The sequence below is a fragment of the Zingiber officinale genome, chromosome 4A (genome assembly GCF_018446385.1).
Source record: "Zingiber officinale cultivar Zhangliang chromosome 4A, Zo_v1.1, whole genome shotgun sequence".
NCBI lineage: Eukaryota > Viridiplantae > Streptophyta > Magnoliopsida > Zingiberales > Zingiberaceae > Zingiber > Zingiber officinale.
Window position 1 is genome coordinate 39,256,159 of NC_055992.1, and position 144,179 is coordinate 39,400,337.

The 144,179-nt window shown below is 38.8% G+C and overlaps 2 protein-coding genes across 3 annotated transcripts; both read right to left on the reverse strand.

The window, feature by feature from the left end:
- Positions 1-49,939: 49,939 nt before the first annotated feature.
- Positions 49,940-78,750, reverse strand: LOC121969836 (E3 ubiquitin-protein ligase UPL1-like). Of its 2 annotated transcripts, none has more exons than XM_042520106.1 (16): positions 78,404-78,750; positions 72,772-72,867; positions 72,487-72,693; positions 64,362-72,233; positions 63,979-64,293; positions 55,750-55,948; positions 55,386-55,669; positions 55,016-55,305; positions 53,300-54,377; positions 53,065-53,211; positions 52,908-52,988; positions 52,176-52,401; positions 51,966-52,105; positions 51,497-51,603; positions 51,176-51,328; positions 49,940-50,364 (listed from the first exon to the last, which is right to left on the reverse strand). In XM_042520106.1, the coding sequence occupies exons 1-15, from the start codon at positions 78,434-78,436 to the stop codon at positions 51,226-51,228; spliced, it is 11,178 nt and encodes a 3,725-aa protein (XP_042376040.1). In that variant the 5' UTR covers positions 78,437-78,750; the 3' UTR covers positions 49,940-50,364; positions 51,176-51,225. The 2 variants fall into 2 exon arrangements, with proteins under 2 accessions (XP_042376040.1, XP_042376039.1); XM_042520105.1 differs by having other exon boundaries at positions 64,362-72,236.
- Positions 78,751-79,592: 842 nt separating this feature from the next.
- Positions 79,593-82,281, reverse strand: LOC121972360 (zinc finger MYM-type protein 5-like). Its single transcript, XM_042524041.1, has one exon. It carries the CDS (start codon positions 82,279-82,281, stop codon positions 81,253-81,255), a length of 1,029 nt encoding a protein of 342 aa, XP_042379975.1. The 3' UTR covers positions 79,593-81,252.
- Positions 82,282-144,179: the final 61,898 nt, after the last annotated feature.

The window sequence follows — 144,179 nt, forward strand, 5'->3', positions numbered from 1 at the left end:
TGGTTTTATGTATTGAATTCGATAGGAGCAGCCAACTGATGCTTGTAGCAGTCGACTGATACAAGTTTGAAACTATATTTCAGCACTGATTTTGACTGGGTTAGCTCGTATAGGTGTATGAGATCCTTGGAGGATTAATACATGAGTTTAGGGTCAATTTAGATATCAAGTTTCAACAATTAGGATATTGTTGGAGCTTTTTGATATTAGACAAATGGGGAGAAGTAAGGTTTAGTTGAGAAAACCCGAAAATATCTTTGCGGTAGTGAAAATCCTAGCTCAGGAGCTTAGGTATAGGGGGGCCTTGTGATAGGTTCTTAAATAGACCTGTGGTAAAATTTCTAGCTCAATGGGGAGCATAAGTGTAGGGGGAGCCTTGGGATAGGTTCCAATGTATGTTTGCATTTTTGTTTCGGCGGTGTAAGTCCAAGTGTGTAGCCTTGGCAACATAAGTCCATTCGGTGGTGTAAGTCCAAGTGTGTAACCTTGGCAATATAAGTCCATTCAGCGGTGTAAGTCCAAGTGTGTATCCTTGGCAACGTAAGTCCATTATTTTTAGCATATTGTTTTGCTATTATGTTTTTCCTAACTTAAATGTATTGTCAAACATCAAAAAAGGGGAGATTGTTGGAGCAATCCCAATGGTCTGTGCGACCATGTGTTTTGGTGTTTAGCAGTTTGCATTTCTCTTCTTGTCTTTAGTTTAGCTTACGTATTTGTATTTAGTATTAGATTTCCGCTGCGTAACTAACAAATACGTAGGAAGCTATCAAATTGGGGGCGTCGTCTATCCAACCGCTCTTCTAGCCGGCCATCCTATCTCCAACAAGCTTGAGTATCAATTGTCGGAGTAGCCTTTCGATGTCATAGGAGCCTTCTTAGAGCAGTGCACAAAAATGAAAATCATTTGAATTGAGATGTCAAAGCTTTTGGTCAATCCCTCCTTTTATAGCCCCATCCGGGTGCATTGATCCACCCCGGGCGTCTGGAGTGTGCTGGCATGGCTGCACCTCGTCAAAAATCCATCCTGCAGACTTTATCCACCTTCGGGTGCTCGGACCCATCCGGGCGCTTGGACTGTGATGTGTGCCTGCCAAATAGCGATCGCCACCTTAGCTAGTTGCCTCCTGCCGCACCTAGGTTGTCCGAGTGCCTAGAGCAACTTTGACCGCCCGGATAAGGTCTAGGCACACGGAGCCTCTTTTTCATCCATTTTGTAACTTTAATTTCCTACAAAACATGTTAGTCCAAGCAACAAAAATTACCCTGCAAAATAAAGTTAGCACATTAAAAATATGATCAATTTATAATTTAGATCCTATTTTTCCAAGACCAAGATCCAATCAAGGTCTTAGCTTAGACTTCTCAAATGGCTCTAAGTTGGATTGCGCCTATAGTCCCACCGGGACTCATTCTCACTAGATCTCTCTCCACCAATGACTTACCTCACTTACCATTTGCAGTCTCTTGATTTGCCTCTTAACTCACCAGGTCTTCCTGCCAAAATTACACATCCGGACTTCAACCAATCGTCTAGAATCGAACATCTCGTTTGGACTTCAGCCAACTGTCAGGTCCCGCAGACCCAACTGAACTTCCTGCCTGAATCACACATTTAGACTTCAGTTTGGTATCATGTCCTCTAAACTTGCCAATTCCTACACACTCGGTAAAGAGATTATATAACAATATATCTAAGTTTAATATATTTATCATACATCAAAACCTAATTAGTAGTGCAACTTGCACTAACAATTTGAATCTTTCATTTTCAAGGTACAAGCAGGTCAAGTTTTTTATGTTTAATACCCTACAAAAAGTAAAAGATCTAGTGAATGGTTGTCTATTTGTTGAATCAAGCCTCACTCAACTATAGAGATGCCAAACACAATCACTACTTAAAACCATGATGTATTTCAGAATGACAAAGTGGAGAGACATTCAGTTAATTCACAACTCCAATCTACATCTCAATTACTTGTAGATGTTAATGTCAGTTACAAGGAGTAGATGATGGAGAGATGCCTAACAGTGAGGATTTTGTTGAATTAGCAGAGTCTAGCTATGAGGACTTAGAAACTGTTAATATTGATTAGTCAAATGTTAATGATGATTGTAACGACCCAATTTTTCCTATTTTGAGTTCCAAATGTCCATAAAAATATTTGGAAATGCTTTTAAAATATTCTAGAGATTTTTAGAAATTTTTAGAGTATTTTTACGCAATTTTTAGAGGTCGTTTAGTATGTTTACAAAAAGAAAGAAATTTTGACAAAAAAAAACGTTGAAGGCGAGGCTCGAACCCGTGACCTCGGGTCGAACCCGATCTAACCGGACGCAGCCGACCAGCTGAGCTACGCGGGTTTTGTTAACCCAATATGGAGAGAAATAGATTTAAGTTATAGAAAAGGGCAGAAATAAACCTAGGTTTTAAAGGGTTAATTTTCTTCCCAAGCCCTAATTTCTATTCCTTCTCCTCTTCGGGTGCGTCGGCGTCACTGGTCTAGGGCGGAAACGCAGCCACTTTGGAGCTTCTTTCCAGCGGCCGGCGAAGGCTTTTTCCGGCGAACCTTGCGGATCCGAGTTCCTCCCGTCGAAGAGAGCCCGCGGACACAGAAGAAGCGCCGAGATTTGAGCTCATCCGAACCCTAGACCTCCTTCCTCTTCTCGGTTGTAAGTCCTAGCAATCAAGGGTAAGTGCTACTCACCTGCGGTAGCAGTTGTTTCGGGTTTTCCGTTTTGATTTTTTCTTGCTTCCGAGGCCTAGCATGAACCCTAGACTCTTAGTATTGGGGCTGCACAACAAGTTTGATCTTTCCTTTTCATGAGCATAGCATGTTAAGGTCAAGAAATTGTGTTCTTTGTTCATTTTGAATTCAAAGCATGTTATAAAGATTTTTGGTTTCTTTTAGTTTTCTGTCGTGAGTCTTATAGGAAGAAGATGAATGATTTAGGTTAAGCATGTAGGATTGTTTTCCTTCTCTAGGTTCTGTGCTTATTGAATTTCCAGCATTTCAGTAGCAATTTCTGTTTTCCTGTTTTCAGTTGTAGGGAATTAGGAGGTTAGGGACCTTAGAACAGGTTCATAATGCTGCTCATTTTTCCTGCCAATCCGATGAAGCATAATTGGAAATTAGGGTTGTTTACCAAAAAGGGGTTAAGCTGTGAATTGGATGTATATGGTTGTTTTTAACTTTACAGTAAGTTGATTTTGATCTTATGCAAAGAAAATAAAAACACGAGTATCTTCTTTTGGGTTGCTGTGCAATTCGGCTACTTAGCTGAACATAAGAAGGTCTAGAATTTCTGAATAGCATGTAGTCTCCTTTAAGTTGTGACCTTACTGTTGCTTACTGTTAATTTAGAGCTGTAGCATAGTTATTGTGCTACAAAATGGGCACGAACAACCCCTTACTGTTAGTTTCGGTTATGCTTTGCATTTGGACAAGAACAACCCTATATTTAGCATATCTGGTTAGACCCTTTTGTGCTGTATAGTGGCACGAACAGCTCTTAACCTAAATACAAAGTGTTAGTTTCTTTGCTATTTAATAAATAGGAACAGCCCTGTTTAATAGCGTTGCAAATTCGGTCCTTTGTTAATTTGTAAGCATGATACTCTATTGGGTGTGTGCAGCATTGATCCCTTCATTCCTAGGTTTCATTGCTATTAGTTATACCAGGGCAGATTTTATAGTTTCCCATTGTTATTGGAATATCATGAGCAGAATTTTAGTGCAGAATTTTAGTGTAGTTAGATCTCGTGGTATGCAGAATTTTGCATTGCAGCTTAGTTCTTCCTTGCTAACTCCATGCACATGTTTAGAAAGTCCAAGTTAGCTTTCTTTTGCTCTATTTTATAGCAAGTTTAGAAAGTCCAAGTTAGCTTTCTTTTGCTCTATTTTACAGCATGATTAGCAAGTTTGATTTAGCTTTCTTTTGCTCTATTTTATAGCATGATTAGCAAGTTTGAATTAGTTTTCTTTTGCTCTATTTTATAGCATGATTAGTAAGATTAGATTAGCTTTCTTTGTTCTTATCACAGCATGTTTTAAAAGTTCAAACTAGCTCTCTTTTGCTCTATTCTAGAGCATGATTAGTAAGTTCAGATGTGCTTTCTTTTCCTTTGTTTTACAGCATGTTTAGAAAGTTCATATTTGCTTTTCTGTTGCTTTGTTTTATAACATGCTTAGAGAGAGTTTAGATTTGTTTCCCTTGTATTATTTTTATATAGCATGCTTGGTTAGTTGTAATCCTATACTTGTTAGATATATCTATAGGATTATAATAGGCTCCAATAAAGGATTATAAGAAGCATGAGTAAAGAAAAAGATTAAAGTCTAGTTAAAAAGAGATAACAAGTAAACTAAAGTAAGAGGCTAGTACCCGACTTCCAAGGTTGTCGTTAAACAAATCCAGGTGACCAATTCCAAGGTCTTGGCCCTGGTAAGACCAAGGTCTTTAACTCATAGGACTAGAGGCTCGCTACCTCAGTCACTATTAGAGAGCGCGCAAAACAAAGATGGTACTAAGCCTGGGCCCAAAGAAGAAAAGAAAAGAAAAGAAGAACAAGAAGAAGAAAAGAAAAGAAAAAGAAGAAGAAAGTGAAAGAGAAATTAAAAGATTAATTTCTAGTATAAAGATGTAGGAAAATGAAACGAGTATTATGCTTAGAATCAATAGAAGTTTAGTTCTTTAATCTAAGCCTACAGTAGTAGTTTCATTATTTTCCTGTTAATTAGTGAGCATGTTTAGTATTCAGCTTTATTTCTGTATACCATGAGTACATGCAGCTTTCCTTTTAGCATTTCAGATTTAGTATTGTTGCATTATTTTTATGCACTTCGAGTTTTTGTGAGATAGATTAGTACTTACTAAGCATTTCGCTTATAGTTTTATTTTCTTTCCTCCTACTACAGATAAAGGAAAAGCTAAGATATGAAAGGGAGACGACAGGGTGGTGGTGGTGATGAAAGTGTGTGATGACTGGACTGTGGAGAGATCCAGAATTAGCTGGCAAAATTGTCAAGACTTTATGTTTAATTCTTTTAGTTTCCTTAAGTGTTATTATGAGTTGAGACTGTATTTAAGTTTATTCCGCACTTGTAATTAGTTTACTTTTATTATTTGTGGAGTGATGTAGTTGGTTGCTTTTGCTAGAGTAGTTGCTTTGATTATAGTGTGATTTTATTACTGCGTTGTTGTGAAAAATGTGTTCCAGCCGCCTGTGGCTGCGTATATATTGTTTGTATTATGGATTTGGTCACCGGTACAAGGGAGACTCTGTCGAAATTTTTCGGTAGGAGTTCCTCTGGGGCCGTAATAAATCTAAGTGTGGCTAATATTAGCATAAGTGACACTAGTAAGTAGAGTATAGATAGGTAACGGTCACCCTTAGAGAGTAATAGTAAGAAGGGTGGGTTGTTACAATGATTAAATATTAGCATTATTGTTCATCAAGTAAGTTATGCATTCATATTATTTTGTATTTATATTATTTAGTAAATTTTGTTATGATGTGTTGTAATATTATTTTACATACATTATTATGGCAGAGCAATAGGTAGGCACTCCGTGGCTACAAGGTGTTATGAGTTGTTGGGGACTCGTAAGTATTTTTTATTATTTGTAATTCAAATTCATTTATGACTTTATTTATAATATATTTATCATACCTTAATATTTTTTTTCTTGCAGATTCACTCCAGATGGCCACCAAGTTGTCACATATATCACTGAAAAATTTAAAGAATGAGTTTACACTTCTAATACTACATGGAGGCATGTATACCAGGAGACAAAGAAATTTTATTATAATAAAATTTTAGTAATTAAATTTAATATATTTTATATTCTATAATATATTTATCCTTTAATATATTAAATTTTTTATTCAACTTATAATTGTAGAAAAGAAATACATAGGAGGAAGGTCACGAGTAATTATTTAAAGAACTTGGAATAGTTATTGTTCTAAACTTTACAAAGACCTTCTTTATTATATGAGAAAGAAGGGCACCAGGCTAATATATGTGTTAGTCGAGATATGGAGTGCATGGAGGACAACTTGGGCTACAGAAAGGTATCAAGAAAATACTAAAAAGGCTAGAGCAAATATAAATATAGAGTTAGGTGGCCCGAGCACCGGAATAGCTCAGCATACATTAGTATTCAGATCTATTGTTGAACATGTCATAGATCTAGTGAGTTTAATTTAAAGTTATATAAGCAAATTTTATATTTATTACCAAACTTGTATAATTTTATCCCAATTATTTGTGTATGCAGGAACGTGAATTAGCCCGCCAACCCACTTGTATGGAAGTCTTTCTCAAGATCCACAAAAAGAAGGATGACACTTTTATCGATCCTTGATCCCAGGCCATACACGTAAAATTATTAACTTTATTACATTTAGTCATTTCTATCTTAATTAACTTTAGTAATTGTAATCAAATTGGATATTAATTATATTATTTTTTCACACGGGATCAAATAACAAATAGAGTGGCTGAGGCATCTCAGCCACTAGCAGGGGGGATCACAACCTCTATCCACTGATGCACTAAATGAAATATATTATAACGTTGTCGGTGGATTGACAAAAACTCCACCCTCTACGACCTTAGCTCTCATGTCAAAGTTGCATTTGATCGTTTAAGGACTCGTAGGGGTCATACTAGTTCATCTTCATCTTCTAGATGGGAAAATCAAGAACTGCACAATCAAATTACCGCAATGGATCAAAAGATGGATCAATGGATGGTCGCTGAGGAGAAGAGGAGGGCTACTGATGAGTGGAGGAGAGTCAAGGATGATCGGAGGAGAGTCGATCATGAGGCTCTCATGGCCTATATGTGAGCGGTGGTGGCTAATTTCACCCAGACTTAGACACCATATGATTTTGAGTTACAGGAGACTCAAGACCCATCAGACCGTGGTGATTAACTTATTCTGAAGTTTGTTCAACTATAACTTAGTTTTTTATTTATCATACATAAATCATGCAAAATATATTTATTCTATTTTGATATTCTAATCTGCTCATTTCTAATTATTATATTACTATATGTTTCAGAAGTCATGGCCTATTAATATATTGATGGTCATCATCATCTTCTCATTTCTATCGATGTATCAAAATTAGTTATACATATATGCAAAATTTTTAATTATACATAAATCTAATATAAATCTATCATATTTGACTTCCTGCAGAATTATCTATTACTATCTTATATATGGATGTATTATTTGGACTATTTTTTATCATGGTATTTATTTAGATATCGATATTTGGATAGTTTAAATTTTTCTATTATTGTGATTGGTTTAGATTTTATTTGTTTAGATACTTTCTATTAGTTAGTTTGTATGGATGTTAGATTATTTGTGTTTATGCTATTATGGATTGTATGAAATATTTATATGAATTGTTAAGATGTGTGGGTTATGAAATGTAATTGTATAGATGTATTTGATTGTTTTTATGTGATTGTATGTGTTTTTGATAATATGGATTGAATGAAATGTATGTGTATGGATTGTTAAGATGTGTGGATTGTGAAATGTGTTTGTATAGATGTATATGATTGTATAAAATGTCATTGTCTGTGATGGTTTCTTGTATATATGAAAATTGTAAATAGGGTAGGTCCTAAATATAAACTAGTTTTTTAATATTATTTTTAATTACCGACAAAATACTGATGGAATCGATAATTCCATTGGGAGATATTGAAATAATTTTTTGATGGAATACCTTATTCCATCGGTAAGTACCGACAAAATACCCCAATTTCATCGATATTTATTGATAGAATAGGATATTCTATTGGCAAATCCTCTTGCAAAGTACCGATGGAATACCTTATTCTGTAGGTAAATATTGACAGAATAGGGCATTTCGTTAGTATTTCCCAAGAGGATTTACAGACGAAATACCTTATTATGTCGGTAAATACCAACGGAATAACTGATTCTATTGGTAAATCCTTTTGGGAATGTCAACAGAACGGGTATTCAGTTAGTAATATTTACTACGGATATTTGTATTCTATCGGAATATGTTACTATCAAAATTTATTTTGTCGGTATATACCGATAAAATGTAAATTTCTTTAGTAAAATCATTTCCGAAGATGAAAAATTTTGTCAGAATTCCTAGTTTTTTTGTAGTGTCGATTCCAAGCTTTTCGATCTCACCTGAAAAATCCTTGATTGATTGGCCTAATTGATTAACATGAGACCAATTGATTCTCAGCCTTACTGATCTCATGCGAAAAACCCTTGATCGATTAACGCAATCGATTAATATAAAGCTTAATCGATTAACCAATTGATTCCCAACCTTAATGTGCTTTGCCAAAAGCACTTAATCAATTGGCCCAATAGATTAGCCTTAGGTTAATTGATTGAGTTAATCGATTGCTTAGCCCTAAACTCTGAACTCGAGTTTAGGGTTCACTTACCCAACCCTTAAGTCATTCATGACTCATTGGAACATCTAGCTACCTAGCATCTGGTCAACCATGACCTGTCAGGGCTTCTACACTAAGTGTACGATCAACCTTGGACCTACTTGGACTTTCCATCTTGTGTCAACTTTCCGTTAGACTTTTGATCATCAAGTGTTCGATCAACTGTTGACCCACTTGAATTTTTCCCTTACCTAGCCCCACTAGGACTTCCATTGTCCAGTTCCCAACTAGGTCTTCACTGCCTAACCCTGCTAGAACTTCCATTGCCTAGTGCTCAACTAGGTCTTCACTGCCTAGCCCCGCTAAGACTTTCACTGCCTAATTCCCAACTTGGTCTTCACTGCCTATCTCTGCTAGGACTTCTAGTTGTCTGACCTCTAGTTAGGACTTTTCATTGCCTAATCTCTAGTTAGAACTACCCATTGTCTAATCTCCAGTTAGGACTTTCCCAAACAAGTATCTGGTCCTCCCTTGACCTACTTGACTTCTCTCTCATATATAATCAAACATTGAAACTCAAGATCGAGCCAACTCACGCTTAGTCAAATTGGTCAACCTTAATCGAATGACCATTACACCAACAAAATGAACAAGAACAATTTAGTAATTAAACAACATAAGTTTAAGTTAGCTTATAGTGACATTACATAAAATTTATGCTAATCACTTTTATTTTTTGCGTTATTGTCAGTAACAATTGCTATATTATGCTGATATTACTTGACATATGCATTTTGTCTTAATTATTTTGATTTTTTATGTTCTCATTGGTGAATTTATATTATGGTTATATTAGTTGTCACAATTTGTTTACAAAATTAGGTTGCTAATAGTGGCATTAGTTGTGATATTGGGAATGATGTTAGTGGCGGCAGTGATATCAATGGCAAGGTCTATCCCTTTACCTCATTCATTTTTTTTTACTTCTTTGAATAAAGTAGGAGGATCCATATAACTAAAAATTTAATTGTTGCTGATTAAACTAGACAAATCCTTTGTGAGAGTCATTTAAGTGACACTTTGGACGTCTATGTGTGTTTCAGACATTAATTCTATCATCTAACTTGGTTTTAGTAACTCCAAAAATCTCTTATTTAATTATCATTATTAGTTCTATAGTTTAATTATCAAATTGGTATTTACCCAACTCTTGCATTTAAACTTGGTTTGTTCTTATGTTATTTACCATGCTTATACAATTTCCAAAAATAACTTTATATTATTTAGCAGTCAAAATTGAAGAATATGAGTTATGGAGATATCGGTGATAATTCTAAATGTAAGTTGCTTCATTGGTTTATTGATGAAGTTGTTGGAGAAGGTCAAATTGCACCTATAGATCCAAAAGCAAAAGTGCATCACAATCCTCTTGGTGGATGATGTGCGTAGATTATATATACTTATTTAGCATGTTTTGACGCACATTCACATATTTTACGGATGTTTTGTCTATGCACTTTCATACTCTTTGTCTTACTTTCAGCATAATTACTCTTCTTTATTCGGAGATCTGCTCTTGTATATTTTCTATTTACAAGAGTCAAATTTGGAGAGGAAATGATGTTCGTGGTCGATCCGGGCAACATGAGAAGGAAAACGACACTAGTCATGTGAGCCACACGGCCAGGCCAAAGAAGCAAGAAGGAAAATGACTTTGGTCGTGTGGTGCAAACAGCCCATGTAGCTTCACTAAATGAGAAGCATGACATGGCCGTGTGGATCCACACGGTCGTGTCACCCCAGCAGCGTGACCAGAACATGGTCATGTAGATCTACACGGCCCAAGCAACACTTCCATATCGTAGTGCAACATTTCCAGAGAGAATGCAAGTCCAGGCCGTATGTGTCACACGGTCGTGCAAGATTTTCAGAGGCCAAGATTAGCTAGGCCATGTGAGCCACACGGTCATTTAAGCCATCCAGAGATAAAGCAGTACACGGTCGTGTGAAGGCCATATGGCCGTGTGACCCTGGCTGAGAGCAAAACGTTTGAGGTCGTGTGAAGGCTACACTATCGTGGCATGGGCCATGTGGTGCTCGTGCCCTACTCTATGTAAGGGGGTTCTTCCTCTTTCAAAAGGGAGGAAGGCTCTCCCTTTGGGGAGATCAAGTTTGGGACTGTTCTTCACCTTCTCCAGCCTTGATCCGACATTCCAAAGCCATTTCCATCTCCATTTTAACTCCAAAAGCTAAGGATTGGTTCTAAAGATCACTCGTCATCTCTAGATAAGCATTTCTATTCTCTTCTCTCGATTGGGATTGAAATGTTTGTGATCTCTTCATCTACGGATCTCTATCTTTGTATTATGAAGTAAATTCATTGTTCTAAAACTAAGGGAGTATTTGTGGTATGATTTGATGTAAGAGTCTCATGGATATGCTATTTTCCTATCTAGATGATGTTGGTGTGTTTTGTATCTATTTGATCTTATGTGGATTCTTGTGTTTGGACCTAATTACTATATTTGATTGAATGTTTGTGATTCTTTTGGATCTCATAGAGGAATTCCCTAGATCGTATGATTGAGGGGCGTCAGTGACAAGCTGCCCCGTTAACGGACATCTAGGGGGTTACCTTGAGAGGTGAAGCTAGTCTCTACAAGGAGGTGGGATAGTTGAATACGCTTAGTTCCTACACCTTTATGTGGATCGAATGGTGATGTGTTTCTGTGTTCTATGACCGAGGGGCGTTGGTGACAAGCTGTCCCGCTAATGGACTTTATAGGGATCATAACTATTTAATTGATAGAGGTGTAGATCAAAGTCCCTTGTCGATTGTCTTCAGCAAGAGAACCCCGGCAACTTCCTACAACTGCATGTCAATTGAGGATATGAATTGGAGAACCATGATACATCAATGAATATCACAAAGAAACTGAATTCCTAGAACACTCACAAAACCAAATACTTCATTTACTTTCCTATTTCTATTTCTAGTTGCTTACTTGGTACATTTCATTACCTTGTTAATTATTTAGTTAATTCTACGTGAGACGTCTCTTGTGCTTATAACCAGTCCTTGTGGGATCGATAATCTTTTATTACTGATGACGAAACCGTGCACTTGAGGTTGCGTAACAAGTTTTTAGCGTCGTTGCCGGGGACTGCGTCTATAACATTAAAAATAATCATTTGAGTTAGACTAAACTTTTCTTTTCTATTACATAGTTGTAACTAGTCTTAGAAATTTTGTTTTCGAAATCTTACCTTGCATTTCTTATTACTTTTTCTATAATTTTCCTTGTTGCAATTCAAATTCTGCATTTTATATTTTTAGCATTTCAGTTTAGTTTGTCTTTCAAGTAAAGAGAAAATTTTGAAAACTTGTGATCTTGTTCTTTATATGTGAAGATCTAACCTTGCAGGTGATTTGTTACCTTTTGATCCTGAAATTGATAGAACCTTTCATAAAAGAAAAACCTCGCAAAGACATCTAGAAGAATAAGAACACTCAAATATGGCAAACAAACCACTAAAAGATTATGCAGCACCATATGCAAGAAGACTTCGTTCTAGTATCACAAGGTCATCTGTTGAAGCCAATAATTTTGAAATCAATCCTGCGATAATCGCTATGGTTCAACAGAATCAGTTTGGAGGTGAACCACACGAAGATCCTAATCAACATCTTGAAGTTTTCTATGAAATCTGTGGTACAATGAAAATGAATGGTGTTTCAGCAAAAGCAGTGTGATTTATTATTATTTAGATTTTCTTTGAGAGACAGAGCCAAATAGTGGTTGAATTCTTTGCCTGCAAATAGTATATCCACTTGGGAACAATGTGAGCAACAATTTCTGGACAAATTCTATCCTCCAAGTAAAACTGCTCATATGAGAAATTTGATATCAAACTGTAGATAGTCAAACTCTTAATCATTATTTGAAGCATGGAATAGATACAACAGTATGCTCAGATAATGCCTACATCATGGACTGGAAAAATGGCTAGTTCTACATACGCTTTATAACGGCATCAACTATCATACAAAGGTGTCTCTAGATTCTGCAACCGGAGGGGCACTTATGAATAAAAGCTTAGATGAAGTCGAGAATATTATTGAAAGTGTAGCACAAAACCATCATCAATGGGCAATAGAAAGGAGTGGAGGTTATTCATATACAAACCTAATTAAAGCATCAGGAAAATTTGATGTAGATGCAATTACTTTTATGTCTGCAAAACTGGATGCTCTTACTAAAAAACTAGAAAATATGGGAACAAATTCTAGAATGGTCAACGCCATAGTGTGTGTTTGTGAAACATGTGGAAGCACAGATCATGCTCAAGATTCATGCCCATTCGGAGCCATCTCTGCATAAATTAATCAACCTGAGCAGTGTGATGCTATCATGAGTTGCAATCAGAAACAAAACAATCCATACTCCAACACATACAACCCTGGTTGGAAGAATCATCCAAACTTCTCTTATCGTAATAATCAAGAACAAGGACCATTCACGAGGGCTAGACCAAGCTACCAGCCCGGGCAACAAAACTTTCAACAACAATCTTCTCAAGGCTATCAATTTTCTAATTTAGAGAAAATGCTTGAAGAAGTCATTTCTAGTCAAAATGAATTGAAGAAAGACATCAAGCTGTTAAATCAGAGAATGGATAATTCAGAGAAACACCAGAAAATGCAAGATAGCCAAATTACCCAGATAGCTTCTTCATCTTCAAGAGCATCAGGACAATTTTCTAGAAAACCTTATGTCAATCTGATGAAACATTACAACAGAATTGAGCTTAGGAGCGGACGGACCTTGGGAGATCCTCAAGTGACTACTCCAAAAGAGATGAAAATTCAAGAAGAACTCTCTCCTCCAACACTTAAACCAGTTCAGATTCAAGATGATGAGGAAAATACCAAGAAGGTTGAAGAGAATCTTCCACTTTACCCTCAAAGCCAAGCAACCCCTTTTCCTTAAAGATTAGTCTTGTTGAAGAAGGATGAAGAATTTGGCAGATTTCTTGATAAGGTTAAAGATATTTGTGTTGAGATCCCTCTAATTGATGGCATTCAACAAATGTTGAAGTTTGCCAAATTTCTGAAGGATATTATGTCCAACAAAAGAAGAAAAGGAGAGATCGAGACCATAGCTCTAACTGAAGAATGTAGCGCTTTATTTGAAAAGAACACTTCCTTGAAGCTCCAAGACCCAGAAAGCTTTTATATTCCTTGCACTATAGGATCTAAATTTATAGAAAAAGATTTTTGTGATTTTGGGGCAAGTGTTAGCCTCATTCCATACTCAATTTGTAATAAGCTAGGTCTCAAAAACTTTAAACTTACTACTATGGCACTACAATTAGCTGATCATACTTGCAGGTACCCTATGGGTATAGCTAAGATGTGCCAGTAGAAGTGGGAGGGGGCATTATTCCCACAAATTTTGTTGTGCTTGACATGGAAGAAGACCCGAAGATTCCAATAATACTGGGAAGACCTTTTCTTACAACAGCTGGAGCTATAATCGACGTGAAAAATCATAAACTTTCATTGGTAATTGGTACGGAAAGGTTGCAGTATGATCTATCTAATTCTAGTAACCATGTCTCTTATTTCTTAGTGAGGATTTGCAGCAGGGTGAATGCTTACAAATTGGAGGATTGGGACTTCCATCCTCATGAGAGGTTGCCGGATGAGGAACATGTTGGGTGCTACTCGAAATTTCGTTCTATTTCCCTTGTACAAAAATTTATACAAGAACAGAACTTTTCCTAGCAACTCATGTGCTTTTCAGAAGTTAAACTTGGATTGCAAATGAAACTTAACATTATTAATCCAAGTTCAACCAATGTGTTCATCATAAGTTAAACCATATTACAAAAGTTGATTAAATATCTATTTCAAGGATTGGCTTCCAGGTCGTTGGCGAGGCACTTGGCCTTCTTGGGTATGAGATCATCCACCACTTCCTAGACAAAGCCTTTCAAAGAAATTGAATATTTAAACTCTTTACAGTGAACCCTAGGTTTAACTACAGAGACCTCAATCGAAGCACAAGATCGCTAGCCTCTTGTGTGTTGGTGCAACCTTAGGTCAAGGTTGACCTGGTTGACCCGACTCGAGGTGACTTGACTCGAGTTGTATTTTGATGTTTGACTTGGGAAGATTGTCGGTGCAACCTTAGGTCAAGGTTGACCTAGTTGAGTTGCATGTCGATGTTTGACGAGAAGAGAGTTGTATTCTTGATGTTTGACAAGAATAGGTGTTTGGGAGATTGTAGGTGCAACCTTAGGTCAAGGTTGACCTGGTTGACCTGATTCGTGAAAAGTCCAAGTATGGAGACTTGGCACTGGAAAAGTCCAAGTACGGAGACTTGGCACGGGGAAAAGTCCAAGCAGGTAGCTTGGCACGCGGAAAGTCCAAGTATGGAGACTTGGCACGGGGAAAGTCCTAACTGGGATGTTAGGCAGTGTGGAAAGTCCTGGTGAGTGAAGCCAGGCAGTGAGAAAGTCCTAACTGGGATGTTAGGCAGTTGGAAAGTCCTGGTGAGTGAAGCCAGGCAGTGGGAAAGTCCTAACTGAGATGTTAGGCAGTTGGAAAGTCCTGGTGAGTAAAGCCAGGTAGTGAGAAAGTCCTAACTGGGATGCTAGGCAGTGTGAAAACCCTAGTGAGTGAAGCTAGGTGAAAGTCCTGGTGAATAAAGCCGGGCAAGGGAAAATCCAGATGGATCAAGGATGATCGGACATCTGGTGTTGAGAAGGTCAAGTGGGTCAAAGAGATTGACCGGACACTTGGTGAGGAGTCTTAGCAGGTCAAGGGAGTGACCGGATGCTAAGCATGATGTACCAATAGGTCAAGGTTGACCGGATATTGGTTTGGAAGGTTTGGGACTTGGTTTGGGAAAAAACCAAGCTCTGGATCGGTCTGCAGACCGATCGTTGTGTATCGATCGATCCGTGACCGATCGATAACAAGAGGCAAAGCGAGGATCCTGATCGGTGCGGGGACCGATCAAGATGAAGTCTGATCGGTCTCCACGACCGATCGAGGCGCAGAGAGGTAGGATCGATGCGTGGACCGATCGGTGATCGGTCCACGCACCGATCGAAAGCAAAGTTGGGCAACTTTGTGGAGCAATCTGATCGGTCTAGGGACCGATCAGCCTGATCGGTCCCAAGACCGATCAGGGTGGAGCCTGATCGGTCCACGATTCGACCGTTGAGTCACAACGGGTCGCTCCGTCTTCTCCGCTGGCTTCTGTCTTCACTGTGCAGGTTCGCAGGTTATAAAAGGAGATCAAGGCTTTGGTGCTCCTCCCTTCCTTTTTCCTTCTCTTCTGCTGAAGATTTGTGGGCTGCGATAAGAGCTCTGTTGAGTTCCTTCCGAAAGCTTCGCGTGAGCTTCCCCGACTGGAACAGCTGCTGCTGTTAGGGTTTTTGAAGCTGCTGCTTCATCCGGACTCCAGTCGACGAGAAAGCAAGTTTGGTAGAGTGCTTGTGTATTCTTATTGTATTTCTTGCTTATTCTTTGTACTTGTACTCCTGTTTGCTGTTGCAAACAAGTGTGGCGAGGTTTCTCCACCCAGAAGGAGTTTTCATTAGCCGGTTTTCCGGGGACTCATCCACCGACGGATTGATTGGGTTCGTCCACCTTACGGACACACCGAGGAGTAGGAGCATCATCTCCGAACCTCGTACATCGCTGTGTTAAGGTTTGATATTCTTCCTTTCGTTTCTAGTTTATTTTTCCGCTGCGCTAACGAATTGTAGGAAGAAACGAGCGATTTGGGGCGGCTATTCACACCCCCCCTCTCTAGCCAAGTACGAAGGATCCTAACATTGTGTTCGTATTTCAGAATCCATACAAAGGAAAACTAAACTAGTACACAGCGGAAACAATTAACTAGTTATACCTTTCTTTGTATCTTAAAGACCTCTTGATCTTCTGTTATATTCCTCTCCTCCTCTTGGACATCATGTGGGCAATGATCTACCAAGACAAAGACACCCGGCCTTCTCCTTCCTTTCCAAACTCTCGGCCACAAAGAATGCAAAGTGAAGAGGCGTCTCCTTCTTCTTCTTCATCTCCTCCAAGCAACCGGCCACCAAGTGCTTCTTCTCTTCTTCTTCTTCTCCTTCAAGCCGTGACCACCAAGGTGAGATGGGCACCGGCCCTAGAGGGAAGAAAGGGAAGAATTGGGGTGCCGGCTTAAAGAGAGATAGAGAGAAGAAGAGGTCGGCCACCAAAGAAAATAAAAGAGAGAGAACTTAGGTTGTCTTTGGGCACCACCCTCCTCCTCTTTTATATTCTTTGCTAGCGGTAAAAAAGGAAAGTTTTAATAAAAGTTTCCTTTTATTTCTATTGTGGATGGTTTAGAAAAAAGGAAAGATTTTAACAAAATTAAAATTTCTCTTTTAAACCATTGTAAATAGTTATAAAAGGAAAGATAACAAAGTTTTATTTTAAACAAAATCTTCCTTTTATTCCTATAATGGTTGTTTACAAAAAAGGAAAAATTTTAACAAAATTAAAATCTCTCTTTTAAACCATTGTAGATAACCATAAAAGAAAATATTTTAACAAAATTTTATTTTAAATAAAAACTTCCTTTTCTCTTCTTTTATGGTATGGTCGACCCTTTACTTGGACACCAAGCAAGGCTTGGTTGGCCCACATCTTGGGCACCAAGCAAGGATGTGACCGGCTCCTTTCTTGGGTAGGAAGGATAATCAAAATGGGTGAATGAGAGGCTTTATAGAGGCTACAATAGGGACCTAGAGGAGGAATTGGTTTTGGCCTCCTGATGAACTTGAGCTTCCTGTGTTCGACCAAAACACCCAACTCAAGTTCATCAATAATAACTCATACAACTAAAGAGTTATTATTGAACTACCACACCAATCCCATATTACATTATGGGCTCCTTCTTATCATGAGTGCGTTAATCTCTCTATATTTAAGATATCGAATGTCCATTAATTAAATGAGTTACTGACAACTCACTTAATTAACATCTAGCTCCAAGAGTAGTACCACTCAACTTCATTGTCATGTCGGACTAAGTCCACCTGCAGGGTTTACATGACAATCCTTATGAGCTCTTCAAGGAGGCATTATCAACCTAGATAACTAGGACACCGTTTCCTTCTATAATCAACAACACACCATATAAATAATATTATTTCTCAACTTATCGGACCTCTTGATTTAACGAATAAATCTCACTCTTTGATAAATTAAAGAAATAAATACTAAGTATATGTGCTTGTTATTATATCAGGATTAAGAGTGCGTACATCTATAATAATAGAGGTTCTATTCTTTTATGCAGTCAGTATAAAAGGAACAATCTCAAATGATTCTGCTCAATACACACATAGTGTACTAGTGTAATTTTATAGTCAAGATAAGCTAATACAAAATTACACTACAACCATTCCAATAGTTTGTCCCAATCCATCTTGGTTGTGAGCTACTATTTATAATTTATAAGGAACCGATAACATGATCTTCTATGTGGCACCACACACCATGTTATCTACAATATAAATTAAATGGACAACTGCATTTAACTAAATGCAGACATTTGACTAATGTGATTCTCATTTCAAAATAAATATTTATACAAAAAGCTAGGCTTTAAGTATACATTCTAACAATCTCCCACTTATACTAAAAGACTATGCTACCATATATGTTGCCATACATCTGATCCACATCCCCTCAACATGCCCATCAAAAGCTCTCACTGGAAGAGCCTTAGTGAAAGGATCTGTCAGATTATCTTATGATGTAATCTTGGCGACAACAACTTCTCCTCGCTTTACGATGTCTCGTATCAGGTGGTACTTGCATTCAATGTGTTTACTTCCCTTATGGGCTCATGGTTCCTTCGAGTTTTCTACTGCACCATTATTATCACAATAAATTATGATAATTTTGGGCAAATCAGGAATCACATCTAAGTCCATCAAGAAGTTTCTGAGCCATAAAACTTCTTTGGTTGCCTTAGAGGTTGTCACATACTCAGCTTCCATGGTGGAGTCTGAAACGTATTTATGCTTTACACTCCTCCATGCTATGGCTCCACCTCCCAAAGTAAACACATACCTTAAGGTCGACTTACTATTGTCCTTATCTGATTGGAAGTTCGAATCCGTATAGCCCATAGGGACCAAATCATCTGTCTGATAAACCAGCATATAATCTCTAGTCCTTCTCAGGTACTTCAATATATGTTTTATGGCAGTCCAATGTACTTGTCCTGGGTTACTTTGATATCTGCTAACCATGCCCACGGTAAAACAGATATCCGGTCTCGTACATAGCATCGCATACATTAAGCTTCCTACATCCGAAGCATAAGGAACTGCCTTCATATCCTCTATCTCCTTTGATGTTTTAGGAGTCATCTCTTTAGATAAAGGTACTCCATTCTGAAAAGTAGAAAACTTTTCTTGGAGTTTTGCATGCTAAAACGAGCTAGAATAGTATCGATGTATGAAGCTTGGGATAAGCACAACATTTTTTCTTATGATCCCTTATTACTTTAATCCCAAGAATATGTCCACATTCTCCCAAATTCTTCATATCAAACTGCTTGGACAACCACACTCTTATGTCTGACAACACTTTGACATTGTTGCTAATGAGCAAAATATCATCTACATATAGTACAAGAAATGTCACCATGTTTCCATCACTCTTCTTGTATACACAAGACTCATCCGGACACTGAATAAATCCATAAGACTGGATCACTTCATTAAAATGGATGTTCCAAGATCTTGAAGCTTACTTCAGTCCATAGATAGACCAATTGAGCTTACATACAAGATGTTCTTTGCCCTTCGCAATGAATCCCTCTGGTTGCTTCATACGGATGTTTTCTTCAAGACTTCAATTAAGGAAAGCTATCTTGACATCCATTTATCAAATCTCATAATCCATATGAGTGTTAATAGATAAAAGAATCTGGATAGACTTAAGCATGGCTATCAGCGAAAAGGTTTTCTCATAATCGATTCCCTCTTTCTGAGTATACCCTTTTGCAACAAGCCTTGCTTTGAAGGTTTCCACCTTCCCATTTGTCCCTCTTTTTCTTTTGTAGACCCATTTATATCCAATGGCTTTTACACCATTTGATGATTCTACAAGCTCCCATACCTGATTAGAGTACATAGATTCTATTTCTGAGTTCATTGCACTTTGCCAAAATATTGCATCTTTATCTTGGAGTGCTTCATCATATGTCCAGGGATCAGGTTCATGTTCACCAGGGATCAAGTATGAAGATTCTCCCAAAAACATGAATCTATCAGGTTGCCTAACAACCCTCCCACTATGATGAGGCACTACTTGTAATTGTGCATCATTTGTGACACATGTTACAGTTTCTTGTGGTATCTCATCTTGTATCGTAGGTACTAAAGTAGACGTGTCTTCTATTATTTCCTCAAGAATAATTTTACTCATGGATTTGTGGTTCATTACATAGTTCTCTTCTAAAAATCGGTCATTGGTGTTAACAATGACCTTCTGATCTTTAGGACTATAAAATAAATCACCTTTCGTTTCTTTAGGATAACCCACAAACAAGCAAACTTCTGTATGTGATTCTAACTTATCAGCGTCTCCCTTCAGCATACGTGTTGGACTATGCCAAATCCTAATATGTTTCAGGCTAGCCTTACGCCCATTCCATAATTCTGTGGGAGTAGAGATTACTGACTTAGAAGATACCAAGTTCAGAATGTACACTGTTGTTTCCATAGCATATCCCCAAAACGATTTGGTAATTATGAATAACTCATCATTGATCTAACAATTTCCATAAGAGTCTTATTCCTTCGTTCTGCCACACCATTATGTTAGGGTGTACCAGGTGCAGACAGTTGGGATTGAATCTCATCCTCTGATAAGTAACTCCTAAACTCTCCTAAGAGGTACTCGCCACCACGATCAGATCGTAGTGTCTTGATACCTTTACCATGACGTTTCTCCACATCAGTCTTGTATTCTTTGAACTTATCAAAGCACTCAGACTTGCGGCACATCAAGTAAATGTACCCGTATCTCAAATGGTCATCTATAAAAGAGACAAAATATTCGAAACCACCTCTTACCTGGATAGTCATAAGTCCACACAAATCAGAATGAACCAATTTCAACACATCTTTGGCTCTATACCCCTTGGCCTTAAAAGGTCTCTTGGTCATTTTTCCTTCTAAGCAAGATTCGCAAGTTGGAGAATTTCCCACCACTAATAAACCCAAAGGTCCATCGGCTATTAGCCTTTGAATCCTACTCAAGTTAATATGACCAAGCCCTAGATGCCAAAGATATGTTTGGTTTATTCCTGAAGGTTGCTTTCTCTTATTAGAATTAGAAGATGTGTTATTAATTTCCATTTGTTGTATCATGGGAGTTATTGGATTTAGAGTATACAAATTACCAACCAATATACCAGAATAGATAACTACCCTATTTTTCTTGACAACTACTTTGTCATCAAAAGAAACAGAATATCCATCCATATATAGTTTAGAAATTGAAATCAAATTCTTTCTAAAACATGGTACGTAAAGATAATTTTTCAAAATCAATGTTTTATTTCTATCAAAAGATAAATAAACATCTCTCACTACAACATCCGCCGCTTTTGTAACATTGCCCATGTAGACGATAATCTCCCCATCATGTAGTCGTCGAGTTTCCTAGAACCCCTGTAATGAATTGCAGACATGATCAGTGGCTCGTATCTACACACCAGGTAACAATAGATAACACCACTAAACATGTTTCGATAACTAATGAATAAGATACACCTTCATTGTTCTCATTTCTGCGAGGACAGCCCATCAAATGAGTCATCATATTGAGGATATGATCCCTTACGGGTGCTCCCTTAGGCATGGTGGTCGTCATCAAGTTTCTCATGGCCTCCTGCCTGGCAGCCCGATTCTGGTGTCCGAAGAGTCCTTTGAGTTTGAGTATCATGTCATAGGCAGTGGATAGGGTCTGATGCTGATGTTGTAGCACATTTGACATAGAAGCCAAAATGTAACACCACGCCATCTCATCTACCTTCACACATTTCCTATGTCTCTCTATCTCATCTTCACTAGAATCCTTATCAGGCACACTAGGACAGACCTCAAGAAGTACGAACTTGTATCCTTCAGCAGTTAAGACAATGTCCAAGTTTCGTTTTCAATCAATGTAATTGGGACCAGTAAGTTTGTTTTCTTTTAATATAACAGCAAGAGAATTGAAAGTCATTTGAAATCCTAATAATCACAAAATATTTGATCAAAACTTTAGAATTTAAAATAATAGTGATTTTTCAAACAATATCATTTAAATTCATCAACACCTCAAAACATCGTGAATTTTGTATGTCACGATAGTGTGAATGTATACAAATTCAAACATTTGTAAGAGGAGATTTTACCCATTAATTTTATTATCTTGTCAACCTAACTTTATGACAAATAAAATTAATAGTTAATTTTTCTTCAGTTACACAAATAATAGTAGTGACTCCGATGGAGAGGATACTATTAAATGTGCCTAAGTATATACCATTACTTGATACTTAGTCCATTAAATAGGATTGTGCCCCTTCAGATGGGGAAGATCACACAAACCTAAATAATTTCCTACAATCATCCATAAAGGAAGTTTGATCTAGTGATCCGCAAACAAACTCATCCGATGTGGAGGAAGGCACTCAAAGCCAACGCGCAAGTTTGAATACATCACTTACAAACCAGTAATGGAGACCGTGGAATTTAAATTATTCCTCTCCCACTTAGTTATTTAAAATGAGGAATTTAACACACACACAACACATATAAATAGCATAAAAGGCAATAAATATGAAAAATAATTTTCCAACTATTATGGCCTCATCCATAGCTGTCCTCCGTATGCCACTAACCTTAGCCGTCGGCAACTGGTCATGTCGTCGCGTCTATCTTGCTTCCTTTTCCGTTGTGCCTCTGGTCCTCAAATAGCACCATGCCTCGCAAGGATATAATCCGCGACGAAAATAAAGTTTTACATTTATCGATCCTATATTCCACAAGGGAATGTACATGTAATATAGATCGAACAAAATGTAAAATTCTAAAACTAATACAGCTCCTGCTGTATTTAATAATTACAATCATGCACACACATAAAATGCCCTAGACATGCACGAGGGTCCAAATCACACACAAACACAATAGGGTCATAATAGTTAAAACTAGGATGTCTGTAACCACAGAGTTAATCTATTTGTACATCCTAGTATTATCCTGCCTAAATTTATGCATGAAAAGTGCATAATTTAACTAAAAACCAAATACACAGAGGCAGAAAACTAGCTCTGATACCAATTGTTGGGTGTTACTCAGAATTCTATTCTGTTTTCCCTGTACAAAAATTTATACAAGCACAGAACTTTTCCTAGCAACTCATATGCTTTTTAGAAGTTAAACTTGGATTGCAAACGAAACTTAACATTATTAATCCAAGTTCAACCAATGTGTTCATCATAAGTTAAACCATATTACAGAAGTTGATTAAATATCTATTTCAAGGATTGGCTTCTAAGTCGTTGGCGAGGCACTCGGCCTTCTTGGGTATGGGATCATCCATCACTTCCTAGACAAAGCCTTTCAAAGAAATTGAATATTTAAACTCCTTACAGTAAACCCTAGGTTTAACTACAGAGACCTCAATCGAAGCACAAGATCGCTGGCCTCTTGTGTTGGTATTTCAGGATCCATACAAAGGAAAACTAAACTAGTACACAGCGGAAACAATTAACTAGTTATACCTTTCTTTGTATCTTAAAGACCTCTTGATCTTCTATTGTATTCCTCTCCTCCTCTTGGACGTCGTGTGGGTGACGATCTACCAAGACAAAGACACCCGGCCTTCTCCTTCCTTTCTAAACTCTCAGCCAAAAAGAATGCAAAGTGAAGAGGTGCCTCCTCCTTCTTCTTCTTCTCCTCCAAGCAACCGGCCACCAAGTGCTTCTTCTCTTCTTCTTCTTCTCCTTCAAGCCGTGACCACCAAGGTGAGATGGGCATCAGCCCTAGAGGGAAGAAAGGGAAGAAGTGGGGTGCCGGCTTAAAGAGAGATAGAGAGAAGAAGAGGTCGGCCACCAAAGAAAATAAAAGAGAGAGAACTTAGGTTGTCTTTGGGCACCACCCTCCTCCTCTTTTATATTCTTTGCTAGTTGCAAAAAAGGAAAGTTTTAATAAAATTTTCCTTTTATTTCTATTGTGGATGGTTTAGAAAAAAGGAAAGATTTTAACAAAATTAAAATCTCTCCTTTAAACCATTGTAAATAGTTATAAAAGGAAAGATAACAAAATTTTGTTTTAAACAAAATCTTCCTTTTATTCCTATAATGGTTGTTTACAAAAAAGGAAAGATTTTAACAAAATTAAAATATCTCTTTTAAACCATTATAGACAACAATAAAAGGAAAGATTTTAATAAAATTTTATTTTAATAAAAACTTCATTTTCTCTTCTTTTATGGTATGGTCGGCCCCTTGTTTGGACACCAAGCAAGGCTTGGCTGGCCCACATCTTGGGCACCAAGAAAGGCTTGGCCGGCCCCTTGCTTGGGCACCAAGCAAGGATGTGGCCGGCCTATTTCTTAGGTAGGAAGGATAATCAAAATGGGTGAATACGAGACTTTATAGAGGCTACAACAGGGACCTAGAGGAGAAATTGATTTTGACCTCCTGATGAACTTGAGCTTCCTGTGTTCGACCTGAATACTCAACTCAAGTTCATCAATAATAACTCATACCACTAAAGAGTTATTATTGATCTACCGCATCAATCCCATATTAAATTATGGGCTCCTTCTTATCATGAGTGTGTTAATCTCCCTGTGTTTAAGATATCGAATGTCCATTAATTAAATGAGTTACTGACAACTCATTTAATTAACATCTAACTCCAAGAGTAGTACCACTCAACTTCATTGTCATGTCGAACTAACTCCATCTGTAGGGTTTACATGACAATCCTTATGAGCTCCTCAAGGGGGCATTATCAACCTAGATAACTAGGACATAGTTTCCTTCTATAATCAACAACACACCATATAAATAATATTATTTCCTAACTTATTGGGCCTATTGATTTAACAAATAAATCTCACCCTTTGATAAATTAAAGAAATAAATACTAAGTATATGTTCTTGTTATTATATCGGGATTAAGAGTACGCACATCCATAATAACAGAGATTCTGTTCTTTTATGCAGTCAGTGTAAAAGAAACAACCTCAAATGGTCCTGCTTAATACACACATATGTACTAGTGTAATTTTATAGTCAAGATAAACTAATACAAAATTACACTGCAACCATTCCAATGGTTTGTCTCAATCCATCTTGGTTGTGAGATACTATTTATAATTTATAAGGAATCGATAACATGATCTTCTGTGTGGCACGAGACACCATGTTATCTACAATATAAATTAAATGGACAACTACATTTAACTAAATGCAGACATTTGACCAATGTGATTCTCATTTCAAAATAAATATTTATACAAAAAGTTAGGCTTTTAGTATACATTCTAACAGAACGTGATCCGGCAAGTGTTGGGAGAAGGCCCCCAATAAAAAATGAGAAGTACATCTGCCCTCCGAGGGCAAGAATGAGGGAAGAAGAAGCACACTCATCCCTAGGAGGGAAATCCGTGTCTCCTTAGGTATAGCCATGAAAATGGAGACGGGGTCAAGCTAATGACCTTAAACAAATACTTCTTGGGAGGCAACCCAAGGGTTCTTTTAGTTAGATTCAATTTTAGCTTTCTTTTTCATTAGTTAATGTTTTTTTAAAATTATTGCCATTTTTCCTTTCAGGTTGTACATTGCTTCCATGAGCTGACCATGATTATTTCATGGGCATGGAGGCATTGGAGAAGTCAGAAAGAAGGAAATTCAGCAATACTGGACCTAACAGAGCCTGGCCATGTATCATACACGGTCGTGTGATACTTACAAAGGGAGAGAAGTAGCTGGCCGTGTGAGCTTGCCCGAGAAGAAGAGGGACAAAGTGTTGGACCCCGTGGTTGTTTTAATATGATCAACCAAGTTAGGTTAGGTCATGTTTGTTATTTGATCCCTGTGTCTAAGTGTGCAGGAGCTTAGGAGCGTAGGAAGTCGAGCGGAAGACGCAGCTAGCGAGAAGGATGGCACGGGAAGGGAGCCAACGGGCTTGGTGCGTCCGAAGGATGAAAGAGCTGCGAAAGAGTACACCGGTGGATGAGAAGAGCGTACGCAATGTTCGAGGGACGAGAAGCAGGGACGGAAATATGCTCGAGGATAAGGCCGAAAATTGGGTTCAGGTGAACCCTATTTCGGTTGGCCGAAATCACCCAAGCAATCGAAACTTCGGAAGCCTTCGTGAAGATGAAGAAAAGCTGAAGAAGCCATTGGAGGCGCCCTCAACAGTGTTGAGGGAGCCCTCAACATTGAAGGTGCCTTCAACAATGTTGAAGGCACCCTCAATATTGTTGAGGTTGCCCTCAACTAGGTCAACTCGACCGTTTACATGCGGATAAAGTTTTATCCGCTCACCTCGACTGGAGGCGCTCTCAACCTCGTCGGAGGCGCCCTCAAGGCTCGATATAAGTTTTCCAAGAGCTATATAAAGGCCCCTAGAGCTAGGAAATTATTCATTCAATTCTGTATCAACTTCCTAGCAACTATTTGAGCTTCTAGTGTGTAAAAGGCTTCTACGCCTTCAGAGAAGGAGACTTTTCTAGTGCGCTTTTTCAACTGCCTTGGATTAACAACCTTCTTGGTTGTAACCAAGCCAAAACGTTGAGTCTTCTTTCTTTCTGTCTTATTTTATTGTTGCTATTATTTTTGAGTTGAAAGTTTTGAGGAGGGTATTTGTTTTATTACAAGCAATTCACCCCTCCCCTCTTGCCGACCCCGCTGCACTAATAAGTGGTATCAAAATCAGACCCCCTCAAAAGGGATGACCGCCGACTAAAGCACAAAGATCAAAATGATGACCGGTGCAAATATTCATCCCCTGAAATTCGACGGAGACTTCGCTACATGGAAGAGAAGAATGGAGGTATTTTTAAAATGGATTTCGATATTCTTATAACTATGAAATATGGTTTTATAGCTCCAAAAGACAAATAAGAATACCAATGGACAAAGAAGGAGCAAGCTAATTTCGTGGTCAATGAAAAGGCAGAGTTCCATCTGCTCAGTGTGCTTCCGCCCCAGGAGGTAAGTTGGATCGGAAACTACGACTCCGCCAAAGACCCCTGGGAAAACTTCCTGGAGCTCCATGAAGGCACCTCAGAAGCGAAATTAGAAAGGCGCGACATTCTCCGGGCCCAGCTGACAAATCTCCGAATGAACAACGGTGAAAAGGTAGCACAACTCCAAGCGAGAATTAAGGAGCTGATAACTCAACTAACCAATCTCGAAGAATCGGTAACGAACCGAGATTCTATCCGGTATGCGCTCAACGCTTTCCCAAAAACTCCAAAGTGGGCATCCTTAGTAGATGCTTACTACATCTCTAAAGACTTTGAGGCAAGTACTTTAGAAAATTTATTTTCTACCTTCGAACTTCACGAGTCTCGAATTGCAAAGGCAAAACAAATAGAGAAATCAGATCTCAATGTTGCCTTACAAGCCAAGATGGGTGATCCCGACTTCGAAGCGTCGATCAATGAAACTGAAGTGGCACTATTGGTAAGAAAATTAAATAAGTTTATTAAGACTAATAAATTTAGAACGCAGTCGAGAAAGCATCAACGCAACAGAAGGATGGTCCGATGCTACAACTGCAACAAGGAAGGACACATCAAGGATGACTACCCAAAATTAAAGAAAAGGGACAAGGAGAAGTCTCAAAAGCCGACGTCCTCGAAGCGCAAGAGTCTGAAGGCTACATGGATGAATCATCATCCTCTGAATTAGAAGTTAAAGCATTCTCAGGAATAACACTGATGGCCAACCATCAAATCTTTGAAGAAACCAGCTCAGAGATGAGCATAGATGAAGGGGGAGGATCATCAGAAGAAGAAAGCTGCAGTGAAGGGGGAGGATCATCAGAAGAAGAAAGCTGCGGTGAAGGGGGAGCATCAGAAATAGAAGTAAGTAGGGTACGTTCTCTAACTCCCAAACAGTCCTTTCAGTTTATTAAAGTGCTCACTAAAGATTTAGTTAAATTAGAAAATAAAAACAACAAGTTAAAATTAAACTTAGCTAAAGCATGTCCTCTTGAGATGTACGATGATCTAAAATCAGAAAATTAAAAATTAAAAATTGAAATTGAAAATTTTAAAAATGTTGCATGCTTAAATAAATTTCCAAAATCAAAACTTAGAATTTATGGAAAGCTGAATTGGTATATTAGCAAACATCAAGGACAACTTAGAAAAGTTTTCAAAAGTTATGTACCCCCTAAGTTTTTGATTAATTTAGTAGAAAAAAACCTATACTGGATTCCAAAAACCTTTCTAGATTAAATTTTTCTAAGTTAATGCTTTCAGCAAAAAAATGAAACAGTTAATTTCTTTTGAGACTTTGTCTAAGAAAGTGGTTGTTACTCCAATAACCAAGAAGGTCTAGTGCCTCGCCACTGCTTGGAAGCCAAAATATTGAAACAAAATGTTTAATTAACTTACTGATAAGGCATGAAAATAGAAATTAGAAAATGCTTTAAATAATTTTTTTAAAATTTCTCAAAAAAAAATCTAAAAATTGCCTAAGTTAGAATCTTTCTTTCTCTTAGAAAATTTTCCTGCTTAAAATTTTTCTAATATTTATGTTTGCAAAAACTTAAGAAAATTTTTTTAAATTGATTTATTTTAAAACTTGAATAAATGTTACTTAGAAAATTTTTACTTAAAAATTATTACCCCATTTTTTTGATGTGATCAAAGGGGAAGAAATAGGTACAAGTTTAGGGGGAGTTTTAGGAGAGTTAATATTTTTAAAAAAAAATTACTTAGTGTTGCAAATTCTTTTATTGCAACCTTTTTTCTTAAAATGTTAGTTTAGTAATTTCTTTAAATTACTTGCCTATTTTTTCCCTAACTTGAACTTGGGTTGATCCACATCAAAAAGGGGGAGATTGTTGGACCCCGTGGTTGTTTTGATATGATCAACCAAGTTAGGTTAGGTCCTGTTTGTTATTTGATCCCTGTGTGTAAGTGTGCAGGAGCTTAGGAGCGCAGGAAGTCGAGCAGAAGACGCAACTAACGAGAAGGACGGCACGGGAAGGGAGTTGACGGGCTCGGTGCGTCCGAATGATGAAAGAGCTGCGAAAGAGTACACCGATGGACGAGAAGAACGTGCATGACGTTCGAGGGATGAGAAGCTGGGATGGAAATCTGCACGAGAAGAAGGCCGAAAATTGAGTTTAGGTGAGCCCTATTTCGGTTGGCCGAAATCACCCAAGTAATCGGAACTTCGGAAGCCTTCGTGAAGATGAAGAAAAGCTGAAGAAGCCATTGGAGGTGCCCTCAACAATGAAGGTGCCTTCAACAATGTTGAAGGCACCCTCAACATTGAAGGCGCCCTCAATATTGTTGAGGGCGCCCTCAACTGGGTCAACTCGACCGTTTACACGTGGATAATGTTTTATCCGCTCACCTCGACTGGAGGCGCCCTCAACCTCATTGGAGGCGCCCTCAAGACTTGAGATAAGTTTTCCAGGAGCTATATAAAGGTCCCTGGAGGTAGGAAATTATTCATTCAATTCTGTATCAACTTCCTAGCAACTATTTGAGCTACTAATGTGTAAAAGGCTTCTCCGCCTTCCGAGAAGGAGACTTTTCTAGTGCGCTTTTTCAACCGCCTTGGATTAACAACCTTCTTGGTTGTAACTAAGTCAAAACGCTGAGTCTTCTTTCTTTCTGTCTTATTTTATTGTTGCTATTATTTTTTAGTTGAAAGTTTTGAGGAGGGTATTTTTTTTATAATTATAGGCAATTCACCCCTCCCCTCTTGCCGGGCCCGTTGCACCAACACAAAGCTGTGTGATTCGACATGGCCATGTGAAAATCCATAGAAGAAGAAGAAAGAGGTCGTGTGAGGCCAACCGAGAAGAAAATGAACTCTGTCGTGTGACACACACAGGCCGTGTGAACCTAGCAGAGAAGGAGACACCACCACCCATGTCATTTGGCACGACCGTGTGGTTCTGACTGAGAGGAGGACGTCCTGGGTCATGTAGATCTACACGACCGTGTGGAGCATCTTGACCTGGTCGTGTCTATAAGACACGATTGTGCCAAGGTCGTGTCGGACACACCCTCAAGTTGAAGTTCTTCTCCAACCCTTTCTAATCTTCAACTTTTCTTCTTAACCTCTCAGATCTAGATCTCTTACTCATTTCTCTCTATAAATCACATCTAGATCTAGATCTAAACAGTAATTCTCCTCTCTTACCTTCAAGATTTACAACCTCCTTCCCTAAGATCTTACTTCTTAAGATATATTTTCTCAAGATCTCACCTCTCCAATTAAACAACACTTTTCCCCTCTCTGAACTCGACATCATGTCTAACCTTTTGAAGAAACTTCGAAAAGGAAGTGGTGGATCAAGCCGAAAAAGAAACCAATAAAGGAAAAGGGCAAGGAGAAAGTTGTAAAAGGCAAAGGCAAACAAAGGGCACGCGACGAAGGTAACGATAATGAATTCAATGTCATTTTTAGAAATAATGATCATAAAGCTAGATTTGATATTCTTGTAACAAGAAGGATTGTGTGTACACGATACATGGACCCAACTATTTTTAATGTTTTAGAAATTAGAGATGATATAGATTGGATGATTAGTTCTCTAGATTGGGATGATATTATGTACACAGATCTTCCTACATATCCTCGATTTGTACTTGAATTCTTGAGCCCATTAGATGTCCACTATTTGAATGAAGTTGATTATATTGGCAAAATTACCTTAAGATTAATGAATCAAAATTTTCAATGGCCATTTAATGACTTCAACAGTTGTTTTGGTTTGTCTACTGGTGGCTCTCGCAAGCTTGACCCTAAATTTAATTGGAATAATTTTTGGAATTCAATCACCGGATTGGATCAACCTTATGAGCCTTCTAGAGCTAAAGCTTCCCATATACAAAATCTCATCTTTAGATACTTACACCGAGTCATGAATAAAACTATTTTTGGTAGAGGGTAAAGTGATGAAGTCATTAGGAAAGTGGAACTTTATGCTCTTTGGGCTATGTTACATAAGGTTGACTTTGATTCTGGTTTCCATTTTTTGCAAAACCTAATGAGAGCCGGGAAGGCATCCTTGGGATTGATTGTCTTTGGCAGTTTGATCACCCAAATAGCTATAAATTTGGGTTGTGATCTAGATGAGTTAGAAAGCATTCATGGCAATGACATGTGTTAGGATCCTTCGTGCTCGGCTAGAGAGGGGGGGTGTGAATAGCCGCCCCAAATTCTCGCGTTTCTTCCTACGATTATGGTTAGCGCAGTGGAAATAAACAATATAAACGAAAGCGGAAAGATCAAACCTCAAACTCGTCGATGTAACGAGGTTCGGAGATGAAACTCCTACTCCTCGGCGTGTCCGTAAGGTGGACGAGCCCTATCAATCCGTCGGTGGATGAGTCCCCGGAAAACCGGCTAAATCAAACACTCCTTCTGGGTGGAGAAACCTCGCCACAAAGTCTCTTGCAACAGCAAGATAAGTGTACAAGAAATACAACAAGAAGCAAGAACAATAAGAGTGTAAAAACACACACTATCTTGCCTTCGACTGGTTTCCGTTGACGAAGCAACTTCACGGGCGATAGCAGCGGTGACCAGGGGAAGCTCACGAAGCTTCACAGTAGAGAGCTCAAAAGCTCAAGCACGGCAAGAAGCGGGGCAAGAGAAGAAGAAGAAGCGGTCAACAAGAGCTTCTCAACCTCTTTTATAACTGCGAAGAAGAAGAAACTAGCGTTGCGTCAGCAGAACTCGATCGCGTGGACCGATCGGGAAGAGGCCTTGCATTGGTCACCGATTGGTCCACGCACCGATCAGAACTTCTGATCGATGCGGGGACCGATCGAAGCTTTGTTCCGTCCTGATCGGTCCATGGACCGATCGGGCTCTCTGATCGGTCCATAGACCGATCGGGAACTCTGATCGATGCGGGGACCGATCGGGCTTATCTTGATCGGTCCCCGACCGATCAGCTCCTCGCGCCTCGCTCTGTTCGACTTCGATCGACTCACGATCGGTCACCGGACCGATCGTTATCCTACGATGCTATCTGATGTATTCTGATCGGTCACCGACCGATCGAATATTCATGATATCCTTTGGATCGATCACGGATCGATCCAGACTCATGGTTTTCGCCCAAACCAAGTTCAAACCAACATCCGGTCAATCTTGACTGTTGGTACATCATGCTTAGCATCCGGTCAGTCCCTTGACCTGCTAAGACTCTCCACCAAGTGTCCGGTCAATCCCTTTGACCCACTTGGACTTTCCTCTTCGTGCCAAGTATCTGATCACTCCCTTGATCTACTTGGACTTCCCAACACCAGATGTCCGATCACCCTTGATCCATCTGGATTTTCCCTTGCCCAGCTTCACTCACCGGGACTTTCACCTAGCTTCACTCACTAGGGTTTTCACCTGGCTTCACTCACCAGGATTTCCAATCTGCCCGGCTTCACTCACCAGGTCTTCCCAACTGCCTAGCTTCACTCACCAGGACTTTCTCCAACTGCCTGGCTTCACTCACCAGGACTTTCCCTTTCACCTAGCTTCACTCACTAGGATTTTCACCTGGCTTCACTCACCAGGATTTCCAATCTGCCTGGCTTCACTCACCAGGACTTTTCCGTCTGCCTGGCTTCACTCACCAGGACTTTCCACACTGCCTAACATCCCAGTTAGGACTTTCCCACTGCCTGGCTTCACTCACCAGGACTTCTCCGACTGCCTGGCTTCACTCACCAGGACTTTCTCCAACTGCCTGGCTTCACTCACCAGGACTTTCCGACTGCCTGGCTTCACTCACCAGGACTTTCTCCCGTGCCAAACTCCCTGTTTGGACTTTCCCCGTGCCAAGTCTCCATACTTGGACTTTCCGCGTGCCAAGCTACCTGCTTGGACTTTTCCCCGTGCCAAGTCTCCGTACTTGGACTTTTCCAGTGCCAAGTCTCCATACTTGGACTTTTCGCGTGCCAAGCTCCCTGCTTGGACTTTTCCCCGTGCCAAGTCTCCATACTTGGACTTTTCAGGTCAACCAGGTCAACCTTGACCTAGGGTTGCACCAATAATCTCCCAACCATCTATTCTTGTCTCACATCAAGAATACAACTCTTCCACGAGTGTCAAACATCAACATGCAACTCAACTAGGTCAATCTTGACCTAAGGTTGCATCAACAATCTTCCCAAGTCAAACATCAAAATACAACTCGAGTCAAGTCAACTCGAGTCGGGTCAACCAGGTCAACCTTGACCTAAGGTTGCACCAACAATCTCCCCCTTTTTGATGTTTGACAAAACTATAATCAAGTTAGGTTAACCCGATAACCTAACTTAGGTTTTCCAACCATCTTCCAATGTCCAATGTTCTTTCCTTGAACATTCTCCGGACATTCTCCCTTTAGGTTAACCCGATAACCTAACTTGGGTTCTCCAATAGTTCTCCCCCTTTTTGACACACATCAAAAAGATATTCCAATGTTCTTCCTTGAACATTCATTGGCATTCTTTCCCTAGCTTAGGTTAAACCGATAACCTAACTTGGGTTCTCTAATAATTCTCCAATGAACACTCTCCCCTTTTTGACACACATCAAAAAGAAAAAGGAGAGTATCAAGGTCAAGAGTTTCTTCCTAATGAAAGTCCCATACCTTTCATTGAAACTCTTATTTTCCCTTTGATACTAAGCTCAACAATCCACTTAATGATAATCCCATATCACTAATCCTCAAGGAGTAAAAACTCCCCCTAAAAGCCAACTCCCCCTTGACCATTGCACCAACAATGTCTTGGAGAGTTTCAAACCTTTATAAATCTAAAAACCAACTGTCAGCCGAAATTTCAGACATGCAGTCGAATTTCAGCACATTGGCACGCTATCAGACCTCACTGGATCGGTCACCAGACCGATCCACAGCACTCTGGATCGGTCCAGTGACCGATCCAGCCTTCCCTGGATCGGTCCAGCGACCGATCCAGACACTGATCACAGGGATTTCTGATTTTTCTTCTCCCGAAATTCAGAAACCCCTAATAAATTCCAGAAAATTCGAAAAATTGTGAAATTTTGAGGATACATTCCTCATAACATACATTATCATGGAAAAATAGTTTTCTATGAAAATAGTTTCCATTTTCAAATCTTGATACAAAATTCGAAAACTTTGAAATAGTTCAAAGTTAAGTCATCTTTGTATCATCTTGCTCAATGAAGAATGCTATCACTAGGAAAGCTTCATCAAGGTTTTTCAAATCAATTTTAAAATGCTTTTAAAACCATTTGAATTTAGGACCATAATCTTAGGGCTAAATGTACATGACTTGTACACAAGCTTTCCCTATGATCCCTATTTTCTTGAATTAGGCTCATCTAGGTACAAAACCTATGCACCTTGATCCTAACTCATGATCCTAATATCTCACACACATCTAAAGTGTATCAAACACATTCAAGTCAATTTGATGTGAGATATGGGTTTAGGTATCTTAGACTAAGGTCTCATGCATTTTCTAAACACAAATTTGATCTTAATATCAAAATGTGTTTTTCATCCTTAAACCAATTTCATTGATTATTAATGCAAGAGATGATGACATGGCATAAATTAATAACATAAATGAAAACATGTGCCAATGTCATGATGTCATGGCATAAAGTTTGAAACTAAACTAACACATGACATATAGATAACCTAAGCATTATCATGACATTTCAAATGATAATAAAATAAATATGATGTCATGGCATGGCATATGGTAACCAATCATGGCAAGTTAGCACAAATAAAATACCTAAATTCCCTATCTAAGTATCCTTAATCACTTAGCTAACTTAAGTCCTAATCCTAGATTGCCCAAAGTGCTCCAAGAAAATGTCAAAACCCAAATTGGCATTTCTTGATCTCTTGTTTGATTTATACCATTTAAAATTCTACAAGAGTAGCACTTCTAATTTAAGGCCCGGATTGCCTTGATTACCTAAGAGAATATCAAAATCCCAATTTGATATTTCTCTAGGTTTTTCAAAATTGTGTCAACTTAAAGTGAGATTAATATATTCTCACTTTGGCACACTTTACTCTTCCAAGGAGTGAATGATAAAGATTATTCCATTTCATTTTCAAAGGTTCCCAAAAACCTTGAAAATGCTCCTTGAGTGTCAATTTCCTCAAAGTTGGGTTAACTACCCTTCTTATTGGAGTTGACACTCTCTAACCCATCTATGGGGTAGAGAAAATGCTCCTAGGAACCCAATACCTACTTGAGCTCATTGGGTTCACTAAAAATTCACTAGGGATGACTTCTAGCAACCTCCTAATGACCCTCTTAGGCTTTAAAGCCTTGGTCATTTGGGTCTCATCAAGGTCAACTATAGGGTGACTCCTTGTGACCTTGGTAATGGTCTTCCTAGCCCTAGGTCTTGTTCCATAATCAAATGGAACATTATGATATGTGGGCTTGACCATTTGGGGCTTAGGTTTGTGACTCAAACCTTTCTTGTCCTTGGACTTGGGTTTTTGACTCTTAAACCCTAGAGATGGCTTCTCCATGTTTTTAAGAGCCTTTTCTAAATTATCAAGTCTTGACCTCAAGACTTGATTTTCCTCTCTAATACCTCAAGTTTTAATTTGTCATTTTCTCTTGAGATATTCCTAGGCATGTGTCTAGTCTTCTTGGGATTTCTACCTAGGTTTTCCTTAACTTTAGAAGCGTTAATCCTAGGGTTGGTATTTCTAGTGTTATCCTTACCTAGGCTAACATGTTTAGCTCCTAAGCACATGTATTGGTTCCTAAAGTTAACATGCTTATCATTATTAACAATTGCAACAAAACTACTAGCATGAGTTTTATTAGAATTGCAATAATGAACCTTAGAGATTACCTTAGGGTTTGCCTTAGCTCCCCCTATCGATGTGCCCGGTCTCTTGCCCTTGTGAGGTTGCCTCCCCCTCGGACAATGGCTCCTATAGTGTCCCCTTTGCTTGCATTGGAAGCACACCATGTGCTCCTTGCCCTTGCGTTTCGGGACTCCGGCTTCCTTGACCTTTGGCGCCGGTGGAGTCTTTCTTACCCTCTTTGGACACTTACTCTTGTAATGTCCATGTTTCCTACACTCAAAACACATTATGTGTAATTTGCTTGAAATCACAGTGTTTGAGTTACCTAGGGTTGTGGATGGAGATGAGCTTTCTTCTTCAACCCTTCCGGAGGTGGAAATTTCTTCTTCTTGCTCCGAACTTGAGCAAGAGGAACTCTCCTCCTCTTCTTTCTTGGATGTTGAGTAGCCCTCAACTCCCAATTCGCTCTCTCCATGATGTGAGCTACTTGGCTCACTAGGCTCCTCTTCATGGCTTGAAGTGGAACTCTCCTCATGGTACTTGGCCAAGTTATCCCACAACTCCTTGGCATTGTTGTATTCACCTATCTTACGCAAAATATTAGTAGGTAATGAAAATTCAATTGTTTTAGTTACCTCATTGTTGATCGTGGATTGATGGACTTGTTCCTTTGTCCACTTGTTCTTCTCTAGAGGCTCTCCTTCTTTATCCATTGGAGGAGTAAACCCTTCTTGTACACAAAACCAGTTCCACATATTAGTCCTAAGAAAATACATCATCCTTACCTTCCAATATGCGAAGTTGTCATTGTAGAAGGGTGGAATAGTGATGTCTTCTCCGAATTGATCCATCTCTAGCCCGTGCTCCCCCGGGTGTTGATCCGTCGAAGAGCGGCCTCGCTCTGATACCACTTGTTAGGATCCTTCGTGCTCGGCTAGAGAGGGGGGGTGTGAATAGCCGCCCCAAATTCTCGCGTTTCTTCCTACGATTATGGTTAGCGCAGCGGAAATAAACAATATAAACGAAAGCGGAAAGATCAAACCTCAAACTCGTCGATGTAACGAGGTTCGGAGATGAAACTCCTACTCCTCGGCGTGTCCGTAAGGTGGACGAGCCCTATCAATCCGTCGGTGGATGAGTCCCCGGAAAACCGGCTAAATCAAACACTCCTTCTGGGTGGAGAAACCTCGCCACAAAGTCTCTTGCAACAGCAAGATAAGTGTACAAGAAATACAACAAGAAGCAAGAACAATAAGAGTGTAAAAACACACACTATCTTGCCTTGATGGTTTCGTTGACGGCAACTTCACGGAGCGATAGCGGCGGTGACCCGGTAGAAGCTCACACGCGAAGCTTCACAGTAGAGAGCTCGAAAGCTCAAGCACAAAGCGAGGGCAAAGAGAAGAAGAAGAAGTCAAGTAGCTTCTCAACCTCTTTTATAACTGCGAAGAAGACGAAGAAACTAGCCGTTGCGTCAGCGTTAGAACTCGATCGGCGTGGACCGATCGGAAGAGGCCTTGTTGCTCCGTCACGATTGGTCCACGACGATCGAGAACTTCTGATCGGTGCGGGACCGATCGGAAGAAGCTTTGTTTCCGATCGGTCCATGGACCGATCAGAACCTCTGATCGGTCCATAGACCGATCGAGGAACTCTGATGATGCGGGGACCGATCGGGCTTCTTGATCGGTCCCCGACCGATCAGCTCCTCGCGCCTCGCTCTGTTCGATCGACTCGATCGGTCACCGGACCGATCAGTTATCACTGATATCGATGTATTCACGATCGGTCACCGCCGATCGAGAATATTCATGGTATCACCGGATCGATCACCGGATCGATCCAGCTCATGGTTTTCGCCCAAACCAAGTTCCAACCAACATCCGGTCAATCTTGACCTGTTGGTACATCATGCTTAGCATCCGGTCAGTCCCTTGACCTGCTAAGACTCTCCACCAAGTGTCCGGTCAATCCCTTTGACCCACTTGGACTTTCCTCTTCGTGCCAAGTATCTGATCACTCCCTTGATCTACTTGGACTTCCCAACACCAGATGTCCGATCACCCTTGATCCATCTGGATTTTCCCTTGCCTGGCTTCACTCACCAGGACTTTCACCTAGCTTCACTCACTAGGGTTTTCACCTGGCTTCACTCACCAGGATTTCCAATCTGCCTGGCTTCACTCACCAGGACTTCCAAACTGCCTGGCTTCACTCACCAGGACTTTCCCGAATGCCTGGCTTCACTCACCAGGACTTCCACTTTCACCTAGCTTCACTCACTAGGATTTTCACCTGGCTTCACTCACCAGGATTTCCCGACTGCCTGGCTTCACTCACCAGGACTTCTCCGACTGCCTGGCTTCACTCACCAGGACTTTCCACACTGCCTAACATCCCAGTTAGGACTTTCCCACTGCCTGGCTTCACTCACCAGGACTTTCACCAACTGCCTGGCTTCACTCACCAGGACTTTCCGACTGCCTGGCTTCACTCACCAGGACTTTCTCCCGTGCCAAACTCCCTGTTTGGACTTTCCCCGTGCCAAGTCTCCATACTTGGACTTTCCGCGTGCCAAGCTACCTGCTTGGACTTTTCCCCGTGCCAAGTCTCCGTACTTGGACTTTTCCAGTGCCAAGTCTCCATACTTGGACTTTTCGCGTGCCAAGCTCCCTGCTTGGACTTTTCCGTTTGCCAAGTCTCCATACTTGGACTTTTCAGGTCAACCAGGTCAACCTTGACCTAGGGTTGCACCAATAATCTCCCAACCATCTATTCTTGTCTCACATCAAGAATACAACTCTTCCACGAGTGTCAAACATCAACATGCAACTCAACTAGGTCAATCTTGACCTAAGGTTGCATCAACAATCTTCCCAAGTCAAACATCAAAATACAACTCGAGTCAAGTCAACTCGAGTCGGGTCAACCAGGTCAACCTTGACCTAAGGTTGCACCAACAACATGATCAATATCGATGCATGTCTTGCCATGAAGATGATTTATCGGGATGAGAATGGCTTTGCCTTTCCTAGGAAGGATGGTTTTCCATTACCCCTTCCTTGTCCCGAGCAGACCTCGGTTCACAACCCAGCTAATTGGGTGATCACTGATTTAGATCCCGAGAATGCCCCTTCCTTGTCTGGAGACACCGAGCCCCACCTTGAGCCCTCGTCATCTGGACACCCGCAACCATCCGGACATCCAGAACCTTCTAGGAACTCTTTTACCTATGGTACGGGTCACTCCAGATTTGATTTTTCTGATTTCCGCGCCTCTCTAGATTCGCTTCACGAGAAGCAAGAGGCCCAACGAGTAATGTTGGAGGGCTACTTCACTTTGTCAGATGACCAGTATAGAGAGGTGCGAGATCATTTTTAGTTCACGAGAAACTTTCAAGGTCAAGTGGATGAGTTTGTCCAGGATTATTATACGGATCAAGCTAGAATGAGAGACTCCATAGAGGGCATGAGCATTACTCATCAACAAGTTGACACCCTCTACGAATATCATAGGATCCTGAGCGAGACTCCTAACTTTCCTAGTTTCCCTGTTGGCCGACCACGTAGACCTCCATTTCCCCGTCCTCCTCCACCACTACCATCATATTGATTTCATCGGGACGATGAAAAGTTTAAGTCTGGGGGGGTATTTGTAATCTAAAATTTCTACAGCTTCTTTTACATTTTCAGTTGTTCTGGATTTTATTTTGCTTTGCATGCATTCAGTTTTTGCTTATGTCTTACACTTTTCTTTGCTTTGTTTGCTATATTTGGTTTTGACTGTCACTTGACTGTCTTTTGAAACATTGTGGCATACTGAGAACATCATTCCTCACTACTGCTGACTTATCTACGAGCAAAATTATTTGTACGTTTATATCTTGATTCATGATGTTGTAGATATAATGCTAGAATGTTTAGTGTACCTCTTTTCTCTATCTTAAGTAGCATGATATGAGCTAAGTATTATACGGGAACAAATTTGAGTTTTGGCTTAACCTTAAGGATTCTATTATCACTTTACTTGAGCTTGAATAGTTGATATCATTGGAATAGTCATGATTCATCCTATTTGTTTAGTACTTAGTTCCTATAGTGATTTCTCAAACTACATCTTGGTTACTGGATGATGCTTGAGTCATGTAAACTCATTTGGAAAAATCAAAATATCCCAACATTTGCACTTATATGCATTTGTGTTCAAGTATTGCATCTTGCAATCACTAAAAAATAATAAAAAAATAAAAATATATATAAAAAAAAAAGAATGAATAAGGGATATAAAAAAATAGTTGTCGTGAGTGTAAACTAGCAAGTTACTCCTTTGAGACCGAGTTAAGTTACTGGGGAAATGACTTCTATGTTTCTCTTGATATCGAGCACGCCTTTGAGACCTTGGGTGGATTGAGGAATATGAACCAAATGTGTGGCAGGTAAGTGTCTATCACCGGGAAAATTAAAAACTCAATTGGATGACAACTTGACTAGGATAAAGATTGAAACTTGAAGAGTTTGGGTCACTTGTTGCACTGTGCACAAGAAACTTATGTTTAGGTCATACCTGAGTTATTTCCATGATCATGCTCATCAATGAAACTTGTAGATAGAGTTAGGAAAGTGCACTAGGGATTATGATGCATTATAGAGCATATGAGTTTAGATTGCGGCATTTTTCTTGAGGACAAGCAAAGGTTTAAGTCTGGAGGTATGATGTGCGTAGATTATATACACTTAGCATGTTTTGACTCACATTCGCATATTTTATGCATGCTTTGTCTATGCACTTTCATACTCTTTCTTACTTTCAACATAATTACTCTTCTTTGTTCGGAGATATTCTCTTATGTATTTTCTGTTTACAGGAGTCGGATTTGGAGAGGAAATGATGTTCGTGGTCAATCCGGCAACATGCGAAGGAAAACAACACTAGCCATATGAGCCACATGACCATGCCAAAGAATATAGGAGGAAAATGACTTTGGTCGTGTGGTGCAGACAACCCATGTAGCTTCACCAGAGGAGGAGCATAACATGGTTGTATGGATCCACATGGTCGTATCACCCCAGCAGCGTGACCAGAACATGGTCGTGTAGATCTACACAGCCCAAGCAACACTTCCACATGGTCGTGTAATATTTCCAAAGAGAAGGCAAGTCCAGGTCGTGTGTGCCACACGACCGTGCAAGATTTTCAGAGGCCAAGATTGGCTAGGTTGTGTGAGCCACAAGGTCGTGTAAGTCATCCAGAGACAAAGCAGTACACGGCCGTATGACCTTAGCCGAGAGCAAAACGTTTGAGGTCGTTTGAAGGCTACACGGTCATGGCACGGGTTGTGTGGTGCCCGTGCCCTGCTCTATATAAGGGGGGTCTTCCTCTTTCAAAAGGGAGGAAGGCTCTCCCTTTGAGGAGATCAAGTTTCGGGGTGTTCTTCACCTTCTTCATCCTTGATCCAGCGTTCCAAAGCCATTTCCATCTCCGTTTTAACCAAAAGCTAAGGATTGGTTCCGAAGATCACTCATCGTCTCTAGATAAGAATTTCTATTCTCTTCTCTCAATTAGGATCGAAATGTTTGTGATCGCTTCGTCTTCAGATCTCTATCTTTGTATTATGGAGTAGATTCATTATTTTATGACTAAGGGAGTATTTGTGGTATGATTTCATGTAAAAATCTCATGGATATGTCATTTTCCTATCTACATGATATTGGTGTGTTTTGTATCTATTTAATCTTATGTGGATTCTTGTGTTTGGACCTAATTACCATGTTTGATTGAATGTTTGTGATACTTGTGGATCTCGTAAAGGGATTCCCTAGATCGTATGATCGAGGGGCGTCAATGACAGGCTGCCCCGCTAACGGACGTCTAGGGGGTTACCTTGAGAAATGAAGCTAGTCTCTACAAGGAGGTGGGATAGTTGAATACGCTTAGTTCCTACACCTTTATGTGGATCAAATGGTGATGTGTTTCTGTGTTCTATGACCGAGGGACGTTGGTGACAAGCTGTCCCGCTAACGGACTTTATAGGGATCATAAATATTTAATTGATAGAGGTGTAGATCAAAGTCCCTTGCCGGTTGTCTTTTGCAAGAGAAACCCGACAACTTCCTACAAATGCATGTCAATTGAGGATATGAATTGGAGAACCATGATACATCAATGAATATCACAAAGAAACTGAATTCCTAGGACACTCACAAAACTAAATACTTCATCATTACTTTCCTATTTCTATTTCTACTTGCTTACTTGGTGCATTTCCTTACCTTGTTAATTATTTAGTTAATTCTACATGAGATGTCTCTTGTGCTTATAACCAGTCCCTGTAGGATCGATAATCTTTTATTACTGACGATGAAATCGTGCACTTTCAGTTATGTAACAGTGGATATTATTGAAAAGTTTGGATTGATAGAGTTTTATGGAGAAGGTGGACCTAATTCAATTAAATGAAGAAATGCTTTTTCTTGAAGATGCAATAGGAAGTATAGTTGCTTAGTTATCTGAGTTTATAATTTTGTGTGACTAATATAGATTCTACTAATTTTATTATATATATTTTTGTAAGAAAGAAATCATGTTATTAAATGAATTTCTTGTTATCAATTTGAATTATTACTAAGTGAAATCATATTATTTTTTGTGATATTTATATGTGGTAATATAATTGTATGTGATATCTGTGTGCAGTATTATAATTATATGATGCTGAAATTATTTGAGTTTTGATTTTATATTTGTGTGGTGTTGATTATGTGTTAACATCACATCTTAACCATAGCGTGTGGTGCGTGCTGCAATGTTCTTAACTGCACCGCGCACTGCGTGCTGCAAATGCTCTTAATTGTTGCACGCGGTGTGCATTGTGTATGCTCTTATCCATAGTGAACTATGTGCGCTACAAATGCTCTTAACCGCAGTATACACTGTCAATGTGCAGTATGTGATGCACACTATGAATAGAATAATTGTGCACTGCGAAAAGCCAAATTTGTTGTAGTGTTTGATCTTCTTCGTTTGATGTGCACATTTGTCATAGTTTCATATCATTTAATTGAAGCATTTATTGATTGTCTAACTATATATTCGTACTACTTTAAATGTATCTTTTGGAGTTTTTTCTCAATAAGTGCAACCCTGACTTTATTTTTAATATTTTAAATTCTTATTATGTTCATCCTCTATTATATTATCATTTATATTTATTATTGCTAACCTAATTTTTATTTTCCTCTTCCTTATTTGATATGTACATTTGTCATAATTTACATCGCCTAATTGGAGCATTTATTACTTGTCTAAGTACATGTTCATACCACCTTAAACATGTTTTTCAAAATTTCTCCTCAATAGGTACAACCCAGGCTCTCTTTTTAATATTTTCATATTTTGCTCATATATGCAAGTCATAACTTAACATTCGGCTTCATATAATATACCAGGTTTATACTTTAATTATTGAACATGACCCTTTATTTTATCCCCCTTGGCCAATTTATGACTTGAAGAAAGAACTATTGGACTTTGAGCTCAATATATTTGGGACACTAGACGAGAGGCCAAATTCACAAATATCTACTATATCATTTAGAGTTATTGATCGCTAACCTAGTACTTTCGATCGACTTGAATGTAGATGGAACCCCAAGCACATACATTATAAATGCTCTAGTTAGTAATATTTGGCGGGCAATCTAGCTATTTGAACAAATTAAGTGAAGGCGATTACTTGGCTCATTCTTCATGATAAACTAAACACTCGAGACGAGGTTTGATAATAGTTTTATGTAGGCTTACAAGGGTGTAAGCGTTGATATTAAAATTTCTTATAATATTAACTAAACTAGAGGTTTGATTTAGTCAACCTAAATATTCAATGGACTGAACACAAATGTTCAAAATAATTAGAATTAATTATTTACTTTTAAATTACTATCTATTAACCCTCCCCTCTAGCATATCCAATCATCAAATAAACTTTGCTATTCAATAGGAGTCACATTCAAGGTTCTAAAGATTGGATAGCACCTTCTTTTGTAGGTTTTGAAAGATAGGATGACTGATGAAACAACTATAGATTTGAAGCCGAGAAGAATCAACCACTAGAGCAAATGAATTTTATATTATGATCAATTGATATTATCATTCGAGACTCTTAGCTTGCTCGGTATCATGTACTCTTTTAGTCTATTAATCCTAAATCTAAATAGAGTTAGAAATAAAGGTTAATGAGAGATTTTCTCAAGACTAGATAAAGGAGGATATTACACGCATATGATCGAGACCTCTTAAATCTAGAACCTTAACTCGGTGATGTGAATTATGCCAACGATAGTATTACAACCCCACAAACTAAAGATTATGTGTTACAACAAGTTTGTCCCTTATGAAACAATTGATACCTAACAAAAACATCAATCATAAGTCCATAACGAATCTATTATTTAAGAATTTGCTACCAAGAATATCATCTCAAATGAGATATCAAATGGGAAGAAGAAAAAAAATACCGACATCGACAAACCAAAGTGTGATATGCAAAAGAAAAGAACAACATCTCAAATCGCTAGAAGAGGATGATGTCGCTTCCAAGTGTCCAATTTATTCTCTAGGAACAAGCAAATTAAGAGATGATTGGACATTGTTCTTCAACCAGCTTGCTAAAGATAAGGAAGTGTAGCAAAACAATTCCTTTCAAGTTGGTGTTTGGAAGGCCGGTCGAACATGGCTAAAGCTTATGAATTTTATGTTTAATAATTTGTACGAGATTTTGAGAAATTAGTCGAAGTTAAATACATAAAATTAAATTCAACTTATCTTAAACTGTCAGCGGGGGCTAATTTTTACCAAGTGCTGAGTGCAAACTGCACAGTAGTCGAGCGAGCAGAGCGGTTGAATGGGCAGATCGGCCGAGTGGGCAAAGCGACCGAGCAAACAGAGCGAGCGAGCAGGCCATGAGGCAAAGCAGCCAAGTGGCAGAGCTAACATAGCTACCGAACGGGCAGGTTGGCCGAGCAAGCACAGCGGTTGCGTGGGTAGATCAGTCGAGCGAGCAGAGTGACCGAGCAAACACAACTGTCGAGTAGGCCATGAGGCAGATCAGCCAAGTGGCATAGCTAGCAAAGCTACTGAGCGGGTAGAGCGGTCGAGTCACAAATCAGACTAGTGATCGGCCAGTCAAAGCAGCCGACCAGGTAGAACGGTTGAGCAAGCAAATCGAGTCATGAGGCAAAGTAGTCCAATGGCAGCGTGGCCGAGTGAACAGATCGACCGAGTGGTAGGTCGGCCGAGTCGCAAAGGGGTTGACCGAGCAGAGCAGCCTTACAATAGAAAGCAGGGCAACCTAAAGGCATACCAGCCCAAGCTGGTAGAGTAGCCGAGCGAGCAAAACGACTGAGCAGGAGAAGCGGCAGAGCAGACGAAGTGGACCGAAGCCTGCGATGGACGCAGTTTCCTTGAAACATATTTACCCCATCTCCAGTTGTGCTTTGGGGTTTTTGCAAGTCATCTGTTCTCAGGATACAATGTTTAACAGTGATTCCCACCAAGCACTGATTGTCACGGTGAATTGAGAGATATCCGACTGCTATCAAGAGTACTATGCCGAAAAAGAGATGCACAACAGAGAAGGAGGGGAACATAGGTGGAGAACTTCTGCTTTTCTTCTTGTGTGTGTCTTGCTCAAGACCATGGTCTCTCTTTATATAAGAGATCATCCCTCACCTGCATTGAACGTCGAGTAATTATATAGTCATTCAATACTCAGGGATTAATGATAGTCGTTAGCCATCAATGGTCGACCATTACTATCTAGGAGGTTACGAAATTGGTTAATACTTCTGTTACCTTCCCGAGCAACAAACAAAAAGAATCCATGTAATAAAATGTTAGTCATCACGTATAGAGAGGGGTGTAATTGAGCCGAACTCTTGAATATTTGAGTTTGGCTCGTTTATAATCGAGCTAAGCTCGAGGTCGAGTTTTATTTAACGAATATATTCATGACTCACGAGTTTATTCAAGCTTTTATCGAGTCTAAACGAGCTTAATAAATATAAATTAAAATATTCATTAAAAATTAAATTATATATTTAGATAAAATTATAATATTCTTATTAAAATTTATAATTTTATTCTAATAAAAAAATAATATATTTATCTATATTTTTCATAAATAGAGTGTAAAAGGTATAAATTCAACATCAAAATTATTATTTTTTTCATTTAAAAATTGATCCATGAGCTTAATAAACACATAAAAGAACCTCTCTCTATGCTTGTGTTCACATTTTCAATGCAGTGTGAAATTAAAATCTCATTCACGGTAGAACTCCTTCCCTCTTTTATATATATATATATATATATATATATATATATATATATATATATATATATATATATACACGCGCACACACGGACGATCGAAACAATCATTCATTCTATGACTAAGGGCAAGAAGTAGCACTTGATCCTATTAACTTCCATGACACCACCGAGCTATGCAAATTATACAACAATGAGCTAGAGACCTTAAATCCTGTAATTTTTTTTTTTCTGTACAACCGACAACAAGATCATATGCGGTCATGTGAGGGATTGGATGGGCATCACTCGACAAATGAAGACCTCGAGGAGGCGAAGAAGATTTCTTTTGCTTGCACGGTATATCAACAATGCCTTTCTCGTTAAAAAAAAAAAAAGAGAGAGACTCGAGTCTTTGTATTATTGTATAGGTTCTACCCACGAATACAATTTACATTTATCAAAATATATATATATATATAAAAGGAGACGATTGGACACCACTTAGGTTTGTGTCTAGCCTCCAAAGGGAACAAATTAATGGCACCATGAGCACAAGATCCCTCCCTCTCCATACCTATTGTTTCAATTGAAAGATTGTCCCTAGATATTTATCAAAACCAGAGGACAGTTAAATGCATCTCACTTCAATTGTGGCATGGCCTCTGTGAATCTAATGAGCTAATTTTATTGGCAAAGAAGGCATCAAGCTGGCAGTAGAATGAGATGTAGTTGGTCAACAAAGAAAGCAGAGGACTGCATGTAGTTCAGCTGGAATATTAACTTGTGATGGTATCTCCACCACCCTTTACCCTCCCATCACCTCAGCCCAACTCCACCGTTGGCTCGAAATTAAGCCCTCCACCTCCCCCCTATAAATAACCTTCATCAGCATGTCCACCCTCCTTAAGTAAGTAAGTCCATAGCCCCCTACACACAACCTAAAGGAGGAGGAATGGGAGGAAATCAATCGACTTCGTGCTTTTGCTTCAAGTGCGTCGAGGATGAAGAAGAACGGGAGCCGAGGTACTCCTCGTCGAGCAAGGTGAGACCGAGCGATGAGGACCGAGGGCACTATTGGGTCGGGGAGCCGGATGTGGACAAGAAGGCCACCGCCTTCATTGCCAAGTTCCATGAGGCTCGCTTCATGGACCTCGAGACGCAAACCGCGGGGGTTTGAGTTTGTTTGAATGGTTTGTTTCATGATTCATGGTTAATATGATTAGCATGCCCTCTACATCTACATGGAAGGGAATGGCATTGTAATTTGTTATGTGAAATCGTGTTAGTGTTGCACTAATTAAATATATTTCTCTAGTTTGTTTCAATGTCGCTTCCAAGTACTCGATAATTGGAATGTCGCTTTCTTCGATCTCCTTTATGATTTTACATATTCCTCCATTTAACTAGTATCCACAAGGTTATATCATTAGTGCCTTAATCTAGTTAGTGACCATTAATTACTTCAATCGATACTAATCCAAGAATGAATAGAGAGCTAAACTAGGTTCTATCTCCCATTAGGTGTGGTGTGTGGCAAATACTAATCTAAGAACTCACAAAGCATCTCTTTTATACTTGTATTGAGTTTAGGGTGTGTGCACAATTGGAACAATATGCATACGCCGATCCGATTGGAGAATAAGAAGGGAAAAAAACACTTAAAGTGGATGGGATCAAAGCAAAATTGCATCGCCCATATGTTTTGATTCATATAGCACATCAATCAAGCTCCAACTTAGAACTCTATATGCTCAATTAATTTGAAAGACAAATGCTAGCTTGTACGACCTTCCGCATAACTTAAGAAGCACCATGTTAGCATTTTTTTTTTTCTTCCAAGATGTGTAATATAAGCGTAATATATGTAAGTGCATTAGATGTTGAGCTAGGGAGACGTTGATGCAAGGGATGTAAACCATCATACACACGAGAACACAAGTCGTATCAGAGTCTTTTCCAATGAGGTCGCTTTGTTGTTCGCTAGAGTACCATGGAAGCTAAAGTTTTTGAAAAAAAAAAAATAGTTAGAATTTATAAGAGAGCTAGAGAGACATGATCACATATTTGATATTTGTAGGGGTTAAGGAGTCTAGATCCTAAAATCTTCTTAATCTCTACCATATGACCGCAAGGGATCATGGATTATGGAGATGTTGATATTACGTAGTTAATGTGGACCAAATCCGTTTATGGCTTATAATTGTAGGGGTTATAAGCAAAATAAGGAACTTGGAAACTCGATCTCAATATAGAGAGCTTGGGGAGCTTGGAGGGGATAACATAGTAAACGCGGGGAATTAAATTAAGGTTATCCTTAATGCAGCTGGTGACTTTTTGCGGATCTCCATAAGTGTCGATATGCTGACCTAGTGCTACTCATCTTTTAAAAGAGATTGGCTCCACAATTCAAGATCTTTATATGCGCAAGTAAAAGTGCTAGAATAGAGTCATGTAGGACTGGAGTAGAATCGATATCACGTGGCATTTTGCGTAAACTACACAACTTAAACTCACTGCAGATTTTCTATTGGAATCTAGCAAGTTCTTATTTCACACAATACTAAGAATGCTGCTTCCAACACTCACCATTACACCTAAAACTAGCCTGTCTTCTTCAATGGGATGTGTGGTATCACAAAGAATGTGGACAAGGTGTGGAGAGATGTTAAAGCTTTTAAAAAAAAAAAACTATATATGAATCAAGATAAGCATGCATATCATTCATTGTCCTACGGAATCAAGACATGATGCTCTTTGATTCATGGGTTGCTGTTGAAGTCAACCTGCAATAACAATGTTATATTCCATTGCATGATTGCGTTGAGTAGGTGAGAATATTGAGCCTAGAGAAGAAATCTTGGGTTATCATGAACAGACAAGCAAATCTAGGTTCCACTGCTAAACGCCACTGCCCCTTTTATGTCTGTCTTCTTTGCATGATGGTGTGGAGGATTAAGACACTTGGATGAGTGAAAGATACTGGGAAAAACACACAAATAAATAAATACGTATAACATTTCAAAAATATAATGAATAAAAATTACTGATATTTAATAGGCTTGTAGTATTTATAATTTTCTTAAAATAGATTTGTCCCCCTCTCTTGTGGTGTTTAAAGGTTCACAAGAAAGAAAGAATTGAATTCATCTGCACTGCAGAGGTGAGCTTGCATTTATACCATCAGTTCACCTCTAGCCATATAACCACAATTAATAGGCAAGTCATGTAACCGCAGCTAGTGAACACTCACTGTTTATAACCATGATTAGTGCTATAATGATTGAACCAATTCAATCTCAAGCATGACAAAGTTCATTTCCATCATGTGGATAAATTATAGAGTCAACTTATAACCGACCGCCAAGTTAACTAGATAATACAACATCCATGAGTCACTGACCAGATTCATCATTTACATTTCTAGCATGCAACTCAATTTGGATTTGCATAACAATGATTAGGTATAATGTGTGGTGGAATGTTTATAAATTCCTTTGAACTACAAATTTCTTCATTATAGCAGTCAAATGCAATCTAATAAACCTGTGATTAGTACAAGATAAATTTTGATGAAGTTGTAGTCTCCATAAGCTTAGCCTTTTAACCATCTAAAAGAAGAATAATTAAGAAAAAAATTATGATGAAACATTCTTTTAATATATCTTTTCAATAATAGGAAAAATGGCTCCACGGTTCTTTTTCCTCACAATTTAAGTAAGGCAATCTTTAATCGTTGTAAAAGAGTCCCTTTTTATAACTTCTTGTTGCATACTCAGATACAATTCTATTCAATAATTTAATTATTCGTTTGTTCTTTTCCTGTTAAACTGGTCTGTCCTTGTTCTGTTTTTCCATAGGTGCATAACATCAAGTGACCCTTCAGTGTAAACTCGAAAATTACGGATGAAACACAGAAAATTCATTGATCTTTCGATCTATGATACTTACCAAGTTTACTAGCCATAGGAAGAGGGAAGCAAAAGGGCAGAATCAACTGTCACAGGACTTGCCACTGTCATTTTTGTTTTGCTGAGACTCATTTTTCAGCTCCAGAAATTCTACTTGCAACATGAATCATTGTTCTCAATGTTTCTATGTCATGATGCCCCTTTACCTTTAAGGAACTGAAGGCATAGATTTGATCATCTCTATGAAAGCAAATCGTAGTCCAATATTTACATGCGAAGTAACAGAAATTTCAAAAGGCGGGTAGAAAGAGCCAGTATACAATCAACAGGCAAAATTGTAGAGGCAAATTGATTACCAGATTGCAGCTGCTACTTACATTTGAAAAGGCACACTTCAAGAGAGCCTAATATATGTTAACAATAGGCAAACAAGATGGAAGGTGCTTTCGATTGTTAACAGATAGATGCATCAGGCAACGTGGAAGATGCCATTCCATGTCAAGCTCCAATAGCATGATCCAGACTGCAGGCTGTTTCAATTTACTGTGATCTTATGGCGTCTGATTGAGCATTTTCCCAGTGTTCAGCCCCGCTGCTCCAAAATATAGCCCAGGGAACTCTGCCTTTGGAATCTGTATCAATCGTCAGAGTATTTCGTGGTTCAGTCATTGTAAGATAGATCAGACAACTTAAGATTTGAAATGTCAAAAGTTAGAAGATATGCACTGAAAGGATAATAAGAGATTTAGTTTAATTCTTTAGGGATTATAATAAGAGATTTAGTTTAATTCTTTAGGGATTATACCTATTTCACTGTGAATCTAATCCTGTGACGCCCTACTTTAGCTCCAATGAGTGAGTATGAGATAATAAAGGGGATTTATAAACATAGATAGATGAGTTAGTATTGTATTGAATCTAAGCATTTTGGGCTAATGGTGATGAGTTACTATTAAATTGAAGCATTTTGGGCTAATGGTGACATGACATGTTAATGAGTCAATTCTCTCAACTAAGAATGGTTTGGTGTTGGAATTGATAGAGTCACCACTAGACTTTACATGCTGTTTGATTAAGAATGATCCTAGCTTATGCATCATACTTCTGGGCATTGACAGGGACTTAAGTGGACATTGTGATATGGTGACTTGTTGCCAATGAAATGTTTTTCAAGTTAGGGTGAGAGATTATCAAGTAGAACTTTTAAGCCAATGGTTGAGTCTGAGTAGTGAGTCAATACTCCCACCTAGGCAGGTCGAGAGAAATCCTCCTCACTCAAAGAGGCATTTGATGGGTCAAAATCAGCAATTGGTAAAATAAATGATAAAATAGACATGCTATAAAATTGAAAGACCAGTTAGTTAATTTTTGGTACAAAATAAGCTTGTTAACCTAAAAATTAAGGCTAACAATATATTTGAGAGATCAAAGAAAGCAACTGACCTGTACATGGCAGAGAGAAAATAGTCATATGTTATCAACTGCCACAAGGTCTAACCAAAACCAAAGCCTTCACTAGCTTCATGGATAGCAAGCAGCAACCTTTCTTCTAATTGTTCCCTGGAAGAGTATTCTGGTAGATCTAGTTGGTTAAAACTGCACATTGATTGAAAGTTATTAATGTTTGGTTAGGATTCAAGTAAAGAGAAACATGAAAGCATCATATGCAATAAAATATAATTGAATGGAGGGAATGGAAAACACCAAGATGTAGAACATAATTATACCCCTGAAAGAATTTTACAATTGGTGGCAAGGCATTACCAGGTATGTGCAGAGGGCAGCCTTTCAGGAGCACCATATGCCTTGTGAATCTGAAACTGCTGGGGACCAGATATACCCTGTAATGCTTTAAACCCCTCCAGGGGAACCTGAATTACATCCAAAAGATTATAAATCCTGTCAACCAAACTTTACTATTCAACTCACCAGGCGTGCAAGGCCTTAATTGCTTGTTAGGAACAAAATGTTACTATACTATTGTGTAAGTGCACTGAAAATCAACAAGAAGAGATACATTTGTCTGCTAAATCTTTTTTTATTATGCTGTATTTATTCAACAGTGCTGCATAATCATGCACCATTCATTTTCAACTTCTATATGATGCTTTGTTTTAAGTGTAATTAGGTTTTCTCTTTGCCTGTGTTAGTAACTAGTTATGTGTCAGTAGTATCTCCTGTCAAAAGATCAAGAAAAGTCAAGTAAAAAAACAATAAAACTGTCATAATATACCTTTGATGTTCCAGTAACAAATTGTAGTAATCTCGCCATATCCTCCTTGTTAAATGATTTAACAACTTCCCAGAACCACTGAATTACAGTAGAAGCAGCTGAATATCCAGTATACTCTGTGTTGGCTTGAAGATCATCAACTGCATGATGCAAGATGAATTAAATGAAGTACAATACTCTGACTTTTAATTAAACAAGAAACAAACTTACGGTCAATCTCTGGAAGTCCACTTAGAAGAAGTTCAAGTTCCTTGTCATTGAATATTGAAATAAGTTCCTTAGGCACTAATTCATTGAAGCCTTCTAGAAAAGAATTGATCTGAGGACGAATAGCTGTGGTCAAAATGTGTTCAGCCACAAGATCCACATATTCATGCTTTGTCTCCTCAGTTACTCTGATATTCCTCCCTCCGGGAATAAGCTCATAGTCAGTGACCTTCAACAAAAGTAGTTACCAGAAAAAGTAAAAGTTTAGTCAATTAGGCATATGTATATTTATACATTATTTAATTTCCTTTTCTTCCATAGCTGAGGCCAGCAATATCTGAGTGTGGATTCAGTTACCCTAGTTGCGCAGATACTGAAGAAGAAATTTGACTATTAATATACATTTAAAAGGACTTAAGTTTGTATCCCTCCATCCTCCTGTTAATGTCCACTTTTGGCCGCAGTTTGGAGAGAATTACCAATAAAAGCTAATCAAAACCAGATTTTAAGAGAAAATGCCTTTGATGCTTTGAGCTTTTTTTCCCCTTCTTTTGTTTTCTATTGCTTTAGGATTCCTTCCATCATTGCCAGTGCAATGGGTTAAAGAATTTATATTCATCTGTATGTATTATAAACTTAACCCAAACCATATTTTATCAAAAATTAGGAAAACAAGGATTCGCCATGCAATCTCAAGAATGTACCAAAACTGGAATTTAATACTCAATCTGTTACCTGATTCTTCTCATAAAGGATGTGTTTTTCTTCATCAGCATCCTTGCTAAATGTTAAATCTGGAATGTCACTGACATCATTCTGTCCAAAACAGTACGAAATGCAGCTTATAGATAAAGATTAGCAAATGGAAAAGAGAGAAGTACAAAATGCATACCTCTAGCATCCATTTTAAGTTCTTATAATAGTCAGGATCCACAGCTTCTATGTCATGATAAGTCACTTTTACACCAAGAATGTGCTTGTAAAAGGACCGGGTGAAGTACACATCTAACAGTTGACCATCGAACAATGCTTTAGCGACCTGCATAGACACAAAAGAGGAATGATACAGAAGCTTTAAAATGCCAACAAAAAGTTCAAAAGTTAAGCAAGGGGCTAAAAGGCAATACCAAACGACCAACAAATTTGAAATAAGAAAGATGTTCTGTTTGGTATACTGAATTAGAGTTGGGCTGGAAAGTTGAATTATTGCCAACTGTAGTAAAAAGTAAAGCTCCTTTATCAAAAATGACCCTTGAAAGCAACTGATACCATTCCCTAGTCAAGCCACCAGCATCAATTCCTTCCTCGCCTTGAAATTGCACTGTTAAACGCCCCTTCAAATCCTGACTGGAGCGCAAACGTAACTGATTATAAGAATCCTCTAAAATATAGGCTCGACGAATACTTATCCTCAAAGGAGCAGCAAAGTGCTGATCATGTTGTTGTCGGATGTGTGAGCGAAAGTATGCCCTTTTGTTATCAAAATCAATAAGTCTTGGAACTTTTAACATCAGTGAAAGTGACTTTTCAAGTAAACTAGGGTTCTGTCTAATAAAGACATTTAGAAGGCGACGATGTTTTTCCACAACCTTAGCAAATGTCATGGTACTTGGTGCAGTAGGTGATAATGAACTCCCATAAGACTCTTTGACTTCTTGTGCAGTCACATTGTTATCTGGCTGACCAATAATCTGATTACTTTGAAGTTTTTCACACAAGAGGAAAAAAGCTTCTATATATGGCAATAGACTCTGTGCAGCAGGAGGAAGAGGTGCTGTAGGAGCGAAAGGGCCACCAATTTCTCCTACATCATGTAAAGATGACAAGAAGGATGCTATCTGTCCTATCTGTATTTCTGTTGCACTTATGCAATCACTCAGTGCATGCCATAGTGGATCAAGTACTGAATTAAGATTCCACAGTATGGATTGTTCCTCCTCAACATTTCCGTCTTTACTTGAATCAATTGAAGCAAGTTTACTGAGTACTTGTAACACACGCAAGATTGAGGCTCCGCCCACTGAAACACTACCATGTTCCAGAACATTTGAATTCCTCATAGTTGAGAGCTCAGCAATAGCAGAAGAACTCAAGCAATGAACTAAATCAGCCAACTCATTTGCAAAAAAATTACGGTGCGGAGTAGCAACTGATGCCAATTTCTTCACCACCTCAGCGGTAAGTGAATATACTTTTTCTGAAAGTCTGGTTCATATAAATAATTCTTAATCAGATAATTGTTCATAAAAATAATAGAAGAGACTAGTAATGCAAAAAAAAAAAAAAATAGTAAAGATATTGAAGAAAATTTAATAAGTATTGGCGCAGTGTAGGTGGAAACTGAAAATAAATCAGATAATGCAGAATACAATAACACAATGGATCTCAAGGTTCAAAATCTCAAGATGTAAGCTGTATGGGAGTTTTCGTCTTCGATACTGTTTCAGTATGTTCAGATGCATTGTATGAGTTGAAAGTCGAAAGAGGAAGGAGATGAAGTAGAGGAAGTGGTATCGAGTTTCGGTAATTTACTGAAACATGTTTCAACCGTTTTATCTGGCATGGTACAGTATTTCAAACAATGATTGATCTATCATCTAAAAGTTCCTTGTGTAATGCAAAAAGAAGAAATCATGTGAATAGGAATACAAGTGTATCTAGACAGTAAAACCAATCAAACTACAGCCCTTAGAAAAAAACTTGCAGGAACTTGAACAGAGTTGCTATGGTTTTTGGTAAAAAGGATGGAAAAGGCAACAGATTTCTCAGGCAATGACTTGGTCCTTACGCATTAGACATTTAGGTCCCAAATAAGTAAAACAGGTATAGAAGAAGATAATCACCCTTCATGTGCAAGAATGCGACACAAATTGCACAAGTCAGATTTTGGAAGCTGCAAGAAAATTTCGTGTCGATTAACAGTATTTTTTAAACTTGAAGATGGCACATCATCACTTGACTTTTGGTTCTTCTCCAAACTAGGCCTTTGTTTGGAACTCAAATTTTCACTTATGTCATCAGTAGTTCCAGATGCCAACTGGGTTTTAGAAAATCCCACACCTTGTCCGAAGCATGGTTCACAATCAATTTCTGAGACAGCATTGCTTACCACTACTTGGAGCAAGCACATGACCTGAAACAAAAATTAATGAGCAATACGTTCAGGTACAGTTTCAATGGAAATTTGATACTCTAACTTAAGCTTGTATGTACCTGCTCAAGATGTGCATTGCTGCGCAAAAATAAAGGTCTGTCCAAAAGCTTCAGAAGTAATATTAAAGGTACAAACCCACTGGCTGAAGTTCGCATATCAAGGGGAGCGTTTGTTTCAAGAGTCTTCTCTTTACCTTTCTCCCATTGAATTGATGAATACACAATTGAAGCAGATCCAACAGTTGAAGGATCAAAGTAGAAAAGTGTGCTTGCAAAATGCACATGATTTTTAGCCAGATATGTCAGAATTTCAAGAAGCCGGCGTGACACTAAAGGGGGAAGACCTTACGTGAAAAAGGAAGACCATACTTAATAAAGAACGCAAAAGCAACAGTAGAGAGCAATGTAAATCAGAAGACAGTACCATCAATGTGTTGTGGTTGACCATAAACGACATCCCACCGACATCCATAAAGCCGTTGGGAAGCTGAACAAATTGATTGTGCAGACCCTTCAACTTCAAGCCTTATCATATCAATTAGCAGGCCAACCAGAATACCGCAGGTGACACCATGCGCACATAGGTTCAGCAGTAGTCTTTGAAGAAGGCCTTTGCTGAGGGGCTGCACGTAGTAAAAAAATTAACATAATCAGTTACATATAAATGTATCTAAAATTTAGCCAAATAAGCAAGTAGCAATTAGCTTTGTCAAAATTACTACCAACTTACTATTGAAATTTTAGCCACTGCTATTATTTCTTTTCTTTTCTTTTTCTTTCAAAAAAAAAAGAAAATTTATTCTAGAGATGACTCACTTTCCCAAATATACCTCCTAACTCAGTAATCAAAACAAGGAAAACATTGAAAATGGAAAGCCACAACATTTCCATTGATCCAGCAGATCTCAATGCCGGTTGCCTTCCTACTCCATCTTAAAGGAGCAAATATCAATCTGAGTTTATCACAAGACCAAAAACAGTATAGAGTATATACGATCATGTTTACTATAAAATACCAGAATAAAAGCTTCTCCATAAGTTGATTGTTCATATTCCAAGTACAAACCAGAATGACATAGTTTAGCATCATGGTTCAAAACATTGGTCCGTAGTGATCAGCTGAGACAAAACATCGCATTCCACCCACAAATCTACCCATGGAATGCATCTAAGAAACGAGGCACGTCTTCATCTTTTTCTGCAAACCTCTTCAGCTTCTGCTGCTATCATTCATCTATGTGAGTGGCTTCTACTGAATTTCAAGGGCAAAGTGATTTACAAGACCAAGACACAATAAGTGGCGATAGGTAGAAAATGTTGTCTTAATAAAAGAGTCTTCTTCAACCCACTGAAACACAGGTTCCAAACTAGAAATCAACTTGGACAAGCTGTGTCACTATTTTTGTGGTCAGACCATCAGGTCCATTGGTTGTTGCATATCAACAAGAATATTGACCTGATCAAGCCCATGGGTCGAACCGATCTAAGTTAACTGATTGAACCACATATCTATTAAGTATTATTTTAAAGATATTAAAAAATTTAAATGTGTTATAGTCCTTTAATATTAGAAAAATATTATCTAATTGTTTGGTACAAGAATGAATAAACTCAACGAAAAAATCATAATCTTTTTTCCACTTGCATCATCCTTCTAGTCATTTTTTGCACATATAGCGAGTGTAGACAATAGATAAAAACTAAGATTAAAATACAGAATAATTATACAAATGCCACAAATAGAAAGCAAACAAGTACTGCCGAATAATGTGTAAAAAAGTACATCTAGGGATATAAGGATCGCTAGAAAAGAATGTCACAATTATAAAGTTCATCTCATTTAGAGGCTTGTTTGACAATTTTCATGTTAAGAAATGCTAGCTATATCTCAAAATGTCTCATGATAAAAAAAAACATTCAAGTCATGGGAGCAAAAGATTTCTTGAAATGAATAGATCATATATATTTACTACTAAAAATACTGCAAAGTTCTCATTACCATCACAAGATTCCAATTTTAAGTGAGTTGTGACTCAATACCACCAGCTAGCCAAAGAATCTCCATTAAATCCGGAAATGGTAATCTAACCACAATTGCAAATCACCAAAACAATCCTAACCCATACTTTCAATTGATGCCACCCTTCAGTCCATGCTCGGTCAATCAATCACCCTCCCCCATTTCGCTTTCATTTAGGCCTTCTAAGAGTGATCACCCAAAACCTCTCCCTTAAAAAGATGCAAAGCTGCAAAGGTGGGGTTGACAAATGAATAAAGAGGAGCATAAGAAAAAAAAAACCAAAGAGATTAACCAATTAGGATAAGTAGAATTGAGGAAAGAGGGTCAATGGAGGGAGGTGGCCGACATCCAAAGAGAGTCTAAAGAGGCAAAGATTGTTGGTGCGATCATGCTCCAATTTGATTGTGTCAGACAAAGGTGCTCTGATGTTTGGTTGTATGCTTAGTCAAATGTATGCTTGACTTAAGTGTTTAAGTTAAGACGATGTGTAAAGCTTATATAGCGTCTTAAATAGGTCAAAGTTGGCTTGATAGTTAACAAACAATGAAGTCTTTAAGTTAAGGTTGATTAAACACTTGGCGATGGAAGTCTTGGAGGTAAGGCCTCATAGCATGTGGAAGTCCTAGAGGCAAAGCTTCTTGGCAAGTTGAAGTCCCAAAGGCAAGGCCTCTCGGCAAGTGGAAGTCTCGGCAAGTGGAATTCCCAAAGGCAAGGTTTTTGGCAAGTTGAAGCCCCAGAGGCAAAGCCTCTTCGCAAGTGTAAGTCCCGGAGGCAAAGCATCCTCGCAAGTCAAAGTCCTAGAGGTAAAGCCTCTTGGCAAGTGGAAGCCCCAGAGGCATCGCTCCGTAGCAAGTGCAAGTCCCAAAAGCAAGGCCTCTTGGCAAGTAGAAGCCTCGAAGGCAAGTCTTCTTAGCATAGAAGATCCAGAAGTGAAGCTACTAAGCACATGAAGTCTCAGAAACATGAGCTCTTGGCCGCATCAGGTGAAGTTGAGAGTCGAATGCACCTGTATGAAGTGTTACGAGTGACACTAAGGCGCCGATCTTAAAAATAGTTTTGAGTTGAGTATTCAGTTGTCCTAAAGAATTATTTTACAATCGACTAGAACTTCAGTTGACTCATTAGTCAACTTAGGATAATTCAATATTTCTATGTGTTTTTATTTTAGGGCTTAGTCGACTGAAGTATATTCAGTCAATAGTCAATTGATGTTTAACATGAGTCTACTATTTCAAAGCACATAGGATTAATGACCTGACAAATCCTAGGGAACACTTATGTACAAGCTATGTGCATATACTCAATGATCATGATCAAAAATTATTTTTAAAATGTTAATTTAAAATAAAATAGTTTTAGAAAATTCTAGTTGAACATATATGTCCATAGAAGTTTTTTGAAATCAAATAGATAAAAAGTTTAGATTAAAACATTTCTAGGCTTTTCAATTTTGTGTCAATCTTTAAAAAATAATTATTTTCATAGAGAAATCTTTTACATGGATAAAGTCTATACAAAATTTTGCATTTTAAAAATTTAAATGTTGGAAAGCACAGAACTCAATCGACGGAATCTTGTGAGCATTCATCTGAAAGGCTACTTCAACAAACTCGAATCTATCTGAAACTCTAGTTTCAGCCTGAATTTAGGTTCTATTCACCACCAAGTTTTTCATTTAATCCTTAAGCCTCTCAAACTCATAGGTGAATGTTAGAATTAAGGTTTATAAATTCTAGGAGTTAATGTTAGTGCAAATTGAAGTTTTTAAAGAGGAGAGTGGGAAAAGTGAGGAGCTTCTGTTCTTTATAGAAAAGAACCATTGAGAAAATAATTTCACTAGCCTAGTCACAAAACTCCTGCCAGTGTCGGGTCACGGGAAAGGGTCAGGTCCCGGAATCTATTGTATGTAGCCTACATATTGTACATCATCTTATCTTGCATTTTGCAAGAGCTTGATTCTATAATCTCAAGGTCACATGACAATAACTTTACCGTTACGCCAAGGCTCTCCTAGAAAATAATTTCACTAGGCTTAAGGAAAATGATTTTTTAAGGGAGTAGTTGTTTATGATATTAACAAGTGGTCTAAAATATTTTAAGGTTGAAACATAGTGATAAAGTAAGTGGGAGGAAAAATTCAAGGTTGAATTTTTTGCTTATGAAGAGAGAAATTTATGTATGTGATTTCCATATTTTAATCTAATCTTCTCAACAAATGCTATAGTTGTATTTTTTTGATATCTCATCTTGTTAAAAATAGGTACAAGTCGGGAAACAGCCTCTTGCAAAAACCAAGGTAAGATTGCGTATAATGGATCCTTCCCCAGACCGCTCTCTCCCGCATGGAGAGAGCTTCGTGCATCGGGCTGCCCTGTTTTCATTTTGTTAAAAATACACTTAGTATCATGGAAATTCGGTTGAAGTTAGATAATTAGATGAGTATCATGTAAGCTCAAAGTTTAGCATTGGAACTACTGTTCAAGTAGAAGAAATTGAACCTTTTTTGGGTTAAAGGAGGAGAAATTTAAATGATGATTTTGATGTATATCAAACTTAGGAATCATAACTTAAATTTGACATTAATTTTAAGAGAAGTAAGACTTTAAATTTTTTCTTTTATGTATATCAAAGGGGAGAAGCGAAGTATTTAAGTTAGAAATGTTTACTTAACCTTGACATAGAAAACATAATTAAAATGATTTGGATTGCTCTAATCTAAAACCTATTGTCAAACATCAAAAAGAAAAAGAGATAGATTGTTAGTGCAATGATGCTCCTGCTTGGTCCTATTAGACCAAGGTGTTTTGATGTGTTGTACACTTGGTCAAAAGTGTTTAAATTAGGATAATGTGTTGAGCATATATGGTGGGTCAAGTAGGTCAATATCGAATAGATACTTGACAATGGATGAAATTTAAGTTGGTCAATGTAGACTAGACACTTAACAATTAAGAAGTCTAGTAGGTGTTGGCATAGAAAAGGTCCAATAAGTGGTGGCAATGGTTAAAGTTTTGGAGGCAAGGCCTCTTGGCAAGTGGAAGTCCCAGAGGCAAATCTTATTGGCAAGTCAAACAGAAGCAAGGCCTCTTGGTAAGTATAAATTCTAGAGGTATGACTTCTTGGTAACTTGAAGTCCCAAAGGCAAGCTTGGTAAGATGAAGTTCTGAAAGCAAGGTTTCTTGGCATAGATGAAGCAAGGCTTATCAACATGTAAAATTCTGGTAGCACGACCTCTTGGCAGGTAATTTGTAGTGAAGCTGAGAATAAGTGCACTTGTCTAAAAGATTACGGTTGGGACTAGATTTGGGAAAATATTCGGGCCTTAAGAATGGTCTAAGTAAAGTATTCCACTGATTGAAAGTGCTTTTCAACTAGAACTTGACTAGAATGTATTTATGTGTTTCTGCTACAAAGCTCAGTCAACTACAAATGAAACCAAGTAACAACGCGAATGAAAGCAAGTAAAAGCAATTTAAAAGAAGAGTTTCATCTTATAGTGTTTATTTATTATAATTTTTATTATTTATCTTTGTATTGTCTTATTGTTGTTTGTAAGCTCATATTTAAAGAGGTTTCTTTACCTTCGGAAGGCATGCAAGAAGGAGAAAAATAAAGGGGTTCTAGGTGTTCAGGTGTTCCATAACTGACTCATAGACGTGTCATAGGTCAAATAGTAGGAATCAATGGTTTCGAACTACATAAAGAGTAAGTGTCAGCATTATTTCTTGTTTTTTGTCTTTTATTTGATATACCACGCCATATTACCTTGATTGCAATCATGAACAAGCAAAACGAAGCAATCAGCTATTCACATCCCTCCCCCTAGCCTCTAGCCGTACCATCTATTCAACAAAGACTTACCTATACCTCTCATATTTACTAGAACATGGTTAGTAGGCAAACTTGGGTTTCCAATAGGTTAACAAGATTTTATGGTTTTGAATTTTTTTAGCAAAAATATTTAGTTGAAAAAAGGATAAACTTACCTTTATATATTTTCATAATATATAAGGTTACTTTTGGACATTGTTTACCTAATGAAACAATGGTGGTTTTTTCATAAAAGATTGAAAACTCAAGTTGTGGTAGAGTTTTAGTGTTGAACTAAGACTATTAAAACTGTAGAGTTTTGATACTATATCAAAATGTTGACACATGGTGTTAGTGATGAATTGGCTGTGGAGGGAGGGGAGAGATGAAGAAGAAGAAAAAGTAGACGAGAAGACAATGGGAGCATGGTTCAAAAGTATCATAGGGTTGGAGTTTTGGCTCCTACATTTTAGCAATATTGTTTAAGTTAGATGTGACTTGTGGTTTGATATATGTATTTAGTGTGCAAGTAGTTGTGACAATTCCAAGAGATTGCATATGGAGCTCGTGGAGCTTGTTAAGTAGTGACACCAAGTTGTTGACATGGCGATCATGGATATCTCGTGCTTAGTGGAGTGAGGAGTCTGATGGACTTGATGGGATTAAGTTGTTGGACATAGAGTCAAGGACTCCTAAACTCAAGAGCTTGGCTTAACTTGTCACGTTAGAGCTCAATGAGGAGCTCAGTGAAAAGAGACGAAGACTTGGATCGAGTAGGAAATTGACAAGGAGCACAGTGAACCCAATGAACTTACATTTTAAATATGAGAGTCATGAGAGGTTGTAATCTTAGGTAGTTAATAATATTATGTTGCCTAGTTAGTGGGTAAACTACCTAGAGCTTGGTTGTGAAGCATTGGTCTCATATTTTGTCAAGCATCTTGAGTCCCAACCTTCGTGTAGGTTTATAGATTACCTAGAGCTTGGTTGTGAAGCATTGGTATCATATTTTGTCAAGCAGCTTGAGCCCCAACCTTCATGTAGGTTTATAATGGTGTGTTAATCAAGTGAAGTAGAACAACTAAGATTTCTAGTCAACTGAACATGACAATCAATTAAGCAATCAAATCAATTGATTAGCTGATTGGGCAGAAGGTTTAAATAACTGGAGGCTTGAGTAGTAGACTGGAAACAATTACCAATAGAATGAAATTATAGTTGTTGTCATCCAACAATCAATTGTGTGCAGAAACTATCTTTTCCGATATGAGAATATTTAATGCTAGTCGAATGTATGAAAATGATGTGAATTGGGATTATATTTTTTTCTTTGAGTTCTTTAACTATTGTTTAAATTTTTTTTTCTTCATCTTCTCTTGTGCAAAGGAGGTTATGAGAGATATAGAAATCTTGGCGGATTTGGGTTGCAGTTCAAGCCTAATGAGGCATTCTAGTCATGTTATGTGTCTTGGTGTTGATGGGCGTACCAAGAACTAACCTTAATGGAGGAAGCATAGGAGAAAAGTAAATACCAAAGGAGGAAGAAGCAACCACTCGAGTCTTGGGAACTCACAAACCATAAGCAAAGCCGTCCCTGTCTCAAGACCTCACAAACCATAAATGAAGTTGTTGTCTTGAGACCTTGCAGAAGCCTCACAAAAGTCATTACCATCTCCCAGAGCCTTGCAGATCTTGCATGGAATCATTGTCAACCTCGTATGGATTTGTGGGCATCTTAAGACCTTATGAAAGCTTTCAAAATCATCACCCTTATCACAAAGTGTTGCCAAAGTCTGAGTGTCATCTCAAGCCTACTGCATGTATCGATTGATTACAGGATTTAAAGCATTGCCATGCTAACCAACGCAGAATGAAATTCTAATCCATCCATGATTGAGATTTACTAAAAGTACACCAATTTGCCATTGTCAGATTATTTCAGTTCGACCATTAGACCACATCAATTTTAAACCTGTGGTTTCATTTTCGTTCAAGTTAATCCACCAACACATTCAGGTTTTGATTCGTTCAACTCCTCTAGCTTCATCTTCTTCCATGGGCTATGTCGAGGCATGACCTCCTCCTTTTTCTTCTTCATTTCATCAAAGCCCACAAATTTGCTGATAAACTAGGATTTTGATTGGTCCAACTGTTTATTCAACATCATCTTCTTCCATGTGCTATGTTGAGAAACAATCCAATGCTCCTCACATGAACCAAACTCCTCTATGTGAGTAGCCTTCGACCACTAGCCATCAGCAACGTGTATCAATATGTCAACATGGCATCAAAATAGTGTTAGTCTGTCCAAGGATTGAAAACTCTAGCTTGAAATTATACTTAAAAACCTGGGTTAGCATCACATTGAATGCAGCACACTGATTTCATCCTATAATAAAAATGTCCATTGAGGTTGTGAGATCATGAAAGTTCCCAAACCACCATCAAATGTGCAGGATGAAATTTACTCATTAAGGATGATATAACTTATTTAAATATCAAGGATGATATAACATATTTAAATTTCAGACATTAAGTGCACCTACCATAAATACGGAAATCAAAATATCAATCACCATTAAACATAGAAATGTATAATGATTTCACCCTATAGTAGAAATGTCAGATGAGGTTTGAGATGATGAAAATTCCAAAGGATCTAACCACCATTAAACGTGCAGGAGGATATACATATTCAAATTTTAGTCATCCAGTGGTCCGACCATGCATAGCAAAATCAAAATATCAGTATCACCATTAAGTTCATTGTCAGGCATCATCTTTAACTACAAAATATATTTTAATGAAGAGGAAGAGAAGTACCTGAGCTAATCTCAATAGACGAATAAGAGCCTTTAGAGCATTTTCATCAACAAGAGGCAGCCCTTCGATTTCTTTGCTCTTTGAAGTGCTTGGATTTGCAGATAGAATCCTTCGGTCAATTGTTACACCCACTCCTCTATCCATTACCGCTTGCCTGTTAACTGTTATTCTCCTGCCATCATGCCTATGGTTGCCTCCAAAGAGGGTGCTTCGATAGTGATACCGATTGTTTCGTCTATCTCTGAGCATTTGTGCCTCAGCAACCAAAGCTGGAGGTAGCCTGGACAAAACTGCTTCAGGAGAGGTCAAAAGTACCTGGATAGAAAAAGTAGAGAATAAGGAGATTTGTTGGGGAACACAAATTATAAGTTATAAAACGACACCTCTTCACGCAGTTCAGGAGGGAAAGTAGCTATAATGGATGCATTGTCCATTTCAACTGGTAGCCCCTCAGCTTGCTCAAGTTGTAAGTTTTGTTGTGCTCGTTGTTGAGCCAAAACTTCAGCTTGAATATCTGGAGGAAGAGCAGCTAAAAATTCAGGATCTATTTCTTCGGTAGGTGGTGGACCATAATTTGTAGCTTGGGTTGCTTGGGTAGCTTGTGTGGGCCTTGTATCTTGCTGTGAAGCTAGAACTTCAGCACGTAGATCCTCTGGAAGTGCCTCAAGAAATGTAGGATCGATTGCATTGGCACCGAAAGCCTCGTTGCTATCTAGTCGATCAGCCTGATTAGTTTGTTCAGTAACTTGTATGATTTGAGGAACAGATAACTCATCTCTGTTTGGCAGTAGATCAATGTTCTGATTCTGAACTGTATTGACAGAGTTCATATGAGCTTCAGTACTTCCCGGAGACGAACCAGCATGATTATTAATAGATTCTTGCACACCAGAGATAGGTATACCACCTTCGTTGTAGACTCCTGTACCATGAAGATTATCAAGTATTTCAGTGTCAATTCGAAGTTGGCTATTCATAATTGGCAAGAAAGAGGAATCAACTTCAGGTATAGTATCCATCCTTGCAATTCTAGGGATAGATTCAATTGCAAGATTAATTTGAGTATTATCTGCGACATTCAGGTTATCAGGAGTTTGTTTCCTCGTTTCAGATGCCCCTTGATGCCTATCCTCCACAGTGGCAGTCTGCTGAACAGCCACTGTTTCATCTGACAAACTTGGAGGACAAGAACACCCTTCAAAAGGAAAATTCAGATGTTGATTAACTGAAGTACTCCTAGGAACTTGAAATTGGTTGTTGGTTGGTTCAGCAGTAAGTTCAATTGCCTCATCTGCTTGGACATTAACAGGCAGTGTTGGCAATTGTTGATTAGCTGAGTTTTCATCCACAGATTTTTCTTTAGTTTGAGGGTTAATGACAGACATTGTTGCATGCATGTGAGTCAGAAATTGGTCTTCTACTGCTTGAGCAATTGCAGAAGCATGACTCCCTACTTGAGGCTGGCCATCATCAGTCCAACGGCTATCACCAAGCCCCCTTCTTCCAGAAACATGGCCAGAGTTCATTCCATGTGAAAAATTAATTAAATGTGAGTGGGCATCACCATCCAAATGGTCGTCAAAAATAGGAGCTACAGAAGCATGCTGAGATGGCACTGTAGTACCAAATATGTTGAGATGGGATGAACCAAGTCCTGCAATGGATGAGGTTAAATTTCTTGAAGAGCTTCCATTTGTAGACCATGATGAGGTAAACAGGTCCCCAGAACCTGGTGGTCTCACAAGTAGCGGGTGTTGAAATGCAGATGCATCAAGCCTAGAAATCTCAAAAGTCCTGCTACTACTTTGACGGTTGTGTCCTATACTAAATGGACGATGAAGGTGATATAAATCATCAGAATCAAAACCCTCAAAATAATCCTCAGCAATGTCAATGAGAGCATTTGAATCAGCAGGTGCTCTAAGAAGACGCATATGATTTAAACCTGTCAAACCTTCCCTCCACCTAACTTCTATAACGGGATTATCAGGAAAGTGGTCATCTTCCCTGTTAAACTCATCATCCATAAGGTTATCATTATCATCATGATCTTCCACATCAGTATCTGCTAAAGACATGGCAGCACCTTCCTCTGCTACATCCTCTTCTTCATCTTGATCATCATCTTCCTCATCATCCTCAATGTCTTCACCAACATTCTCATCATCTTCATCACCTGTGTCATCAATATTCTGGTCAGCAACCTGATAAGTCAACTCAACCTCATTTGTATTAGGTGTTACACCACCTTCATCCATCTCCTCATGCATGAACACAAGCTCATCATTGGCAGGTGGATTAATCGTTTGATTCTCTAGATTTGCTCTAGTATTTTGCACGATAGATACATCTCGAACATCATGACTCCTCTCGCTATGAGAAGATTCATTTGGAGACAGATCAGCACTTCGACTGGCATTCATGTCATCATAATTTCCATTTTGGTCATGGTGAACATTATCAGTTGCTGCAGTGCTCTGACCACCAGCTCCCGGTGCCAATGTTGACATTTTCTTAGTATGTCCATCCAACTTCAGAACTTGATCAGTATTGGCAGCCCTTGTGAGATTTTCCAAACACTTGACAATCAAATTTACAACTTTTGGAGCATTTGGATGATCCAGATCAATCACCTGAAGCATGCAAGAAAGGTAACGAACTGTTCCTCCATCTATCATGGCTTTTACAATATCAGGTGAACATCCAGGGCCAGGTACATTGCTAGAAGAATTTCTAGATAAGATGGAATTTATCAACTCCACAAAAGTCAGGATCATTTTGTCAGGAATCAAAAATGATTTAGAGGAATCTTCCTCTTCATTGATAAATGATGAAAATGTTTTTAATATCTCAATAATAAGTCGCCTACGGCCCTCAGTAGATCTACCACAAAGCACTACTAAGAAACATGATGCTTTTTCAGACAGTTTATCATTCAGTTCATCTGAGGCTCCAGATGATTTTTCAGAAGCTAGTGGAAGTAGATGATGCAATATATGATGCAGTAATGCACTATGACCTGAGGCACCTAATTGACCACAACAACCTTGCAACTGGACTGTCTCTGTGTCACGTTTTAATATTACTCCTGCAGCATGAGTATACATGAGAAGAATATCAGTCAACAACTTCAGCACAAATGTCATCTTAGAAAGCCATGCAGATCTTTCTGGTAGATTTTCTTCCATTCCTACGGTTTCACCAACTTTTGATTTGCCTTTCTCTTGTACTGCATGCTTACCTGTTCGCACAGGGCTGGAGGACATAGCAACTTCTTCTGACTTCTTTGGTAATGGATGGCTTAAAACAATTTCCAAAAGTTGATCAATAACTTTAGAAATGTTTGTAGGAAGCCTCTTATGATTCCTAGAACATTTGCCTGGTATATCCTGCAGCTTATTGTCAGGCATCCGAATAGACTCTGTGGAGACAAGTCCAGTATCAGTACCCGAAGCTTTTAGTTTGTCCTTATCTTTTTCTTTTTCCTTCTTCAGGACAATATTTGTTCTTCCACCTGATGACTCTATTTGGCAAACTGCGGCTGCAGCTCTCATAAAAACAGCAGGATCTCGGGTAAGTAAAGATGCCATCGACGTTAAAAACAATCGAGGGGAAAAACGACCAGCATGACCTGTTAGACTCTGTCTCATCTCCAATTCCATTGCATTTTGAAGAGTCTGAGGGTCTTCAATGAGATGTCGGACAATAACAGACACCAAACTGTCAAATCCAGGAAAGGAACAGGATTTTGGAAGATTAAGAAGTGCAGCCAAACCTCCACTTTCAAGAAACTGATTTGCCAATGTATGTGTTTTAGTCAACCGTACAGATAACTGTAGGACAGCTCGCATAAGAATTTCTGAAACATGCTGTTTAATGAATTCACAGGTGATAGACAATGCTTTTTGACTTTCCTCAACAGTTAGAAAACCAGTAGACTTTCCAAATATTCTTTCAAAAGCATCAATAGATTCTTTCTCATGACCATCTACTGTTGTGCTATTGTCAGTAATCGGTGATACATTTGCTAAAGTATTTTCTGCTCCACATAAATCAGATGAAGATTTACCAGCCCCAACAGCCATTCCAGAGATAAATTTGGGTTTCAATTGGACCAAACTATCAATTATAAGCAGCAAAGAAGTTGCAGTTTTTGTTGCAGATGCCTCATATTTAGACTCATGCCCATATTTAAAGTTGGATAATACATCTAATGCAAAGGAAATGAGACCACTTGCTGCAGCTGCCTCCTTAGTACTACTTTCCTCATGAAGTAGCAATGCCAATATATGAGAAAGTGAACAAAGTGCAATTGTATCCTTTGAAAGATCTGAGGGGCAAAGCTTAAGCTGCTGAATAAGAAAGCGAACCACCATCAGACAATCTTCACCATTCTTTCTGCGACAGAGTGCCAGAAATAGATCTGTTAATGAAAAGACCAAATCATCAGTCCATTTAAACAACTTGACCGACACAGAAAGAATATCATCAACAGGAGGTGCCTCCCGCATAGTCTCAACATAGGCATTTATTGACATGACATTGCTGTCTTCTTTAGATGATTCAAATGTGTTCCCCAGTGAGAGAGCAAGTGCCTGTGCCAACTGCACATCCTCCTGAACATATTCCTCAGGGTGGCTGAATAGCCAATCAGTTGCCATTTCAACACTATTTGCACCCACACTCCTCAAAGCTTCCTCAGCACGAGTTCGAGTAAAACCCATCTCAACTATAGTGGAAATAGTTGTTTCATCAAGTGGACTGGTAAATCTTCCTTTAGTACCTCCTGTGGCATCGTTGTGACCACGCTTCAGATCTCCAACCCCCAAGTAAATGTAAGTCAGTACAGAGTTCACAGAGGTAATAAATGATGGGCTGCAATTTGGGAACTGAGGGTGGTTCCATATAGGAAGTATCACATCTAATACTTGTGATTGCAGTATACGAACAAACAACTGAGGATCCTTAGGCACAGGAAAAAGACCAATTGACAACCCAGCTGCGACAGGCTGAACAAGAAGCTGGGTATCAGAAGATGCATCTGAGGATAACAACAATGATGAATTGACATAATATTCAAGTAAGCAGCAGTATGTTTGCAATGTATCCAGTAGCCATGATCTATGAGATGCTTTCTCGACAACAGTGTTCTCCTGACCTAGCCTCGAAGCTGGAACTGTGAAAGGCATTGCCCACAGCAGCTGGCTTGTGGCCACAAATGTAGTTAGAAGCTCTTTGAATGTACCATTAACATAAAAGCTGTTCACTAGTGCAGAATTACATGTGCGGCGCCTATCCACAGTTATAGCAGCCATGTCTTCCACAACTTTTCCAAGATAACGACATTTTACTGATAATGTTAATTCAAGGCCAACTGTGGTATGTTCTGGATAACAAAGAGCATCATGAAAAAATTTTGCAACAGTTGCCACAAGGCTTGTAGGATCTAGAGAACTTGAATCCCTCCGATGAGCAGATAATCCTTTCACAATGACAGCAAGGAAAGAACGTATTCCAATGCTAAGTTTTCTCAGAAGTTCGAGTACAAGAACTTCAACACTTCTGCTTCTAACCTCATGCATATGGGAATTTTCTAATGTGCTAGAAGACCCTTTTGAATCTGATAGTGGCAGGTCTAGCTGCCTAAAAATCCTGTCACCACGTCCACGTAAAAGTGAATGACGATTATAACGGTGCATAGATCCAGAAGAATGATGGATGGATGCTAGATCATGTTCAGTTCTCCAATGACTACGAGTTGCTAAACTGCCCCTAATTGAAAAGGAGTTGGAATAACGAGAGACTTGTATAAGGTTTCCATCATCATCGATATCCCTTCCAGCAATTTCGGTCACTGAAGTGTCTATATTACCATCCTCCTGAATAGGAACACCTTTAACATCAGATGAGCCACTACATAAAGATATCTGCCAAACAATTTCCTTGTAAGTCATGGCAAGCTTTTTAAAGATATCAGCATCTGCAGATCCCAACTCTGATATCATATTTGGGGATCCCTTCAAAAGAAGAGCAGAAAGAGTAAAAAGCCCCACAAGACAAGAAAGACACTTCAAAACTTCTTTCTGCTTTAGATTTTCGATTTCCACAAGCTTGGTTTCGGATACCGAACTCAACAGATCATTGGTCAGTTTAAGATGTTCCCTCATAAATGAAAAGACAGCCATAGCCAAAGAAGAAGAATTTTGAGCTGAACATTTTTTAAAGGCATTTGATATGGTCTGAGAGACAGCAATAGAAATAGGCACGATTTGCATTGTTAACAATTTAAGAAGGGATTCAATGCCCTTTTTTTCAATAAAAGCATTGATGGTATTAGCATTCTGAAGTACAGGTTCAAGAAGACGAGCAGCATTGGAAATATACTCTCGAAGAAATGACCCAGTAGATGACTCATTCATTTGATATGCATTCTCAGACTCAGATACATCTCCTTTGCCAAGGGAAGTAGACATGTTTTCTTCTAGGTCAATTTCCATTGGAATATGCTTCGAAGAGCTCTGTGATTCTGAGAAAAAATCTGAAGATCCAATTCTTGAAATTGTGTTAAGAATATCAATGAGCACATCAACACCAGAAGCACGCAGCACTGATGAATGGCGCATCAATTCATCCAACCCGTTGGACAACATTTCCAATGATTGTTCATTCAGTGCTCTCAAATATGATGTAGAAGTGAAGATCTTTGTAAGGCACTTAAGTGCATTACGTTCTTTGACCATTTGAAGACCACTATTATTCAAACACAAGGCATCTAAGCACTGGGGAATACAACTTACAGCTTCGCTAGAGTAAGGTACACCAATGTCAATAGCATCAATAAAAGCACTAGGTGCACCAGCTGCAGCAAGGACAGAAAAGCATGTTGGATCTTTGTGTATAAGATCACTCATAACATTTGCAGCAATTGAAAATATCCCACCACCAAATTCTTTAGCTCTCTTGAAAATTATGGCCAAACATGTTGGTAAGATGTTCTCTTCAGATCCACCAACACGGGCAGAGTTAACAGGAACATAGGTTGCAAGTGAAATTGTACGAAGTAAAGCTTTAATGAGTGACCTTCTGTCATGCGTAATAATACTTTCTGAAGAAAACGGTTGCTTATCTAATTGAGACAGACTGCTTATGATTTGTTTGCCCTTGCTATCATTCAATACTCTCTCTCCAGTACCATTTGTTCTGCCTTCAACATGTGAAACTTCAATTTTAAGACGTGCAATGGCATCATCTAAACCCCCTAAATCTCTGAATAATGCTAAAGATGGATTATGATAATCCAAGAAACCTTCAATTACACGAACTGCCATACTAACAAGATGCAAGTGTTGGGTGTTAGTATCCTTGAAAAGGGGTAAAATACTGGGTATAAATCCTGCTTCTTGCAGAGCTAAAGAACCTGGAGTTGAAGAAACCAATAAAGAGACAAGAGCAAGCAGTGCTTCAGCAAAAAGAATAGAAAATCTCATGGAGCCATTAATAATTGAATCTACAGCTTTTTGTATAAGACTGGAAAGGGTCCCACGATGACCTCCAGCAGATACAGAAGACAGAACCATAGGTTGGTAAGTTCGATCATGGTGGAGAGCAACCAATGATAGAATAGCCAAAATTCGAATTTTTTCAGGAATTCCATCTTCGTAACTTAATAAAGATAACAACTCACTGATAAACTCTGGTGCATTATTAAAAAATGTTGTCAAATCATCAGCGTTGTTGCTTGATTGAACAAGAAGAATGAAAGCATACAAGCGAACTCGAATGAACAGATGTCGAGCTGTTAAAGAACAAAAGGCCTTGGCAAATCTCAATCTTGTCAATAGTGAAAAGCGTAACTTCAGAGGTATACTGTAGTTCCTCACTAACTTCTGCATAATTTGGAGATCATCCTCAATGTTGCTGTTGATGTTTGGAAGATGAATTACCTGCCACCCCTGTTTCACATCTTCTGTACTACAAGATACATTTGATGACTCACCAGTTAAATAGAACTCAAAGTGAAGTGTAGAACCGACATCACAAGCTACTGGATCGCATGTATCTGGCAAAGAGCAAGTGATTAATCCAAGCCCATCTTCCTTCCCTCCCCAACCTTGTGACAGAGCAAACAATTTAGATCTCAAAGAGGCATCTCGAATGGAGCACTTCCCTACTGTTTTTTTCAAGAATGCGGTCAGTGTTTGAAGGCTTGCTTCAACAACATCAGCATCAGATGCAGCTAGGAGAAGGGATAAATGCTGCTGCACCATTTGTAAAATGAAAAAGAATAAGAAAGGCATCCATATTATGCAAGAAAACTAGAAGGGATAGATGCTTCTGTAACATTTATAAAACAAAAAACAAAAAAAAGAAGAGCAAATATCATGCATGTGATCAATGAGAAAATAATTCCTGTTCAAGGAATCAATTTTACATGATCAGGGTATAAAGCATAATTGTAGCAAAGAACTAGTCGTTATTGTAGAAAAACATCCGTAAATAGACACATACTTCAAATGAACTATAGAAGTACTTGTTTGTACAATTCTCCAAGATAACTCTCATAACATGAAGAATCTGAAGAACTGCATCCTTGGGAAATAATGGATCTGCATTAAGAAAATTATCTTCAATCTGCAAATCTTTTCTTGGCTTTGTGTATTTATCAAAAAATGAATCAAAATGATTAAACAGATCGATCCAGTGATGAAAATCTCCCTGCAGAAAGTTAATATAGAAAGACATTAGAAAAATAGAATGTGAATTTAGAAAACATTGAAAAAGTGCAAGACGAACCTTATCAAACTCCCATACAAAGTCTTTTAATGTTTCTGATATGTTCTCAAAAGCAGTAGAAGTGACCTTGTTAATGAAAAGTGTTATCCTTGGAGACTGTATCAGCAGCAATAGAAAGTGTGTTAACAACAAACAAATGTAAGGCAGTAACCAACTATTAATCAGGATGGTAATATGAAACACAAGTATAGGGAACATAGGCATCAAAACACTTGATTATATTCAAAAGTGGGAACAATAAGTTACAAATTGACTTTCTTATGATCAAGGAAAGGAATAGAAAATTTTGTAAAGATTGAAAGGTCATCTCTAAAGAAAACTTGAATACCCAACATAGTTAGTGGTGTTAGATACACACCTCAAGCATAATATTAATAGAATGAAAACATGCATAGCTCCTCAAATCAAGCGATCAAAGTTAAAGGATAGGAAGCAAAATATCTTTAAATAAAATGTATGAACACAACTATTAGGAGAAACACATAGCTGCACGAATAGAATGGGAAATGATGATGTCAAATTTAAAAACGATAAGCTAGATTCTACTCAGTGAGTCAAGGTGATGGGCTCTACTAAATAAAAAATCTTGGTGATGAAATGAATACGTATAGGATGAAGACAAAAAACGAACAATTTATAAATTTTTGTACACTTATACAAACAAACAAAAAAAAGTACACAGTAACTAAAAAGGGGCCAAGAAAGTAGTAAGTGAAGCCAATAATGAAACTTTTGAATGCTTGTATCAATAGCTTGATACAAAAAAGGGAGAAAAAACATCTATAGAATAACTAAAGCATGAGAGAGGAAAATAAGGGATCTTATCAAATAAGATGCATTAAAGACGAATTGAATAAGGTAGTAGCGAAGAATGAGGAAATAAAAGAGCGATGAAAAGCGATGAAAGAAGTATTTTCTTCAACTTTTTAATAGAGGTTTAGGTGATCAACCTAGCTTAGGAAATCTAAATAGGTCGGAGGAGTATAAAAATTTACATTTTTATTAGAAAATTCAAATCTTAGAAGGAGAACAAACATTAAATGAAATGCAAAATGAAAAAAAAAAAATGCTTGGACTAGATGATATTCCAATAGAAGTATGGAAGTCTCTAACGGAATAGGATATTAATTAGCTTACAAAGTTATTCAACCTGATATTGAAACTGAAGAAAATGTTTGGTGAATGGAGGGTACTTTAGTCCTCTATTATAAAAACAAAGGAGATGAACAAAATTGTACAAATTATAGGAGCATTAAGTTAACAAATCATACCATGAAACTTTCGAAAAGATGATAGAAATAGATTAAGGAAGGAAACCTAGATTACGGAAAATCAATTTGAATTAATGCTTTAAAAGTCGATGATAGAAGTTATATATCTTCTTAGGCAAATGATTGAAAAATATCAAGAAAAGAAACAAGATTTACACATGATATTTATTAACCTAGAAAAGTTTTATGACAGAATCCCAAGGAAATAATTCTAAGAAAAAAAAGGAGCTAGCATAATGTATATTTAAATAATTAAAGATATGCATGAGAATGTAATGACCAGAGTAAAGATTCCACACAGATTAACCAAAGAATTTCATATAAAGATACGCATTGCCATGGTGCATATTGTTTGCACATTATTTTAGTCTATGATACTCATAAAGAAGTAAATGCTAACTTCAAATATTATTAGAAAACTAAAGTAAAAGAATTTAAGCTTAGTAGAGTAAAGACTGAAATATGAATTTCAAGTTTAGTAGTAATAGATGTATGCTTTGTTTACTCCAAGGTGTGGATTGAGGAAGGAAAGGAATCAAAGGTAGAAGAAAAAAAAAACCTAAGGAAAAGGAAAGGAAAAGAAGGGAAAAGGAAGAGAATAGGAAGGGAATAAATTAGGAGAGAAAAGAATAAAGAAGGAAAAGAGAGGAAAAGAAACAAAAAAATGAACTGGACTTGCATAACTTCATGGCCGTGAGCAAGGCCGACCATGCATGAGTGCAAAACCGTCCACATTCATGAGTTTGCTCAACTGCCTCAAGCAAGGCCACCCATGGTAAGTAAACTTGCGCCAAGTGAACTCGCAACCTTGCTTACGAGGGCAAGCGAGGTTGCCCATGGTCACAAAGTCGCTCACGGTTGTGAGTGAGGCTGCCCACATCCACGATGTCAACATCATTGGGAGACATTCAACGTAAGGGAGGAAGAAAAGTTCATTCCATGCAATTCAAACAGAAAAAAAAATTCTGAAAAATAGTATGCATATGGATTATTAAATCCATCTATCCATTATTTGACAATAGGCAAACAAATGAAAGGATAAACAATCCATCCTTGCTCATGAAATAGTAGAAAATTTTCCCCGTGGAAAATTTACCCCAATTTTTATTTTGACCCTCCCAAGTAAACAAGAAGGTAGTAAGATAATTGTTAAAATACGAGTCAGCTAAGTTATCATATTTGTTTTTGCAAAAAGGATTAAGACGTTGATAGAGATGTTTTACATAGATGGAAGCATAATGGTTGAAATGGAGGAGGGGTGTTCTTTATAATCGTAAGATACCTCTAAACCTTAAAGGGAAGTTTTACAAAATGACGATTAAACATATTATGTTATATGGAGTTAAATATTGGGTTATAAATCTAGCGTACGAGCAAAAAATGAGTCGCAAAAATGAGCATGTTAAGAAATGATAAGAAAAGAGGATGGAAAGGATAATAAATGAAAACATTAGATAGAAAATCGACATCGAAGTTGCGCCTATTAAGGGAAAACTTCTAGAGTGGCACATTTGAGATGGTTTGGACGTGTATTTTCGCGATCAATAAAAGCCCTAGTTAGGTGATGTGAGATCATGACAAATAAACACATTAATCGAGAAAGAAAGAGACTAAAGAAAACTTAGTTAACAATGATAAAACACGATAAATTTTATTTCAATATAAATGACGATATAGTAGGGATTGAGCCCAATAGCGTAAAAGGATTATATAGTTAACCTCACTTAGTGAAATAAAAGTTTGGCTAGTTGTTGCAGATAGAAAGATAGCATCCATATGAGTTGAAACAAAAGGATAAGCAAGATACAAAAGTTGAATGACATGTGATAATATAGTTGTGTAATTTTCATTGAAATTGTAGTTAAAAAATATGATAAAACAATTATTATACTTGATAAATATATATTTTGCCCAATGACGACGATGAGATTGTTTTAACTATTGAGAGGCTACACCATGATATCTAACAATCAATTTTAAATTTTACTACAGATGCTTTCCCAACATAAGGCATGCCATTGAGAGTGTATTTTTGGCTAATGACTTTATCCAATAAGAACTACCACCAATAAGTTTGCATCTAAATGCCTATGTTACTTGGATGCAAGTATCCAACAAAGATATGCAACACAATGGTTTCTAAAACTTTATTCACATGATCAGTAGGGAAATTGAATGCCCACTCTTTGCATTGCTAGTGTCGGACATGGGTATTAAGGTGTAGATTACGAGTCCACATATAAGTGCTAACTACTAAATGAAAATTCTATACAATGTAGGAGATAACTTAGCTTTTAAATGTCAAATGCCACACTAAAAGTCAAAAGGTACAATATGCTTCTTGCTTAAATTTAATATGTATAACATTCACATCTGACCAAGGTTTGAAATCTTGAATTATATCAAAGTTTCTATCTTGACCAAAATGATACAATATACAATGATTGTCGATGCACTTTGTTAACAACGAATTAGAGGTGGAGGGAGGAAGCAGATGAAGAAGAAAAAGGAAAACAACTACAAATTCATTTTTAACTTCAATGTAATTCATGTAACTTATATTCATATACTCCTCATCCACCTAACTTATTTCATTATAAATCTAAACCTATAGAAATAGTTAATTGAATTAGAATTTTAGAGAAATAAAGTAAATAAAAAACATTATTTGAATTTATCTTGATCCATATCATAGCATGTCAAGAGGTGTCAAACATTGGAATGGCATACATATTGGCATACCATAGGAGAGATAACTGATGGCAATCTTCCAATAATTTACTAAAATGCTAAATGTCAACCATGCAATCTGGTATGGTAGAATATTTCAATCCATGCATATAGTATAGTATAGTAAAAGATTTCAAACCATGCATTTGACACAGAAAAATTCTACACATACAAGTAAATTGTATCAAGTAATATAATGTAAATTATAAATCTTAAGAAAATTTTAGCAATCTAAAGAAAAATAAATGTAAGTACAATCTCAATCATCACTTCTCCAATTACAAAAAAAATCAGAGTACATGTATAAGAATTGAAATGCAAGTTGTATGAATACATGACCAAAACCTTTCCTAGAACAGATTCAGATACCTTATAGTATAAATGTCCAACTCCACTCGAAATAATAATAACCACTCTGTATTTCTCTCTCCAATTACAAAAGAATTAAAGTATGAACAGAGGAATTCAAATGCAAGTTGCATGAATAGATGATTAAAATCTTTCCAAAATGATACCAATATGCATAGATATAGAGCTCCAATCCACAAAATGATCTGATGTGTCAAAGTACTCCCTCTCATACAAAAGCAATTAAGCATAAGTAGAAGAATTGAAATGCAAGCTGCATGAGTAGATAATCAGAACCTTTCCTAAAACAGACTCAGATACCAAGACGCCCAAATATTGGACACCAGTTCAGATAATGATATCAGATGTCTAAGTTCTCTCTCTCACACACACATATAGGACCTCAGCCCACAAAAATGATCTGATGTGTCAAACAGTCAAAGTACTCTCTCAGACACAAAAGTAATTAAGCACAAAAATGATCTGTTGTTGTCTTTCATTCTAATAAATCATCAGTTCGTTTGAACAGCAAAGTCTAATAACTGGTCACCAAAAGAATGGCAAAAAATCAACCAAGTCTTATGCTTATTTTCATTTGAAAAGGCAGTAAAACGATTTGGCATAGGGAGTTCAAGATTAGTTGCAATAAAACCAAAGAGTATCACTGAAGCCACAAATGAAACTATTTGGTGGCCTAGCAAGAACATGATATTTTGTGCTATTTCATTTTCTTCTCGAACATAATATGACCAACAGAGACTTCAAAATAATGTGACGTGTTAGGGAATACTAAGCAATAAAATCTCAAGTTTTTTAACCGGAGGACTTGAGTTTTCAATAGAAGATGACAGTGAGAAAAACGAAGATTGAATTAATCTAGATAATCAAATATGATATGAATGTGTATAAAGATCAATGGTATGTGAATCATGAGAAGTGAACTAAAGATGTACGAATGTGACACAGAAAAAGGTAGCAAATCAAATTAAAAACTTCTCAAGAATAGTTTCTATATAAAAATAAAAATTGTAAACACTTATTCTTCTTCTCTATACTATTGAAAGGGAAAAAGTTTGCTGTGTCTAGGATATATGAACAGCACTGCCTCGTTATCCAGCCAACTAAAGACTCCAACAGCTAACACGACCAGGAAGCACAACAGGTCGAGCCTTTCCAAAGAAATAGAATATCAAAATACATAAAGTTTACAAATTTAACCAGAAAATTCGGGATCTCAAGTAGAAAAGAAGAAGAATATCAAAGTGATCAAACATCTCATGTACCGTCTCGCAAACCCTTCTCTTCTTAAACTTCATCTCCAAATTCGCATCGCCAGAACCAAAGGGACCGATAGAAGCCCGTCAAAACGTTGTAATGAGTATAAATCCACCTCACTAGAGCACCCGACGACAGCGGAGCCGCGTGGAGAGCACGCAATTCAGATCAAAGCCAACGGAGAAGGCGATCAGATGATGACTGCGGTGACGCGGGAGCAGAGGAGATCCGAGAAAGGAATCTAGTAGAATAGGAGAGCGTCGAGAGTGTTAGGGTTTCAGTCGCCCACGGCGAGATCCCCAGCGGAATAAGGAGAGAGAGGGGAGGAGAAGAGAGCGAGAGAGGGGGATGCAGAAAGGAGAGAGAACCCGAAGGGCCGAATGGTGTATTTATATATTCCTATGGGCTTTAAGCGAAAAAAGGGTTGATAAAAAAATAATTAAAAAAGTAAAAAAAAAAAAAAACAAATAGAGATGTGAAAATTAGGGCCTAAACAAGTCGAGTCAAATTAAATTTTAAGATGTTCAAATTTATTTGATAAGATAATCAAGTCGAGCTGAGTTGAGTTTAAAATGAACCAACCTTTTGAAGTGAGTGTTCAAAGTTAGCTTGGTTTATTTTTTATGAGCTTGAACTTGTTTGAAACTTGGCTTGAGTTTGGTTCGTTTAGATGTTATCAAGCTCTCAATTCGAGCTTGGCTTGAGCTTTGTTCGAGCTTGGCTTGAGCTTGGCTTGAGCTTGGTTTGAGTTTGGCTGAGCTTGGTTAGAGCTTGGTTTCATTTAGATGTTATCAATCTCTCAATTTAAGTTTGTTTGATTATTTGAAACTTTTAGTGATTTGATTAGTTATTGAACTTGATAATTTAAATTTATTTATTTATTTTATTATTTATTTAGCATATTGAAAAGAGTTTTATTAATGAATATAGTTTGTGAACATTGTTCATGAACGTTGTTCACGAACGTTAACGAGTTGAATACATATGTGCATGGTCGGCCCTAACATTTAGGGGCCCTTGGCGAAAAGAGAAAAAGATGCCCTATAATTTTTTTTTGCTAACTCACAATTTGAATAGAGTTTAATAATAAAACTTAAAAAATAATATATTTTATTTAAAATATGACGAACTCCATATAAAATATATTTCTCAAGATTCTCCAAAAAATACAACACCATACAAAATATATTTCCCAAGTTTCTCCAAAAGTGCAGTCCCTGCAAATACAAAAACAAAACAAGTATCAAATAATCATTGAAAAAATCTAGATCTTCTAGCATTTTGGGAAGCAAAATCATCAATAAGGTCTTCCAAATCAAGTTTTTCTAACACCTCATTTTCAATGCATAAAATTGTCAAGTCATTTAATCTGTCTTGAGACATAGTTGAACGCAAGTGAGATTGTATCAATTTTAGTTTAGAAAAACTTCTTTTTGCTGATGCTACAGAAATGGGTATAGTTAACAAAACTCTATAAGCAATGGAAATATTAGGAAAACAATACAAGACTTTTACAAACTCAAGAACTTCAAAAGCTGACTTTGTTTCTGTTGGTAAACACATTTGTAGCACTTGCAATTCAGAAAATAAATTATCAGCATCAATATCAAACTTGTCATTATATTTTAGAGCAACTTGAAGATTATTACAACACTCATACAATCTATTATCATTCATTGAAAGAAATTTTTTAGGATTGAATAGAAAACCAAAAATGTTTTCAAAAATTTCTAATTGTTCAAATCTACTTTTTAAAGAGAAAATAGCAATATCAACGACAACAATAAAATAATTAATCCTAAAAGATTCTTCAGCAGATTGTGAAATCTCTTCGTGATAATTTTCATCGAATTATTTTTTTCTATGAATTGTACATTTTTTAGGAAAAATAGGATCAATTTCCATTTTAGATGCAATCTCTTTCGCTAATGTCATAGCAGATTGGAAACCTTCCTCCCTATATCTTTCAAAATAAGAAATCAATCCTCTCAAAATCTTTATTGCAATATCAATTTGCATATCTTTAGATTGCAGCTTTTTACTAATTAATTCAATTTTTTTCAAAATGTTATGTCATATAGTCATGCCCAACAAAAATCCAAAACTTTCAAGTTCATGTGTTAGTAAAGATTCAGCCTCACTCCTAATCTTAGCATCTTCACTAACTTTCGATAATTCATATAAAGTTTCTCTTATCTCATTTGGCTGAGTTATTATGGTTGTGATACTATTAACATGACTTTCCCATCTTGTTATTGATAATGACTTTAGAGTTAATTGATGAACATGATCTTGTAAAATCTTCCACCTTTTTGTAGAACTAGCAAATAAAGTATACATGCGCTGCATAACTCTAAAAAATGACACAGCCTTAACACAAGAATTTGCCATATCACAAATTGTTAAATTAAGAGAATGACAAGCACATGGCATATAAAATGCTCTTGGATTTATTTCAAGAAATCTCTTTTGTACACCTTGATTTTTACCTTTCATATTAGAACCATTATCATAACCTTGTCCCCTCACATTATCAATATCAAGTCCAAGGGTTTCTAAAACATATTGTAATTCATTAAAAAGTCCTAATCCAGATGTATCATCCACTTTTAAAAACTCTATAAAATACTCATTTACCTTTATAGGACAAGATAAGACATCCACGCATCGAATTATCAAAGTCATTTGCTCATGGTGACTTGCATCTGAAGTACAATCAAGTATCACTGAAAAATATTTTGCCTCTTTTATTTTTTCAATTATAGTACTTCTGACTTTAGAACCTAATATAAAAATCAACTCATTTTGAATCTTATGACTAAGGTAATGATAATGAATCTCATTATTTTGAATGCGTCTAAAAATGCTTTTGCATTACCAAATCAAATTCTGCAATTAATTCAAGTAGCCCCAAAAAGTTACCATTACTACTTTGGTAAAATTTTTCATTATCCCCACGAAAAGTCAAATTACGTTTAGCAAGACATTTCACAACATAAATAATCCTAGCTAAAACAAGTTTCCAATGTTCTTTCTCTTTCTTAATTTGCACTTGGATCTCTTTGTCAATTGTTTCATTCTTTTTCAATCTAATTTCCAAATCAATCCAAATTCTCATGTTAGTAATATGCTCAATACCATTCTCATGTTGTCTAAGTCTATCACTTAAACGTTTCCAATCATTCAAACCTTCATTTGCCAACAAACTTTTATTTTTCACTGATTTAAACAATTTGCAACAAAAACAATATACTTTGTTTGCATCTTTCGAGTATACAAGCCATTTTCTATCTTGATTCTCTCCATTTGGTAATTTTCTTGTGCAATAAGAATATGAAAAATGTCTTGAAAACTCATCTATAGTAAACTTAATATTACTTTCTCTTATAGGACCTTTCTCTACCAAAAGATCTCTTGTTTTATTATCAATGTTATCCCAAGATCTTGGATCATATATATCCAAAACATGACCAGTTTTCTCTAACTCATTTTCATTCTCAATTATATTACCAACTTCTACATTCAAATCATTATCATCATTTTCTTTCAATTCTTCTTGCTTATTCATTGCATGATTATTGTCATCATTTTCTATCAATTCTTTCTGCTCATTTATTGTATGATTATTAAGTTCTTCTTGATTACTCAGTTGTTGCTCATTTATTGCATAATCATTTAGTTCTTCTTGATTACTTAGTTGTTGCTTATCTATTGCATAATCATTTAGTTTTTGATTTTCTTCTTGTAATTCATCAACTGAATCTTCAATTGAAAAGCTATTTTTAAAAAAATTATGAAGAGCACCTTTCTGAGTTTTAATAATCTCTTCTACTCTTTTTCTTTTGTTTCTTTTCTGACTCTCAGATAGATATTTCTTTGAAAACATGCTTGTAATACAAATTTTAAGTATAAAAATAAAACATACAAAACTAGAAACAAAGCTAGCAAGTAGCAACGAAATAAAGACAAGTAGTGAAAATAATAGTAAAAGAGCAATAAAACCTTGTTTGTGCTTGAATCAATCGATAGATGCCACTTTTGCAATAATTTCCAGTTGAACAACAGATCTAAGGCAAAGGTCACTGAGAGATGGAACTCGTAACACGGCAACAGTTTTACTCTTCGAGCATAAATCCAAACACTTCTTCCCTAGAGGAACTCAAACATGAGTCACTGACTCGACCATCTAGAAACCAAAGTCAAAAGCTATGAAAGGGAGAAAGAAAATTAGTAAATCACCTCCACTGTGGCTGAAAATTTTCAAAAATGGCCTCTAAATCTTGTTGACATGATCACTGATCAGATCAGGTTCACTGCAAGCACCTTTTACTGAGTATGATAGTGCTTAAAATAATTGAAATTACAAGAGTGAAACAGATGTTAGAAGTCGCAACAACCAAAAAAACACTCAGCCTTTTTATTATAAGATCAGGTACACTACATGATATAGCACCAAGACAAAGGGATTACAAGGGATTAGTGTCGTTTTTAAAAAGGTCTCAACTCTCAACTAAGACTAACTCGGAAATAGACTCATGCCTAAAATACCCATTTCTCCCAAAACAAGACCATTAGCTAATAAGGAGGATGGATTTAATGAGCCATCACTTCCACTTTTCGACTGACAGTTGAACAAAGAATTTTTGTGCCCCAAACTAATTTTACTCAGATTAATGTTTGTCGGAAAAAGTTAGATATCAGAAATCATGATGCAAGAACTTGCAAAAGGAAAAAAGAGTGTATTCTTGATATAGGTTCTGACTGTGACAAGTATGCAAATTCTAAGAAAAATCACACTCTAGGCGTTACTTTTATTGTATGAATCTGAGGATAAGATATGGCATTCAGAATCAAGATACTAGAACTAAAACCATATGCAATCATAAACTACTTGCACCATATTGCAAAACAATTTTTACCTGCTACGATGAGTCAATGAGACTGGAATTTGATTGCAAATCCTGTTGACACGATCACTTATCAGATTCAAAAGCTGACGGTTTTTACTTTTCAAGCGCAAATCTAAACTGATTTTTCTCATATGAAATTGTGCTCGGTAACTCTCCAACTTCAAAATTGACAGCTTTCTTGATCAAGAAGATCTCCGACTCCTACAGGCTATAAACTGCAGCGTGTGGACCTGCAGTTGCGAGGATAAAATCACATGACTATGATCGATCAAGAAAACAGAAAGAAAAATTTTGCAAAACAATAGTGCGAAAAGGATAAAAGAAAAAAAAAAGAGAAAATGAGAGACAGTACCGGAACCGGAGCTTCCTTCGTTTTTTTTCACAGCACCTTTATTGTTGCTTCAAAGGTTCAAGCAAGGATCAAAGTTGCTGCTTCAAACGTTCAAAGCAAGGATCGAAGGTGTTAGATGTGATACTTCAAAGGTTCAAAGCATGGATGAAAAGGTGCTACTTCAATGATTCAAAGTAAAAAATATTCAACATTACTGTCTTGGAAAGGAAAATTTATCTTAGAAAAGAAACATGCTACCCATTCGGCCATTCCTTTTTTCCTTTCATTTTTTTTAAAAGTATTTTTTTTAATTTTAATAACATATATTCAACGTTTATTAAAAAGATTCTAGCTATATATATAATTTAATCTTTTTAACCTTTATTAAAACAAGCTAATAAAATATAATTTTTTAATTTTTATTAAACTAATAATAATTCTTAAATCTTTATTAATTTTTATTAAAACAACCTTTATTAATAATTCTTAAATCTTTTTAACCTTTATATATATATATATATATATATTGGGGCCCAAAAAATCGAGGGCCCTGAGTCGTTGCCCTCGGTGACATGCCTAAGGGTCGGTCCTGCATATTATTGAAGCTTGTTTATTTAGTTTAACGAGATATTCAAGCTTGTTTGTTTAATTAATCTTATGTATATTGAACGAACATAAATAAACTCTTATTAAGTCAAACATCAAATTTGTTCACGAACACTTAGTTCATTTACCACCCTAGTAAAAATCCTTATTTTATTGATTTATCAAAGAAAAAATCAAACAAATCACGAATTTATTTTATTTTTTTATAATTTAAATATCTAACTCATCAGATTAATTTTAAAAGCCACTGATTTTGACAAAAAAAATATTTCACCGATTATTAAACTAAATCAGAAAGCACGGGCTTCCATGGACTCGGCAGATGAAACAAATCACAAAACATATGTAATTAATTGAGTTTGGAAAAAAAAAATGAAACAGCTTTTGTTTTTTTACGTTAAAGAAAGATTCTTTTTTTAAAAAGATTTCATTTGAAATTTTTTAAATTTGATCCATCCAAAGATTAGACACACATGCAAAATTTAGTTCTCGGAAGGTACGATAGTTGATACATGAAATATTATTATATGAAATATTGGGTCGAGATTCAGTACATTCGAATGTATCTTTCTTGGAACTTTGGCCACCTACACTATATGATTTACTTCTTTTAACATGTAGCATATTTTTATTTTAAAAAATTATATGAATTATAAATTTTTTTAAAATCAGAGAGAGTAAAGCAATATAAATTATGTTATAATTTCTTTAAAAAAACTAATATTATAATTGTTTGTTAAAAAATTATAATATTATAAAAATAATAAAAATTAAAATGATACTATTAAATAATTTATATACTTTTATATTCAAAAGTTGAGTAGAAAATAGGTTAGGTAAAAAAAATAATCATATGAATAAATCTTCTTAAAAAATTATATATTTTTAATGTTTTTTAAATTTATAACTCAAAGGAGTACCTTTTGAATTGATAAGAATTCTTAAACAAATTCAAACACCTAGAGGACATTCTTAGTTAATTTGAAGTCTTAGCTAGAATCAATTGTAACTATTTTAGTAGTGGATAGAAAAAATCTATTTGTACTTCAGTCAATTCAAGGTAAATTCAGCTAAGTAAAGAATATCGAATAAATCAATTGAACTAGATACGAGTTGACATAACTCTGTGTGAGTCAATTAGAAAAACTATTCGTTGATAGATAAGTTTACGATGTTATGCACTTAGTCGCCAAATAGAGTTGAGTAAACCACAATGAATTTTAGTGGACTGAAAATATTTTCAATTAACTAACAATTAGTCATTGACTAGATAACGTATTACACACATTAACACTAAGTTGGCCAATGTATGAGAGGGAGACGATTATATGGCGGATCTTGAATAGTAAAGGCAAACACATTTTGATGTTATAGCTTCGCATGACATTTGATAGAAAGATAAGAACAACTAAGTATAAGTTGATTTCAAATAGTGAGGGTCAAGTCAATTCCGAATGCGCCCGTGTTCGTTTACGAAAAATAATTCGTTTATTGTTCCATTTTATTGGAATCTGATTGTATTTCTTGATTCTGGTAGGTCCAGCTCGAGAACGTTTTGGGAAAGCTTTCTTTCAATCAGTTGCTAATGCCCATCGCTCCAGCAGATGCACCCGAGCCGAGAGCTAATTAGGGCTTCTGATGCACGTTAACAAAGAGATGATTGTTTGTTTGAAATTGAAGAAGATGATGGGTTCGCTAGATAGTATCAGGTCTGGTTTAAGACATAGGTGTAGGACCGATGCGGCCGGCTAGAAGGGGGGGTTGAATAGCCTTGAAAAATCAAACACAACCCTTTCTCGTACGATTAAGCTAACACATAAAAAATAGATTAAACAGAAAATAAAGCATAAAAACGAGGCACCGAATTTGACTTGGTTACAATCGGAGAGGTTGTTAATCCAAGGATGAAGATCGCACTAAGAGCTCCTTCAGGCGGAGAAGCCTCGTTTACAGCAGTGTAAGCACAGAAAGACAGAAGCTAATCTAAACAGTGGAAGCACACAAGTGTTGTTTACAATTTCTGAACTGATGAAGAGCTTCTGGACCAAGGCTATATTTATAGCCTTGGTGGGGGTGCCTGGAAGGGAACAGTCCGGGGATAAAGTTTTATCCCCAACGCTCGATCACGTAAATCGTGATCTTGGTCATCAGGTCCGGCGCCGGAAGCATTCCGGCGCCGGAAGCATTCGGCGCCGGATGTTCAGGCGCCGAGCAAAAGTCAATCTGTAGTTGACTTTTGTCCGGGACCACTCTCGTTAAGTCCCGTCTCGGTCCGGGTCTTCTGCCCGGATCCGCTTGATTGGGTGATCTCGGACATCCGGAATAGGGCTCACCGAACCCATCTTCCGGTCTTCTCGGCGTGCTTCCTCCCGGCTTCTCGTCCCTCGGATTGTCGCGTGTCCTTCTCGTCCACCGGTATATTCATCACCCGTTAGCTCTCTCCCGTGCCGACCTTCGCGTTAGTTGCGTCTCTTGCTCCCGAGCAATCTTCCGCTCCGGCTTTCCTCGGAACCACCGCGCGCTTCCTTCTCGTCCGCCGGTGTACTCTTCCGCAGCGCCTCGTCCCTCGGACGCACCGCGTGCCGTCCTTCTCGCTAGCTGCGTCTTCCGCTCGAGTACCTGTGCTCCTAAGCTCCTGCACACTTAGACACAAGGTTAGAAAACAACAGAACCTAACTTAACTTGTTGATCACACCAAAACCAACCTTGGGGTTCCAACAATCTCCCCCTTTTTGGTGTGATCAACCCAAGTTAAGCTAGGGTTAACTAGACAAAAAATAAACTAACTAAATTTACAATTTAGTGCACAAAGATAGAAAAAAAATAGTTTTAGGCTACCTCCCCCTAGACTTATACTTTATCCTTCTCCCCCTTTGATCACAAAAAAAATGGGGTTCCAAAAAAAAATCTAAGGGTTAAAGACTTAGAAAATTTTGAAAAGCTACCTAAAAAAAATTTCTAAGTCAAAAGAAGCTAAGTTAGAAAAAGAATTTTGCAATCAATAAAACTTAATTAAATATTTTGAAAAATATTTTTGAATCAATAAAAGCAGAAAAAACTCTAAGTAATTTTAACTTAGGAAAAAATAATTTTGAAAATTTTTCTAAACACTCTAAGTAAAATTATTTTTGAAAATAAAATTTAAAAAATTTTAAGTCAAAATTTTGAAACATGTTTGAATAACTTTTTAAAGCATTAAATAATTCTAGTATTAATGCTTTATTAATTAAACATTTATTTCAATATTTGGCTTCCAGGCAGTGGCGAGGCACTAGGCCTTCTTGGTTATTGGAGCAACAACCACTTTCTAGTCAAAGCCCATAAAGAAATTTTTGTTTAATTTTCTCACTTAAAGCGCTAACTTTGATTTTAAAATTTACACTAAGCAAGATTTAGGAATCCAATAAAGGTTCCAACCTACTGGATTAACTAAAAATTTCTTAGGGACATATTTTCTAGAGATATTTTTAATTTATCCCTGGTGATATCTATAATACCAATTCAAATTATTGAACCTTCTAACATTGATTTTAGATGAGCAAGCAGAGTTTTTCAAATTTTCTACTTGAATTTTTAAATTTTGAATTTCTAATTTTAATTTTTCATTTTCTAAATTTGATTTATCTAGCATTTCTAACGGACAAGATGTAGCTAATATTGCTTTTAAATCTTTATTTTCATTTTCTAATTTGCAGCAATCTTTTGTTAAAATTTTAATGAATTTAAACATTTTATCAGGAGGAAGAGATCGTACCTCACTTACCTTGTCGATCTCGTTGTCGGTTTCTCCCCCTGAACTGCTGCTCTTTTCGGACGTGGCTCCCCCTTCATCGATGCTTTCGATGCTCATTTCGGAAGAGCTTGACTCGCAGTCGTCGTCTTGATGACTCGCCATTAACGCGAGCCCGGAGAACTCCTCGACTTCCGATTCCGACGACGTATCGTCCCACGTCGCTTTTAGGGCCTTGCGCTTTTGGATAGGCTTCTTACCCTTGTCCTTCCCTTTGTTCTTCAGTTTAGGGCAATTGTCCTTGACGTGCCCTTCTTCATCGCAATGGTAGCAGCGGATGGTTCTTTTCTTTCTTCCCTGCGAATGGTTAGATTTCCTAGATTTACAAATATTTTTAAATCGTCTTACCATCATTACCATTTCCTCGTCGTCGAGAGAAGATTCTGACTCAGGTTCGTCTCTCGAAGCTTTAAGGGTGACATTATTCTTGGGCTCCTTCGGACCTGCACATCTTGACTCATGCACTTCAAAAGTTGAAAAGAATTCGTCTAATGAAATTTTTTCTAGATCTTTTGAAATGTAAAAGGCATCTACTAGTGATGCCCATTTTGAGTTTCTAGGAAAGGAATTTAGGGCATACCTTAGCGAATCTCGGTTACTTACCTATTCTCCGAGATTCGTAAGTCTAGTGATGAGTTCCTGAATCCTCGAGTGTAGATGTGCAATTGTTTCACCTTCTTCAAATCGGAGGTTTGTAAGCTGGTTACGAAGTAAATCCCGTCTTGCAAGTTTGGCTTCGGATGTTCCTTCGTGTAACTCAAGGAATTTCTCCCAAAGCTCCTTTGCCGAGTTGTAGGTACCGACTCGATTGACTTCTTGTGTTGGAAGTACACTTAGCAGATGGAATTCTGCTTTCTTGTTTGCCACGTGGTCAGCCTGCTCCTTCTTTGACCATTGATTTCTTGCTTTGCCCTCTGGTGCTTCATAGCCAAATTCCATTGTTAGTAATAAATCATAATCTGTTTCAAGAAATACCTCCATTCGCTTTTTCCAGCTAGCGAAGTCCCCTTCGAATTTTGGTGCGTGGATGTTGGATCCGGCTATCTTGTTGCTTCGTTCGGCGGTTAGTCCTCCTGAAGCGCCTCGGCTCTGATACCACTTGTAGGATCGAAAAGAATTTAGATATCTCCACAATTGCATGATATTGTCCACTTTGGGCCTAAGCCCTCATGGTTTTGCTCTTGGGCTCTCCCCAAAAGGCCTCATGCCAATGGAGATATCTTTTTCTCTTATAAATCCATGATCTTTCCCATGTGTTTCCAATATGGGACTATGTTTGCAACCTTGCAACCCCAACAATCCCCCCCTCAAACAAAGGACCATAGGCTTCCCACGTCCGATCCTCGACCCACCAGGTCTTCCTGCCCCTCGGTCCACCCGACCTACTAGGACTTCCTTGCCTAGTCGCAACTAGGACTTCCTGCCTGGTGTCTGGTCCTCTTGATCTGAACATAGGAGCCCCCACTTTCTTTGTTCGAGGTCAATATTGTACCCACATGGCTCAATCAGACCATAGCTCTTGTGCACAGTCGGCGGTTAAACCTTCTGGTAGTCCGAGCTCTGATACCACTTGTAGGACCGATGCGGCCGGCTAGAAGGGGGGTTGAATAGCCTTGAAAAATCAAACACAACCCTTTCTCGTACGATTAAGCTAACACATAAAAAATAGATTAAACAGAAAATAAAGCATAAAAACGAGGCACCGAATTTGACTTGGTTACAACCGGAGAGGTTGTTAATCCAAGGATGAAGATCGCACTAAGAGCTCCTTCAGGCGGAGAATGTAGGCACAAAAAGAAAGAAGCTAATCTAAGCGGTGGAAGCACACAAGTGTTGTTTACAATTTCTGAACTGATGACTTCGGACCAAGGCTATATTTATAGCCTTGGTGGGCGCCTGGAAGGGTTCCCGGGAGGGGATAAAGTTTTATCCCCAACGCGTTCAGATCACGTAAATCGTGATCTTGGTCAAAATCGGTCCGGCGCCGGATTGGTTCCGGGCGCCGAGCAAAAAGTCAACTACTGATTGACTTTTGTCCGGACCACTTCCGTTAAGTCCCGTCTCGGTCCGGGTCTTCGCTCCGGATCCGCTTGATTGGGTGATCTCGACATCCGGAATAGGGCTCACCGAACCCATCTTCCGGTCTTCTCGAGCGTGCTTCCTCCCGGCTTCTCGTCCCCGTCGTGCGTGTCCTTCTCATCCACCAGTGTATCCGCAGACTTAGTCCCTCGATCGCACCCCGTGCCGACCTCGCTAGCTGCGTCTCTTGCTCCCCGAGCAATCTTCCGCTCCGGCTTCGTACCTCGGAACCATCGCGCACTTCCTTCTCGTCCGGTCTTGGTCCCTCGGACGCACCGCGTGCCGTCATTCTCGCTAGCTGCATCTTCCGCTCGAGTACATGTGCTCCTAAGCTCCTGCACACTTAAACACAAGGTTAGAAAACAACAGAACCTAACTTAACTTGTTGATCACACCAAAACCAACCTTGGGGTTCCAACAATAGGTCATTAAGTTCTATACCTAGGGTCTTAATATTACTTGGACCCCAATATTATTAAAACCCATTGATTAAATAATTAAATAGATATTAAAAAAATTAAATTGGGTCATTAATATTAATTAATGATAACATATACATTAATAAATATCATGCTAACTCATTAATTGTATCTTATCAATTAATTCATTATTCCTTATTTATACCTTACACACGTATCCTTATTTACTAATCATTACAATTAGCTAATATTTTATTTTATTTAATCTTATTTTCTCATATTTGCACTTAGCCAAGATTTTATTCTATGTAATTATATATCTTATAAAACTAATAAACTCTTTCCTTCTCAATATCTTTAAAAAATCCTAATTATTTTCTCACCAGTGCTTTGTGACTATTTCTTTTTTGATCATTAATTTTGTACATTTATGCTTTTGTCAGTATCTTTTTTCTTTTCTCATCAGTAATTCTGTAAGTTTATGCTCTCTCGCTGATGATGCTCTCTTGCCGATGATACTCTCAAAGAATGCTCTTCTCCTCCCTCGCTAATAATATTTCTTTCTCACACTTTCTTTTCCTTCCTCGATAATAACATGAATCAGAGATTTTTTTATCCAGACAACGTAAAGTAAAATGTTTCATCAGAAAAAAAATTCAAAATTAAAATTAATAAAATTTTATTTACGTTCAACAATATCTAAAAAAGATTAAATAATTTAATAATATTAAAAAATTATCTAAATATTAACGAGAAAATTAAATTTTATATAAAAAATAATATTTTATTTTTTAAAAATAAATTAATTTTTTTAAACTGGTCATTTTTAATCCCAAATTCAAACGAAAAAAACTTTGAGCAAAAAATTTAAAAATATATTAAAGGACTTTTATTATTATTATTATTATTATTATTATTATTATTATTATTGTCTAGGGTCTCGGAGAATCTTGAGACGACCCTGAGTAGTATTGAGGTTAATCGTGAGAAGACTTTGAGCAAGAGGGACTTGGTGTGCACAATCGAGCCTGCATATCAAAGAGAAAAACTAAAAGAAGAAAATGTCGGTGACCGAACCAGGGAGGGGTCTCCAGTGTAAGCACTCCAACACTCAAGTTAGACAAATGGCAGAGGAAGAAATGAAGAACAGGGATGATAAAGAGTGAACTCTGATAGTGGAGCTTATCTACACATTTAGATGGAGACCCCCTTATATACTATTGTTCTCTCTCTCACACAAATTAATATCAATGCATTTCAAAAATATAACCAACCAATCTGACACTCCGCAGTCTTTCCTAAAATAGACCTACCATTTCTATGCTTTGCATGGCAGAAACTTCTATCGTACAGGGGCCAAGGCATACTCCCTTGATTGTCTAACAAAGGTTACACAAAATGCTACAAAAGAATATTAAGTTGTTGGACTGATGGACCATTAATACGATTTGATAGTAGGTCGGCCAAGTTCCCTATAACGTCCGATCATACCTTCTTCTCGAACGGGGTGGAGTCAGCTAAGAAATGATAACCATCTTGAGAACTCAACCTCTTTGAAGGCTCAACATCCGCTCGGACAAGGAGTCAAGTCGAGCCAATCATCTAGTATGTTCAGCCAGGCTGAGAGGACTTAGTTTTGAATTGAACTAGAACGGCTTGGGATTCTAATCTTGTCGGGAATCTGAGAAGACGGAATTACCGGTGTAATGTGGCTGGAATGTTGACCGCATCTCCATGACCCGGAGTGGAGCGAGGTGATGAGTTGTCTTCTATGTTGACCAAGTCCGATCAATGTTACCTACAACCAGCAACAGGGTTGCCCTAGTCCCTGGTACCTCAATACTCGAGGCGGATCCCATGAATATATAAGCAGCTGAATAATAGTAGAACATTGAAATAAATATAGGATGAGTATGGGGGCGTACCCTGGCCCCAGGGCGCCCTCGGATGGATCAGTGAGTTGGTCGTGATGCTGATTGAGTCGTCGCAGCCCTGAAAGGTAGATGAATGTGAGTCAACTGAGGAGATGGATCTGACTGCCTGGAGCCGAACGCGACCTAGATCCGGAAGACGACATGTAGGCCGAGACTAACAGTAAAACACAGGCCAAGATATGATAGCGACACGCAGGCCAGAATATAATATCGACACGCAGGCTGGAACAAAGTAACAACTCGTAGGCCAAATAATACCAACAACTCACAATCATAATAGAGTTGTATAGGCCAACACAAGAACGAAATAGCGGCTCGATGACCGGAACACAATGGTAGCTCGAGGCAGTTGGATTAGATCAACAGATATGAGTACACAGATCGGGGGATAGATCGACGCCAGACCTAAGTGCAAAGGCACTGGACGATCGGATCTAGCAACGGGGCTACGGGTAGTGGTATTGACGTTGTGAGGTCGGCCAAGGCCCTAGGTCGGTCGACGACTGCTGTTGGCTGTCGCTGGAGGTGGCGGCTGTGTGAGGGACAGAGAAGGCAAGGGGATGCCTAGGGAGCTGGCCTCGCCGAACTTGCGTGGTCATTAACAGAAGAGGTAAAGGTGCCCTCTTGGCAGTGGTGGTTGTGTCGGCGTTCCATGCAGTCCCTTTGCATGAGATGGCCGGAAGCAAAGAAGCGAGATAGAGGGAGAGAGGCGTATGAGCCTCCAGCGAGGTGGCGACGAGAGCCTCTACCGAGGCAGCGCCGAATGGGGGTGGCGGCATGCGTCCCTCGCGGTTACGGTGGCGGTGAGGAAGAAAACACAGCAGTCCCCATGCGAGCCGTCCAGAGGTGTCTGCTAGCGAGTGAAGAGGTAAAGGAGAGGAGATGTATGGTGGCTCGTCGGCAATGAGGGGGCAAGGCGGCTGCGGCGACGACAGTGGCGTGAAGAGGGAGAAGAGAAGGTGGCGTCGGTGTCGAAGGAGAAGGGGCGAGGTGTCCCCGAAGAGGTTGTCGCCGGCGGATCTCCTTAGTGGTGCCGGCGAGAGACATAGGAGCTCCTCTCCTGGTTCCTGGTTGCGGCGTGGGAGAGAAACCGAGCCCAAAGCCTTCCACTCATGAAAAGTGCCCACTCCTCAAAAACCCTAAATCCTTAACATGTGAAATGACGAAAATGCTCCTCTCTTCCTCCCTAATTACTCCCAAGTCCCTACGCTACATTTGCATCACAAGTCTCCCCTTCAAGTCTAGTCGAAGGAGGCGCAAGTCCGTCTGACTAGATAGCCTGTCGCAAATGCTGACTCGCTCTCGACATCAAAGTCAAATCACTGAACTCCTCGTATAATGGCACGCGAGCGGCCACTATCATAATGGTGTCACACGAGAGATGGTAGCGATGCCGAGTGAATGACGAAACAACGAGTGAGGCAAGTGCTGACAGAACGACGCATGCTTGGCAGAGTGGCGAGAAAAATATGTGTCACCCGAGCAGCGAAAAATAGTACCGAACGAATGGCAAGCAAGCTATTGGGTGAACGCCAAGTGAGCGCTCGGGCGAATACCGAACGAACGATGAGGCAGTTAGTGCTGGGCGGAAGTGGAGTCCGAAAACTGAGCGGGAGCATAGCCCGTAAAATCAAATGCGCACGGAAACAAAAGTCGTGAGTCGAACGAGCACATCGCCCATGAACTGAACAGGAGTATAGCCCGTGAATCAAAAGCGCACGAAAGCAAAAGTTGTTAGCCGAGTGAGCGCATCGCCCGTGAGTTGAATGGAAGTGTAGTCCGGGAATCGAAGACACATGGAAGCGAAAGTCGTTAGCCGAGCAGGCACAGGACCCATGAGATACTCTGATCTGAAACCAGCAGACATACTCTTGTCCGCGACCATCAGAGATAGCTCGACCCCGACTGAGGGAGATGAATGCTCTGATAAGCTAGTCTATGACCAGTGAAGACCGCTCGACCCAGAACGGGGGAGATACGAGATCCGATAAGCTGGTCCGAGACCAGTGAAGGTGAAGACCGCTCGAACCCGAACGGGGGAGATAAGGGAATCCGCTAAGCTGGTCCGAGACCAGTGAAGACCGGTCGACTCCGAACGGGGGAGATACGGGATCCGATAAGTTGGTTCGATACCAGTGAAGACCACTCGACTCAGAACGGGGGAGATAAGGGAATCCGCTAAGCTGGTCTGAGGCCAATGAAGACCGCTCGACCTTGAACGGGGGAGATAAGGTAATCCGCTAGGCTAGTTCGAGACCCGTGAAGACCGCTCGACCCTAAACGGGGGAGATAAGGGAATCCACTAAGCTGGTCCGAGACCAGTGAAGACCACTCGACTCGGAACGGGGGAGATAAGGGAATCCGCTAAGCTGGTCCGAGACCAGTGAAGACCGCTCGACCTTGAACGGGGGAGATAAGGTAATCCGCTAGGCTAGTCCGAGACCCGCGAAGACCGCTCGACCCTAAACGGGGGAGATAAGGGAATCCACTAAGCTGGTTCGAGACTAATGAAGACCGCTCATCCCTGAATGGGGGACATAAAAGATCCGATAAGCTGGTCCGAGACCAGTGAAAACCGCTCGACCCCGAACGGGGGAGATAAGGGAATCTGCTAGGCTGGTCCATGACCCGTGAAGATCGCTCGACCTCGAATGGGGGAAATACGGGATCTGATAACTTGGTCCGAGACCAGTGAAGACCACTCGACCCCGAACGGGGGAGATAAGGGAATTCGCTAAAATGGTTCGAGACCAGTGAGGACCGTGTTGGGGAAATTTTCCTAGGTCAAGGTTGACCAGTTTGACTAAGCTTGAGTTGAGTCAAGCTTGAGTCAGGATTTGAGTTTTGATGTTTGACAATATAAGGAGATTGCTGGAGCAATCGTCCGGTTATGGAGATGGTCAAAGGGTTGACCAGGTTGATGAGAATACAAGTCAAATAGGTCAAGGTTGACAGGAGACTTGACTGGGAAAGTCCTAACTAGATGTTAGGCATTTGTAAAGTCCTGGTGAGGAGCCAGGCAATAGGAAACTCCTAATGAGGAGCTAGGCAGGAGAAAGCCCTAGTGAGGAGCCAGGCAATTGGAAAGTCCAAGTGATCTTGGCAAAGGAGAAAGTCCTGGTGAGGAGCCAGGCAACGGGAAAGTCCTAGTGAGGAGCTAGGCAGGCGAAAGTCCTGGTGAGGAGCCAGGCAGTTGGAAAGTCCAATTATGATCTTGGCAAATGAGAAAGTCCTGGTGAGGAGCCAGACAATTGGAAAGTCCAAGCATGTGGTCTTGGTAAGGTAAGTCCTGGTATGACTTGGCAAGGAAGACCCGATAACTAGGATAAGGCCGAAGGAAGCTCCTGAAGGCAAGGCGTGAAAGATGGGGAGATATCCGAGGGACGCAAGGCTGATGGAGGAGGCAAGAAGGCTAGTTCGAGGTTGGTCGGGTGTGGCCAAATGCTAGGCATGAAGACCCAACAGGTCACGGTTAACCGGGAGTTGGGTTGGAGACTTTGGACTTGAGATTGAGTCAAGTCCAGGATGGTCAATCGATTGAACCAAGGTCCAATCGATCGACTGATCGATTGGAGTGTGCTGCGATTATGGGAAGACCCAATTGATCGGTCGATCGATTGGGATGTGGAATCGAGAGCACAGAGGCTTTCCAAATCGATCGGGCGATCGATTGGGAGCTGCCAATTTATCGATCGGTCGATTGGGAAGCAGAAGCTCTCACGCGGATGCGAGAGCACAGAAAGGTTTTGAATCGATCGGGCGATCGATTCAAGAAGTCCCAATCGATCGGTCGATCGATTGAGAAGTGACCGTTGCGCAGGATGCAGGTGATGGACGACTGCGATGGAGCAGTGCTGACGTGGCAATCGATTAGGGATGAATTCAATCGATTAGGAGCACTGTTTAAAGCTTGGGCGGAGCATTTTCTCCGCAGATCTTTTGTGATTTTCCTGCGAGCTTTTAGCGATTTTCACGCGAGCTTCTCTCGATCTTCACTGCTAGTTCTTGAAGGCTCTTGGGTGCATTCCCAAGGTTTAAGAGACAACAACAAGCAACAAGTAAGCAAGAAGAAGGGTGTATTTCATTTATATCTTGTATTTTCTTCTTATGTGAGTTGTGGTGTTGTGTGTGAGTTTGTACGGGGCTTCTTCGCCTCCGGCTGCGACCGAGAAGGAGTTGTTCATAGTGGAGGAGCGTGTCATATGTGGATCCTTAGATTAGTCACCTCTTCTTGAGGTGGATACCAAGTAAATCCTAGGTGTTAGCATTGTGAGTGCTTGTCTTCGAGTATTCCGCTGCACAACAACAAGATGAAGCAAACCGATGCAAAGCGCGACGAAACGCTATTCACCCCCCTCTAGCGGGCACAAAGGTCCCAACAATTGGTATTAGAACGAGGTCGCTCTTCTACAGACTAATCGCCAAGAGAGCAAGAAGCTAGAGGAAGAATATGGAGTCCGAAAGACCATTCGGATGGGATATCCGAATTCCACCTCTGTACGACAAAGAAGACTTCAATTATTGGAGGACGAGGTTGGAACTTGGTTCTAAATGGATTGGAATCAATGGGTTGCATTGGAAGATCCATTTGAGCCTCCAAAGGACAAAAAGGGGAAGCACCTCCGACCTCGACATTGGACCGAGGAACAATGGGAGCAAGCGGAGGCGGATAAGGAGGTAACAAAAGTTTTGTTAAATCTATTACCCTCTAACATAGTTTTGAGTGTAGGTGAATGCACAAGTGCAAGTGATCTTTGGAAAAAGGTCATTGCCTATCATGAGAACCCCACTCAATTTCAAGGAGTGGATGAGCCTATGGAGAAGGGCTCATTGGTCCAAGAAGAGAAGGACCAATCCGATGTTGACATGAGGTCAACATTCGAGAATAAGAAGGAAGAGGAGGAGAAAGAAGAAGATAAGAGATCTTCTACATCTTCAAGAGAGGAAGAGGTGGAAGTATCCACATCCTCAAGAGTTAAAGAGGTGGAAGCACCCATATCCTCAAGAGGAGAAGAAGAAAAAGATGATGCAACCTCCACAATGCAAGATAAATCAAATGGAGAATCAAACATCATTCCTACAAGCAAAGGTATAGAAACTTCAATTGTAAATAACAAAAATCATATCATTTGCTTTGAGTGTAGGGAGCATGGGCACTACAAGAGCAAGTGTCCCAAATTGGCCAAGAAGAAGAGTCAAGTAGTACCCAAGGGCAAGGAGAAGCCTAAGGAGACAATCCCCACAACAAAGAAGAGCAAGGAACACATTGTGTGTTTCTTGTGCAACCAAAATGGACATTATCGAAGCCTATGTCCAAAAGGGAAGAAGACAACTAAAGTCAAAGGAGGAAGCACAAATCAAGGGGGGGGGAGCTTTTAAGAGCAAACCCAAGGTAAACTTAAATAGTGCAATTCCTCTTAGTCATGATAAAATGCATGTTAGAAATAATCCTTATCATTTTAATGCAAATTATCATGAAAATAGGAGGCATGATAGCCTTGTTGGTTGATACTCGGAATATCGTACCGGTTCCCCTGTACAAAAATTTTGTACAAGTCTTGAACCATTCCTAACAACCTATTGCGTTCTTTAGAAATTAAATTAGAAATCGCAAGCGGAACTTAACATTATTGATTCCAAATTTAACTTATCTTTTCTTAGAGGTTTAGACTTGGATCGCAAACGATACTTAACATTATTGATCCAAATCCACCCATGTTACAAATTCAATTAAATATTAATTTTAGAGATTGACTTCCAGGTTAAACATGACAAGGCACTAGGCCTTCTTGGATATGGGAACATCTACCACTTCCTAGACAAAGCCTTTCAACGAAATTTAATATTTAATTTCCTTATAGTAACCCTAGGTTTAACCAAAAGGAACAATCGAATCACAAGATCGAAAAAAATAAAAGAACACAAACTTGAATCACAAATTCGAAACCTAGAATCATATGCCTCTTGTGTTTGATATTTCAAAATCTATATAAAGAAAACTAGTATGATGCGGAATATAATTACTAGTTATACCTTTTTTTGTAAGCAACAACCTCTTGATCTTCTATCGTATTCCTCTTCTTATTTCAGACGTTGTGTGGGCGGCGATCTACCGAGATGAGAACCACCCAAGCTTCCTTCTTCTCCAAGCAAGTTTCGGCCACCACAAGAACTCCAAGAGAATATGAGGTTCGACCACCACCAAGCTCCAAGGGATGTTAAGAAACAAGACCTCCTATCTCTCATTCTTCCTTTAGCAAGATCCGACCACCAACCAAGCTCCTTGAGATGAAGATGCCGCCGGCCAAGGAAGAAGAATAGGAGAGGGAGAGAAAGAGAGGGGCCGACCACCAACCAAGGAAGAGAGGAAATAATAGAAGAGATATTGTTATGAGGTGAGGCACCTCTACTCTCTCTTTTATATTTCTTGGTCTTGGCAAATAAGGAAAGTTTTATCAAGACTTCCTTATTCTCTTTGCCAATGAAAGGAAAGTTTAATAAAATTTTCCTATCAAACTATATATGGTCGGCCACCTTAATTCCTCCAAATAAGAAAAGTTTTAAACACAAAATTAAAACTTCCTAATTTGTTTCCGGAAATCTTTAAATAAAAATTTCTCTTTTGAAAATTTCCTTCATGGTTGGTCATAAAAGGAAACTTTTATAAATTAAAATCTCTCTATTAAAATATGTGGATGATTTACAAAAAGAAAAATTTTCTCTAAAATTAAAATCTTCCTTTCAATCTACAAATAAGGAAAGATATCAAATCTTTTCTTAATCTTTTGTAGAAACTATAAAAGGAAAGATTTAATTTTAAAATTCTCTTTTAAATTATGAGGATGGTTATAAAAAGGAAAGTTTTATCAAAAAATTAAAATATTTCTTTTAACTACAAATAAGGAAAGATATCAAACCTTTCACTTAATCTTTTATAGAAAACTATAAAAGGAAAGATTTAAATTTTAAACTCTCTTTTAAAACCATGACTTCCACATAAGAAAGATTTTAAAAATGAAAACTTTTTAATTTATTGTGGCCGGCCACACCAAGCTTAGGTTCAAGCTAGGGCCGACCACCTAATGAAACCAACTCACCTTGGTTTGGCCGACCCTAGCTTGGGCTCCAAGCTAGGCTTGACCAGCCACCTTAAGGTGGGTAAGAAGGTGGGTATGTGTGTGTATAATATTTTATAAATAAGAGGCTACGATAGGGACCGAGAGGAGGAATTGGTTTTGGTCTCCCGATGAAATTAAGCTTCCCGTGTTCGCCCCGAATACCCAACTTAATTTCATCAATAATAATTCATATCACTAAAGAATTATTATTGAATTACCGCATCAATCCCAAATTATATTTTGGGCTCCTTCTTATCATGAGTGTGTTAATCTCTCTGTGTTTAAGATGTCGAATGCCCACTAATTAAACGAGTTATTGACAACTCACTTAATTAAAATCTAGCTCCAAGAGTAGTACCACTCAACCTTATCGTCATATCAGACTAAGTCCACCTGCAGGGTTTACATGACAATCCTTATGAGCTCCTCTTGGGGGCATCATCAACGTAGATTACTAGAACACAATTTCCTTCTATAATCAACAACACACACTATAAATAATATCATTTCCCAACTTATCGGGCCTATTGATTTATCGAACTAAATCACACCCTTTGATAAGTCAAAGAAATAAATACTAGATATATGTGCTTGTTATTATATCAGGATTAAGAGCACACACTTCCATAATAACAAAGGTCTTGTTCTTTTATGTAGTCAGTATAAAAAAAACTTACCTTAAATGGTCCTGCTCAATACACTCAGAGTGTAATAGTGTAATTTTATAGTTAAGATAAACTAATACCAAATTACACTACGACTATTCCAATGGTTTGCTCATTTCCATCTTAGTCGTGAGCTACTATTTATAATTTATAAGAAATTGATAACATGATCTTCTGTGTGTGACACAACACACCATGTTATTTACAATATAAATTAATTGAACAACTACACTTAGCATATAAATGTAGACATTTGACTAATACGATTCTTTATTTCAAAAATAAATGTTTACAAAATGCTAGGCTTTTAGTATACACTCTAACAAGCCTTAAGGATAAATATATTCCTCCTCATGTTAGATTTACCACACCTAAGGTTATGAAGGTAAATAACAACGTAGGCAATAACACTAAGGACTTTAGATATATGCCTAAGAATAGAAATTCTCAAGAATTCAAGGAAAAACCAAAATCTAGAGATTTATGGAGTGAAAATCAAGGCTTGAGGACAAGACTTGAGAATTTAGAAAGGACCTTAGCAAGAATGGAAAACATGCTTAGGGTTCAAAATGAGCATAACCCAGGAAAATTTAGACAAGAGTCATCCAATGGCTATAGAGGTTTGGGATACAAACCTAAAGTCAAGAGTGATGTGATTTCTTTTCATAGGGTTCCATATAGCTATGAGACCAACCCTAGGTGTAAAGGTAAAGTCAAGGATACTAAGGAAGGAATCTCTAAAGGTTCTTTTGGCAAGACCAATGTGACTAAGACTTCTAAGAAGTCTAACAAAGTCACAAAGAAAGTCACAAGGGAGGTCATCCCTAAAGTTGATCTAGTAAGGGTGACTAAGGCTCCAAAAAGGCCAAATAAAGTCACAAAGAAGGTTACAAGGGAAGTTATCCCTAGGAGTGACCTAGTAGAAGTGACCAAGGTTTCTAAGAAGCCTAGAAAGGTCCTTAGAAAGGTATCTAGGGAAGTTATCCCGAGTGAGTACCTAGAGCATCCAAGGAGCACCAATAGGTATTGGGTTCCTAGGAACATATTCTCTACACCCTAGATGAGTTTAGAGAGTGTCAACTCCAATTGGAAAGGTAGTTAACCCAACCTTGATAAAGTTGACACTTGAGAGCATTTTCAAGGTTATTGTTAACCTTTGAAAATGAAAAGGATTATTGGGTTACTCTCTGAAAGAGTAATATATATGTCAAAAGTTGAAGAGTTGAACTTAATATAAATTGGCACACTTAAGAAAAATATAAGAAAAATCAAGTTAGAATTTTGATACTTTCTTAAGGAATTAAGAGAAAACTCGTGCTTTAATCAAATGTAATTAAGCCTTGAAGAGTAAAAAGGTGCCAAGTTTTGAGGATTTGAAATTAGGCTAAATTGATACATTTAAAGGAAAACCATAATAGATACTAAGTTGAGATTTTGGTGTTTTCTTAATGGGTTAAGGAAAATCTAAGTCTTAATCAGATTAATTACTCCTTTGGAAGGATAAATATGCCAAAATTTGAAGAATGTGCTTAATTTTAATTGAGATAAATAAATCAAGAGAGTAAAGAAATGTCAAGTTGGGGTTTGACAATTTCTTGATGAAATTGGGCAATTTAGGATTTGATTATAAGATTAGCTAAGGTTTAATGACACTTAGATAGGTAATCTAGGTATTTTATTTATGCTAATTTACAATGCTTTGTTTGCCCATCATATGTCATGACATCATATTTATTTTTGCATTTATGATTATTATGAAAAATACAAAAATACCATGTCATATCATACTATACATATATCATGTAGTTATAGGAAATTTTCTTTTGAAAATTATTTATTTTTAATGTATGTCATAACATATCACGCATCATGTTTAATTCCTTGTAATTAAGGACCAATGACATTCACTAACAAGTAACATCCTTGGCGGATGTTTATATCCATCAAAATGTCTAGGTAGATATCCATGATCCCTTAGTTTAGGGAAAAACCAAATATACATCTCACAAAGAACCATAAGGTGACTCGTATATGTTTTAGTACACATTAGATATAAGTGAGATGTTAGGATGGTGAACAAAACTCAAGATGTTGATTTGGTGCATCTTGTTGAGTTTTAGGTTCATCAAAACACATAGTATGTGTTTTCCAATCATTGGGAAAGCTAATGTACAAGTTATGTACATTGAGCCCAAAAAACATGGTTGGATATTGGTTTTGAAAATGTTTTTAAATGCTTTTGGAAAACCTTGGTGAAGACTATCTTTTGATAGTAATCATCATTGAATAGTTAGACACAAACTTGGAAGAAAACACTAAAGTTTTTATAAGGTCTCAAGTTTGTGTCAATCTTTGAAAATAGGAAGTATTTTTATAGAAAACTATTTTTACTTGATAGAATATACCCTAAATAATGTCTACATGAGTTTTTATGATTTTTAGAGGTTTGTAGAATTTTTGGGGAGTTTCTGAAGTCTGCTAAAATTGAATTTCAGATAAATCAGAAACTCAATCGATCGGCCGATCAATTGGGATGGTTTTAATCGATCAGTCGATCGATTGGGAAGCCAATTCCCGTGAACAGAGAGTCAGTGGATCGATCAGCCGATCGATTGACCCAGGATGGATCGATCAGCCGATCGATTCAGAGGGAATTTCTGCGAGCAGTAGCTTACGAAATCGATCAATGGATCGATTGAAGTGATTTCAATCGATTGAGTCCCAACTTCAATCGATTGGAAAGTCTGATTTTGGCCTGAAAAGTATGATTTCAGCACTTTAAGCCACTTCAAGTTCCAATAACCATTCCAAATCCCTTGGAATATATTTGTATACATTTAGGGGGAGTTTTCTTGATGAAAACAGGTATAGATTAGTTAAGATAAATCAAAGTGAAGTTTAGGATGAGGTTTAGTCTCAATTTCGAATTTTAGAACCTCAAAACTTCAAGTTTTAGTTTTCAAGGGTCATTGACTATTCATAACCCTTTGGAATATATTTGTATACATTTAGAGGTAGTTTTCTTGATGAAAACAGATATGGATTAGTTAAGGTAGACTTAAGTGAAGTTTAGGTTGGGATTTAGTTTCATTATTGAATTTTGAACCTCAAAACTTCAAGTTTTGATTTTCCTAATTGTTTAGGAACTCCAAATCATTGTTGGTGCAATGACAGAAGTTTGACCTTGTTTTTAGGGGGAGTTACTCTTTGAATGCATGAAAATTTATCTTCAAGGACCTTGGAAGGGGGTCAAACCTTTGTGATGGATAATACTCAGGGTCGAGTATTGCGGAACAATGGAAGATTGGTTATCTTCATTGCCAGGATGATAAATGCTCTTGGATGAGCATTGTGGAGTAGGTTACTGCTCAAGGGGGAGCATTGAATACAATGAATAGAAGTTTCATTGGGAAGTTGATGCATGCTCTAGGATGAGCATTGTGAAGTGAAGTAGAGTTCAAGGGGAGCTTAGGCGACAATGAAGAATAAGAGATCTTCATTGTGGGGTTGTTCACAACATATGAGGTTGTAAACAATGTAGAGTTAACTCTTATGGAGAAGAGTTTGTTTTCAGTGTTTGATGTGTGACAAAGGGGGAGAATGGAAGGTTAAGTTAGTCCTTCATCCCAAAAAGGGGGAGTTTGCTCTCTAGGAAAGAGAGAGAATGAAGGAAACCTTCATTTATGCTTTGTCATGGAGTTAAGGCTATGAGATTTAGCTTTGTGATAAAGAAGAGATTAAGGCTATGAGATTTAGTTTTGGTATAAAGAAGAGGTTAAGGCTATGAGATTTAGCCTAACTTAGAGGTATTGCCAAATATCAAAAAGGGAGAGATTGTTAGGGGCAATTTCCCTAGGTCAAGGTAGACCAGTTTGACTAAGTTTGAGTTGAGTCAAGCTTGAGTCAGGATTTGAGTTTTGATGTTTGACAATATAAGGAGATTACTGGAGCAATTGTCCGGTTATGGAGATGGTTAAAGGGTTGTTGACCAGGTTGATGAGAATACAAGTCAAGTAGGTCAAGGTTGACATGAGACTTGACTGGGAAAGTCCTAACTGGATGTTAGGCATTTGGAAAGTCCTAGTGAGAAGCCAGGCAACGGGAAAGGCCTAGTGAGGAGCTAGGCAGGAGAAAGTCCTGGTGAGGAGCCAGGCAGTTGGAAAGTCCAAGTGTACTTGGAAAAGGAGAAAGTCCTGGTGAGGAGCCAGACAACGGGAAAGTCCTAATGAGGAGCTAGGCAGGAGAAAGTCCTGGTGAGGAGCCAGGTAGTTGGAAAGTCCAAGTGTGATCTTGGTAAAGGAGAAAATCCTGGTGAGGAGCCAGGCAATTAGAAAGTCCAAGCATATAGTCTTGGCAAGGTAAGTCCTGGTATGACTTGGCAAGGAAGACCCGACAACTAGGATGAGGTCGAAGGAAACTCCTGAAGGCAAGGCGTGAAGGATGGGGAGATATCCGAGGGACGCAAGGCTGATGGAGGAGGCTAGAAGGCTAGTTTGAGGTTGGTCGGGTGTGGCCAAATGCTAAGCATGAAGACCCAACAGGTCACGGTTGACCGGGAGTTGGGTTGGAGACTTTGGACTTAAGATTGAGTCAAGTCTAGGATGGTTAATCGATTGGGCAATCGATTGAACCAGGGTCTAATCGATCGACCGATCGATTGGAGTGTGCTGCGATTATGGGAAGGCCCAATCGATCGATCGATCGATTGAGATGTGGAATCGCGAGCACAGAGGCTTTCCAAATCGATCGGGCAATCGATTGGGAGCTGCCAATCGATCGGTCGATCGATTGGGCAGCAGAAGCTCTCACACGGATGCGAGAGCACAGAAAGGTTCTGAATCGATCGGGCGATCAATTCAGGAAGTCCCAATCGATTGGTCGATCGATTGGGAAGTGACCGTTGTGCAGGATGCAGGTGACGGATGGCTGCGATGGAGCGGTGCTGACGTGACAATCGATTGGGGATGAATTCGATCGATTGGGAGCACTGTTTAAAGCCTGGGCGGAGCATTTTCTCCGTAGATCTTTTACGATTTTCCTGCGAGCTTTCAGCGATTTTCACGTGATCTTCTCCCGATCTTCATCGCCAGTTCTTGAAGGCACTTGGGTGCATTCCTAAGGTTCAAGAGGCAACAACAAGCAATAAGTAAGCAAGAAGAAGGGTGTATTTCATTTATATCTTGTATTTTCTTCTTGTGTGAGTTGTGGTGTTGTGTGTGAGTTTGTACGAGACATCTCCGCCTCCGGCTGCGACCGAGAAGGAGTTGTTCATAGTGGAGGAGCGTGTCGTGTGTGGATCCTTGGATTAGTCACCTCTTCTTAAGGTGGATACCAAGTAAATCCTAAGTGTTAGCATTGTGAGTGTTTGCCTTCGAGTATTCCGCTGCACACCAACAAGACGAAGCAAACTGACGAAACACTATTCACCCCCTCTAGCGGGCACAAAGGTCCCAACAGACCGCTTGACCCCAAACGAGGGAGATAAGGGAATCCGCTAAGCTGGTTCGAGACCAGTGAAGACCGCTCGACCCCGAACGGGGGAGATAAGAAAATTGACCCGTGACCAGTGAAGACCACTCTACCCTGAACGGGGGAGATAGGAGATCCAATATTCCGGTCCGAGACCAGTGAAGACCGCTCGACCCCGAACGGGAGAGATAAAAGATCCGATAAGCTGGTCCGAGACCAGTGAAGACCGCTCGACCCTGAACGGGGGAGATAAGATATCCGATATGCTGTTCTGTGACCAGTATTGCTTGACCCCGACCGGTTAACACGAGAGTCTCTAGAGCTGAGCCCGTGGATCAAATACAGCTCCAACCCGGCCGATCGACACGAGAGTCTCTGACTTGAGGGTTTGTAGTCACCACTCGACTTCTAGGCTTTATAGTCGCCTCTCGACTTCTAGAGCACGTGACTCTAATATAACTCAAACCCGGCCGATCGGAACAGGAGTCTCTGACTCAAGGGTTTATAGTCGTCACTCGACTTCTAGGGTTTATAGTCACCGCTAGACTTCTAGAGCCCGTGGCTATAATATAACTCAAATCCGGTCGATCGGCACAGGAGTCTCTGACTCAAGGGTTTATAGTCGCTGCTCGACTTCTAGGGTTTATAGTCACCGCCCGACTTCTAGAGCCCATGGCTCTAATATAACTCAAATCCGGTCGATCGACACGGGAGTCTTTGACTCAAGGGTTTATAGTCGTTGCTCGACTTCTAGAGCTCGTGGCTCTAATATAATATAAACCCGACCGATCAGCACGGGAGTCTTCGATATTGAGCACGTGACTCTAATATAATGTGAACTCGGCCGATCGGCATGGGAGTCTTCGACATTGGCTCAAATATAATATAAACTCGACCGATCAGCGCGGGAGTTTTTGACATTGAGCCCGTGGCTCTAATATAATATAAACTTGGCTGATCGCGTGGGAGTCTTCGGCATTGAGCCTGTGGCTCAAATATAATATAAACTCTGCTGATTGGTGCGAGAGTCTTCGGCATTGAGCCCGTGGCTCAAATATAATATAAACCCGGCCGATCGACGCGGGAGTCTTCGGCATTGAGTCTGTGACTCAAATATAATATAAACCCGGTCAATCGACACGAGAGTCTTCAATTTAGGAATTATGACAGATTCTATGACCGAACGAGAAAATATAATGAAAAAACTGACCTGTCGACCAACAGAGGATCTGACTCAGTTCCTCGACTCTCAAATACCGTTGAAGTGAGGAGAATATGATATGTTCGTCGAAACCCACCGAGGTCATGAGGATGGCTGATAACCATGATTTTACTGCATTGTTTTGATTCATTTATGCATGGTTTTGATATTATGTTTATAGATAAAATTATGGTTACATCACATTTCATGCATTATGTGTATTTTTGGACTTAATTACAAATTATATTATTTTTGGTATTATTTGATGCTAATATTTGATTCTTATTTTGTAGGCATCAAAGGATCGTGAATTTGGATCTATTTGGACCGGAATTGGGCTCGAATCGGAATTCAAACGAGAAGATCAAGCTTTGAAGCATTATGGGCCGTTTATCAAGAATAGGAGAGATATGTACCATCCGTTGAATATCTGGCCGATCCAACCTAATGGGGAGCAGATCTAAGCCATTGATGAAGATCCAGAAGTTTTGATCCAGATCTGAGTTCATCTAGCCATTGATCAAGCCGAATCAAATCTGGACCGTTCATTGAAGACTGGGAAGATCTGGGCCATCCAGTGATGATTTGATCGATCCGACCTACGGGAAGGTAGATCCAGACCCTAGATCAACATCAGTACCTTCGGATCGGATTTTGGTTGACTTTTCACCGTTGATCAAGCACCAAATTAGTCCCAGCCGTTCGATCAGATCCAGATCTGATTTAAAACAGAAGCTACAGTGCCTTTCTGCTTCGTCGAATCCTCCACGCACAGCAGCTTCGTCCCCGCGGCATTTCTCCGGATTCCGACCCCGATTTCTTCTCCAATCATCTTCTCAAGCTTCTACCTCGGTGATAATCTCTACGGCAACTCATCCCGATCATCTGGAGCCTCCGGTGGGTGTTTCTTCCGGCGAATTTTGCATTTCTGTTCTTCTCTGTTCCAGCGCCGATTTGGAGGTGGTCTTCCAATCGGCGACTCCGATTCCCATCAGAGACGCTTGGAGGTGGTCCGCCGGCGTTCCTGAGCTTCATCCGATGCCCATCCGCAATCCACAGTGCTCATTTCGATCCAGAGTTTCAGATTTGCAAATTTCCAGCATTTTCGGCACTTGAGTGGGTTCCGGGATGTTCTTAGCTCGCCGGGGGTGGTCCGTCGGTGTAGTTGAGCACTCCTTGAGCTGATATGCCACTGAGATGTTCCATTGAGGTCCAAAGTTGGGTGGTCTCGACTTTGGCACTCTTGTGTGACGGCAAGAGTGTGAAACTTGTATGGATTGGTTGTGAGTTGGATCGGTTAGGGTTTATTTAGCTTTGTTACTGTTTTTTATAGCTTAGAACAGATTCCTTTTATGTTTGTTAAGTTCTTATCATTGCGATTTAGCATTTCTTTGTTTTGTTGAAGTTTGATTCATGTTTGGTAGTTGTAATTTCATTGATACATTTAGTTTAATTCTTGTTTAATGCTTAGTTAGTTGTTAAGTTTTAAATTAGGGTTTAAATCATGCTTTAGATTAGATTTATTTCTGTCTTGTAATTTCATATGTAGTTTAAGTGTGGCGATGATTAAATTATAATGTAGGGTGACAATGCATTATGGTTTGATTGTTGGCACACAAGTAGATTTTATTTGTTTAGGTTTCACTCTTATGCTTTAGATTAATTTCTTTACTGCTGTGTTTTCCTCTGTAGATTTATATTCAAAGCTTTAAAACCTCCAACTCCATTTTTATATCGAAAACCCCAAAAATAGGAATAAAAAGACAATCCTAGATTACATCATACTGTTGATTCCTCGAGAGCGATCCTGGGCTCGTTGCTACAATGTTATTGTTTAATTAAGGGGTTCAGTGGAAAATACATTTGTACAATTTGATTAGCGGATGTGACAGATTCGCTTACATCAAATTTTGGTGCCGTTGCCGGAGAAATACGTTAATATGCAGTGTTTAGTAATTTTAGGATTGTTGTTTGATTGCTTTCATGATTATATATCCATGTGTTGATTTTATTTGTTCCTGAGTCTTCTGATTTTATTTGCTAGTGTTTCAGTGTAAGAATAGGAAATTCATGTGACCATGAATCCATATTATCAGTATCTTGGAGATGGGATAGAGAATTATTTTTATGAGCCTCAGACTCAGTTCTATCAGTCCTACTTACCTATGGAGCAGCGGAATAGGTATGAGGATGCACAAGAACAAATTGAAGAATCAATGTGGAAATGCAATGAAGTTATGCAACAAATGAGAGAGCATCAAGAGCAACAATTTGCAAGGATACAGAATATTCAGAGTCAGTTAGATCAGATTGCGTCATCCATTAATCAGTTACAAGCACAGAATGCCAGTGAGGAGATGGAAAGTAGTGATTCTGTCAGGCCTGACCCTACTTCCATTTATTCACAAGAATTTTCTAGTTTTATTTGTGATGATGATGTAGTTGTTTATATTTCTGATTCTACTAATGATGTTGCTTTAGATGTTGTGAATGATGCAGGAATTGAAAATTTAATTGTTGAAGATGATTTAAGTGTAGGGGAGTGCTTACGGGAAGCATTACCTTAAGAATCACCAAGAGATGAGGATGTGAGTGTAGGGACTTGTGCTATGGAGCCAAGCACCCAAGAATCACTACATGAGGTTGAACATTCACCAGAACTAGAGTCTGAGTCATTAGTTGATAAGATAGAGGTAACAATCACCACTCCAGGTACCTCTCAAGATGACAAGGTGAGTATTTTGTGTAATTTTTCAGAGAATTTTATTGAGGTACCAATTGTTGATTTTATTAGTTGTGATGCAATTCTTGATATATATTTTACCCACACTAATATTCTCCTATTTTCTTTTTACCCCACATGCGTGTGGGAGGTGTTTTCTTTTATTGATGTGGTAGTAGAACATAAGCTTCCGGAGTGGGTGCTTAAACTGAACCGCCTCAGACCTCCAGAAAGAATTTTCAAGGGAAAAAGGATTAATAAGAAGAATTTGAGTAGAACCATGAGTACTTCACTACCAGGGTGTCTTTTTCTTTTGAATCTTCTTTAACCACTGGGAATGAAAAGGGAGTTGGTTCTAATTTTGCATTCTTTTGCATTTTAATTCATGCTTTGTTAATAAATTCTTTATACGTTTCTTTAGTTTCATACTTTTCATTTGCATTTTATTTTCATACTTTGCATTTAGTTTGGTATACATAGCATTGTCATTTAGAATAAAAGTCTCCATGAATTGTTTAGTAATATTTTTAAGATGGTAAAAGCTTCTTAAATTTGATCATCAACTTTAGGTCATTTGACATGATTGGATACTCTACTTACATGATTTTGGTTAAAATGGTAGTGGATTCCAATTTGATTGATTGAGCTTGATTGCATGAAAATTACCTAGTGAGGTCCACTTTAAGCTTAAATACTATTTTATCTTTGTGTGACATGCACTTACAACAATTGAAACTCTAGAACTTGCTTAGTTTCTTTTCAAAGTCACAATAACATATGTGTGCATGGAGATGAAGGATATTTTTCATTCTTGTTTCCTTATTTCCCATTTCTTTCTCCACAATTTTCTTGAAACATTCTCATTTAGCATCCTAAATCTTAATTCTCTTTGCTTGTCATATTTCTTTTATTTCATTGAGAGTTTGGATGAATTGCTTGATGAGTAAGGATGTCCAAGATTTAAAGTATGGAAGGAGGAACATCACTGAATTTGAAATGGCAGAAATGGATCTAGATTTGGAAAATGTTTGAGCAAGGGTTGATTTTAGGAGGCGTTTATGTTGCAAAATTCTGAAAATTCTTTTGTGAAAGAATGGCTCTAATGTTTTATGCTAAATGTGTCCATTTCTTGAGTCTTATCATGTCAAGAGCAAGCTATAGTTGTTTTAGATTTAGAGAGAGTTGATACTATATTGATACATTCAAAATTCAAGGAGACAATTGTTGGAAGAAGAAGTTAATGTGCTGGATTCTGTAAAGATGTTTCTGAAGCTGAAAATTGTTTACACTGGATTCTGAATTGTACCAAACTCTTGAAGCAGCTCTCAAATCATTGAGAAACTCAAGTAAAGCTTTTGTATTTTCAGTGACAAATGGTGATTGAGCAATGGTTTCTAATCTAGATTAGATTGAAGTTAAACTTTCGTTTGTGGAGAACTAGACATAATTAAGAAAGTATCAACTTGCTGGAAATTGAGCAGTGAAACAAATTTAGAAACTGAAGCTCTGAAATTTGAAGCTTGGTTACATGATCTGAACAGTAATAAACTACACAGCTGTGAATTTCTGACAGTAATTAAATCTGTTGCTGAAATCAAATTCAAGTTAAATGTTTAATTTTGAATCTGAGAAATTAAAAACAGTTAAGATGAAGAATATGGAAGCCAGCCACTGGAAACATGATCTGTGCAGGTGTCTGTGATGGAGTTTCTGATATGATCATTATGGATCCAAATGTATCATTCCACTCATGAAACACTTCAAGATGATATCAAAAGAGTGAAGAAAGATAAAGAAGCTCTTGCAAATGGTGTTTGGTTGCTTGTTATGTCTTTACAAATCTGCTTGACAGGATTTAGAAGTGTCCAGTTTCTGGAATTCTGAGTTTACAGTAAATCAGAATTGAAATTCTGAGTTTTCAGAATTGATTTGGAAGTGTACAGCAACTTTCAAATTGATGAGATGATTGTGAGTTTTATTGGAACAATTGTTGAAGCTTGAACAGAATTTGCAGGATCTTCAGTGGTGATATTAATATTGAAAACCTGAAATTCGGAGCTGGAGATACTGCAGAATTGAGTAATGCAGAATTCTGCCTAGAGGGAGTTTCAGCTGTGCAGTTTGATGAATGGAGTATCAAGATTTCAGAATTGATATCAAGGAAGGAAGAAGCTTATAAGAAGTGTTTTAAAGTGAAGAAACAAACGGAAGGTGGGCATCAATAGCTTCAACCAAGATTTATTTCCATTACTTAAATGTGCAATTTTGGAAGTGCAGAAATTCTGGAGTTGCAGAAATCAGCAATCTGTGCAGAATTGTGCCAATTTGAGAAACAGATTGTAAGAAACTGGAGCTGTAGAAAATTGTAAAGTTTTGAAGGATGAATTGGTAAGGATCTTAAGAGTCTTGATGGAAAGGAATTGGAATTTTTGGAGGCTTAATGGTGGCTAGTTGATGCAAAGCCAAGGAAGTTATGCAAGGATCAGCTGGATTACTGCATAATGCAGTTTGATCTTAATTCATTTAATGCTTTGTGTGGATTTATGAACTGAAGATTTAGAGTACATTCTTTGTCATTTAAGCATGCAGTGCCAATGGATGAAATTCTAAAAGTATGAGCTAGATTTCAATGCTAGAAGCAGTGAAAGAGAATTCTGTTACAGAGTTTGGAAATTTGAAATCTGCATTTTGCTACACTTACTGGAGACCAAGCTATTTATCCAGTTGCAACTTGAAATCTAAATGTCATTTTAGCCGTGATGAATGATAACAATGTTTGAAGCTTAATTTTTCATGGTTAAAGTTTAAACCAGGATTTAGTAATAAGTCTGAATTCTAGAGTTCTGCAGAATATGTTTTGCATTAAACTCTTACTCTGAAATGCAGAATCTGCAGTAGTGGTGTTGAGTTCTTATGAAATCTTTTGATAGTGGAAGTTTAAGTTAAGTCCTCAGCTACTTAGACACAAGAAGAGCAGAAGAAAAGAATTAGAGTTACTAGAGTGGAATCTGGAAAGTGATGAGATCTTAAATGCAGAAATAGAGAAGAGCATAATTTGTTTAGAAACATTATTGAATTCTGTGTTCGAGCTGCTGTAAGTATACAAAATTGAGGAGCTGAGCCTTTAAACAAAATGCAAAATTGAAGATCTTTAAGTTCCAAAATTACTGTTATGGTTTGCGATTTATGGAGTTTGTGCAATATCTGTACAATGGCAGATTTCTAAAACTGTAATGCAGTGATTTCAGAGGTGGATTGTTATTGCTATTAAAATCTTAACTTGAAGTCTTGAATTGCTGACTGCTGCTGAATGTATCTGAATGCTGAGGATACTGAACTTTGTGCCAAAAGTGTATCAAAAATCAGACTTAGAAAGATGAATTCAGAAAAAAATTAGGCAGCAGGAATTAAGAGTTTAAAGAGCTGCAAAAATGAAGACAAGATGAATAGATAGCTTACATAGTGAAGTTCCTGGTCAAGGAATTCTGCTTAAACATTATGCTGGGCAGTTGCTGATTTCGGATGTTGCTGGAGATAATTGTCACAGCAGGTTATAATTCAAAGGTTACTGATTGGTATAGTTATAAACCTTGTTTTGGTTCTTTACTTATGCAATCGTTGAATATGTTCAGATAACGAATGCCAACTGCAGAGAATTCTATCAGATTTATATATTACTGCAGAGGAAGAAATGAGTATCAGTGATACTCTAGTGCAGGAATTGAATTCTAAAATGTATAGCTGCACATTTGTTTGGTTAAAGTTTAGGTTGATTCTGAAAATTCCAGAATTGGTGCATGATTAAAATTTATGCAGAGTATTAAAGGAGAGAAACAAAAATCTGAAGCTACTTGTTGTGCCAAATTTATATTATTATCTATAGAGCAGAATGAAATGCAGAAATTCTGTTTGTGAAAGAAGCTGAATTCTGGTTTTGGTAGCTGCATTTCATTGCTGAATTCTGTGAGTTTGGTAAAGCTGGGAGCTGATCAGGAACCAGTCCATTAAATTCCTGATTTCAAGGACCATGTCAGCTCTGCAAAAATTCTATTCAGATTTAAATTTGAATGACTCAGACTTCTGAAATCTGGAAAACCAGAATTCAATAATTACCTTTGGTTTATACGGGTGAAGATTTATACCAAAATGTTTCTAAGCAGAAGGAAGTTACTGAAAGGAGTCAAGATTCAAGCACTGAAATTCTGGAAATAGATTTTTAATTTTGAAGCAGTGAGCACAGAAATTCTAGAAGCAGAATCTACAGGATGTAGTATTTATGAGACTAAGTTGCAGGATATGTTAATATGTCCTCTTCAGCATAGATCTGAAGTGAAGCTTTAATCAAACCAGAGAAAAGAGTTACTGATCTGGAGGTAGATGTAACTGCTGTAACTTGACTAGGATGTATCAAGTTTGTAGCAAATCCTTATTAGCAGTCCTGAAATCAGCAAGATCTCAAGTGAACCTCTATTAATTTCAGTAACAAATGGTTTCTCATTTCACTCTATGCCTTATCCTAATTACTGGAAAGAGGAACAGGGGATGGATTTAAAGTTGTTCAGTGATACTCATTCAAGTTACAAAATTGTTGCTAGGATTTGTTTCTTCAATATGTCATGTGACAAATTTGCAAGTTTCTGAACAACGAGAGTTCATGTGTACCATTGAAATTGAATGCATCATTATTTCACCTACACATGTCAGATTCGAGTTTATGTTGTTGAGATTGCAGAGAAGGTTTTCTGCTGAAATTGAAATTGAATGCATCATTATTTCAGTAGTGAAATTTCAGAAAATTTTTTGGAGGCTACTGTAAGAAACAACAATCTAACTACAAATGAGACATAGATTTACAAATCTAATTTTCGGAATTTGGCAGCTTATTTCTTTGAGCTAGAGCCTTAATATGAAGAATGAAACCTTGATATTTTGGGAGCTGCAGCTTTTCAAATTCTGCTGAACTTTGAACCAGAATTCCAGCAACTAGTTTGACAGTCAATAAGTTTGTATTTACTTCAACATCTTCATTGTGCCAACTTTAAAGGTGCTTGCAGGTTTTTAAGTCCAAGAGAATCTAAATTCTGAGACTAACTCTATTGGAGTTAATCTCTGTTCCATGCTGATTGTGGCTAAATCCTATGAGAAAGGCTGCAGAATCTGATTCTTTGGTTTAGGCATGCTTTAATTCTTGTGGCTAGAGACAGAATTTGATGTTGCAGATTGGATTGGAGCTGTTAGATATTTGAACTACTTTTATCACTGTCCATCTGTGTGCTGGAGTCAAATTTTTGAGGAATGATGATAACTGGATGAAGAGTTATGTAGCTAATCAAAGAAAAACTCAAAATTCTGGAATTGGGAGGTGGAGCAGAATTGGAGGTTGGGCTATTGAAGAAATGGTTTCTGAAACTCAGTCCAGTAACTGGAATTTTCTGTGTGATTCTGCATTTGTTGGAAGACACATCTTTTTTAGTTGTTGTGGAGTAGCCATAAAAGACCAGATTCTGCAGAATGCAGAATGAAAACAAGAAGTGTGCCTGTGTGTGTTTCAAGTAGTTGTGATGTGTTCCATTGCCCGAGACGTCCAATGTTTAAAGTGTGGGGGAGGGATTCCTTATTCATTAATTGATTTGAGTTTGTTTTTGTTTCAAAATGCTAGAATTGAAGTGGCAGAACAGTGATAAAAAAAAAAACAATGAAGAAGAGAAGAGAAAAATGGCACATCCAAAGAGTGTATCAAGAGAGTATCAAGATTCTTTGTTTGCCATCAAATTGAAGGGGAGGTTAGCTTGATATGTTGAATTGTTAAAAACAAATGGTATTCATCTCTTTTCACATCAAAATGGTCAACTCATCAAGTATATTCCCCCAATACTCTAATCTCCTCAATTTTTCATTAAATTCTTTTCTTTTGCCTACTACATTCACTTTCATTGTTCTTTTTGCTTCCATTTCAATTCTTGTTGATAAATCCTTTTGATTCATGTATGCTATGTTTTACAGTGGTGGAGAATTAGAAAATAAGCAAGCTTATGGTAGTGAAATGTTGTGAGTTGCATTGAGTGAGCTCCACTTATACACATGCTTGAGTGTGAGAGATAGATTAGGTAAATCCCTTGTGAGATTGCAACTTGCTTAATTTTTTCGATTGGATTGAAACTACCATACCTACTGATTATTGTTTGGATTGTATTCATGATTGTTTGTGATCTTTAGATGATCTTACTTAAATTCCTTTTTACTATCTTTTAGATATTGCTAGGGAATTTTCTATGGAGATGATTTTGAGTTTTCTTTACTTTCACAGGACGTTCAAGACTAAGTGTGGGGGATTTGATAACCATGATTTTACTGCATTATTTTGATTCATTTATGCATGGTTTTGATGTTATGTTCATAGATAAAATCATGGTTACATCACATTTCATGCATTATGTGTATTTTTGGACTTAATTACAAATTATATTATTTTTGGTATTATTTGATGCTAATATTTGATTCTTATTTTGTAGGCATCAAAGGATCGTGAATTTGGATCTATTTGGACCGGAATTGGGCTCGAATCGGAATTCAAACGAGAAGATCAAGCTTTGAAGCATTATGGGCCGTTTATCAAGAATAGGAGAGATCTGTACCATCCGTTGAATATCTGGCCGATCCAACCTAATGGGGAGCAGATCTAAGCCATTGATGAAGATCTAGAAGTTTTGATCCAGATCTGAGTTCATCTAGCCATTGATCAAGCCGAATCAAATCTGGACCGTTCATTGAAGACTGGGAAGATCTGGGCCATCCAGTGATGATTTGATCGATCCGACCTACGGGAGGGTAGATCCAGACCCTAGATCAACATCAGTACCTTCGGATCGGATTTTGGATGACTTTTCACCGTTGATCAAGCACCAAATTAGTCCCAGCCGTCCGATCAGATCCAGATCTGATTTAAAACAGAAGCTACAGTGCCTTTCTGCTTCGTCGAATCCTCCACGCACAACAGCTTTGTCCCCGCGGCATTTCTCCGGATTCCGACCCCGATTTCTTCTCCAATCATCTTCTCAAGCTTCTACCTCGGTGATAATCTCTACGGCAGCTCATCCCGATCATCTGGAGCCTCCGGTGGGTGTTTCTTCTGGCGAATTTTGTATTTCTGTTCTTCTCTGTTCCAACGCCGATTTGGAGGTGGTCTTCCAATCGGCGACTCCGATTCCCATCAGAGACGCTTGGAGGTGGTCCGCCGGCGTTCCTGAGCTTCATCCGATGCCCATCCGCAATCCACAGTGCTCATTTCGATCCAGAGTTTCAGATTTGCAAATTTCCAGCATTTTCGGCACTTGAGTGGGTTCCGGGATGTTCTTAGCTCGCCGGGGGTGGTCCGTCGGTGTAGTTGAGCACTCCTTGAGCTGATATGCCATCGAGATGTTCCATTGAGGTCCAAAGTTGGGTGGTCTCGACTTTGGCACTCTTGTGTGACGACAAGAGTGTGAAACTTGTATGGATTGGTTGTGAGTTGGATCGGTTAGGGTTTATTTAGCTTTGTTACTATTTTTTATAGCTTAGAACAGATTCCTTTTATGTTTGTTAAGTTCTTATCATTGCGATTTAGCATTTCTTTGTTTTGTTGAAGTTTGATTCATGTTTGGTAGTTGTAATTTCATTGATACATTTAGTTTAATTCTTGTTTAATGCTTAGTTAGTTGTTAAGTTTTAAATTTGGGTTTAAATCATGCTTTAGATTAGATTTATTTCTGTCTTGTAATTTCATATGTAGTTTAAGTGTGGTGATGATTAAATTATAATATAGGGTGACAATGCATTATGGTTTGATTGTTGGCACACAAGTAGATTTTATTTGTTTAGGTTTCACTCTTATTCTTTAGATTAATTTCTTTACTGCTGTGTTTTCCTCTGTAGATTTATATTCAAAGCTTTAAAACCTCCAACTCCATTTTTATATCGAAAACCCCAAAAATAAGAATAAAAAGACAATCCTAGATTACATCATACTGTTGATTCCTCGAGAGCGATCCTGGGCTCGTTGCTACAACGTTATTGTTTAATTAAGGGGTTCAGTGGAAAATACATTTGTACAATTTGATTAGCGGATGTGACAGATTCGCTTACATCAATGGCATAGTTTTTTGGTGTCGTCCATCTCCACGCTCCAGATCAGGCAAAGTTCCCACAGATGACGCCAATATGATCCTGTCGGGAATTTGAGAAGACGAAACTGTCGGTGTGGCATGGCTGGAATGTTAACCACATCTCCATGAACCGGAGTGGAGCGTGGTGACGAGTTGTCTTCTATGTTGATCAAGTTTAGTCAATGCTACCTACAGCCAGCGATCAAATTGCCCTGGTCCCTGGTATCTCGATGCTTGAGGCGGATCCCATGAATATATAAGTAGTCGAATAATAGTAGAACACTAAACTAAATACAGGATGAATACGGGGGCATACCCTGGCCCCGGGGGGCACCCTCGATGGATCAGTGAGCTGGTCATGATGCTGATCGAGTCGTCACGACCCTGAAAGGTAGATGAATGCGAGTCAGCTAAGGAACAAGATCTGACTACCTGGAGCCAAATGCGACCTAGATCCAAAAGACGACATGTAGATCGAGACCAATAGTAAAACACAGGCCAAGATATGGCAGCGACACGCAGACCGAAATATAATATTGACACGTTGGCCGGAATAAAGTAGCAACTCATAGGCCAAATAATACCAACAGCTCACAATCATAATAGTGTTGCATAGGCCGACACAAGAACGAAATAGCGGCTTGATGGCCGGAACACAGTGGTAGCTCGAGGCGGTTGGATTATATCAACATCAGATGAGTACATGGATCGGGGCTGGATCGACGTCGGACCTAAGGGCAAAGGCACTAGACGATCGGATCTACCGACAGGGCTACAGGCAGTGGTATTGACGCTGTGAGGTCGGCCTAGGCCCCGGGTCGGCAGACGGCTGCCGTTGGCTGTTTTTGGAGGTGGCGCCTGCGTGGGGGACAGAGAAGGCAAGGGGATGCTGGGGGAGTTGGCCTAGTCGGACTTGCGTGGTCGCTGGCAGAAGAGGTAGAGGTGTCCCCTTGGCGGTGGCGGTTGTGTCGGCGTTCCCCACAATCCCTTTGCGTGAGATGGCCGAAAGCGAAGAAGCGAGATAGAGGGAGAGAGGCGTATAAGCATCCAGTGAGGTAGCGGCAAGAGCCTCCGGCAAGGCAGCGCCGAATGGGGGTGGAGGCATGCGTCCCTCACGGTTGTGAGGCGGCCGGAGGTGTCTGCTAGCGAGACATGAGGGAAAGGAGAGGAGATGTATGGTGACTCGCCGACAACTAGGGGGCAAGGTGGTTGCAGCGACGACAGTGTCATGAAGAGGGAGAAGAGAAGGCAGCGCCAGTGTCGAAGTAGAAGGGAGGAGGTGGCCCCGAACAGGTCATCACCGACGGATCTCCTCGGTGGTGCCAGCGAGAGACGAAGGAGCTCCTCTCCTGGTTCCTAGTGGCGGCGCAAGAGAGAAACCAAGCCCAAAGCCCTCCACATATGAACAATGCCCACTCCTCAAAAACCCATAACCCTTAACATGTGAAATGATGAAAATGCCCCTCTCTTCCTCCATAATTACTCCCAAGTCCCTACGCTACGTCCACATCAGGATTCCATTGAGCCGGAGGGACCTAGGATCCGATCAAACAAAAGGTCCGATCGGTTGGACTATTTGACTAAGCCACGTGATTGTATTAGTCCCAAGTGTTGACCCCTCATTGACTTTAATCGCTACATCGGTCAGTTTTCTTAACTTCTACCCCAACTTCGGGGACCCTATCTTATTCCCCGTATTACGAACCTTCTCTTCAAGTCTAGTTAAAGGAGGCTGCAAGCTCAACTAACTAGACATATGTGTCTTCTCGCTTCCTAATCTTATGCTCGGTCCCGAATTAGTCACTCGACTCAAGTTGACGTCATTCTCCCTCCACCATACTTGTATTGGGACCTTGATGCTGCTAGAAGGGGGGGGGGGGGTTGAATAGTGTCTCACCCAAAATGTCGCTTCCTACAATGTTTAGTGTGCACAGTAGAAATACAAGACAACCACTAACAAAAGAAGGAAAACCTAATACGTTATTTAACATGGTTCGGAGATAAAGCTCCTACTCCACGGCTATCCGTAAGGTGGACGATCCCGATCCGTCTGTGGATAACTCCCCGGAAAACCTCTGGCTAGCTTGAGTAGCTTCTTGTGGGTGGAGAAATCTCGCCACAAAGTCATACAAGCTCTTGATCACTCAAGAAGACCTTGAAGACTCTAATACGAGTTAACCACCTTTATTTTCGTCAACCTTCGCCAAGCACCCTGAGCTATATTGAATAAAGCTCGGGAGGAAACACCTAGCTGTATTTCCGCCACCAGTCGATTGGTACTAAGTAAAATTCGATCGTTATATACCAACGGCTCGATATCAGTCGACTAGTAAAAGTACCAGTTGACTGCTCCTTATGGGTTGAGTGAACAGAGGCATTCTATTCGCTAGCAGTCGACTGATGAAAACACTTGTTGACTGCTACAGTACTCCTACAGTAATTGCTAAAGTACTGTTACGATACTTGCTACAGTAAAATCCTAAACCTAGAATTTTACCCTCAGTACAATCTCTCATGCACTCGTCCTTGCCCGCACAATCTAGACCTAACCTTCTAGCCTCCTCCATCAGCCCCGCATCCCTCAAATGCCTTCCCATTCTTTATGTATTGTCTTCAAGAGCTTCCTTCAGCCTTATCATTATTGTCGGATCTGTTGGTTGATACTCGAAATATCGTACCGGTTCCCCTATACAAAATTTTGTACAAGTCCTGAACCATTTCTAACAACCTATTGCGTTCTTTAGAAATTAAATTAGGAATCACAAACGGAACTTAACATTATTGATTCCAAATTTAACTTATCTGTTCTTAGAGGTTTAGAATTGGATCGCAAACGATACTTAACATTATTGATTCAAATCTACCCATGTTACAAATTCAATTAAATATTAATTTCAGAGATCGGCTTCCAAGTAAATATGACGAGGGACTAGGCCTTCTTGGGTATGGGAGCATCCACCACTTCCTAGACAAAGTCTTTTAACGAAATTTAATATTTAATTTCCTTATAGTAACCCTAGATTTAACCAAAAAGAACAATCGAATCACAAGTTCGAAAAAAAAAACACAAACTCGAATCACAAATTCGAAACCTAGAATCATATGCATCTTGTGTTTGGTATTTCAAAATCTATACAAAGAAAACTAGTATGATGCAGAATATAATTACTAGTTATACCTTTCTTTATAAGCAACAACCTCTTGATCTTCTATCGTATTCCTCTTCTTATCTTGGATGGTGTGTGGGCGACGATCTACCAAGACGAGAACCACCACCACCTTCCTCCTTGTAAGTTTCGGCCACCAACCTTCAAGCTCCAAGGGATGCTAGAGCAAAGCCTTCTTTCTCTCCTTCTTCTCCAAGTAAAATTCGGCCACCACAAGAGCTCCAAGAGAGGGTGCCGTCGACCACTAAAGAAGAAGAGAAAAGGAAGACTAGGGGTCGTCCACACCAAGGAAGAGAAGAGAGGGAATAATAGATGTTAGGTTATGAGGTGAGACACCTCTACCCTCTCTTTTATATTCCTTGGTCTTGGAATATAAGGAAAGTTTTAATAAAATCTTCCTTATTCTCCTTACTAACAAAAGGAAAATTTAAACAACAATTTCCTTTTTAAACTTCAATGGCCGACCACCACCTTGAGCTCCAAACAAGGAAAGTTTTAAATATAAAATTAAACTTCTTAATTTGTTTCCGGAAATTTTTAAAAATAAAATTTCTCTTTAAAAATTCCCTTCATGGTTAGTTATAAAAGGAAACTTTTATAAATTAAAATTTCTCTATTAAAACATGTGGATGATTACAAAAAGGAAAGTTTTCTCCAAAATTAAAATCTTTCTTTCAATCTATAAATAAGGAAAGATATCAAATCTTTCTCTTAATCTTTTGTAGAAAGCTATAAAAGGAAAGATTTATAATTTTTAAAACTCTCTTTTAAATCATGAGCATGGTTAAAAAAAGGAAAGTTTTATCAAAACTTAAAATCTTCCTTTTAACTACAAATAAGGAAAGATACCAAACCTTTCTTTTAATGCTTTGTAGAAAACTATAAAAGAAAATATTTAAATTTTAAACTCTCTTTTAAAACATGCTTCCACATAAGAAAAGATTTTAAAAATAAAATCCTTTTATTTTTTTATTGTGGCCGGCCACCACCTTAGCTTGGGTTCAAGCTAGGGTCGACCACCTAATGAAACCAACTCACCTTGGTTGGCCGACCCTAGCTTGGGCTCCAAGCTAGGCTTGGTCGGCCACCTTAAGGTGGGTAAGAAGGTGAGTATAGGTGGGTATAATACTTTATAAATAAGAGGCTACGATAGGGACCGAGAGGAGGAATTGATTTTGGTCTCCCGATGAAATTAAGCTTCCCGTGTTTGTCCCGAACACCCAACTTAATTTCATCAATAATAATTCATACCACTAAAGAATTATTATTGAACTACCACACCAATCCCAAATTATATTTTGGGCTCCTTCTTATCATGAGTGTATTAATCTCCCTGTGTTTAAGATGTCGAATGCCCACTAATTAAACGAGTTATTGACAACTCACTTAATTAAAATCTAGCTCAAAGAGTAGTACCACTCAACCTTATCGTCATGTCGGACTAAGTCCACCTGCAGGGTTTACATAACAATCCTTATGAGCTCATCTTGGGGGCATCATCAACGTAGATTACTAGGACACAATTTCCTTCTATAATCAACAACACACACTATAAATAATATCATTTCCCAACTTATCGGGCCTATTGATTTATCGAACTAAATCGCACCCTTTGATAAGTCAAAGAAATAAATACTAGATATATGTGCTTGTTATTATATGAGGATTAAGAGCACACACTTCCATAATAACAAAGGTCTTGTTCTTTTATGCAGTCAGTATAAAAAAAACTTACCTTTAAATGGTCATGCTCAATACACTCAGAGTGTACTAGTGTAATTTTATAGTTAAGATAAACTAATACCAAATTACACTACGACTATTCTAATGGTTTATTCCTTTCTATCTTAGTCGTGAACTATTGTTTATAATTTATAAGGAATTGATAACATGATCTTTTGTGTGTGACACCACACACCATGTTATTTACAATATAAATTAATTGAACAACTACACTTAGTATATAAATGTAGACATTTGACCAATGTGATTCTTTATTTCAAAAATAAATGTTTACAAAAAGCTAGACTTTTAGTATACACTCTAATAGGATCTTCCATTACCAAGAGACTCCTCGCCTCCAAGATTTCAACCTTACCAAGTCACACTTGGACTTATGTTGCCAAGACTACATACATGGACTTACACAGCCAAGACTCCTCTTGGACTTTTCTCCTTTGCCAAGATCATACTTGGACTTTCCTTGTTGTACCTATATCCTGCACACTCACAATGCATATCAAATACAACAATAAATCTAACTTAAATCTTTACCCAAACATCAAAACCTAGGGTATCCAGATTGCTCCAACAACTTGTACCTCGAAAACAGGACATGTCACCCATAATTAATGCTTAGTGCGACAAGCATGTCTTTTGACCATAATAATGATTACCGCCTCCCATCCTTAATAAATACGGGTTGTATCTCTCCACCACCTGACAAGCGCCTATGGAAAGGATATCTAAAGTGACAAGTTATTGTTAGGATTTGATGTGACAGGTAATCATTCAAATTCAACGGTCTGATTCTTCCTCCCTCGCTTTCTATGATTGGACGGCTCTGGTGGAGCATTATTAGAGTTTTTAAGGTTTTGAACATTCCCTTCAACCCCTATTTGTTTTTTGTTCTCTTTCATGACGACTTCTTCTACCCTTCTCGTTACCACCTGCGATTGGTTAGGATTTCCTCTATTCATTGTAAGTTTAATTTTCACACTTTGTCTATTTCCTTCTTTCGCTTTTCATGGTTGTTGTTCCCCCTTTTGCCATCCTCAGCCTTTGGTATACTTCGACCACCTCAGACTTTAACTGCTAGAAGGTGGACCATATTCACCTTATCTATCAACTCCCCGACGACCACCATGTCAATATACCCTCAGACCACGATTGTTCCAACCTTCCTCCATTATCCTTTTTAAAGACCATTTTCTGGCTGATTTTCACTTTCTGTTGCACTCATTCTTTTCTAAACTTTCTCGCTACTTTCATATTTCCCTCCAATAGTTAGCCCCCAACTCTATTAGGTTGTTGTACAGGGTCGTAATTCTCTTTCGACTGTACTGTATCCTTTGATCCCCCTATCTTTTACTATTTTTATTATCCCAAGAAATTTGAACCAGACATCTTTATTTTCCAAGCCCAAATGGGTTCTGTCTTTTTTTTTATAAAATATCTTCTTCCAACAAAGGTTGGAAGTCTCATTACTTCTATCTCCGACTCGTCCCTCCTATATTCTTTCCGGTCGACTGACAAATGGAATTGTCTTTTGCGCTAGAGATGGATGAATTTTGATGGGAGCCCATGTATACCACTGCGTCAAGGATTCTATCTGGTCTAAAATGTTGGTGCGGTTAGCACTAACGGTCTAACCCAGGTTTTGATGTATGATAAACTAGGTTAAGTTAGTTTTGTTGTTGATCTAACACTCTGACCGAGTGTGTAGGAGAAGCCCAGACAGATCAACGGGCTAACCAGATGTCTGGCACGAAGCCCAGCTAGGTCGACGGGCCGACCGGATAGCTGGCACGAAGTCCAAATGGGTCGATGGGCTGACCGGACATTTGGCAAGAAGTCCAAATGGGTCGACGGGCTGACCGGACGTTTGACACGAAGTCCAGCTAGGTCGACGGGCTGACCGGATAGCTGGCACGAAGTCCAGACGGGTCGAAGGGCTGACCGAACGTCTGGCAGGTAAGTCACTGGAGGGGAGTGACTGTGATGACGCGTTCTCGAGAAGGGAACTTAGGCGTCGATCCAACTTAGATCCATTTCGGAAATCTAAGTTGAGATCGTGACTAGATTCCGGTCTTAGAAAGACAGAATCTAAGTCATATTCTTTTTTGTCAAATTATAAACTGTGCTAATACTTTGTTTTGCAGGATATACATTATATATTTGCCTCGGACTAAACTTGTCTTGCAGGAGAAGATGTTTTCTGGAGAAAGGTGGTCCAGGCGCCCGGAGGGGATCCGGGCGTCCGGAGGCAAAGTTTATCCTCCTCGCGTCGTCGCCACGTGGAACCTCCTGGTTGGGTCGACTACGTCATGGTCGAGGCGCCCTGAAGGTTCCAGGCGCCCCGAGCCTCCTATATAAGGAAGGTCAAAGGCGGAGCTCCAACAACAACTCTGAATTCAATCTCTGGTGCTCCTGCGACGCTACGAAGCTCTTCCGACGACCTGCAATTCAAGTGTTCTTTCTTATTGTTGTCGGTATTATCTTTTAATAGTTCTTGTACTTGATATGGTAATTCTATTTACGAACTATTAGTGATTGCCCAAGGAAAGCACTCAACGAGTGTGGGCCTTGGAGTAGGAGTCGACAAAGGCTCCGAACCAAGTAAAATTGGTCTGTGTTAGCATTGCTTTCTATTTCCGCTGCGTATTCTCGATAATTTTTTTTAATTGATATTCACCCCCGCTCTATCGAACGTCTACGATCCAACATAAAATTCAACATTCACAGGCTCCTAGAAGGCGTTTTATACATCTTCGCGCTTAGTCCCATTCGAGCCAAATTGCCTTATAGCTTCAGTAAGAAATTCATCCCCCTCCTGATGTTATATCTAACTAATTTTCTTTTCTTATTTTGTAATCGAAACCATGTGAAAAGCATGTGCAGCCGAATCCACAAAGCTAGACAATGAAAAGATGAATCAATGCGTGGAAACTGAGCTGGCTTGTTGCAACGCCTTGTCGATCGGCTTAACTGAGGAGCTGACCAATGAGGAGGGTGCCAACAGGGCCACAAGCAGTGATGTGATGGCAAATACTAAAGAATTGCCACCCCTCGGCTTTCCATGGTTCCTGAACAGGTCTTTTCCGAGTCCACCACGTTTGACGTGCCTTTGCATTTTCATCGCAAGAAACGTTGACCGGATACGCAAGTACCCCCGACTTAAACCACTACACTTCCACCTCATCTACCCTCTGAGCGAAGGGAGTGTTCGACTCCTTCTCCCGCTAGACATGGGACTAACCTTCAGGGTCTCACTCCCTTCAACCGAACACCAGCTGATCCCTCCACGCCTACTAGTCCCATTGCGGCACCACCGATCTCTTCTCTACCCCCTCGCGAGGAGGGCTCCACCTCCAAAATTTCCTCTAAGTTCAAACCAAGAACCAAGTGAACCTCGTAGGGGGCCCGGGCCATGTAAAGTTAGCACCACACTGAGGTTGCCCTCTCATAGTTAGCTATGTACTAACCCCTCTGAGCCCTTCTCACCTCAACATTCAATCATGATGAAGGGTCAGCTCTAACTTAGATCTGGGCAGACTATGTGGCAGACACAGTCGAGCGCACCACAGAGGAAGTGGCTGACCGCTTCTCTCAAGACATCATAGGGGTGAGCTTTCTCTATCAATGGATATCACATAGATTTTTCCATTCTTTGCACCTTGTTTCAACTTCTTCCTTTGGTTAGTTTTGGGTGATGGACTTGTCCATGCGCCAAAAAATGATAGAAGTAAGCCACGCTTACCAGACCCTGAAGGGTTCTACGAGAGAAGTAGGGACTTCCCAAGCCCCTTCCAAGCGGCTCCAAGAAGAAGTAGCTCATCTGAAGAAAGAGCTGGAGGATCAAAATGAGTTGTTGTTAAGGGTCGTGAAGGTCCTTACTGAAGAAAAGGAAAGAAGACTTGCTCAAGCGATCTCCATGGAAAAACTTCAAAAATGGTTCCAGACCACCGAGTCTCACCTCCAGTCTGAGAATTCTCAGAAAGTAAGGGGTCATATTATTCCTGAACCAGAAGAATGTTGAAGCCAGTGTCCTTTCTTCGAAGTTAAAAGAGGCAGAGACGACCTATGCCTTCGAGATGGCCGCCAAAGCAGCCGAACTAACCGTGAAGGACTTACAAATTGGGGAAAAGCAGTAATCCCTAGATAATAAAGATATTCAGCTGGAGGTGCTAAAAGTCGAGTTCGCTAACTACAAGGTGGGAGAAGCTGAGTAGCACGAGGCCTACAAGGTGAATTATATGTGCTCTTGGGAATTCAATCTTCTCCTCGACCAGCGTACTTCAAAAATGTTTGGCTACGGGCCAGAGGGGGCCATAAAGCAACTCAAAGAAGCTGACCATCTTATCGTCGACCTTCCTCTGAATTTTATCAGCCACCATAAGATCTTAGAGGACATTCCGGATGATGCTTTCTCGGACTTTGCTTAGACTTTGTTATTGCTCTTAGAAAAACTTTTCATTTTGGGGTTATATTCCACGAGCACTGTAAAAACTTACGTTGTTTTGTTGTAAATATTTTTTATTGCCCTTTAGCTCTTGTGCTCTTTTGTTAATGTTGTGTCAAGATATTTGCATGAATTTATGCAAGTAGCATTTAAACAGATGTCACACGACTAAATTATAGGTCCCTTTTTGGTGCAGCCAGCAAGAGGGGGTGAATTGCCCTGAAAATACAAACAAACCTTTCTCAAACTTTCGAACTAAGTTAGACAAACACTTGTATAAAAAGAAATAATAAAATAATTAATGAAAGAAAAAGACATAGAATTTATTTACTTTGCAATCAGAGAATTATTAATCCAAGACTATAAAAAGCTCACTAGAATTCTCCTTCAGGCAGAGTAGCCTCTTATAACGTTGATAGCTCACAATCAAAGTAGTAGAACAGAAAAGAAAAATGAATTCATGTACAAGTGATGTTGGCTACTATTGTGACCAGGGCTCTATTTATAGCCTGTTGGTCAAATATGACAATTTGCTGACGTGGCAGCTCCGAGCACTTGGAAGGGATCCGGGTGCTTGGGCATGGATAAGCCTTTATCCACATCGTAATGGTTCGCAACGACTTGCAATGGATAATTTTATCCTGGTCCAGGCTCTTGGATCGATTCGGGCACCCGGACAATGCTAATACAGCCCATTCGAGGCATGCACCCCTAGGCTGCTCCAGGGGGTCTGGGCGCCCGAACTGTTCGGGCACCTGGACTTGGTCTAGGCGCTCGAATAGTCAACTTGTTGTTGACTATCCGAATTCTCTTTTGTTCCGTTCCGTTCGCTTGGGTGATTTCGGCCATCCAGAATAGGGCTCACCCGAACCCATTTTTTGGCCTTCTCTTCGAGCAAGCTTCTGCTCCGGCTTCTCGTCCCTCGAAAATGTCGTGTGCTTCCATCTCATCCACCTGTGTATTCTTTCGTAGCTCCTCGTCCCTTGGACACACCAAGCTCATCTACTCTCTCCTGTGCCATCCTTCTCTCTAACTGTATCTTTCGCTTGACTTTCTATGCTCTTAAGTTCTTGCACATTTAGACACAAGACATCAAATACACACAGGACTTAACTTAACTCAATTAACCATTTTAAAACTACCTCGGGGTACCTACACTACATAAACATCGCCTCGATTGCTCTGGAAACTTTTGCTTTAGCTGGTACGTGCAACCCTTGGCTAGGCGGCTATCCATTGACCTTGTCTCTATGGCCTTACTAGAGGCTTATTGATGAAATACCTTCGACCAGATAATCGAAGGGCACGAGAAAATCCACTTATAACTTGGCGCGGAGGCCCAAAAGTCTAGAATTGAACCTCTGACCGGCTAGTCGAAGGGAACAAGGAAAATAGCTTATAACTCTGCGCTAAGGTTCAAGAATCTGGAATTGAACATCCAACCGGATGGCCGAAGGGTACAAGGAAACCCACTTATAACTAGACGCTAATGCTCAAGAGTCTGGAATTGAACCTACGACTGGATGGTCGAAGGACACGGGGAAACTCACTTATAACTCAGCGCTAAGACTTGAGAGTATGGAATTAAACCTTCGAATGGATGTCGAAGGGCACCAGAAAATCCACTTATAACTCAGCACGGAGGTCGAAAGGCATGGAGAAACCCGCTTATAACTTGGTACCCAGGCCCAAGAATTTGGAATTAAACCTGTGACCAAATGGTCGAAGGACACAAGGAAACTCGCTTATAACTTGGCACTAAGGAACGAGAGTTTGGAATTTAACATCCGATTGATTGGTCGGAGGGCAAGAGGAAATCCTCATATAACTTGGTGCCCAAGCCCAAGAGTCTAAAATTAAATCTCCAACTGGATGGTTGAATGACACAAGGAAATCTTCTTATAACTTGGCACTAAGGCACGAGAGTCTAGAATTTAACTTTCGACTAGCTGGTCAGAGGTCATGGGGAAACCCATTTATAACTTGGCGCTCAGGCCCAAGAGTCTGAAATTAAACCTCTGACCGAATGGTCGAAGGGCACGAGGAAACCCGCTTATAATATAGCGCTAAGGCTAGAGAGTCTAGAATTTAACCTCCCATCGGATGGTCGAAGGGCACGTGAAAACCTTCTTATAACTCGGCACTAAGAATGAGAGTCTGGAATTTAACCTCCAATCGACTAGTCAGAGGGCACAAAGAGCCCTGCTTATAACTTGGCATCTAGGCTCAAGAATCTGGAATTAAACCTCTGACCAGATGGTCAAAGGGCACAGGAAAATCCGCCTATAACTCGGCGCTAAGGCTCGAGAATCTAGAATTTAACCTTCAACTAGATGGTTGAAGGGCATGGAGAAATCCGATTATAACTTGGTGCTCAAGCCTAAGAGTCTGGAATTAAACCTCCGTCTAGATGATCGAAGGGCACAGGGAAATCCGCTTATAACTCGACGCTAAGGCACGCGAGTCTAGAATGGAACCTCTTGAGCTGAGTTTGCCTGCATTCATTAAGTGTGAATATTCTATTGGTACAGATGACACCAATGATCAACCTAAGTTTTGATGAATGACAAATCTATTAAAGTTAGATGTGTTGTGATCTAACCTTTCTACCAAGTGTGCCGGACTTGACTGGTCTGATACCAGGCTAAAATTCAGCTAAGTCTGAAAGACCTAATAGATGGTGTAGAATCCAGATAGGTTAAGAAGTGACTCAATGTCTGGTGAGAAGTCTAGCTGGGTCTGCTGGATCTGACAACTGGCCAAACTTCAGTTGGGCTATGGACCTGATAATTGGTGGGAAGACCTAGTGGACTGAAGTAGTCATGCGATTCTGCATGGTAAGCATGATAAGTCACTGGAGAAGAGTGTTCTAGTGAGGATGAGTCCCAATTAGGGACTTTAGGCAAAGGTCCAGTTTAAGTCTATTTTGGAAACCTAGATTGAGATCGAGACTAGATCTTGGTCTCAAGAAGATAGAATCTAATTAATAATGCTATTTTATTATTGTGCTAACTTTGTTTTGTAGGTTACATTTTATTTTTGTACTAACGTGTTTTGCAGAAGAAAAAATAAACAAGAAACACTTTGGGTGAACAATGCTCGAGGTGCCTCCTCGGCTATTGGAGGTGTCTCGGCTGCCTTGATCGAAGACCCGCGCAGAAAGGAGAAGAGGCGCCTTCCATGTGGTTGAAGACACCCTGGAGCTTGGCGCGGAGGCACCTCGAAGCACCTGGAAGGCGCCTTTAGGCGGATATAGGTCGCAGTCTACTCTACTTATCGTTTCTGAAGATAAAGGGATAGAGGTTGCTACTGGAGGTGCCTCGGATGAAGCTGGAGGCGCTCTCAACAACCTATATAAGCCTTGTTCGAGTAGCTTTCAGAGCACAACTTGCATACGAGCTTCAACGACTCCTTCGCTGCTTCGACTACGCTCTGTTGCCGTGCTATGACTTCGTGACATCTGACCGCGGCTTGTAGACCGACACACAATGTTGGACCCCGTGGTTGTTTTGATGTGATCAACCAAGTTAGTTAGGTCCTGTTTGTTTTTGATCCCTGTGTCTAAGTGTGTAGGAGCTTAGGAGCGCAGGAAGTCGAGCGGAAGACGCAGCTAGCGAGAAGGACGGCACGGGAAGGGAGCCGACGGGCTCGGTGCGTCCGAAGGACGAGAGAGCTGCGGAAAAGTACACCAGTGGGCGAGAAGAACGTGTGCGACGTTTGAAGGACGTAAAGCTGGGACGGAAGACTACTCGAGGAAAAGGTCGGGAATTGGGTTTGGGTGAGCCCTATTCCGGTTGGCCGGAATCACCCAAGCTATCGGAGCATCGGAAGCCAAAAGGAAGTGTAAAGGAGCGGGAACGCTAGCTAGAGGCACCCTCAATGAAGCAATGGAGGCGCCTGTGCTGTCCTCAACCTTGGAGGCGCCTCCAACAAGTGTTGAAGGCGCCTTCATCAATGGAGGCGCCTCCAAGCTGGTCAACTCGACCGTTTGAGCGCGAATAGAGTTTTATCCGCTTGACTTGGTTGGAGGTGCCTTGGACCCCTGTTGGAGGCGCCTTAAACCTTCGAGATAGGATTTCCAGGAGCTATTTAAAGGCCCCTGGAGCTAGGAAATTATCATTCATTCAAGCAATCAACTCTGTAATCATTCCTAGCAACCTCTGAGCCTTCTAAGTGTGTAAAAAAGGCTTCTCCGCCTACAGTGAAGGAGATATTCTAGTGGAGCTGTTCAACCGCCTTGGATTAACAACCGTCTTGGTTGTAACCAAGTTAATTTCTGGTCTCCTGTTTATTTCTACTTATTTTATTTGTTTAATGTTGCATTTTTTGAGTTGAAAGTCTTGAGGAGGGTATACTTTGATTTTTCAGGCAATTCACCCCCCCTCTTGCCGGCCCCGCTGCACCAACAAGTGGTATCAGAGCCCGACCGCCTCAGAGCGAACATTCATCCCCCGAAGTTCGATGGATACTTCGCTATGTGGAAACGCAAAATGGAGGTATTTTTTAAGATCGAATTCGATATTCTTTTAATAATGAAATATGGATATACAGCGTCAAAAGACAAAGAAGAATGCAACCGGACGAAGAAGGAGCAGGTTGATTGCGTGGCCAACGAAAAGGAGGAATTTCATCTGCTAAGTGTTCTGCCGCACTAGGAGGTAAGTCGGATCGAAAGCTACGACTCTGCCAAAGACCTCTGGGATAAATTCCTGGAGCTTCACGAAGGCACCTCAGAAGCAAAGCTAGCGAGGCGCGACATCCTCCGGACCCAGTTAACGAACCTCCGGATGAACAACGGCGAGAAGGTAGCACAACTCCAAGCGAGGATCAAGGAGCTGATAACGCAACTGACGAATCTCGGTGAATTAGTAGCGAACCGAGATTCCATTCGGTATGCACTCAACGTCTTCCCCAGAACTCCGGAATGAGCTTCCTTAGTAGATGCGTACTACATCTCTACGGACTTTGAGGTAAGTAGTTTAGAAAATTTATTCTCTACATTTGAACTTCACGAATCTCGAATCGCAGAGCCTAAGCAAATGGAGAAGACGAACCTCAATATTGCCCTACAAGCCGAAAAGGACGATCCCAACTCTGAAGCGTCGATTGATGAAACCGAAGCAGCATTATTGGTAAGAAAGTTGAATAAAATTGTTAAAACTAATAAATTTAAATCGTAGTCGAGGAAGCATCAACGCAACAGAAGGACAATCCGGTGCTACAATTGCAACGAACAAGGACACATCAAGGATGACTGCCCAAAGATAAAGCTAAAGACAAAAGACAAGGAGAAGGTAAAGTACAAGTCAAATTCCTCCAAGCATAAAATCCTGAAGGCCACTTAGGACGATTCGACATCCTCCGAATCTGAAGTCGAAGAATTCTCGGGACTAGCACTGATGGCCAACCATCTCTTTGAAGATGACTTGGACTCAGAGATGAGCATAGATCAAGGGGGAGAATCAGAAGAAAGCTGCGACGAAGGAGGAGCATCACCAAGTTAGGTAAGTAAGGTACGTGATCTCACCCCTACTCAATCTTTTCAGTTTATCAAAGTACTTACGAAAGATCTAGCAAAATTAGAAAAAGAAAACGCTGAATTAAAATTGAAACTAGAAAATTCATGCTCATTAGAATTATTTAACAATTTAAAATTAGAAAATGATAAATTGAAACTACAAATTGAAAAGTTAAAATCGGATGCATGTTTAAAAGCTAATGTTTTTCAAAAATAAAAAATTAAAGTTTATGGAAAATTAAACTGGTATATAAGAAAATATCAGGGATAAATTAGACGAATTCCAAGAAATTATATACCCCCTAAGTTCTTAAATAATCCTGTAGGAAGGAACCTATACTGGGTTCCAAAATCTTTGCTAGTTTAAATTATTTTTAAGGGCTTACAGCGAGAAAATTAAACATTACAATTTCTTTATGAGGTTTTGTCTAAAGAAGTGGTTGTTGTTCCAATAACCAAGAAAGCCTAGTGCCTCACCACGACTTGGAAACTAAAATATTGAAATAAAATATTTAATTAACTTTCTGATAAAAGTATTAAAATTAAAAATAGATAATACTTTGAAAAGTTTTTAAACATTTTTTTTTTGAAAATTCTTCAAAAACATTTTTTTAGAAAAATTCTCAATTAGAATTTTTTTCTGAAATTATCTTAACTAAATTTTTCTGAAAAAGATTTGTTATTACCTAGCAAATGTGTTAAAATCTCTTCTAAGGAACATTGTTAACTTAAAATATTTTAGTCTGATCTTGTACTCAGAAAATCTTTAACATAGATTTTTTTTTATACTTTGTTCCCCACTCTTTTTGCTGTGATCAAAGGGGGAGATAGTTAAGTACAAGTTTAAGTTTAGGGGGAGTTAGGAAAATTATTAATAATTTTTTTTCTAACTTATGTTGCAAATTCTATTATTGCAATCTTTGTACTTAAAATGTTAGTTTAGTAATTTACTTAAAATTACTATTTGTTTGTTTTTAACCCTAACTTAAACTTGGGTTGACGCACATCAAAAAGGGGAAGATTGTTGGACCCCGTGGTTATTTTGATGTGATCAACCAAGTTAGTTAGATCATGTTTGTTTTTGATTCATGTGTCTAAGTGTGCAGGAGCTTAGGAGTGCAGGAAGTCGAGCGGAAGACGCAGCTAGCGAGAAGGACGACACGGGAAGGGAGCCGATGGGCTCGGTGCGTCCGAAGGACGAGAGAGCTACGAAAGAGTACACCAGTAGGCGAGAAGAACGTGCGCGACGTTCAAGGGACGTAAAGCCGGGACGGAAGACTACTCGAGGAAAAGGCGGAATTGGGTTCGGATGAGCCCTATTCTAGTTGGCCGCAATCACCCAAGCTATCAGAGCATCGGAAGCCAAAAGGAAGTGTAAAGGAGCGGGAACGCTAGCTGGAGCCACCCTCAATGAAGAAATGGAGGCGCCTGCGCTGTCCTCAACCTTGGAGGCGCCTCCAATAAGTGTTGAAGGTGCCTTCATCAATGGAGGCGCCTTCAACACTGCTTGAGGCGCCTCCAAGCTAGTCAACTCGACCGTTTGAACGCGGATAGAGTTTTATCCGCTTGATTTGGTTGGAGGCGCCTTAGACCCTTGTTGGGAGCGCCTTGGACCTTCGAGATAGGATTTCCATGAGCTATTTAAAGGCCCCTGGAGCTAGGAAATTATCATTTATTCAAGCAATCAACTCTGTAATCATTCCTAGCAACCTCTGAGCCTTCTAAGTGTGTAAAAAAAGCTTCTCCACCTATAGTGAAGGAGATATTCTAGTGGAGTTGTTCAACCGCCTTAGATTAATAACCATCTTGGTTATAACCAAGTTAATTTCTGGTCTCCTGTTTATTTCTGCTTATTTTATTTGTTTAGTGTTGTACTTTTTGAGTTGAAAGTCTTGAGGAGGGTATACTTTGATTTTTTAGGCAATTCACCCCTTTTGTCGGCCCCGCTGCACCAACACACAAGCCCAATCAGACTCTACACTCCAAAAGTGTTGGTAACAATTTAATATTACTATACGTGTTTCATACTTGCAAGAGGAAAGTGTAGGTTGTTACAATTTTCTAGTTCTTCGTACTTGTATTCGATTCCCTCTTCTAGTAATTTCAAAAGAGATTTTTAATGGATTACCCATCGATATAATCCGAAGAATTGTGGATCTTGGAGTAGGAGTCACCGAAGGCTTCGAACCAAGTAACTCCTCATGTACTTGTGTTTTTTGGTTTCTGCTTTATTTTATTCTGCTATGTACTTGTGTTTAAAAATCGAAAAAATAGATTTTTAAAACTACGTGATTCACCCCCCCCCCCCCCCATTCTCTCACGTGCGTAACAATCCTATATATTCAACAGGATATATAAGGGCATTATAAGTGTACTCTTAAATTTGATAGGGCTAGAGATGATTTGCACTACACGGTCGATCCAAGTTTTTTCCTTCAACATCTTGAATATAGTAGGTGTTGGTGCAGGAAGCACCAGATAATCAAACCTAATTTTGATGATTGACAAAGGTTCAAAATTAAGGTTAATTGTTGTTCTAACAAGTTTGACTGAATGTACAGGAAAGTTCTAAGTGAACTTAGGCAAGGTGAAAGTATTAGTAGACACTAAACAAGTGGAAAATCTTAGTTGTGGCTAGGCAACGAAGTCCTAGTCCGAGGGACTGGGTGAAATCTTGGCAGGTCGAGGATATCAGACAAAAATCCTAGGGTCAAGGACACTAGTAAAAGTTTTGAAGGTTACGGACATCAAACGAAAAATCCTAGGGTCGAGGACATTAGGTGAAAGTCCTAAAGTCTCAGATGCTGAGCAAAAGTCCAAATGAACTGGAGGACGGATTTAGCAAAAGGTAAACTCTCCTAAGAGGAGTAGGTGAGGATGCGTTCCCTGTTGAGGGAACAGTAGGCGTCAATCCGACCTAGAGTTTCAACAAAATTCAAAGTCAGGATCGAATAGTCCAAAGACTATTAAATATTACTTTTCTTTACATTGTCTGTGTCTAACCTTGTGGGGTAGGTGATTGAAATTTTAAGTTGGCTGGAAAATAAGTTGTTGGTCCCTTGCGGCTGGCTAGAGGAGGGATGAATAACCTGAAATCAAAAAATTAACACTTTTCTCGACTTATAGCTTTATCAACATTAACACTTGTACAAAAAATAAATAGCAAGCAAATTAACTAGAGAAAGAGGAGAAAGAGGCACAGAGATTTTACTTGGTTTGTAATCAGAAGATTGTTAATCCAAGACGTTGAAAGCCCACTAAAATCTCCTTCAGGCGTAGAAGCCTCTTACAACAATTAAAGCACTGAATTACAAAGCTAAACAGAAGGAAAAATGTTCACAAGTGTTGTATTTAGCTACTCGGATCAGAGCTGTATTTATAGCCCTGATCGGGATACCTGGAAGGGTTCCGGGTGCCTGGGTGCAGATAGAATTCTATTCACGGCATAACGGATCACGACAGCTGGTGAGTCGATAACTTTTGTGGTCCAAGCACCTGGACTAAGTCCGGGCGCTCGAACCAAGCTGAACCAGCCCAGCCATGACTCGAAATAGGGGTGCCCTGGCTGGCCATGGGGGTCCGGGTGCCCAGACCTGGTCTGGGCGCTCGGACTAAAGTCAACTTCCCTATTGACTTTTTTGTCCGGGCTCTAGTTCCGGCTCCGCTCGCTTGAGTGATTTCGGCCATCCAGAATAGGGCTCACCCGAACCCATTTTCCGGCCTTCTCGAACAATCTTCCACTCCGGCTCCCGTGTCACCTCATCCCTCGGACGCACTGAGCCCGTCGACTGTCTCCCGTGTCATCCTTCTCGCTAGCTGCATCTTTCGCTCGACCTCCTGTGCTCCTAAGTTCCTGCACACTTAGACACAAGGATCAAACCATAACAGGACCTAACTTGACTGGGTTGTTTACATCAAAACTACCACCAAATACCCCATTTTTGTTGTGAGCAACCTCAAGTTAAGTTAGGGTAAACCAAAACCAATAGAAAAATAACAAGTACATAAATTGTAATTTGAAAAAAAAAATACAAAAATAGCAAGTACCCTCCCCTTAGACTTAATCTCTAATTCTCCCCCATTGATCACATTAAAAAATTAGGTAAGCTAGGAAAGTAAGGTAAAATAAAAATAAAGTCTAAGAGATAAAATTTTAGTGACTAACATCCAGAAAAATCATGAACTTTAAATTTTAAAAATCTAGATTTTTATAATTTAAAAACTAAAAAAATATTTTTAATCATGAAAAAAAATTCTAAAATTTTTTAGAATTGTTAAACAGATATAGTCAAAGAAGAGATAAAATTTTCATTAAAAATTGAAATTAATCTAAACAATAATAGATAAATTTTCGTAAAAGAAATATTAAAAATAATTTTTAAGTTTGAAAAAACAAAAATTTCCGAGTATGTATTATAGCAAGTATTTTTTATAGAAAAAATATATTTTTTATAGGAAAAATATATTTTTTAAAAATAACTTTTTAATATTAAAAATTTATATTTGGATAAATAATTTATAGAAAATTCACCAATAATAAAAAAATTTCACAAATTTTTTCTTTGATCGATAATATGATTAGAATTCCTAGAAAAATAAGGTTTGTAAAAATAACTCTGTGAAATAATTTTAAATTGAAAAGTATAATTTTTATTAAAAAATTTATAAAAAATAAAATAATGAACAGAAAATTATGAAAAAAATTCTACAAATAGAAAATGAAGTAATCTTTCTCAGAAAAATTAATATCTACTTAATTTCGAACAGAGATTAAACAAAAATTGTTAGACAATTTTAAACAAGAATATGAAATCAAAAAAATAAAAATAAAGCATGCATAATGATTTTTCAATTTAAGTGTGATTTTAGAACTCAATATAGGTTCCTACCAACTGGATTAATAAAAAATTTTCTAGGGATATATTTCGGTGAGAATTTTCTAATCTGACCCTTATGATATCTAAAATACCAATTTAGTCCATTATAATTTCTAACTTGTTGAACATGTCAGCATGCAAAGTTCTTCAAATTGTCTATTTCTATTTACAACTTTTTATTTTCAATTTTTATCTTGTCAAAATCTTCTAATCGATAGGATGCTACTAAAGTTAGTTTTAATTCCACATTTTCCTTTTTATTTTTTTTTATTTTCAATTTCTAATTTACAGGCATTTTTCGACGACATTTTAATAAACTTAAATAACTGATTAGGAGGTAAAGACCGTACATGACTTACCTTGTCGATTTCTGATGCTTCCTCTGTAGAGCTGCTTTCCTCTGACGTTGCTCCCCCTTCATCGATGCTTTCGATGCTCATATTAGAAGAGCTCACTTCGTCTTCTTCTTCTAGATGACTTGCCATCAGTGCAAGTTGGCGTGTGCTTCAATCTCTAATTCTAACAACGTTTCATCCTACGTCGCCTTTAGATTTCTATGCTTTGTCTGGATCGGCTTCTTGTTCTTCTTTTTGTTCTTCAATTTTGAGCAGTTGTCTTTGACTTACCTTGTTGATTTTTGAAGCTCCCTCTGTAGAGCTACTTTCCTCTGACGTTGCCCCCCCTTCATCGATGCTTTCAATGCTAATCTCAGAAGAGCTCACTTCATCTTCTTCTTCTTGATGACTTGTCATCAGTGCAAGTTCGACATGTGCTTCGATCTCTGATTCTGATGACGTTTCATCCCACGTCGCCTTTAGATTTCTATGCTTTGTTTGGATCAGCTTCTTGTTGTTCTTCTTGCTCTTTAATTTTGAGCAGTTATCTTTGGCATTCCCTTCTTCATCGTAGTGGTAGCATTTTACCTTTCTTCTCCTTCTTTTATCTTGCACTTGATTAAAGTTATTAGTTTTAATAATTTTTTTGAATTTTCTTACCATAAAAACGGTTTCATCATCATCGAGAGATGTTTCAGATTTTGATTCATCCATTTTTACCCTTAAGGTAATATTGTGCTTGAGCTCCTTCTACAGATCTGCACATCTAGTTTCATGCACTTCAAGTGCAGAAAATAATTCCTCTGATGTATTTACTTCTAAATCCTTAGAGATGTAATATGCATTTACTAAGGTTGACCATTCAGGAGTCCTAGGAAATGTGTTAAGTATGTACCTTAGCAAATCTCGATTGGTTACCTTTTCTCTGAGATTCGTGAGTCCGATGATAAGTTCCTTGATCCTTGAGTGGATGTGTGCGGCGGTTTCGCCTTCTTCTTGTTGGCACTACTAGAATCCCGTTTTGTTTCCCCTATACAAAAATTTGTACAAGCACAAAACTTTTCCTAGCAACTCATGTGCTTTTCAGAAGTTAAACTTGGATTACAAATGAAACTTAACAATATTAATCCAAGTTCAACCCATGTGTTCATCAGAAGTTAAATCATATTACAGAAGTTGATTAAATATCTATTTCAATGATTGGCTTCTAGGTCGTTGGCGAGGCACTCAACCTTCTTGGGTATGAGATCATCCACCACTTCCTAGTCAAATCCTTTCAAAGAAATTGAATATTTAAACTCCTTACAGTAAACCCTAGGTTAAACTACAAAGATCTCAATCAAAGCACAAGATCACTAGCCGCTTGTGTTGGTACTTCAGGTTCCATACAAAGGAAAAATAAACTAGTACACAGCGGAAATAATTAACTAGTTATACATGTCTTTGTAGCTTAAAGACCTCTTGATCTTCTGCTGTATTCCTCTCCTCCTCTTAGGCGTCGTGTGGGCGACGATCTACCAAGACGCAAAAACCACCCAAGTCCTTATTTCTTCTAAGACTTTCGGCCACCAAGGGATCAAAACTAGGAACACCACCTCTTGTTATTCTTTCTTCCTTACAACATGCCGACCACAAGATGGTTGAAGCCTCTTGATGTCGCCGGCCTTAGGTGAGAAAACAAAGGGAGAATAAGAATATGAGGGGGCCGACCACAAGGAGAATAGAAGAGGAATAGAAATAGTGTACATGATTATTTCCTCTAAGGCACCATCTATCCTCTTTTATAATCCTTGGTAATGGCTAAAAAGGAAAGATTTTAACAACAATTAAAATCTCTCTTTAAAATTTCCTATTATGGATGACTATAAAAGGAAAGGTTTAAAATTAAAAATCCTCATTTTAAACATTGTAGATGGCTACAAAAAGGAAATATTTTTAAAATTAAAACCTTTCTTTTATATCATGGTTACAAAAAAGGAAAGTTTTAACAAAAATAAAATCTCTCTTTTAAACCATTGTAGATGACTACAAAATGAAAGATTTTTAAAATTTAAAACTCTCTTTTAAAACCATGTGGATGACTTCAAAAAAGGAAAAATTTTAAAATTTAAAATCTCTCTTTTAAAATATTGTAGATGGCTACAAAAAGAAAGATTTAAAAAAAAATTAAAAACCCACTTTTAAACCCATCTTGGTCGGCCCCTTGCTTGGGCACCAAGCAAGGGGTGGCTAACCCCTTGCTTAGGCACCAAGCAAGGATATGACCGGCCATAAGGATGACTAGGGTGTATATGAGACTTTATACATAGAGGCTACAACAGGGACCTAGAGGAGGAATTGGTTTTGGCCTCCTAATGAGCTTGAGCTTCCTGTGTTTGACCCGAACACCCAACTCAAGTTCATCAATAATAACTCATACCACTAAAGAGTTATTATTGAACTACCGCACCAATCTCATATTACATTATGGGCTCCTTCTTATCATGAGTGTGTTAATCTCCCTGTGTTTAAGATATCGAATGTCCATTAATTAAATGAGTTACTGACAACTCACTTAATTAACATCTAGCTCCAAGAGTAGTACCACTCAACTTCATTGTCATGTCGGAACTAAGTCCACCTGCAGGGTTTACATGACAATCCTTATAAGCTCCTCAAGGGGACATCATCATCTTAATAATAGGACATAGTTTTCTTCTATAATCAATAACACACCATATAAATAATATTATTTCCCAATTTATCGGGCCTATTGATTTAACGAATAAATCTCACCCTTTGATAAATTAAAGAAATAAATACTAAGTACATGTTCTTGTTATTATATCGGGATTAAGAGTACGCACATCCATAATAACAGAGGTTCTGTTCTTTTATGCAGTCAGTATAAAAGGAACAGCCTCAAATGATCCTGCTCTATACACATAGTGTACTAGTGTAATTTTATAGTCAAGATAAATTAGTACCAAATTACACTACAACTATTCCAATGGTTTGTCCCAATATATCTTGGTTGTGAGCTTCTATTTATAATTTATAAGGAACTGATAACATGATCTTCTGTGTGACACCACACACCATGTTATCTACAATATAAATTAAATGGGCAACTACATTTAACTAAATGTAGATATTTGACCAATGTGATTCTCATTTCAAAATAAATGTTTATACAAAAGCTAGGCTTTTAGTATACATTCTAACACTTCTAATCGGAGGTTGCTGATCTGGTTATAGAGCAGGTCCTATCACGTGAGTTTTACCTCCGAGGTACTTTTGTGTAGTTCCAGGAATTTCTCTCATAGCTCCTTGGCTGACTCGTAGGCGCCGATCCGGTTGACTTCTTGTGGCGACAAAATGCTCAGCAGATGGAACTCTGCCTTGTCGTTTGCCATGAAATCAATTTGCTCCTTCCTCGTCCACTAATATTTTTCTTTATCCTTTAGGGCTACAAAACCATATTTTATAATAATTAATAATTCAAAATTAGTTTTAAAAACTATCTCCATCTTATTTTTCTAGTTCATGAATTCCTCCTCAAACTTCAGTGGGTAGATGCTCGGTCCGACCATCTCTTGTGCTTCGGTCGGTGGTTAGTGTTGGAGCAATCTAGGTACCCTAGGTTTTGATGTTTGGGCAAAGGTTTAAGTTAGGTTTATTGTTGTATTTGATATGCATTGTGAGTGTGCAGGATACAGGTACAACAAGGAAAGTCCAAGGGTGAGTCTTGGTGGTGTAAGTCCAAGCATGTAGTCTTGGCAACGTAAGTCCAAGTGTGATCTTAGAAAAGGAAAGTCCGAGGATGAGTCTTGGCGGTGTAAGTCCAAGTGTGACTTGGCAATGGATGAAGTCCGGAGGCGTGACCTCTTGGCAAAGAAGACCTGACAACAATGACAAGGCTCATGGAAGCTCCGGAAGGCAAGGCGTGAAGGATGGGGAGGCGTCCGAGGGACGCAAGGTGATGGAGGAGGCTAGAAGGCTAGGTCTAGGTTGGTCAGGCAGGAGGAGTGCTGAGTGAATGTACTCGGGGTAAAATCCCAAAATTAGGGTTTACTGTAGCAGTACTGTAGCGTTACTGTAGCAGTACTGTAGCAGTCGACTGGTGGTTTCATCAGTCGACTGGTGCAGTCGACTGGTAGCGAACAGAGGGTTGGTATCGAGCCATTGAACTGCAACGGTCGAATTTCCACGAAGGGCAGTTGACTGCATGTTTTGGCAGTCGACTGGTAGGCGGGGTTTTCTAACCTGTGGCCTATATAACCAAGCATTGGAAGCTTGGTTGAAGTTGATGAAATTAGTGGTGGTTAACCCTAATTACAATCTCTAAGTGCCCAAGTGATCTAGCGTGCTTGTACGAGGTTGTGGCGAGGTTTCTCCACCCACAAGGAGCTACGCGAGCTAGCCGGAAGTTCTCCGAGAAATCATCCACCGACGGATCGAGATCGTCCACCTTACGGACAGCCGTGGAGTAGGAGCTTTATCTCCGAACCACGTTAAATCAACGTGTTAGGTTTGCTTTCTATTGTTAGTGTTTATCTTGTATTTCCGATGTGCACACTAACCATTGTAGGAAGCGACGATTTGGGTGAGACGCTATTCACCCCCCTCTAGCGGACGTCAAGGTCCTAACAAGTGGTATCAGAGCTAGGTGAGCTCTTGTTGGACTAATCACCAAGAGAGCGGCTAGAGGAAGAAGATGGAGTCGGAGGGACCTCTCGGATGGGACATCCAAATCCCACCTCCATACGAGCGCGAGGACTTCGACTATTGGAGGAAGCGTATGGAGATGTGGTTCCAAATGAATTGGGACCAATGGATTGTGTTGGAGGAACCATTTAAAGCTCCAATGGACAAGAAGGGAAAGCGTCTCCGACGTCGATATTGGACCAATGAGCAAAGGGAGCAATCGGAGACGGACAAGGAGGTAACTAGAATTTTAATTAATTTATTACCTCCTAATGCGATATTGAATGTAGGTGAATACGAGAATGCAAGTGACCTTTGGAAAAAGGTAATTGCGCTTCATGAGAGTCCTACACAAATCCAAGAAGAGGAGGAACCCAAGGAGAAGGACTCATTGATCCAAGAAGAGAAGGATCAATCGAATGTTGACACGAGCTCAACATCCGAGAAGGAGAAGGAAGATGAGGAGGTATCATCCACATCTTCAAGGGAGGAAGAAGTGGAACCGTCCACATCTTCAAGTGAAGAGGAAGAAGAGCAATCCAAGGAAGAGGAGATCTTGGAAGCTCAACCCTCCACCTCAACTACCAAGAAGAGCACAAAGGATCACATCAAATGCTTTGAATGTGGTAAGATGGGGCACTACAAGAGTAGGTGTCCTTCGCTCAAGAAGGTAAAGGAGGTAAACCCTAAACTCACTAAAGTTAATTTAGAAACTAATGTGAGTTGTAGGAAGAAGAAGGAGAAGAAGCACATTAGGTGCTTTACATGTGGTGAGTGGGGTCACTACCACACAAAATGCCCAAGGAGAGGAGAGCTCAAGAAATTGGCGCACTTAAAGAAATGGGAAAAGAAAAGGAGCACAAGTCAAGGGGGAGCTTCAAAGGTAAAAGGGAAGGTAATCCCTATTTTGAAGTTTAATCCAATCTCCAATTCTTATATGCTTGTTAGAAATAATGTAGATTATTTATCTAAGCATAATCATGGATTTAGGTATAATGATAGAAATAGGGTTAACATGGTAGATAACCCTAAGAAATCATACACTAAGGGTAGACCTAATAAGACCCAAACAACTTTGCCTAAGGGAAGGAAAGTGGGTGAAAACCTAAGCATTAATCCCAAGAAGGGGAGACACATGCCTAGGAAGGGTAGGTTTAGGAATGCCCATGATGGACATGTTGATTCTAGGGTTAGAACCCTAGAATTGGAAAATCAAGCCTTGAAGATAAAGCTTGAGGAAATGGAGAAAGTCCTAGAGAGGTTCATTATTGAACCTAAAGGACTTGACATGTATTTGGGTGGTCAAAGACCCAAAAATATCAAATTAGGTCCCTCCAAGACCAAAAGGAGGTCAAATGCTAAGGTAGCACATGACATTGGTAAGGGAGGTGTAGCCAAGGATAAGGGAGAGTCATCTAAGCCCAATAAGAAGGAATATGCTAGGGGGACATATAATTATAGCAAGGATGGGATGTCCAAGGTTAAGGACAAAAAGAAATTAACCAAAGACAATGTGTCTAAGGTTATGAAGGTAAGTTTTGTAGGCCAAGTGTCACCCGAGGTACACCGAAGTGGCCTAGCCATAGTGAATGAGTCACCAAGGGAGGTGACTAAGGTTAAGATTCCTAAGGTTAG

Coding starts and splice junctions, on each gene's coding strand:
- LOC121969836 (XM_042520105.1), bottom strand. CDS start 78,436: ATGAAGTTTAAGAAGAGAAGGGTTTGCGAGACG. Junction 55,949..63,978: donor GTCTATTGAGATTAGCTCAG/GTACTTCTCTTC, acceptor TACTACGTGCAG/CCCCTCAGCAAAGGCCTTCT. Junction 51,329..51,496: donor CTGCCCTCTGCACATACCTG/GTAATGCCTTGC, acceptor ATCAATGTGCAG/TTTTAACCAACTAGATCTAC.
- LOC121972360 (XM_042524041.1), bottom strand. CDS start 82,281: ATGTTTTCAAAGAAATATCTATCTGAGAGTCAGAAAAGAAACAAAAGA.